General features: G+C 37.5%; 3 protein-coding genes and 1 long non-coding RNA gene across 4 annotated transcripts; 2 read left to right on the top strand and 2 right to left on the bottom strand.

Annotated features, from left to right (window-relative positions):
• Positions 1-24,581: 24,581 nt before the first annotated feature.
• LOC140136035 (uncharacterized) lies at positions 24,582-28,874 on the bottom strand. The gene is made up of 3 exons (XR_011856605.1): positions 28,596-28,874; positions 26,589-26,681; positions 24,582-24,887 (listed from the first exon to the last, which is right to left on the bottom strand). It is a non-coding gene; the product is annotated as an uncharacterized lncRNA (long non-coding RNA).
• A 25,004-nt stretch (positions 28,875-53,878) lies between these two features.
• LOC140140800 (uncharacterized) lies at positions 53,879-54,514 on the top strand. The gene has a single exon (XM_072162561.1). The coding sequence runs from the start codon at positions 53,879-53,881 to the stop codon at positions 54,512-54,514; it is 636 nt and encodes a 211-aa protein (XP_072018662.1).
• Positions 54,515-58,939: 4,425 nt separating this feature from the next.
• On the top strand, positions 58,940-72,078 carry LOC140146229 (sorting nexin-21-like). The gene is given in 3 exon segments (XM_072168013.1): positions 58,940-59,213; positions 67,042-67,172; positions 70,748-72,078. Coding segments are annotated over 3 exon segments (978 nt in total). The 5' UTR covers positions 58,940-59,044; the 3' UTR covers positions 71,426-72,078.
• Positions 72,079-88,663: 16,585 nt separating this feature from the next.
• Positions 88,664-134,402, bottom strand: LOC140146228 (uncharacterized). The gene is made up of 7 exons (XM_072168012.1): positions 134,303-134,402; positions 133,267-133,565; positions 102,036-102,162; positions 93,837-93,946; positions 93,340-93,421; positions 90,332-90,416; positions 88,664-89,579 (listed from the first exon to the last, which is right to left on the bottom strand). Exons 2-7 carry the CDS (start codon positions 133,537-133,539, stop codon positions 89,471-89,473), a joined length of 786 nt encoding a protein of 261 aa, XP_072024113.1. The 5' UTR covers positions 133,540-133,565; positions 134,303-134,402; the 3' UTR covers positions 88,664-89,470.
• Between the last annotated feature and the right edge of the window lie 9,777 nt (positions 134,403-144,179).

The following is a 144,179-nucleotide window of genomic DNA, read 5'->3' as shown; positions in this document are numbered from 1 at the left end:
CTTTTTTGACCCCCCTCTTTTGACAGACAAAACTTTTTTGACCCCCCCCACCATTATCGTATAAACATACTTAGTGTTGTTTCCAGTGGTGTGGTATTTGGGTCACATGTCATTGAGGGAGGCAAATGTTTGAAACATTCCCGGTGGGACAATTGCGCATGAAATACAAGCACAAGGAAATTTTCATTTTATACTTAATTTAGATTTGTCCCAAATCAGGGTGTTTATCTGATTTTACAGGTATAAATGACTAAATAGAGGATTTTTTTGGAGGTTCATAGGTGCATAATTTGGATCCGTGGCTATTATGATAGTACTGTACAAATGCACGTGAACCGCCCAAAAATTTGGCCATATTGAAGCTTGAATGGTCAAATATTGTTAAAATTAAAACTAATTTATGCAAAAAGCTCAAATGGTCAAATATGAGATTAATTTGGTCACGCAAATGTACACAGGTATCAGTTTTGGCCCCCAAAGACCGTGGTACCTGGGCCTGTGCCCACTCTGCCTATGGTAAATCTACCCATGGGCCTTTGTGTACAAAATAATTTTGCAATGAGAAATAGTAAACTGAACATGCTGTGAAGTGTGCAGTTTACGTGCAAAGAAATCCAATTTATTTGCAATATTTTCTTGATTTAGTTGTATTTGAGTAGATTGGTACATAATCCTACTTTGAAGAGATATAAAATTTTATGATAAAAAGTGCCAGTATTTCTTAGACCAACCCAGATGTTGCATGTTGCTGATCATCTTTAATGTTATATTAATTAATAGATATGTGTACACTAAGTGCCATCATTTTTTTCAAACAAAGGCACTGAAAACGAAAACTTGCCCATTTTAAAAGTGATATAGAGGGTGTGAATGCGCGCGAAGCGCGCGAAAATTTTGGGTTTTGAAGAGGAAAACTTTTTTGGCCCCCCTTTCCTACCACCTTAAACATTTTGGTCCCCCCCTCTTTTAAGGTCCAAAACTTTTTGGCCCCCCCTCCTTTTACCAGCCCCCCCACCAAAGTATTTCTGAACACTCCCTAAGAATAAACTTTTTCCCAGCCAGATGATGCTGTCTGGTACTTTCCCCGGGGTACTTTCTGCAATTTGCGAAAAATATACTGCCACAAACATTTACATGTCTGAAACTTTAAATAATCAGACAAACTTGGATAACATTACTATTACATAATACCTGGCCTTGTGCTCACAATTTTAACCAAATCACCATGCACATAATGATATGCTGATTTATCAGTGGGTATACACAGTGGTAATTTTATGCAGTCATGCACATCACAATCATTCACTTGTCCACTCACTGGACTCAACATGCTGAGATAGCTCCATTGAAATATAATTATTGAAGTATTAAAAATCATAGATTAATTGGTAAAATGAATTAAGTTAGTTGCTGAATGACACTGACAGACCAGCACCTACCTTATAAAGTTTCACTGGAGTACTTCCATGTCCTGGGCAAGTCAACAATATTTTTGGCAGCTTAAAAATTTGCCAGATATTTCAGATATTTTTTTCATTTTCACCAGAAGAAACCATGAGGCTTACAAAACATTATAGGCCTACACACAAAAAGTCAAAAAACAAGAGACATACTAAATAGAAAAGTGTGGATTTATTTAGATAAGGCCCTTTACAATTGATTCTGAGTTTACTGTTCAAGATTTTAAATATAGGACGAGGTGACTTTTAATTATTAATTATTAATTATCTATTACTTTCTTTATTTAGTATTAGTTATCACAACCAATTATCAGCCCGTTTTGCCTGGAGCTGGCATTTAATTATTTTATTACTATGCTTACTTTTACACATACACTGTAGTATAAGGTGCAGTTATGTTGTTTGTTTATTCATCATTATTGTTGATATGATTCATGTAAAAGTAAAAGTCATTAAAAGCAATTTTAAAGGACAAAACAATTAAATATTTTGCAATTTTCAATTTTGAACGTGGGCGGTTCACAATAAACTCAGAATTGATTGTGAAGAGCCTAAAAGTGTTTTTATTTTTATGAAACAAAATCCACCTGCATACAGCTGCATAACAATTTAAGGGAAGCAAGAAATAAATCCCTACTTTTTTTATTTAGTATGTTTGATTTTTGATGCCAAATTTGCTAAGTGATGAAAAAAATCTGGGATTTTTTTCATCACATCAATTTGTGACAGGGCCAAAAGCCAAGGAGGCATTTTTGAAAATTGAGTTACTATATTAAATTATTTACCTTGTAGTAACATTAGGCTATCATTATACTGAAAACACCAAAAGTCTTGTATACTTGGTTCTAAAGTTATGAGGTTTTGTGATGTGCATTTTCTTATCTATTTTATTGTTTTTTACTCCATATTTTTGCCTTTATCTCAGTTTCAAATTTGCCACCTTTGGCCTCCATGGACCAGATCATGTTACATTTTAGATTTCTTATGGTTTAAAAAAAATTATTTTGTGAGAAAAAAAAAGTGCGGGATTTTTTTCAACACTCTGCAACCTTTTTTATTGTGCTTTTATTATTTCGTGAGGAAAAAGGTGAGGATTTTTTTCATCGCTTAGCAAATTTTTGTTTACTTGTACATTATATAATATTTTATGAGGAAAAAGTAAGGAATTATGTTTTATATTATTTTATGAGCAAAAGACAGGAATTTGCACCACTTTCCAGTGTTTTTTATTTCCTTTTGGGATTTTAAAAAAAAAAAAAAACCCAGTGGAACTATTATTTTATTATTAAAAATTATTTTATAAATCAGCAATTCAAAAAAAGTGATGAATTATAGGATGGCAAAAAATGAGGCCACTTTTGTTATCCCCTAGGCATGGATAATTTAAGAAGAGAAATATAGGCTATATTTAAAAATAAAATGAAATTTTCTTATTTTGTGATATTGGCAATTAAAACCTATCCCTGTAATAATTCAAATTGCTTATGTCAAAATCTAACCTTTTCTGATCATAAATATAGGCCTACACATAATTATAATCATTTTCAGTAAAGCAATATCCCGAGCAATATTCTGTGCAGAGCTTGGCACCTTAAAAATATGGTATGGCATGCTAAAATAATTTGAACAAAGACTATTTTCAGATACTATTGCATTGACATGAAATTGCATTTCATAAAAAAAACCCATTAGGCCAATGAAAGTCAATTCCGAGTTTATCGTCCCTTTTTTTCCCCATGTTGGTGAGGTGACTTTTTCATTTTTCATTTTTCATTATTTCATCAGATTTCATTATTGACCTAAAATGCATGTTGATTTAAAGCCAAACTCATACGTGTGAGTTATAAACATGTTTTTATATGGACAGGGACTAGAAAAGTTAGAAAAGAGCCTGGTTTTGCTTCCAAGTTATGAATTTATATGTTTTACAAACAAAATATATGTTTCCAATTGCTAAAACTGGTGAAAACACTGATAATTTGAAAATAATGAATTATTTTGGCAGTTTTGAAAATTGGACGCGGGTATTTTGGTTTCCAAAAAGTGACGCGGGCGGGGGACGATAAACTCGGAATCGACTTTCATGCGCCTTACAATGTACATTAAAGGAGTATTTTGTGATCCTAGCATCTTCATTTTCAGTAGATATCCATGAAAAAAGCTTATTCCCAAAATTACAGTTGATTCTGATTTTGCGTTTGCGAGTTCTGCATGATTACAGAGGAGGCTTTAAAGGCATTCCTACAATGCACTATGATTGGGAATTTTGATCAATATAACCTAATTTTAAAGACAAAGTCCCCATAATTGCCACACACACAAAATGGTAATTTTAAAACCGCAACCAATGAGCTCAATAGTTGAGACTTATAACTTATATTTGACTTTCTTACAGGAAACTTTCATATTGTCCCACTGCATTAATTTTATTCATAAAGTCACAATGTTTTGAATGTTAATTTAAATAAAAGGATGAAAACACCAGATATTTGCACACAACTGTAGGTCAACTGTACCACATGTGTACAAAAGCCAGACACCATATTATAGACAATGTGTTATAATTTCGTACTGGTATACCAGAACGAAATTCAAATTTCACAATATCTTTGCTAAACGAATTAATCTGCAAGAAATATTTTGTATAGCCTATACATTTATGTATAAAGCCAGAGGTTTCAGTGATATAAAAATCTCAACTTTTTTGAGAAAAGTAGGGGATGATGCTGTGGATCACAAAATGCCCTTAGGTCACAATCAAAATACTATTAAAGAATGTTGATTTTATATTGTCTGAGATGTAATTTGCACCAACCTAGATTGACCCACAGTCTCGGTTCGGTTCCATCTCTGGATAATGTAACAATAAATAATCACATTAATGCTCTATGAACAAATGTGACGTGTCATGTCAAAAGGAGACACTTTTGGGCAGGATCTTAAATGGAGAAAAAGCCAAAAATCTGCCCAGGTGATTTTTTTGGGGGTTTGTTGCGAATTTGTGATGTTATTAACCCTAACAGAACTAGGACTCACTAAAGCTCACTATTAAAACCGCTCTGCGTGCACGGATTCCACGGGACTTGATGACGCAATCAGACCAAGTCATATATACCCAGGGAATCGTTGGCCGGGCCAACGTCACCTGTGTAGCTACATGCTGGGGATCTTCTGCGTGGCATGCGAGGGGTCCGAGGTTCGAATCCAGGGGTGCCAAGTGACTTTCTTCTTCATCTTCTCTCCTTTTCGTTCCTTCTTTCCCTTCCGATAGCCAAAAACCTCAGGTAGGGTTAGGGTTAGTGACCATGCATATTTTCCCTATATGCCTTCTTAACCCTAACAGAACTAGGACTCACTAAAGCTCACTATTAAAACCGCTCTGCGTGCACGGATTCCACGGGACTTGATGACGCAATCAGACCAAGTCATATATACCCAGGGAATCGTTGGCCGGGCCAACGTCACCTGTGTAGCTACATGCTGGGGATCTTCTGCGTGGCATGCGAGGGGTCCGAGGTTCGAATCCCGAGGGTGCCAAGTGACTTTCTTCTTTATTTCTCTCCTTTTTCGTTCCTTCTTTCCTTCCGATAGCCAAAAACCTCAGGTAGGGTTAGGGTTAATGTTAAAAATATTGTCTGATAGTTTCAGACCAGAATATAACTGGCATCTTGTATCTTTTGAGACATTTTGTCAAGGTAATTCCTACTCTCAACATTGTCAATGATATTTGTAAAGGCCGATATCTTAATTTCCAATTTTATAATACCATAGCTTACGAACTCAATATCTTCGCTTAGGAATGTCCGATTTCATTGGGGGATAAGGCATTATGGAGCAAAATATCTCTTTATTTAAGATATGTAAAAACCTCAAAATTGATAACCTGCCCAAAAGTGTCTCCTTTTGACATGACACGTCACAAATACCAAAATCTTGTAACCCCACCCCTTAGTTTTCTCAATGCCAAAACCCATTCCTCTTCATCCACAAGTCCACAAAGTAGAAGACCAGCCTGTGACCAACTCATAGAACAAAGATTTGAACGTTATTTTGTGATCTTTGATTGATTCTGAATCAATTTAGCTTGGGCTCACCTCCTGAAACTTCCGGGCATTCCGGGAGGGGTCAATCAAGGCAGGGGCGACGCTGGCGGGGGGGGGGTGTATGGGGTGTGACACCCCATACACAATTTTGTAGGCAAAAATTGACTTTTGTCGTCAAAACCATGTGATTGTCGGCAAATGTAGTCAAAGCTATGTATGATTGTCGACAGATTGCAAGAGTAATCTAAAATATTAATTGTGCTGTTGTTACGTAATATAGCTATGGTTAATGTTACAGTAGTTACTCATTAATAAAATTTCGTCAAAATTTTTTTTTTTTTACTCCTACGTTTTAGGGCTTTTAGGGCGCTAGCGCCCATAATCCTTTTTTTTTTTTGCTTAACCAAAATGAGGCCGGGGGGCACTCTCAAGTCATATATTGGTACACGTCATTAGACCTGTCAATAGACCTCTTTTTTGGGGAGGGGGTAAATCTCCAAACTTCACCAAACATGAACACAGTACAGAAGTATTATGGAACACAACCAAAAAGAAACACAATACAAGTCTGACTGTACAAAAATTCTAGTAAATGGAACTTAACCAAAAGGAGGCCCGGGGGAGGGGGGGGGCACTCCCATGTACTGGTACACATCATTGGACCTGTCAATGGACCCACTTTTTTGAGGCAAATCAGATTACACCTAATGACCCTCTATAAATCAAATGGTGCATCCCCTAGGCCTACTCATCAAACAGGAGTAATACAGACCTTCACTTAACAGGAACACACACAGTACAGCAGATCTGACTCTTGGCTCATCCAACAGAAGAAATCATAGAATATCCCACCCAAGTTCACCAAACATGAACACAGTACAGAAGTAGGTCTATTATAATGGAACGCAACCAAATAGAAACACAATACAGGACTGACTGTACAAAAATTCTAGTAATGGATCTTAAACAAAAGGAGGCACAGGGGAAATGGCACTCCCATCCCATATATTGGTATTGGTACACGTCATGTACCTGAGGCTGATATGTCAATAGACCCCCCTTTTGCGAGGCAAATCTCCCACCCAACTTCACCAAACACAGTATATAAGTATTATGGAACACAACCAAAAAGAGACTCAATACAGGTCTAACTGTACAAAAATTCTAGTAAATGGAACTTAACCAAAAGGAGGTCGGGGGGGCACTCCTATATACTGGTACACATCATTAGACCTGTCAATGGACCCCCTTTTTTGAGGCAAATCAGCTTACACCTAATGACCCTCTGTATTTGTATAGAAATTTACACCAAATCTTTGTCCAACCTCCCTGCCCCCCCAAAAAAATCTAATGGTACATCCCTAGGCCTACTCGTCAAACTGGAGTAATACAGACCTTCACTTAACAGGAGCACACACAGTACAGCAGATCTGACTCATGGCTCATCCAACAGAAGAAATCATAGTAATATCCCTACACATCATTACCTGGCAATAGACCCGTTTTCTGATGCAAATTTTCCACCAAACATGAACACAGTACATAGTATGGAACTCAGCCAAATAAAAACACAATACAGGACTGACTGTACAAAAATTCTAGTAAATGGAACTTTAACAAAATGAGGCACAGGGGCACTCCCATATATTGGTACCGGTACACGTCATGAACCTGATATGTCAATATACCCCCCTTTTTTGAGGCAAATATCCCATCCAACTTCACCAAACACATTAGGCCTACAGAAGTATTATGGAACACAACCAAAAACAAACACAATACAGGTCTGAATGAAACTTAAACAAAAGGAGGCACAGGGGGGGGCACTCCCATCCCATATATTGGTACACCGTACCTGAGGCTGAATAGACCCCCTTTTTTGAGGCAAATCTCCCACCCAACTTCACCAAACACAGTATATAAGTATTATGGAACACAACCAAAAAGAGACTCAATACAGGTCTAACTGTACAAAAATTCTAGTAAATGGATCTTAACCAAAAGGAGGCCGGGGGGGATCACTCCCTTAACCAAAAGGAGGCCGGGGGGGGGTCACTCCCATATATTGGTACACATCATTAGACCTGGCAATAGACCCGTTTTCTGATGCAAATTTCCCACCAAACATGAACACAGTACATATTATGAAACTCAGCCAAATAGAAACACAATACAGGACTTACTGTACAAAAATTCTAGTAAATGGAACTTTAACAAATTGAGGCACAGGGGAGCACTCCCATATATTGGTACCGGTACACACGCGTCATGAACCTGATATGTCAATAGACCCCCCTTTTTGAGGCAAAACTCCTTCCAACTTCACCAAACACATTAGGCCTACAGAAGTATTATGGAACACAACAAAAAAGAAACACAATACAGGTCTGATTGTCAAATATTCAAGTAAATGGAATTTAACCAAAAGGATGCCCGGGGGGGGGGGCACTCCCATATACTGGTACACATCATTAGACCTGTCAATGGACCCCTTTTTTGAGGCAAATCAGCTTACACCTAATGACCCTCTGTATTTGTATAGAAATTTACACCAAATCTTTGTCCAACCTCCCTGCCCCCCCCAAATCAGATAGTGCATCCCCTAGGCCTACTCATCAAACAGGAGTAATACAGACCTTCACTTAACAGGAACACACACAGTTCAGCAGATATGACTCTTGGCTCATTCAACAGAAGACATCATAGAATATATCCCACCCAAGTTCACCAAACATGAACACAGTACAGAAGTAGGTCTATTATTATGGAACGCAACCAAATAGAAACACAAAACAGGACTGACTGTACAAAAATTCTAGTAATGGAACTTAAACAAAAGGAGGCACAGGGCACACCGACATCGCCTGGCTAATAATTATTTGGTGCAGCAGAGACATTAAAATGAATACACGGGATCGATACACGTGAATTGCTATGCACAATTTTGATATCAGACGAAAATCTTCGGATACTGAGTTAGAAAATGATGAATATCTCCCGTAAATGACTTTTTCTCAAGAAACCAGAAGTAGTCTCATACACTTGAAAATATGTGTTGAACAGATATTATAGTCGTTAGCGTGCGCTTTGAAAATTGGCCGTGCGCTTTGAACTCAAAATTTGACCAAAACTCTCAATTTTATATTGCGTTGGTCCTGTAGGCCTATGGACTACAGCGCAGCAGGCTATAGCGGCACTCACTCAAGTGGAGACAGTATATTAACCATTGACCGCAATGTCGTATACAAGCATGTCACACAGCGAGAAATCAATTACCCCGTCTATTGTCATAGCCTTAGTCAGGTCACTTCGCTAATAATATGCATCTCATAAGGTCCGAATAAAATAGCCATGTGTGGCTGTGGATTCAACCTACCATGGCGATTTCTATACTATGATGAAGATATCGGGGCGATGTCACTGTGCAGGGGGCACTCCCATCCCATATATTGGTACACGTCATGTAGGCCTACCTGAGGCTGATATGTCAATAGACCCCCTTTTTTGAGGCAAATCTACCACCCAACTTCACCAAACACAGTACATAAGTATTATGGAAAAAAAAAAAAAAAGAGACTCAATACAGGTCTAACTGTACAAAAATTCTAGTAAATGGAATTTAACCAAAAGGAGGCTGGGGGGGGGATCACTCCCATATATTGGTACACATCATTATACCTGGCAATAGACCCCTTTTCTGATGCAAATTTCCCACCAAACATGAACACAGTACATATTATGAAACTCAGCCAAATAGAAACACAATACAAGACTGACTGTACAAAAATTCTAGTAAATGGAACTTTAACAAAATGAGGCACAGGCGCGCACTCCCATATATTCGTACCGGTACACGTCATGAACCTGATATGTCAACAGACCCCTTTTATGAGGCAAATCTCCTTCCAACTTCACCAAACACATTAGGCCTACAGAAGTATTATGGAACACAACCAAAAACAAACACAATACAGGTCTGACTGTCAAATATTCAAGTAAATGGAATTTAACCAAAAGGATGCCGGGGGTACTCCCATATACTGGTACACATCAATAGACCTGTCAATCGACCCCCTATTTTGAGGCAAATCAGCTTACACCTAATCTTTGTCCACCCTCCCGGCCCCACCCCCCACCCCCCCCAAAAAAAAATCTAATGGTGCATCCCCTAGGCCTACTCATCAAACAGGAGTAATACACACCTTCAGCAGATATGACTCTTGGCTCATTCAACAGAAGAAATCATAGAATATCCCACCCAAGTTCACCAAACATGAACACAGTACAGAAGTATAGGTCTATTATAATGGAACGCAACCAAATAGAAACACAATACAGGACTGACTGTACAAAAATTCTAGTAATGGAACTTAAACAAAAGGAGACACAGGGGGGCACTCCCATCCCACATATTATTGGTACACGTCATGTACCTGATATGTCAATAGACCCCCTTTTTTGAGGCAAATTTCCCACCCAACTTCACCAAACACAGTACATAAGTATTATGGAACTCAACCAAAAATAGACTCAATACAGGTCTAACTGTACAAAAATTCTAGTAAATGGAATTTGACCAAAAGGAGGAGGCAGGGGGGTCACTCCCATATATTGGTACACATCATTAGACCTGGCAATAGACCCTTTTTTATGCAAATTTCCCACCAAACATGAACACGGCAGTACATATCATGGAACTCAGCCAAATAGAAACACAATACAGGACTATCTGTACAAATATTCTAGTAAATGGAACTTTAACAAAATGAGGCACAGGGGAGCACTCCCATATATTGGTACCGGTACACGTCATTAACCTGATATGTCAATAGACCCCCTTTTTTGAGGCAAATCGCCCATTCAACTTCACCAAACACAGTAGGCCTACAGAATTATTATGGAACACAACCAAAAAGAAAAACACAATACAGGTAATTGGAATTTAACCAAAATGAGGCCGGGGGGCTCTCCCATATATTGGTACACATCATTAGACCTGTCAATAGACCCCTTTTTTGAGGCAAATTTCCCACCCAACGTCACCAAACATGAACACAGTACATATTATGGAACTCAACGAAATATATCGAAACACAATACAGGTCTGGTCTGACTACAAAAAATCTATAGTTAATGTGTACAAAAGTGAAAAGTTAAAGTACAAAATAGGCACTTTCATTAATTTTCAGTGCTTTAAAATTTATGGGGGTAATATATAGCTGATTTTGAACATATTATTTTTTCCCCCCCCCCCCCCCCCATGTACCCCCCTTCTCATTTGGGCAATTCTCAATTTTTGCTCATTGAGGATCTCTTGCTTATGCATGTGAATTTACAAATAAAATCACCTGGCAGGCAGGGTGGGAGTTTTTTGCTGTATTCTGTTACACATATTGACATATTGACCAACCACACACGCTTGAGGAACCCACTTCAATTTGAATTTTATCCCTTTTTTTATCTCCAAGTCCAAAGTAATATGTTATTCCGATTCCAAAAATCAAAATGAGAAAGATTTTAATTTTTTTTCGCAAAGGATGTTTTCCAGAAAACGCATGTGAATTATTCATTCTCCATTGAAATGTGTACAAAAGTATAAAGTAGAAGCCCAAAATAGGCACTTTTCTTAATTTTCAGTGCTTTGAATTCATGGGTGTAAAAATATGGCCGATTTCGAACATATTATTTTTTCACACCCCCCTTGAAAAACCCACCCACCATGCACCCCCCATCATTTAGGCAATTTTTCAATTTTTGCTAATTGAGGATAAATATGTGTATGAATTTACATGTAAAATCACCTGGTAGGCAGGGTGGGTGTTTTTTGCTGTATCTGTTACACATAATTATTGACATATTGACCGACCACACGCACTTGAGGAACTCACTTCAATTTGAATTTTATCGCTTTTTTATTATCTCCAAGTCCAAAAGTAATATGTTATTCCGATTCCAAAAATCAAAATAAGAAATATGGCCGATTTCGAACATGTTATTTTGTCACCCCCTCCGAAAAACCAACCCACCATGCACCTCCCCCACCCCTCATTTCGGCAATTGTCAGTTTTTACTCATTGAGGAGTTCTTGCTTGAAATATGTGTGAATTTATACATGTAAAATCACCTGGCAGGCAGCAGGGTGGGAGTTTTTCGCTGTATTCTGTTACACATATTGACCAACCACACACACTTGAGGAACTCACTTCGATTAGGCGCTATATTAAATTTGTCTTTATTATTATTGATTATATTACATTAAAAATTTTCAATAATGAAAAATAGTCCCTATTTTCATCACAAAATAACTTGATAATCTTATCTCTATCCATTAGGCTACCAACTCCCACTGATAAATGGTGGTTAAAACTCGGTCTAATGTAAGCAGTTATAAGCAGACATTGTATGTAACTTTGAAAGCTCCCTCCTTTTTGCCCAGTGACTTGCAATGGATATTACAATTGGAAAGACATATTTATCAGTCAGTCCTCGAATTGATCCCAAATTACTGGTCAAAACCTTTCAATCCCTTTTTTCTGTGCATTTTTAGCAGTGGTGTAGTGTCATAGGGGCATGGGGGCAAAATTGAAAAATCCCATAGGAAAATAGCAGAAAAACGGCTTCCCCCAATCAGACAGTGCCCCAAATAAGATGGCCCATGCTACGCCACTGATTTTCAGTGGGGTGGTAAAGTCCCAGGTAAAGTGTTACCTGAAATAATAATGGTGCCAATTCTGACAATAATTTTAAACACAATGGTCTTCATTGCTGGTCTAAGTTGCCAGGTAATCAAGTTTGGTGAATATACACATGATACAAGTCAAGTATACAATGAATTTGTATACAGCTTGACTGGTTACCAGGTAGTCAGATAGCTAGTCAAACCAGGTGGATACACTAGTCAAGCAGGAACTTGACTAATTTGGATGTTGCTTAACTAGGGAATTAGGTTAGTCGAACTAGTGTCAATTTTGACAAGAGCTTATTACAACATCTCACTCAGTCAGCACATTTTAAAATTAGTGGGTCATTCTTCGGTAAGTTGCTTATTTGAAGGTTTAAAAAATAGACATTTCAAAATGAATTTTCTATTTATTTTTAACAGATTAAGAATGTGAGATATGTCTCCAATGAAAAAGTGTTTGGTTCAATTGATATCTTTTTCAGCAACTTCATATATTTTTTGGCTTATTCTGCAGCTGATATCATCTCCATCACGGTCATCATCTGTGTCACAATTGTCACGAAGATCAACTATAGCAAAAATGTGTCGCACATTGAACATTTCTTTTTTACCTTCGATAGAGGAAAGGAGTATATAACCAAGATTATGCAACATATCATTACAATTCCATTTGACTATTTTTAAGGTCAAAACCGGGCATTTTCTGTAGAGTGACGGAGATGATGTCAATAATGGAGATGCTGCTTTATCATCTCATTCATGTGACAGAAATGATACTCTCATTACTGAATTCATCTTTGCACGTCATAGCTGTCACAAAATTGTGATGGATATGATGTGATAGTATTATATATCACGAAATAAACAAACCTATGACCCTAGTAGTAAAACTGTAACGCATTACACATGATCAATAGAAGAGGCGAGTAGAAATAAACTTAAACTGTAATTTTGAAAAAGCAATATAAATAATGCGAAAATTTTAGTGATCAGAAGCGTTCAGAGATAAAGGTACCCACCTGTATGCACCGGCGTGTCCAGGATCTTTTCCTGCATGGGGGCTCATGGGGGCTTTCAGAGTTATGCTTGGGGGGCTTATAACCCCTGAAAGTGGGGGGGGCTGCAAATAGGCACCTTACCAAAGAATGACCCCAGTACTATCTCTGATTAACATGATTAAGGCAAATGATTCAAAAAGACTCAGGTGATTATAAAGTAAGTACAAATAATATTAAATGTTATGTGGATTAAAGAGCATGTATTGAGCTTTAGTTGTTTTGTTTTGCTCATGTAAGCTTACCTATACTTCATAAGCTTATACCTACATGAGTAAAACAAAACAACTGAATAAGCTAAAATACATGCTCCTTTTAATCCATCGAAGTTGTACTTCATTGTATAGGCTACTCACCTGATTTCTGGGAAATTTCATTCATCTTTTATGTAGACAAATTCTATGGCTATATCTTGTCATAAATGTGTTCACGCAGTCTGCTGTCAATTTTTTAGCTAAACCCTTGGGTTCATCGGGGTCTCAAACAACATCAGTTCCCATTCTACTGGTCAGGCTTCAGAACATTGTATAAGTAGGGCGAGAATGACGAACGACTTGAGAAGGGGTTTGTTAATTTAAGTCATCTGGACAAACTTACTTATACATGTAGTCATGGCTCAGAATTACAGGTACACCCTGTCAGTCCAAAACCCCCGTCAGTCTGAACCAACGCTAACCCTAAACCTAACCCTAACCTTTCCCCTAAACGTAACCCTAAAAATTCGGACTAGCGGTGGTTCGGACTGATGGTGTTTCGGACGGACGGGATGTGATGTGAGTGCAATGTTTAGAAGCTTTCTACTGAAGATAGCAATATGGGTGACTTGTAACTTGATAGGCCTAGAGAGAACCTAGACATAATTATATATTAACAGACATATAATGCTATACATGCAGGGCGGGGCATGCACTAGGGGTATAATGACTTGTGACTTGATATAGAGAACTATAGGCATAGGCCTACAGACATGTCTATCTAATAAAGAAACAGCAATGTATGCTTTTGACTTTCATGCGAGGTTGCTTAAACCAAGCTGGACATTCAGTGCTCGGAAAACTATCTTCTGAAGACAGCAATTAAGTGACTGGCTACATGACTTGCTATGAAAGACCCTCAAAATTATAAGTATATATGTCATATAGGGCCATTCTTCGGTCACGTGTGTGACATAAGTAGGGGTATTTCACACCAATGCTCCTGTGCCTGCTTTGTAAATAAAACAGATAACACCATATCTTTTGCATGATAGTTACACTAATGTCTATACTTTTCAAAAATATTTTTAAAATTTTTTTATGTTGTGTTATTTTCGTGTCAGGGGTCAACAAAGGGTCGGTCACGTGTGTGACATCAGACGGATGCAAGTTTTTGGATTTTAAAATTTCTAAATTTCTGTGAATATTAAAGGACCTACATATTCATACCAAATGTAGTAAAGCATTGATATCTTGCAATTACAATAACACCAACATTGACAAGAAACATTTGTGCCTGGCTGTGTTAATTGAGGGTTTGATACTAACGTTTGGTAACGTGTGTGACATTTGGTCTTGGTCGCCTGAATGTCACACACGTTACCAAACTTTTGGGTGAACAATTAAAGTATTTTATAAAAGCAAATTTGTTTCCAAATTTATTTATTATATGCCCTATAACCAACTAAATGTATTGTTTAGGGAAAAACAGTGGTGTCATGTCAACAATCACTTCATCCAAACTTTCCATTAAAACTAAAATAACCGGATGGTGACACAGAAATCCATATTCTTAGGGGTAGGGGTAAAACTTGGGTCAGTTTTTGCTCTTTTAAGAATATTTCAGGTGATGTTGAGCTAAAACTTTGTGTTTAGGTTCATTTTGTGATTTACTTTTATATGGCAACTACAAATCAGGTAAAAATTACATGTTTGGGTTTTTTTTTCTTCCATAAATTCCATTTTTAGCCTATTTTTGTGTACAATCAAGGTTTTATCACATTTGTGAGGACACAACCACAAAATGATACCATAGCAGCAAGGTATCAAAAATGTTGGTACTTATTTTGGTGTCAGTGGATAGAGGAGACCCATAGCTATACATTGATACCAAAATTCAACATCATAGGGTGCTCTTAATGGAATTCCATGGCGGAGTTTGTACGTCACACACGTTACCAAACTTGTCACACACGTGACCCCGGTCACGTGTGTGACTTGTTAATTATCATGAATTACGTAAAAACTAACAATAATAATTTCCATTTAGGAAGCTGGAATGGAGGGTATAATCAGTCTACCTTTTGACATAAAATATGAAGTTCAGTTAATAAAATCTTTTCTGATGGTAAAAACAATTGCATGTTTTTGGTCACGTGTGTGACATACAAAACCAATTACCGGTAATATGTTTCGTTAATTACGCGATTGTTGTGGTTTGAAAATTTTTTCAACAGTTCTGATTTGTTTTAGTGGCGTCATAACAGCATATTTTTTAGGAAATTAAAAAAACAGAATTATAAAATGTTAAAACTACAGTAAGTGTTAAAATGGCCCAAAAACCTTACTTTTAGACCCAAAACTAACAATTATGTTAATTTATGCAAATTAGGTGTTCAAGCGATTAATTGTTCATGAAAATTACAGTTCTTAAAACTTTGAACTGTACTTGTCAAAAAAAAAGTTTTAAAATAAATGATACCTACAATTTGATTTTTTTTCAAATTAGTTTCATTTTCTGAAGAATGGCCCCATATTGTTTGGTTACATTAATTATACCAAACTGACATGCAGTGCTATCTACTGAAGATAGTATGTACATGTATGGCTTGTGACTTGTTGTGAGAGAACCTTTACCAATCATGTCATGCTATTTTTTTTAAATAAACCCAACTTGACAAGTAGTGCTTTAGTGCTATCTACTGAAGATAGCCAAATGTGACTTTCAATCAGAGAGGACATTTTTTGATTCATAGGATGAACACTTACTATTGAAATATTCAATAACAGATCTTAACATTAAAAAAAGCATTTAGTACAAGTGTAAAAAAGCATTTGGTACAAATCATATGAAATCATAAGGGATTCTTATTTTAAAGATGTTTTATATATGGAAGTCTATTCAATGGATACAATCACTGTTTAACTTGAGCGCACAGTTCTGTTATCAAATGTTGCACAGCTGACAGCCAGACTTGTAGTACCCGTGCTACTCGAGTCCCAATTTTCGTACCCGATACCTGTACCCATGGCTCTGTACCCATACCCGCACTCCATGACTCCGTACCATGCGGTACCCGTACTCGGGCCAGTACTCACACCTTATTTTGGCTTAGGACCCATACCCGTGGCTTCGGACCGTACCAGACGCATGGAATGGGACCTGCCTGTACTCATGGCCCGGGACCACGGGTACCATACAGTACATGGCTAAATGCATGCAGGAAAGTGAGAGTCAGAGCTAGCTCTACTCTTACTTCCCACCCATGAATCCCACTGCACTGTGAGCCCCACATATATGTTAAAACAAATCTAGGTTACATGGGATGGGATGGGGTTAGGTGGGGAGTAACACATTAAGCCAGATAGCCAGTGCCCTAAATTTTAGCCTGGCCCAGGGCCATGAAAAAGGTAAATATGGCCCTGGCTACACAAAATGTGTATGCTACATATTACAGTGTAGATTCCTACATTGTGACAGCCTCCAGACTGATGTGCACACTTTATGCTACCCATATACATACAAATTACATGTCGCATTCACACTCTGACAGCTTCTGACTGATACAGAAAAAAGCAGCAAACTGGACAAACATTTCAAGAAATTGTGTTTTTGTGGTGAATTTCAAGTTATCGTGTTCATAGCTTTTATTCATCATTTTAATATTCCCCATCTGAATACACTCTCCTATAGGCCCACATGAACAAGTGCACACATGAAGAACTACCAGGGTACATTATGACTGGTGTGAGCAGTGAACACTTTCCGCCATGTACTTGGGATCATAGGTTCTGTGTTGGAGTGTGGTAGTGTATCTGAATAGAGAGTTCTTTTACCTGTAAACACTTGAGAAATTTATGATTTATAGTAGCTTATAGGCAAAGTATTAATAAATCTTGGATATAATTATCCCGATGTACATAATTAATGATAATGATTATATTAAGCTAATTGGATAATCTGGTATGTGTGGCAGGATGTGTGGATGTGCATGAAAGCTAGGCTCCACTTATTTGGAAAATTGACAATTAATTTTTAAAAGTCTACCAAAATTGGATCAAATTTGAGATCCAATTGATGTTTTGAGATAAATAATAACTTGAATGCTATATCACTGCTAAATGTATGTTGAAATTAGTATCGCACAGTGTGTGTGTCCATACAAAAACATAGTTTTTTCATTTGCATGAAATTTGCATCCCAAAATATGCCACCTTTAAGCTAGATTCACTAACACCATTAATATTACATCTGTTTTTGTACTTGATTAATTCCTAAAACCAGTTCTGCAACTTTCTGTAAATGAGAGTACTTCTTTGCAAATAAAAATGTCTCGGCAACTCATGGCACACATACAACTTAAAATGTATGTTGTATGATTATGACGTAATAAATTTCTGTAATTTTTTTGGAGCAGACTGTAGTTTTATTCATTTGTTGTGGCATAAATGACATCAAGGAGTGTATTTACAGCATGGTATTGCTAATAAATTAATGTTTACACCAATAACAAGTACCCGTCACGCATGGCCCCTACCTGTGTACCCTTACTGGGACCCGTACCATCTGTACTCGAGTCCCAATTTCCGCACCGTACTCATGGCTCCGGACCCGTACCCGTACTGGCACCCTATTTTAGTTTCGGACCCGCTCCGGTACCTGTACTCATGGCTTGGGACCCGTACCTGTACCCATGGCCTGGGACCTGTACCCTGCACTCCATGGTCTGGGGCCCGTACCCGTACTCATGGTTTGGGACCCGTACCCGTACTCATGACGGGTCCCAATACTACAAGGCTGCTGGCAGCAGAGTAGCTACAGTTCAGAAAGCCAGGTGTATCATCAAAACCTAAATGTTCCATACTCAATGTTTACGAAACAAAGGTGAACCAACATCAGCACCAGCTAACATGCCCCCATCGATTTGAAAATTTAGAAAATCCCATAGAAAAATGTCAGAAAAATAGCCTGTGCCCTCCCCCATGGTTGGTGCTCTCCTACCAATAGGATAGCCCATGTTACGTCACACGGCTTTCCTGGGAAGTTATTAAATAAAGTGATTGAAATTCAATATTTTACAGAAAATGCCATCTGGGAACAAAATATTAATATTAATGTTCTGCTCACTGGTGAAAACTGATTGCTCATCAGACAAAAATTGTCAGAAAGATACAATGATGATACCCCCTGCTAGTGCTATGGGAGGCATTCATTCACATGTAATTCAGCAGCTAAGTTTGTTCCTACATGTACATGTATATCCTCAAAAATATTTTGCTTTATTTGACATTTTGCTTGTGACTTTTTGTGTTATTGCTTGATGTGCACCACATAATACCATGAATACAGTTGGTTTAATTGTGATGTGTATATAATTGTGAGTCTACTGTGTGCTTATAATTAATTTTTCACCAATGTGTGAAGGGGCAAGGGCGCCGAGCGAAGGCTCCATGCAGGCAATGAGAAGTAAGGTGCATTTTTGATACAGTTTGTGTGGCTCAGTGGGTGGGTGTATTTTTATGATGGGAAAAGTTCAAAAGGAGCAGTGGCGGTGCCAGGGGGGGGGGGGCATTTCAAAGACTCAACTCAACTCAACCACTGACCAACCGTACACAAAGATCATACCCATGAACAGGTAACTCCTCAAGGTGAAAACTGTATGTACAGGGATGTATCAGACCATTTGTATCAGACAGCAGTCATGTGGGGGTATTTGTGTGTGTGGCCATGTCTTCAGAGTCTATGGTGTGGCACACTACATGTAAACTCACAGTTAACTTGCGCCCAGGGACTGGAGAAGTGTCACTATAGTCTGTCCGCTTAGAAGTACAAACCAAATCTGTGGCATTGGGGGTCGATGCTTTGCGTCACACGCGAGCGTGATGCGTAAAGAGCGTGGTTAACAAATCGCGCAGCAGTTGGCGCGCCAAAGAAGCATTGCACTGAAATAATTATTCTCATACCTCCAGTTTCCGAGGTCTATTTACTTTGAACTTCTATGTGGACAGACTGTAGGCTGTGTGCAGCATACAGGATAATGAATTGCAATATATTCAAATACCTACGTACATTATAGAAAAATAACATCATCATCAATCATCATCATTATCATCATCGTCATAATAATGATAATACTAACAGAAATTCACCTTTAATTCTAAACATCTTTTCAAAATTGTCCCACACAATGTGCACTTAGTAGTGTGCACACACAAACTACAGACACCTTATAGCCCTATGGAAGAGTACCAGTTTACTGAGTGGGAGCTGATATGTATGGTCCAGTGTGCATGTTTCTCTCTTTCAAGAGTATTTAATGGATTGGAAAGTTCCAGAACTCCAAGATATTATTATATGCCCAAATATTTTATAAAATTATACATTTAATTAATTATCAATTATTTCATTAATGATTTACAATAGTTTACAATAATATGATTCTGCTCAGTGACAGATAAATCTCAATAATTTGGTGGATATTTAGGATTATATGACAGATCACTGATTTGAGAGCCCCCAATTAATTTGGAAAATGGCCAAATAAGTAAAGTCAACAAATTTGAGATCTATTTTGACATTTTTCGATAATCATTTTACATGGATTTAATTGGACAGGACTCGGACCGGGCTTGGCTTTCTTATTGTTATTAACACATGTTTTGACAATAATATTTGGCAGTTTTATAGAATTGTTGACTATTTTATCTAAAAACTTGGTGATTTTGACAAAATATAGGCGATGTTAGCCAAATTTTGGTGATTTTACCAAAATTTTGACGATTTCACAAAATTTTTTGCGATTTTACCAAAATGTTGGCGATTTTACCAAAATTTTGGCGATTATACAAAAATTATGACGATTTTACAAAAAATTGGGCAAATTTACTAAAATTTTGGCGATTTTATAAAAATAACGGCGATTTAACCAAAATTATGGCGATTTTACAAAAATTACGGCGATTTTACAAAAAGTTTGGCGATTTTACAAAAAATTTGGCGATTTTACCCAAATTTCGTCGATTTTACAAAAATTATGGTGATTTTACAAAAGTTTGGCAATTTTACAAAAGGTGGGTGATTTTAGAAATATTTAGGTGATTTAACAAAACATTTGGCGCTTTTTATGCGAGTCTGCGATTTTAGGCGAATTCCCGCGTTTTCCCTTGTGACATGGGGCCTTAAACTATTCTAAATAGGTTCTAGAAAATATAGTTTTGTAACATGTCCTAAATTTTAGCTAATTTAGATGTTTGGAGAGGGTCGCACTTTTGTGTTTTAGGAAGGATATGTAAACGACAGATAACACCAAAAATATGAAGAAATTATTTCCAAACCGTGTTAAGTCAACAATCATTATGTTGCTCATTTTGAAGAATGCTGGTTAACAAAAAGCAGGTCATTGTCTCATTTCGTGAACAAAGGTACACATACCATTGTTTCCTTTCGTTTCCTTTATAATCGGTTACCCAATTGATTGAAGCTATAATACCAGCTTTATTGCGATGTCGCACATGTAAAACAGACACTTGTGCACAACCAGAGAAGATCTGATTTAATCAATTGAGCTGCTTCAATGAGTGTTATCTTGGTTTAATAGCTTTTAATGGGGTTTAAGTCCTGCAAAGGTCGAGATGAATTCTACTGTAGACATGACTGCATCATGTCGGGCAGATAACTAGGGGTGGTAGGAGGGTGGGATGGGAGCGGAGGGAGGCCGTCTCAGCAATCATGTATACGGAACATATTAAAACCGGGATTAAAACAGTATGAGAACCACATAAAAGTGAACCACTGCCGCCTACAGCTAATAATAATTATTATACAGTGGGGAGAGGGAAGTATGTTAATATTTTTAAACTGGAATTAAGGGATCTAAAATGAGCGTTTATTTTTTTGTGGGACATGAGAGCACCTCAGACCTATCGAATTGCATTCTGAATCTGAAGCATGTCTTTCTGATATCAAATAATTTTCAATTTTGAAAATCACAATATAATACAAATTTTATGACAAATAATTATAAAAATTTGATATTTTTCCAATTTTTGATATATAACAGTCCTCGAAGTAAATTATGTAAATCTAATGATATATTCTTAAAGTGTATGTAGCAGGGAGGAAAAGCCGACGGTCAATTGAAAATTTTGACCTTTCATATTGAAGATATGGATTTTTTTCCCAAAAAGACCTAATTTTTTTTGGTGTTTTGGGAAAAAATCCATATCTTCAATAATGTAAAGGTCAAAATTTTCAATTGATCGTCGGCTTTTCATCCCACCTACATACACTTTAAGTATAAATCATCAGATTTATAAAGTTTTCTTCAAGTACTGTTAAATATCAAAAATATCAATTTTAATGATTTGCCATAAAATGTGTATTAAATTGCGAATTTGAAAAATCAAAATTATTTGATATCAGAATGACATTCTTCAGTATTCAGAATGCAATTCGATATGTCTGATGTGCTCTGATGTCCCAAAATAAATACTGTCCAAACGTTCATACCCCAGCCCTTAAGGCCAGCTCATTCAAGCAATTGCCTTTTGTATGTTGTTATATATTGACAAATGAAGTGTGAACCTGAATAAAAAATGAATGGGAAAAAACACTCTTAAGGGATCTGGAATGAGCGTTTCGACAGTATTTTTTGTGGGACATGAGAGCACATCAGACATATCGAATTGCATTCTGAATACGAAGAATGTCTTTCTGATATCAAATAATTTTCATTTTTGAAATTCACGATATAATACAAATTTTATGACAAATTATTAAAATTTGATATTTTTCACATTTTTGATACTGTTAAATATCAAAAATATCAATTTTAATCATTTGCCATAAAATGTGTATTACATTGCAATTTCAAAAAATCAAAATTATTTGATATCAGAAGGACATTCTTCGTATTCAGAATGCAATTCGATATGTCTGATGTGCACTTATGTCCCACAATAAATACTGTCCAAACGTTTATACCCCAGCCCTTAAAGAAAACCTAAAATGGCTCTTGAGCTGTCCTGTATGTGGAACCTTAAATGGTTCTACAAAGAAGTGAAAGAATCATTTTAGACCTGAAAATGGCTCTGGAAAGGTCAGAAAGAACCATTTAAGACCTGGTGAGAGTAACGCGTAACAGAAATGTCTTAATATTCCTAATTTGCTCTCAGAGTTATCTGTCAAATTTCAGGAATTTTACATTTTTTATTGTCAAAATTCCAAAAATTTTAAAATTGCTACTGAAAATATTAATACAAATAAATTTTTGACAGTGAGAATAAGGCGTCACAAAAAACACAATTTCGGAATTTTTCCTAATTTTTGACAGTAATATAGGATGAAAATATTGGTGGGGGGGGGGCTTCGAAAAAATTATTACGGGGATGTGCCACGCAGACTTTGGGATGCTGACTTTCTCTATACCTACTTTTTGCTGTTTTTGCACCCACCAGTAGACCATTTTTTCACACACACACACAAAAAAAACCCAAAACAAATTGCATTCTGAATACGACGAATGCCCTTCTGATATTTAATATCTTTTTTTTGTTTAATTCTTGATATAATACATAATCATTATGATAATTTATTCAAAATTGATATTTTTGACATTTAACAGTCCTCGAAGTAAACGTTATAAATCAAATGATATGTATTTAAAGTGTATGTAGCTGGGATGAAAAGCAAAAAAAATATATATAAATATCCATGACACATTTTTGTTTTTTTTGACCAAGTTCAAGGAATTGTCACCAAAAATGGTCAAAAAATCACCAAAAAACATAATTTTCACTCAAATTTTAAAACATTTTAGTGAAGCTGACCAAAATTTAAAAAAACAACAACAAAAAAACCCAGATATTTATATCTAATTTTCTCCAAAACTGAGCATAAAGTTTGTACAAATTTGACCTCACAGGTGGATTTGTCAAGTCGTTTCCATAATAATTAAGACCAACCTTAAATGGGCATTTCGTTACCCAGAGCCTCAACCCCCACCCCTCCACACACACACCCCTGTTTGTAAATACGTTCAAACGAGGACCTCAACTTAAAGCGGATCTAACCGAGGACTCACACACCCGTTTTTAATCGACACACCGTGGACCTCACACCATACAACATACTATCCAACTGTGACCCGTCCCATACCCCCTATGGGGGACCTATTTTATATGCTATCTTATATGCATATTTGCATCATTTACGTCCCCTGGTCATAGTTTCAAACCGAGGAGTCCTCGTTTGGAGGTGTGTCCTCGTTTTATGGTGTGTATCCATATGTAGGTCCTCGTTTGGAGGCATTTACAAACGCAGCCACCACCCCTATACTCGTTGTCTGACAACCGGGGTTGGGTGTCGACTGGGGACTTTTGTGTGTCAACTGGGAACTTTTATGGGCCAAACTCCTACCATTCGAGGACCTGTGTGTTTTTGTGTTTAGTACAACCGTGGACCTCACCCTACCCTTAAGAGTAGGTACCCAGTTGTAGTAATGCTTTTATCCCCCCCCCCCCCACACACACACCCTTTTCACAAAATAGTTGAGATTTGTATAGAGACCACTTGACATGTGACGCCATTGCCCGACAGTATGCGACATTATGGCAATTTCCATTGTTCTTTGCCCTGTGCGTAGGCCTACGCATCGTAGTTTGCTCAGGATACGTAGATTTTAAATATCCCACCACATTTCATATATAGTACAAGAAAGCCATTGAACAGTGAAGCGGTTCGTTCGAGCATATTGATAGACCAATCCCTCGCCTTTGTTGATAAACAATGATGTCAACATGTGACGTCATTGCCTGGCATGGCAGTATGCCCGCGAATTATGACAAATTCCATTGTTCTTTACCCTGCAGTGTGCGTACGCTTCGTACTTTGCTCAGGACACGTGCAATTTAAAATAAGAAAGCCATTGAACAGTGAAGCGGTTCGTTCGAGCATATCGATAGACCAATCCCTCGCATTTGTTGATAAACAATGATGTCAAGTGGTGTAATATCGTCAAATTTGTATTTTGTTCTGGCCTAGCAGTATGTGTATCTCGCAAATACGCTAAATCCTAAATCACGGAATCAAGTGAAATTTTGGGAATAAGCTTATTTCGTGGATATTCTACTGAAAATGTCATAAAAAGAGGATGGTAGGATCACGAAATACTCCTTTAAGATGTGATTATCGTGTTGATCAAGCGGGATTTTCAGATCCTGTAATTATTTTCTTCTCGCGAAGCTTCCATCTCAAAGTCAGTTAGGAGCTGCTAATCGAACCGTGAACACGACACAGTCCTCATTCATGGTATTCGTCAGGTAAGGCTTGACATCCATGTTGACCTCTGTCCAAGAACCGTCGAGGACCATGTCCTGAACCGCACATACAAACTTGTTATAAAAATCGTCCATTTTCATGTATTTCTTGGAGATGTTGAGGATGATATAGCCACCTACGTTGAAAGATAGAAATGAGGGGTTAGGAAAGGCGTGAATGGGGATTTGGCAATATGCCTATATCGGCATGTGTTTCATTTACTAATATTTAAAAAAATAAAATATTATCCATCATATTAATTTTGTACCCCGGGAATTTCATGTGCGCAAGATTTGAAGAAATTCTATATTTAAGGCGAGTCGGAGCCTTCGGATCATATTTTTCCAGTTTTGGTTATTTTGCTTAAGGGATCTGGAATCAGACATATCGAATTGCATTCTGAATACGAAGAATGTCTTTCTGATATCACATAATTTTCATTTTTGAAATTCACGATATAATACAAATTTTATGACAACTTATAAAAATTTGATATTTTTCACATTTTTGATATACTAGTATAACAGTCCTCGAAGTAACTTTTATAAACCTAATGATATATTCTTAAAGTGTATGTAGCTGGGAGGAAAAGCCGACGATCAATTGAAAATTTTGACCTTTCATATTGAAGATATGGACTTTTTCCCCCTAAAGACCTAATTTTTGTTGGTGTTTTGGGAAAAAAATTCCATATCTTCAATACGAAAGGTCAAAATTTTAAATTGATTGTCGGCTTTTCATCCCACCTACATACACTTTAAGTATAAATCATCAGATTTATAAAGTTTACTTCGAGTAGGCCTACTGTTAAATATCAAAAATATCAATTTTTAATCATTTGCCATAAAAAGTGTATTACATTGCGAATTTCAAAAAATCAAAATTATTTGATATCAGAAGGACATTCTTCGTATTCAGAATGCAATTCGATATGCCTGATGTGCTCTAATGTCCCACAATAAATACTGTCCAAACGTTCATATCACATCCCTTAAATAATAAAATGTTTATGTACCATGATAATAGGCCTACATACTATTTTTACAACGGGGAGTATTTTTCAGGTTTAACCCCTGTGAAGGTCAAATGGTGACTTAAAGCTCCAGAATGTCCCAAATAGGTATAAATATACTTTTCTGACAATGAGGAATAATTTGGTGACATTTTCAACAGCATTTGAGGAGTTTTGAATTTTGACTATAACCAGGTGCGCCCTCGCAAAATTTAAATTATGTATATTTAGAAAATGATATAATCTGAGACTGAATTGAAACGATTACTTTACGTCTGACGTCAATTCATGATGCAGTCATGTCTACAGTAGAATTCACCACGACCTTTGCAGGACTTAAACCCCATTAAAAGCTATTAAACCAAGATAATACTCATTGAAAACAGCTCAACTGATTAAATCAGATCTTCTCTAGTTAAATCCACACTACACATGTTTCTGTTTTACCTGTGCGGTATTGCAATGAACTGGTATTATAGTTTCAGTTGGGTAACCGATTATAACGCAAACATAAGGTAACAATACTATGTGAGCCTTTGTTCACGAAATGAGACAATAGTCTGCTTATTGTTAACCATGTAGCATTCTTGAAAATGAGAAACATAATGGTTGTTGACTTAACACGGTTTGGAATATCCTTCCTAAAACACAAAAGTGCGAATATTTCCAAACACCTAAATTAGCTAAAAATTTAGGACATGTTACAAAACTATATTTTCTAGAATTTCACAGAATATTTTAAATATTGGCCATTTATGAGTTTGTTTGACAGATTAAACGTCCGACGCACTAGTCTTTTAAAATTCAGTCTCCGACAACAATTACCTGGTTTCACCATTCGAGTGATTTCTGGTAGAATTTCATGAGTCAGATGGCCCGGTGCAAATCCACCACTGATCACCATGGCATCATAGGTTCCTGAACAAAACATATAACTGAGAGTTAACCAGTCTATCAATCAAAACACAGTACCGTAAACGTTCGCCTAATGGCGCTATGGGCTCTCTGGACATAACTGGAATTTTAAACACAAACCAAGAGTGCCCTCCCATAAAAATCCCACTATAGGAAATAAAGGCACTTACCTTTAATTCTTGTTGGGATTTTTAGAGGAGGGAGCTCTCTATTTGTACATGAAATTTACCCAAGGCAAAGGAGCTCAGGGGCGCCATTAGGCGAACGTTTACGGTATTGCTTCAATGCTGTGCCCTAACAGAAACGACTTTTTTTAATTGTACATGTAAGCAAAACTAAGTACACCCAACCTTAATCACATTAAATACTTAGAAATTTATTATTTGTTGGCTTTATCTATATAAATACATCTATATATGAGAGAAGTCAATGTGTCTGGTGGTGCTTTTTGCCGCGCTTCGAGGCATCAAGGTGGTATTTCGGATATAGATAGGTACGGGAGGTGCGCAGTTTACGAGGACCACCCGAGGTCAAAGGTCATCTGGGGAAATTTAAATGATTCCCACATGTGGATAACATGAAGCTGCACATAAATTGCATATAAATTTTTGGCCACTTGCCCAAGTTGTCAGACAACTCCTGAACACTGCAACTGAACACTGTAACGTCTTCCCAGCATTCATAGCTGAAAATTATTTCTAAATATTAAATGCATGTTTGAAATAAAATTAAGGTCATCTAAGATCAAAGGTCAACAACCTGAGGTCATCCAGTGTCCAAGGTTAGGGCCTATATACGAAGGTCTTCTGGCTAAATTCAAACTTCGCCCAATTGTGCGTAAACTTAGTGTGTGGAATCCTTCATAAGAGGGGAACAAATAGAAAATAAAATCAAGGTCATCCAGGGGGATACATGTTAAACTTTACCCGATGAGCTTAAACTTGGTGAAAGTAATTATCCATATCACGGGAGCATGAACAAATTCAAAATGAGATCACTCGAGGTCAAAGGTCATATGGGTTCAAACATTATGCCCAATTGGTATGCCCAATTGAACTTCAACGTGGTACTCAATATGATGGGAGCATGTCAAAAAGGTCGTCAGGAGTCAAACAGCATCAGGCTGCCGGTGCTCTCAGGCTACAAGGCCCTCACAGCTATGTGCACTAGTTATAAAAGAAAAGTTGACGCAGCGTGTCACCTCTAAAGTAAACATGGTAAACCCTAATCATCAGGGCCCCCTAATGTGTAAAAAGTTCAGTACGTTTTCTTTTTACCGTCGTCGTGGCGACCAGATTCTGGATGAATATGTAGATAGGCGGTCACTCGTATTTGGCGGTTCTCGGCTGTCGCGATTACCTGGCTGTTGCAATTTACAAACTGCGCAAGACGCTATACCCATACCACAGTTTATACTAATTTGACCTCAGATGACCCCAAAATGACCTTCCAAAAATGTGGCTTTAAATGATGACTGAACCCACCGCGTTTCATGCCCATACGACAGTTTATACTAATTTGACCTTAGATGACCCGTGGTAAACCCGAAATGACCTTCCAAAAAATAGGCTCTAAATGGTGACTGTACCCACCAAGTTTCATGCCTATCCGACATATTTCACTAATGACCTCAGATATCAACTGGTGACACCCGAAATAAGATTCCAAAAATTTGGCTCTGAATATTGACTGTACCCACCATCATGCCCATATGACAGTGTTTACTAATTTGACCTCAGATGACCCCTGGATGACCTTGGGTGACCTTGACCCACCAACCAAAACAAAGTTTTGCTGTCTAGGGTCAAGATGCACCAAGTTTAAGGATCGTGCGACCCCTAGTTTCCGAGAAAATAGGCGGACAGACAAGACAGACAGACAGATAGCCGTTGCGTATTATTTTATTACTTGTCTTACCGTCAGCTACGGCACTGGTTCCTTCAGCCAACACGAAGCTGTCAATCAGATTTTTGTAGACCTTTTTCGACGCTGCAACGTCTCTCAAACCTTGAGATGGCTCAAGGGCATCCTTATTTGTGAAGCCAAGCTTATGTAACTAAATAAAGGAAACCAATCAAAAAGTTTATATGAGACCCATCGTCAAGGAGCAGACGAAGAAGTAGTTATGAAGTTACACCGGGGTACGCCCGCCATGTCGAAGCAGGGGCGTAGCAGAGGATGATTTATTAAGTACTACCCAACACCACACTGGGTTAACTGTGCAGTAGGTGAGCAGTGTGAGTAACATGACACCACTGCTCTGCTATGCTGCATAGAAGTACACGGTTAAATTTGAATTATTTACAGTTATATTTGCATTAAAAACGCTGTGAACATGCTGGTCGATTTCACATTTTATGTTATCTACAGAAGGTGTGAATTATCCTTTAAACACACATCACTTTTGTTCTGAAATCGACCAAGTAAATGACACACACACACCCCCACCCCACACACAATTCTAAAACAACAACTTTTGCACAGAATTCAATGGGATTTGAAAAGTAAAGTGGCAGTTGAAACTCTAGTGATAACACTTTTGCAGTGCATGATGGGGCTTCCTTAAATCATCCTCTGGGGCGTAGCAAGCGGGTAGACAGGGTGAACAAAGTCCTTGGGCCCAAGAGGGCATGGCCGGGCAAAAGCTAAAATTAAGTTTGTTAGGGATATGGCTGAAAAGGATAATGTTAAACGGGCCCCACACTGCCCCTTGTCCATGTGCCCCGAAAGCTCTTGCTACGCTCCTGTGTCGAAGGTTCGTTACATGTCGATAATTCTCTAGGTTGAAAGCTTGCCGTGTATACGTCCAACTGGTATTTCCTATTTAGGCCTAAAAGAGAGTTTGCTATATCGAATATGAAATGTGGTTCGCTATGTCAAAGGATCGCTTTCTCAAAGATAAAGAAGGTTCGCTATGTCAAAGGGTTATGGCTAAGATTAGGCTTAGGGTTAGGTTCGACTAAGCGAACCTTATTTATTTCATGTCGGACCTTCGCTTCGACATAGCGAACCTTTTTTGTCGACATATATAGTGGTTCTTCGACATAGCGAACCTTATTTTGTCGAATTAGGGTATCTTCGACACAGCGAACGTTATTTCTTAGTCTATATAAAGCGGACCTTCGACAGCGAAAGTATATTTATTGTCATAGTGGCGGGCATAGTGGACCTTCAACATAGCAAACGTTATTCCATACCCACAGGTGGCGGAAGGGGGGGGCTCGTACATACTGCGGACTTCGACGTGGCGAACCTTATTTATCGACGCAGCACACCTTCGACATATTATCAGACGTAGTAAAATGGGGTAACTTCGGTTAGCGGGGTAACTTTGGTCGGTTAAATATATTTTCGTACAGCAATATTGTTTTTAGTCATATTTGGTGTCAATGTGTTAAGAAATATATTTGGAAGAAATAATAGTCGCTCATGTCCAATTTCCTTTAAATTTACGAAAACATCGGTATTTTTGACCAAAATGAGCATTTTTTTACATTTTTTTAAGAAAAAATAAAAATCGATATTTGTGAGCAAGGATGTGATTTTGCAAGGGGTCAAATGTCACAACAAAAAAAAAACTTGCCCATATACAGCGAAGATCAATTTTTTGATTTTTTTTCTTCATGGAATGTAATACTCTGACCAAAGTTGCCCCAAATGCGGGGTAACTTTGGTCAGGCTATTTTTAACCTCTAGGGCACCCTTACAAAATTATTAAAAAATCTTTTTCAACTTCAAGGTGTAGAAGGGAACCCTAATGTCATAAAAAAGAGTTAATTAGAAATATAATTGGTTTTGTTTGGAAGCAGTGGTTTAAAAACTCTGATAAGTGCCCAACGTTACCCCATTTTATACGGTATTCCAAATAGCGAACCTTCGACAAACAATGGTTGCAGAATCTGAAATTGGTGAGAACTGGTGAGTAGAAGTATGGTATACGCATTTGAATTACATTAACAATACAAAAACACGAACATTGAGATTACCTGTTCTCCGGCTCGTCCAGATCCTGCGGCAACATCCAAAATGCGAGCATGTTTGTTCTTAACAACTTTGGCGGTGGCTTCGGCAATAGCCTGTGGTCCAGTGTATCCAATTGCATCATGTATCTGCAAACAAAAAAAAAGAACATTCCGGCAATTGAAATGTGCAGGAAATAAAACGAAGTAGGCATATTATATCTAGTCTTTGTCATTTATTAGCAGACTGACCCAAACATTTGGCATGTGCAAAAGGAAAGGGTGTAGCCTGGGTTCAAGTCATCATCAGGAAAGACCCTACTATTATAATAGGTCTGTCACACTACGGCGGACTGGATCAACGTACATCACCGAATACAAAAATATTTTATTCGGTGGAAAAATCACCAGTCCGGCAGAAGATTCGGTGGGATTTTGGGTCCGATTCCCGTTCGTCGCTCTATGCGTTGTGGCCGCTAATAATCCTGCAGGCGTCTTATATCCGATCGTTCAACGTCCGACGAATGAGGGGAGGTGGGGGTCCGATTCCCGTTCGTTTCTCTATGCGTTGTGGCCGCTAATAATCCTGCAGGCGTCTTATTTTCGATCGTTCAACGTCCGATAAATGACCGGATTTGGGGTCAACGTCCGACAAATGTCCGGATTTGGGGTCCGATTCCCGTTCGTCTCTCTATGCGTTGTGGCCGCTAATAATCCTGCAGGCGTTTTATATTCAATCGTTCAACGTACGACAAATGACCGGCGAATCCGTCGCATGTGGCACCAACAGGGACGTCCATCCTATCAGAAAAGTGGGGGAGGAGAGTGTGTTTGAGAGGGTTTTTGACCCCTTAGAGGCAGTGACGTAGCAAGCACTTTTTCAGAGGGTGAACAAAGTGGGGAAAGACAACTTTTAAGGGGGTAAATTTTGACGAAAATGGTCAAATATTGGCTAATAAGTACAAAAGGGCTACAAATCTGATATATCAGGGCAACCAGCGTCCGGGGGCAATAGAGGTGAGAAACCTTTGGACAATGAAGGCCCAATTGAAGCCATTTGTCAATTTGGATCAATTTTAGCACTATTATTGGGTACTATTTTAGTTTGAAACAGCCGCAAATTGGTGAAACGAAAGCCTAATTGAAGCCATTAAAAAGTTTTCACCATTATTGTATAATATAAACAATTGTTTTAAAAATAACACGTGGATGTCATAGCAGAAGCAAAAAGGAAGACTTGTCCATTTTTGAAAATGAAGGTCCAATTGAAGCCATTTGCATGGGGACTGTATGGCCTATTTACATTATTAGGCCTTTGCCTTTTGTGTATAAATTTAGTTTTAAAATGGAAAATTTGGAAAATTGTTTTTAGTGCATCATTTTTACACTATTATTGCCTTAAACAAAAAAAAACAAAGAAGGCCCGATTTGCAAAATTTAAAATGTTACACTGATCCACTGACACTTAGATATATAAGACTTCAGACTCGTAATTTCAGGTAAAGCATGCATGGATTGATATGTTAAAGTCAGGAATAGACCTATAAGTCCGTCTTAAATACTGACTTTGGTGACAAAATATCACGGGCCCTGCATATGGACTGGCCGGCAGTAATTTTCACAGGCTTTTGGGCCAAGGAACCACATTTAAGCACTGTCTATAATAATCACAGGCCTATAGGCCTACTTAGGCTTACTAGTACTACTATCCTGGGCCTACTCAATAACGTATACAATTTAACCTTTTCCATGTTTTCTCTTCTTTTTTCTTTCTTGTCAATCACTAAAACTGGTAGGAATTTGATATTGCGTCCTCTAACCTTCAGAAAGTGCCCCTCCCTCAATACTACTTACATGCATAGGCCTACTACTAAATTACGTGCAATTTAACTTTTTCTCTTCTCTTCTCTCTTCAATTTTTCTCACTTTCTTTTCTTTTTTTCTCTCCTTTCCCCCTTTTCTCTACTTGTCAGTCACTAAAGTACTGGGGGAAATAAGTTGCGTCACACACCCTTCAGAAAGTCCCCTCCCCCCATGATCGATGCACATGTTCGCCATAGGCCTACATCCGGCACAAGCGCCTGCGAAACCTTGCAAACACCCGCGGTATATAAACGAAAGAATAACGAACAAACCCAGGGTATATATACAGAACAGTACGAACACACATCGGACAACTTCCGAACATGTGTATTCGGCACACTCCGTTTCAAGTTTTGTGCATGCACAAAACTTGAAACGTATTGTCGACGAACTAAACAAACATCACCTAACACGAAACGCATTTGGCGGATAATAACAGGACATATGAAGAACATAAAACGAACATTGACGAACACTAACGGATTTGCTAAAATACCATCCGTTTCTTATACGGAATACCGATCCGGTGTAGTGTGACACTAAGACGGTCTAGGTCAACGTACATCACCGAATGCAAAAATATGCTATCCGGTGGTGAAGGCCTCACAGGAACGTATTTGCAACGAACACGGGCCGAGTGCAACGAACAAAGAACGAACATGAACGAAAGGAGAGCGAACAAACTCCGGCAATATGCAGCACCATACGAACACACATCGGATAAATACCGAACATGTGTATTCGGTACACTCCGTTTCAAGTTTTGTGCGTGTGTAGCGCGTGCGAAACCAGGAGTTGGGTGTTTACAAACACAGGAATTCGAGGAGGTTAGACCCAAAAAGCAGTAATTCGAGAAGCTTCTCAAAGTGGAGAACCCTATAGGGGGGTTAGGACGTCTTTTTCTGGCATTGTTGCCTTCAATTCGAGGAGATCCATAATTGTATTTGTGCTAAGTTCTCCTCACACACCTCCTCACATTCCTGTGAAAACTCCTCGTTTTGTATGTAAAGTGTGCACAGTTTAACACACTTCACACGCTATGCTTTTCTGTCTCCTCGTTTAGACTGCGCTACGAGTAGGCCCTATGGGTGCATGCACAAACTTGCCGACGGACTTAACGAACATCACCTAACACGAAACGCATTTGGCGGATGATAGCAGGACATAAAAAGAACATAAAACGATCATTGACGAACAACAACGGATTTACTAAAATGCCATCCGTTTCTTGTACGGAAGACCTATTCGGTGTAGTGTGACAGACCTATAACTTTTACCCTCTTGACTTTTTTACATGTTCCCGTTGTATTTTACCACGTTTGAGACAATAAAGCAAACGTTTGACCCCATATGACCTTTAACCTCGGGCGACCTCGGTTTGATTTTGTTCATGCTGCCGTTATGGAAAATTATTTTCACCGAGTAATTTTCTCCGTGTTCCCCTCATAATGAAGGATTCCACCCACCAAGTGTAAGCCCAATTGGGCGAAGTTTAACATTTAGTCCAAAAATTATCTTTGACATCGGTTGACTTCGATTTTATTTCGTACACATATTTCCACTATATTCCCCTTGTATCACGGATTCCACCCACCAAGTTTGAGCCCGATCGAACAAAGTTTATAATGTTGACCTTTGACCTCCGATTAGGCCTACCTTTAAAACCACTCCGTCAACATGCTACGCCCACTGATAGAGATCAGTGGCTACGCCCGGTGCCGATCTACATCTGCTATATCGCATCGATGCGTCGAAACGCGGCCGCGGCGAAACGCATAACCGGACAGACAGAGACCGGTCGACCACCCGCTCATTATTTTATTAGTACAGATAGATAGAGGTTGTGCATATGACGTATCATACCGTAAATATGGCGGACTTCTCAAATGCATTCAACAAAAGCATGGTCATGATTTTTGCAATCTAACGCGACAGTTCCCCGGGGAACAGTTCGTCTCACACACATAAGAAATGCACTACGATCAAATACTAGTAGGTTGATGACAACATTTGATTGAATGGACTGCACTGTGCCCGGGGCACTGTGCCATGATTATGGTGAAGGACACCGGTTCAAATCCTTTCTTTGGAGCCAATCGAAAAGCATGCAGGACCTCTATTATTTAATTTTGTGGCTCAACTACCTGATTTTCTAAATTTGATTATTACTGATACGTTACACACGCCAAGTTGGATGTGACGATGGCAATTTCAGATTGTTCCTATAAATTTCAATGACTTTTATCTTTGGTCAATTAAAGCACTTTAATACAAAATTGCTGAAAATAAAAATGAAATCAACAAGTCTTCAATTTTGCTTTATTGTTTAAATCTTGAAAAGTTAGATAAAATATATGGAGACAAAAAATACAAAAATAAAAATGATTTGATTGTCCTAAATCCAGACGTCCTTGGATTGTGTAACGAATCTATACTTGTGCAAAGATGCGTCTTCCTTCATCAAACACACAAAAGAATTTGTTTTGAGACAACCCTGCTTCATATGTTTTATATTCTAATAGAATTATTATTATGACCCGGGTTCATGACGCATTTTGAAAATAGAATAAAATGGTAAAAGAATACCTTCTTGAATAATTTTACGTTTCCAGAACAAGAATTTATAGTGACAACCTTGATTCAATGTCTAAAATTAGCCTATTTATTCAGGGTGATTGATCATGATGTAATCATATTTGTCTTTGTACATTAACCAATTTCAATCCGATTACCAATAAAATAAGGTCACACGTTCGCTTGTGAGTTGACTCTTGAGTCTCTTTGGTTGACTTAAGTGTAGGGTAATTTAATGCATCGAAGTAAGCTACCGTCTAAACACACCTATTAGGTACTGTAAATTTTATTCCATTTTAATGTACGTTTGTTTATATTCTTAAGTTATTCTCTGTAACAGGGCCCCTAAAACCGTGGGGGGGGGGGGGCACTTAGCACAAATGACCATACGGGTATATATATTCACCAGGAAAGCCCCCCCCCTTTATTTCGCAGCTCCAAAAGACCCCCCCCCCTTAAATTTGACCAAAATAGACCCGTGAAAATAGAGCTGCTAATGACCGGCGAAATGATTTTGAAAATTTCCTCACATTTCTGTTTGTTTATCAGGCGATTTTCCCAAAAGCCAAGAAAGATCTTTGATTGACTGTTTGCAGCTCCAAAAGACCCACCACCTACATACGTCCACCAATTCGTCGACCGCTTCGCTCAACCCACATTCCGGGATCGTAAAGGGCGCCACCTTGCTAGTTGCTACACCGCGCTTGATGTATAATAAATCATGCGCATCCAATAGCTCCCCATTACCAACCTACCTGGTCATAGTCCTCTGAAAACGTATTGTAATGAGTATTTATCCTGGGAACAAAATCTTCGTCGTGCTCAACAGCTAACCCATTGCGATATTTGTGAAATAAAGTAATGCCTTCCTTTTCGTTTTCAGCATTATTATTTCCGTTTGTAGTTAAATTCGTCGTCATTTTATAAAAGTTATGCGTAGTATGCTCTCGACTATATCATTCCTCCTCATTGGGTGTATCGCTGTCTTATATGATTTACTTATTGATTACTGTTCCGACAGGCTCGTTTTGTAATATTTGCATAGGCCCTACTGCATAATTCTAGAGTTTCTTAGTGGCGTGTTATAAGGACGCACCATCAGCCCGGGGGGGGCACTCAACTTTAAAAGTGACGGGTATGTGCCTACCGGTGTCGCGAAGTAGGGGCCTATCGGTAACAAAGCGTTATTTTAAAAAGGGGTCATTGGGTACAAACAAAATCAAAAAGGGGTCATTGGGTATAATATTTTGAAAAAGGGGCGGCATTGAGTATAAGATTTCAAAAAAAGGGTCATCAGGTAGAAAATTTTGAAAAAATGGAGCACTAAAATTTTGAAAGTTTCGGCATAATTTTGAAAAAATGGAGCAAAATGTGAAAGTTTCGGCATTTTATTTTGTTGCATTTTGATGATGCTATTCTAGAAAATCTAGAAAAAGGGGGTCATTGGGTAGCCGCAACCAAAAAAAAGGGGGTCATCGGGTAGCCGCAACTAAAAAAAAAAAAGGGGGGGTCATCGGGTACTACTTTTTAAAAAAGGGGGTCATCGAGTATAGTCGACTTCAAAAGAGGGGGCCTATTGACAGGCACATACCGTCACTAAGTTGAATGCCCCCACCCGGGACCATCAGATATCAAGGAGGGGACTGGGTAGTTTTTTGAAGAAAAAACGTCGTGACGCCATATGAAAAAAAACACCCCAAAAAACAAAAACAAAAATTTACTCCACATCTGACCCAAAAAGAAAATTGCACCACCTCAAAAAAAAAAAAAAAAATGCTGTCAAGGGTGTAAAAAAAAATCGTCACAGTTAGTGAAGAAAAAGTAATCTCATAATAGGAGGGGGCTGTACGGAGCCCCAGAAGTGACATGTTAAAAAAATTATCTCGAGATAATAAAAAAAATAACATTTCGTCTCACTCTTGGTGATTTTTTTTTTTTTTCAAAAACACCCATGCACCCCCTGGAAATCAAATGGTGTGCTCCTAATATCAATTTTAGGCGAATGATCATGATGATATGCAAACGTTTATTTACTTGCAGTGGCCTTGTCTGACAGAAAATCGATACGTATTAAACATGCTAAATCAGATAAGAGTTTAAATTTCAACTAAGCAAATTCCTTATAGAGGCCTTGCATGAAATTATCGATTGGCTCCAGACAAAGGATTTGAACCGGTGTCCTTCACCGTAGTTATGGCGGAGTGCAGTCCATTCAATCAAATGTTGTCATCAACCTATTTGATCGTAGTGCAGGGTTATGTGTGTGAGACGAACTGTCACGGTAGATTGCAATCATGCTTTTGTTGAATGCATTTGAGTAGTCCGCCATATTTACGGGATGATACGTCACATGCAAGGCCTCTATTGCATTGCATTATAACAAAAGGCGTGAAATAGAGCATACTACGCAAAAACTTTTAAAATGACGACGAATTCAACTATAAACGGACACAGTAATAATAATGTTAAATACGAGACTAAGGAAGATATAACTTTATTTCACAAATATCGGAATGCGTTGGCTGTTGAACACGACGAAGATTTTGTTCCCAGATTAAATGCACATTACAATACGTTTTCAGAGGATTATGATCAGGTAAGTTTAAGGGCAGATTAGGTATTGTTGGTCGAAGCAGCCAAAAAAAAAATCGATTTTCATTGACTAAATCAATATATTATTGAAAAATAACACTTTGATGTTTTGCAAAAGTTCATTCTATAGTTACTTTGAAAACGTGCTTGACTTTTTGTTTATAATGAGGTATATGCGTTTTACAAAAGTGTTTTTGATTCAGCCCTCTTTACAACATAACTCAAGAACCACAGGACGTTGGTACGTATGTTCCCCCGGAATTTTGAGGTGATGGGTTTTTGGGAGCTGACGACGTACCGGTAAAAGGGAATCTTTTGGAGCTGCGAACAAGTAAAAGGGTCTTTTGGAGCTGCGAACGTGTCACAATCAAGGGACTTTCTTGGCTTTTTGGTTGAAAATCGCCTGAAAAAAAAAACCCTCAGAAATGTGAGGAATGAGCAATTTGTATAGGGTCTTTTTTAGAGCAAAAATGATCAAAATCAAGGGTCTTTCGGAGCTCTATTTTGGTCAAATTTAGTGGGTCTTTCGGAGCTTGCGAAGTCAAAAAAAAAAAAATTGACGTTATTCTTGATTTTTCCTTCCACGGGACCTTCCAATTTTCCCCGAATGACTGATTTTCCCCGAATGACAAACAAAAGTGCCCCCTCCCCTTTGCGCACTGAAATTTACCCCCCCTTTCTCATGCAAAATTGAGGACAAAATTTAGCCAAAAACGGCCCCTTTTTGTGGTTTTCAATAACTAAAATTTCAAACACCCCTTTTCAATGACACTAAATATTGATATAAAATTACCGCAATTTCCCAAGTACCCCTTTTATCCAAATGTCGCGGACAGTGTAAAATTAAATACCCCCTATTTTGCTGATTTCACGGTCAAATTTCGCGGACAATGCAAATTAAATACTCCCTAGCCAATTTCGCGGTCCTCGCTACTGGTCATATAGAATTACCCCCTTTTCTGCGCTATTTCATGGTTACCAACTTTTGTGTCGGGTTGGGGGTGGGGGCATAGACATACCACCTAGACCTATGACTTTGCTTCGCGTAGTGAAGTCAACACTGCATAGCAACAATTTTGACAAGGACGCAACCCAGACGCAAATAAGCAGACGTGTTCGCGTCTACGGAACATGCTGCATTTGACGCGGGCGATAACCGCGCAGTAACCACGCAAACGAGCGCGTCAGAATGTACGCAATATTTCTCCGCGCCTAGTAATCCCGTCAATCCGTCAATATCACCTTGGATACGGGGCTTCACCTCCCGCTGTGGTAAGGGATGGGCAGTCATAGGTCTAGGTACTTGTTTGTCTGGGGGTGGGGGTAAGTCCAACACACACCACACTGACCTTGGGGAGCACCGTTCTTCGAGACGTGACTGACTGAACCGGTCTGAACCAAAACCGATTTACTTATCAACTTATCCATGAAGACTGTTATCAGTGGCCTTGATTGATTTGAGGACAGACTTATCGATCAAGGGTGCACGCGTCTCTTTGAGCGTGTTTATACATGTTATATAGACGAATCCAACGAGCCGTTATTGGGTCCCCGCATGCACCAAACTGGTGTTGTGAGTGCCCAATTGGGTGGATTAAACCCGCTTAAAATTCGATGTTTGATTCTCTTGTGTTGTAAACTGTCATCATTCTTTTGTCTACGTGTAACACGGGTGATAGAATGCAGTTTAAAAAACCCTCCAAGGCCGCATCATTTCACATTTTAGGTGAGATAGAGCCGACAGGGACCCAGCTAATGGCTGCCATTGAGGTGTAGGAATGCGTGAAATTGGATTCGTCTATAGTGAGCCAGATTCTCCGTTATTTAGCGTATAATAGGTGCTGCGAAAACAATGGATATTGCCGTATAATCTTTCCGTATACAGCCACTAAACAAGACCTTTTTTGAAATAGCCATCCGGCTGTAAAACGTCGGGAATTCTAATTAAAGTTGGGTATTTTAATATCGAATCAAACATGACAGACTACTCCCTATTCCAGAAAAATACAGCACTAATTTTTTTTTTGGATTAAAAAATATTATCACGTTTTGCCAAATGAAACGTAGCTAAATCCTATATCATTTAGTTTATAGTCCTTACTGCCAATAAAAATCGAATTTTAAAATTTGGTCAATTGTTGGAAGTAAGTGTAAAAAACATGCGTTTTTAGGGTGTTTTTCGTATGCTGTGACTTGTACTAAGACTAATTTCAGTTTATGCATTCTAATTTCTGGAAAAGACATGCTTCATTCTTTATAACCAATCGTATAATTAAAGTAACACATAAAAGTGAAAATTAGAGCAAAATTTCGACATACTCATGATTTTGAATGCTTAGACTTGTTCCAAATCTTTGATTTTTGTGACTCGATTGTCAGAAAATATGCCGAAAATGCATGTTTTTGGCTCTTTTTTCAAGAAATGAGTAAAATAATGATTTTTTTCTTTTATCTCCAGTTAGTGCTAAATGATTGATTAGGATTGAGCTATGTTTCATTTAGCAGAACTTGAGAATATTTTAAATCCCCAAAAATGAGTGCTGTATTTTTCTGGAATAGGGAGTAAATATAGATCCATGGTGGGCACCTTGTCTCAGATGGGCACCAACAAGTAAATGAGCTTTCATATATTTTTTGGATTATGAAATTTAACGGTTTTGTTCTTAAGATATATACGAATTTTACGAAAATACCGGGTTGGCCATTTAAGGGTATAGACTAGGTATTGTTGGTCGAAGTACCCCCCGCCAAAAAAAAAAAAAAAAGATCGATTTTTATTATCTATAATAATATATTATTCAAATATAACACTTTGATGTTTTGCAAAACTTCATTTTACAAATCATATACTTTGAAAACCTGCTTGATTTAAATTTATTGTTGTTAATGAGTTATGTACGTTTTACAAAAGTGTTGTTGTGTCAGCCCTCGTTACAACATAACTCAAGAACCACAGGACCTACAAAAGAATATCTATGATATTTGAAATCTTCTACACACTCGCTATATGAAACGATCAATGCAATTTTTGCCAAAGCTCGCTACCATTCGCAAGATGCTATGAACTACCAAATCGCAACAGTTTAAAATAGTTGCTAACCTTAATGACCTTGGTTCGTGACTCTGAAAATGTCATATTGTAGATATTATGTAAACCTATATAATTTCAGACTATATCGAGCTAGTGACCCTTATTCGAGAACTCTAGCTTCGAATTTGCACAGTCACGCTATAGTTGCGCAAGTGAAGCTTATCGGTGAGCAAATTCGTGGCTAGACTTCTCGAGCAACACACAGATAAAAATTCCCTTTAAAAGGGAAGGCCAGCGTCAATGCAGAAGAGGTCTTGTAAATAGTTTGGGTCACCGTGAAAGGCATTTTTAGGATCACGCTTACATCCATGTTACATGACAGTTCACCAAACCATCAATGGTGAGAACATGCACACTGAAACAGCAAAACACATTAACTCCTATAACTCCTGTCAACTCTTTAATTCATTACTCCAAATTGTTCTGTATTTTTGTCTTTACTGCTTTTTACCCATGCTTATTATAAAAATCAAGAAATACACTGCAGTTGTTAGTTAATTCGCTTTGTTAACTCAACTTACATGCACATTTTATTTTAAAATAATTTTATATTATTTCGCAATGTATAGTTTACTATAAAGTAGATAGTGGCAAGCACATGATAAAGGACTGATCATTCACTACAATCTTCACTTTTAAACTGTATTTATTGAATGTGTTGATTGTTAGTCCGAAACTCCTGCAAAGCTATGGACATGGCATCTTACCTACTCCATTCTGTAGTCTGCATTGTGTGTTTTCTCAGTCTTCAATCATTTTGTTGAATGTAATTTTATGAATCAAATAAAAAAGATAGAAATTGGCCTCACTTTAGTTATGTGTCATTTTACAGTATTTATCATTTATAAAGTAAGACAATAATTTATTTATTTTCTATAAGTGCATGTCAAAATATGGGATATATTGTTCAATATTATAGCTAGCCCCTAAAAACTTTATTTTCAATCGGATTTTTCCCGTTGAAAAGACAAAACTGATGTTAAAGATAGCAATAATATCATCAATAACATTTTGAGTCAATTTTATCCATAAAACGATACAGGATAGGATAGATAATTACTTTGACTTCAATGTGGTCCATATAATGAAGATTTTGATTCCACAACATTATTAGATCTGTTATCAACATATCAATTATGTACTCACAGGCAACCAAACATCATGCTATGCCCAGTAGTCCACTGATATGACCTCGTGATCATTCCCCCGCTTTGACCATGTCATTTCATATGCTGATTGCTGAACAAGTTTATGTTTATATCTGTAGGCCTAACCTATGATAACTTTTTAAGTCATAATTAATTCAAACATAACTTTGGCAATACTCAATCGTTTTCGTTCGTTGAAACGGCAAAACATACTTTCTTTTCCTTGCAAATCGAATTAGCAGACATCAAAAACATTTCCACCACGAGAAGTAAAAAAATAATTCATACCAATAGAAGAAGGCTATAATCTTAGCTAATCTTTAGTGTACACAAACCCCATCTCAGAATTAGGTACCAGCGCCCTATGCGCTGGCGAAAAAAAGGTGTTGAAGTGATGATTCATAAGTGATCTTTTAAAAGAGTCTACACTATGGACTACAAGAGCCTCATCCCAATGGCATAGTCCAATAACCTCAATTCCATAATCAATTTGACCTCAAGTTGCAGAGTATGAGTTTTTGTACCCAAATCTTCAAAGGTCATTCAATGAATGTACAAATGTATTGGGGTTTGAGAACTGTTCCCCTGATAGATGAGCATGTTGTGGATCCACCTGACACTAATAAAAGAGTCTTATTACCACTTGACTCCTTCAAGAGTCCAATAGTTGCTAACCTTAAACCGTACATAGAGCACTTCCAAAATGCCTCAAATACCACCTTAAATGTGATTGATTTCACGACAAATTTGAAAATGATTCGCGAAACGTTGGGTATATACCATACATATATTTTGGACGGTTCGATTAGTTTACTAACTACGAATGTGACAGGAAGAAAAATCATTTTTGATCAATACGGCACAGTCTGATCAATATCATTTTCCTCTGCAAGACCTCGATTTTAATCATTAGGAATATTAAAATTGTCTGGTTCCGAGAAATGAATGAATAATAAATGAATGGAAAATAAACAAATGACTAGGAACATAATTGGTGTTTGAAATTTAACATATGGGATTAAGAATATTTTTATCAACATCTCAATATAGAATTAATGAATGTGAAATGAAGTAAACGCTTCATCAATGCCTATACGGCAGCTTTCGTGTCCTTCGAAATACGCAATGACGTGTCCAGACTCCAGGGCAGCTATTGTGTCCTTGAAAACTCATACTTATTGCGAAGTTTATAAATGCATAAATATATGCTTTCTAAAGAAAAGACTCCAGGAACACTACAATTATGATTTTGGCCTAATTATAAACATATTGTTGAGTTCTTACAAGAGAATATTTTTGAACACATGTGGATTATATAGCGGTGCATGTAACATGAAATATACACTTAATTTAGGTATTTTTCTTGGTTCCAATCTCTATCATTGGAATGTGCGCTAAATATAATGACTGTTTTTACTGGATTTGGGGTATTTTCATATTTGAAAGAAACGATGTCAGTTTTATTGCAATATTTCGAAACCATAAACTATATGCGATTTTGACAGGTCCCAGCCATGAGTTACCACGTGCAATCCCTGAAACCGAAATATGCAATTCCAGGATATCTGTAAAAAGTATGAGAGCCTAAAAATGGGTAGGCCTATATGAACGGACCCCACAACAACCTGAACTATTTTTTAAATTTACGTATATTGGGCCTATGGATGTGTTTTAATTATATAGGCAGGGGCTAAACTTCAGAATAAGCTACACCCTGTCAAAGTAAAGTGACCATAAAGTGACCAAAGCCTTGGACCAAAGCTACGTCATTCTCCTTTCCACATTCCGAATTTTTGAGTTTTCTGCAGACAAACTGACAAAGACTACAATTATGCTTCGTTTTATTTCCTGCACTTATTAATTGCCAAAATCTTTCTTTTTTGTTTGCAGATACATGATGCAATTGGATACACCGGACCACTTGTTGTTGCCGAAGCCGCAGCCAAAGTTATTAAGAACAAACATGCTCGCATATTGGATGTTGCCGCAGGGTCTGGACGAGTCGGAGAACAGGTAGCCTTAAATGAAATTAATTGTGAATATCCTACGTGTTTTAACCCCTTGAGCACTACATGCCGATCTAACATTGCCTCTGATTGGTCAAGTACGTGATATCTTTACTTTAATCACCAATCAGAATGGAGCTTTGCAAATAATTCACCCCAATTTGTTTGGGTGGTGAAATAACAATGTTGCTGATTGGTCCAATTGATAATAAAAACTTTTTTTGACCAATAGGCAGGTAGTTCTCATGGGGTTAATATAAGTCAAATGCGTCATCCATAATTTACCATCAATTATTTTACTCAACAGTAATGTTAGAGTCTGCAACCATGAATGGTGTAACGGCTATGTCGAAGGTTCGCTATTTCTAATATGAAATAATGTTTGATATGTCGATAAATAAGGTTCCCTATACTCTAAATTCGTACTAGGGCCTATTCATTTTATGAACCCTAAACACTGGTAAATAGAAAAATTCCAGTTCGACATGGCGAGCTTTCAACATAGCGAACTGTCGACACATAGCGATGTTTCGATATGGCGGGCGTACACGTACACAGGTGTAACTTCATAATATCATGAATACCACTGAATATAGAGATATTGCGATTTCCAAACGTAGGCCTACGTATCGAGCGCCCGTGTATCTATTCGAAATCCCCACTGCTGGAGAGTGGGTTTGAATAGATATACGTGCGTACGCACGTTTGGAAATCGCAACCTTTCTAGTATACGTTCCACATTTGTATGGGTACTTTTGTACAGGTATTATTATCAATTGATGGGCTCACTGACTCCACACTATGCAATTACAAGAAATCCATAAAGTTTAATTCCATTACCTATTTCTAACAATGGTCGAGGTCTAATGCCCTTTAACCTTTTCCCATCGCTCCAATAATATAACTACTAACCCCCTCGATCGCCTGCCTTCTTGATAATGACGGTTTCTTAGGTCTCATTTAAATTTTCGAATTGTTTTCCTCTAGTTACATAAGCTTGGCTTCACGAATAAGGACGCCCTTGAGCCATCTCAGGGTTTGAGAGACGTCGCAGAGTCGAAAAACATCTACAAAAATCTGATCGACGGTTTTGTGTTATCTGAAGGACCAAGTGCAATAGTTGACGGTAAGGCCATCCAGAATCTGGTTGCTTTCATAGCCGACGGCAAAAATAAAATCACAGTTCTGACAGCTCAACGCGTTTTCAACCATCTGTTTTCTGAGTGAACTTTGCAGTAAAGTATTAAAGGATGACTCCGGCAATCACAACATTATGCCTTATGTTAGAAAATTAATCAAGTTGTTTTATTTTAAAACGAATCAGCCGTCTCTCAACACGCGATATTCAAAATTCCCGGGCGCCGAAATTGTCGAGTGCAATGACGTCCTAGTAATACAATGAAGGCTTACAACAATTGAGCACAAATAACCATGACGTCATTGCACTCGACAATTTCGGCGCGGGAATTTTGAATATCGCGTGTTGAGAGCCTGCTGTTTTTATTCGATTTTATGGTCAATATGAGTAGAAAACCATGATTCGTGATTGATAATTATTTTTCTAACATAATATATAGCATAATGTTGTGATTGCCGGAGTAATCTTTTAAAGTTCCAGTATTAGATTTATTTCCAGCATTCTTTCTGTTAAATGTTTTATGCAGGAACCTATGATGTCGTGGTGATCAGTGGTGGGTTTCAACCGGGCCATCTGACTCATGAACTACTACCAGTAATTACTCGAATGGTGAAACCAGGTAACTATCATTTTGTCTGTATTATAGACGAATCCAACGAGCCAAGTCATGGTCAGGATATGGTCGGCCATCTTTGGGTAGCCGCTAGCACCAACCTGGTGTTTTGAGTGCCCAATTGTGCAAATAAAAGCCGCCTAACACCTAGAGAAGATGCAAGGACGATGCAAGGACGATGCGGGTTAATAGAATAATATATACAATAGAGATAATTCCGCAGGTAATCCCGTCGCATCTATTCATGTACATAGTCCTTTTGTTCGCAAGTACATCCATTTGTAGCGTTTGATATGGTGTATGCAAATACTTTGGTGTATGCATAGATACCGCGTGTAGTTAATCCGATTATTATATGGCACTTCAACAGCGAATAGACCATGTAGAAGCTGTGTGTTTTGTGTTTTGCCGAAGGGAATTGTAGTGTGTTGTATAATCATTCTTTTGTCTACCTGTGTTTTGGGGAAGGTGTAACACGGGTGATGGAATGCCGTTTAAATTTTCCGCCAATGCCGAATCATTTCAGGGTGTATTGTAGCCGACGGCTACCCAACTAAAGGCTGCTAGTCAGGTGTAGGAATGCGTGGATTTGGATTCGTCTAGACGAATCCAATTTCACGCATTCCTATACCTCAATGGCTGCCAAAGTTGGGTCCCCGTCGTCGGCTCAATCGCACCTAAAAGTTGAAATAATGCGGCCTTGGAGGGTATTTTAAACTGCATTCTATCACCCGTATTACACGTAGACAAAAGAACGATGACAGTTTACAACACAAAAAAAAATGACAAAAGAATCTAACATCGATTTTTAAGCGGCTTTTTGGTGTTGTGGGGACCCAAAGATGGCCGACCAAATCCTGACCATGACTTGGCTCGTTGGATTCGTCTATAGCTAGTCGCTGTAGAAGAAGTGATGCAACAGGATTAATTGCCAGAGCGATAAATGAAAACAATTTTTGAATGTATTGACCTGCACTAGATGTACGCTCTAACTCTGCATCGCACCCTTGATTATCAAAGAATAGGCATAGAGACCTAAATCGTAATTCTAGTATGGAAATTTCACATTGGTGCAGAGTCCAACCACCGAAGTGGTTACACAACTCCCTGCTAACTGGAGTTTCCTTTTGGAATTGGTAGTACATGCCATAGACTTTGTGTTGCGATCATTTCGATCGTGGTGCAGAACTCAAAAGCGTGACCCAGTTGACATGGTGATAATCGGATTACACGTAACACTTCGCTGGCGAATAGCGCCAAAGTCCACGTACGTTTCACTCGCACCTGTACGATTAGTGTCTTTGAAAAGAGCGGTATTGTATTCTATCTATGATTGATTGTACAGTATGCATGGCACAGACTTGATATAGGTGATGAATACAGCCTACTAATAGTGAGGGCAATACATTCAAATATTGCTTTCCCCCTATCGCTATGGTAATTAATCATGTTACATCACTACTTCTACGGCGATTAAGATTTCATATTTTGCGAGGGCGCACCTGAAATGACACCCTTTATCAGTTTATCCGAAGCCTTGTGACATGATCTCCTTTATACCACTTAACATCATTGTTTATCAACAAAGGCGACTATCGATATGCTTGAACGAACCGCTACACTGTTCAATGGGTTTCTTGATTATGAAATGTGGTGGACGATTTGAAATGCATATGTGCCCTGAGCAAACTACGATGCGTACGCACACTGCAGCGCAAAGAACAATGGAAATTGCCATAATTCGCGCGCATACTGCCGGGCAATGATGTCACATGTCAAGTGGTCTATAGAACATATTGAATGTGAGTAAACATGGTAAAGTAACCTCCCATTCATGACTGTTATTTCTAATTCCTCATGTTTATCTTTCAACGTAGGTGGCAACATCATCTTCAACGTCTCCAAGAAATATTTGAAAATGGACGATTTCCATGACAAGTTTGTATGCGTGGTTCAGGACATGCTCCTTGGTGGTTCTTGGACAAAGTGCGACGTGGAGGTCAAACCTTTCTTAACCAAAACCATGAGTGAGGATTGCCTCGTCTTCACGATTCAAAAAACAGCTGCTAAATGACTTTGAGATGTAAGCTCTGCGAGCAGAAAATATCAGGAAATTTCGCATTCTTCCACTTGTTCAACACGATAATCACACCTAGGTTTACCTTATCAATGCTCTGCGGCCCTTGCAAGTGTTGAGATAATTTTCTCAAAATATTAAGAGCTTTCTCAAGAACCACTGAACAAATACTAGGCTTATTTGTACTCATTTTAATAGATTTTTCATGCCGATTCTAAATATGGTCCAGGAAATGTACTATTCTGACATTTTTGAATTTTTACATTTTTTTCAAACTTAACGTCTGTAGGCCTACATGTAGTGGAGAGAGCTAATATAAAGCCATAACATTTGATTTAAAAAAAATTGCACATTTTGCTAAAAAATGATGAAATGGGTACCTTTTCAAGAAAAGTTGCAAACTGAACATCCTTTCTGAAACCAAATTTTCATGAAATTGAGGGCCATCAATAAGCCAAAAATGGTAGAAATCCCAACCGGAGTCTAAACTATAAATGGTTGAAGTGTATCCCCGAAATTGCCGCGCATCCCCGTGCCCTCTTTCCCACTAATACTGTTTTATGCTTCATCCCAGACTGTAGACGAATGATGGCAGATATGTAGGGCCCGGCCTAGGGTTTATCGTGTCGAGCAAGTGGTGTCGGAAACCAACCGAAATATCTTGTGAAAATATTTTTTTAATACTTTCTTACATTAAGAACAAAAACGGCAATAAAAAATTAAGAGAAATTTATTTTAGATCCTTTACGATTATGTAATGGTTTAGGGGCCTATTATTTTTTTAGGTCTTGATCCGAATCAGTTTAGATTTATGAACGTCTTAACATTTATTAAATAATTGTTGAACTTCACGATGGGCACCTGATTATTATGTATAATTGATTATTATAATTTTGATAATTTATAATATTTCTACGAGTACGCTGTCGGTAATCACAGTACACTCTAAAAATATTTTACTCAACACTGAGTAAAAAGGTCACAGCTCAACAGTTGAGTAAAAATTACTCAACATTGAGCTCATTTAGGTAACAACTCAACAAATGAGTAAAACATTACTCAATGATGAGTAATTATTTACTCATTTGTTGAGTTGTGACCTAAAATATTTACTCAACACTGAGTAAAAGGTCAAGGCTCAACAGTTGAGTAAAAATTACTCAACATTGAGCTCATTTAGGTAACAACTCAACAAATGAGACATTACTCAATGATGAGTAATTATTTACTCATTTGTTGAATTGTGACCTAATATGAGCTCAATGTTGAGTAATTTTTTACTCAACTGTTGAGCTGTGACCTTTTTACTCAGTGTTGAGTAAAATATTTTTTAGAGTGTACTGTGATAACCGACGGCGTACTCGTAGAAATAGTGTACGGTACAGCTGGTTTCTGTGTGAGTGGTCGACCACTCATACAGGGACCAGCTTCACCGGTATAGTGATAACCGACGGCGTACTCGTGGAAGTGGGTACATGTCTTCACGACTAGTATAAAATAATATAGTATGTTTATCATTATTATTATGATTATTATTATGTATATACTTTTACATAAATATTAAACTAATTCAAGTGTGTGAAACTAGTTCAAGTGGTAATGTACATCTTGAAAACAAATAAATAATATTCTGCCTAACAAAACGATCATTGTAGGGGTGCGTATTTTTGATTGTTTGTTATCAATAATTGAAGCGTCTTCCTCTGGGGCTTAAAAATATTTCCGCTGCAGAAAACGTCAAAAAAGGATGACTATAGGTCTACGCTCTCTTAAATTGGCCGATTGAAATATGTCAATCTTTTAACGATTGATGATAGGAATCAATCTAAATAGATTGGAAAATAGATTGAAATGGTTTTACTCCTAAATTTAAATGCCAAATGACATGTGTTGCATATGTTTGGAATGAGATTTCAAACTGTTGTAGAGTGAACATTTTCAATCTTTTTTTCAACTGGAAAGGACTTGTTCCTAATCTGGGACAGCAAAAGATTGGAAAACAATAAATTCAATCCTTTCTGCTGAAAATTCAATCGAAAAAGATTTGCCTCTAACTTTAATCGCTAAAAGATTGTAAAAAATTGAGAATCACTCGTTTTGATTGACAGCTGTGGTGTAATACCACGAACACAGCCATGTGTGTGACCTTTAACCCCCAAATATCTGCACACACCATACACATTGCCGTTACGGATGGCAGAAATGTGCGCGAATCGCGCAGAAGTGTTGCAAATAAGCTCAAATAGGCAAATATGGTTGAAATTGGAACATATTCACGGGAAGCGCGCAAAAATGTGCACTTTTATAAACACTGAAATGTGATGGGATCAAGCAAAATGAGTCGGATATCGGGAATATTGATTTTGAGATATAATAATAATTCAAATTCCTTTGTATTTTATTGTTTTGAGCAGCACTAAAATGGTCATATCTCTTGAACCACAGGTCTGATTATGATGGGGTTTTCAGCAAAATAAAGCTCTGAGAGAGCTCATAATAATGAGATTAATAACTGAATTTGGATTTTGATCGACATCAGACTCATTTTGCTTGAGTCAACTACCTGATATCAGCAGTAGATGTGAGTATTGACAAACTACCTGATATCAGCAGTAGATGTGAGTATTAATAAACTACCTGATATCAGCAGTAGATGCGAGCATTGACAAACTACCTGATATCAGCAATAGATGTGAGAATTGATAAACTACTTGATGTCAGCAATAGATGCGAGCATTGATAAACTACGGTACCTGATATCAGCAGTAGATGTTAGTATTGATAAACTACCTGATATCAGCAGTAGATGTGAGCATTGATAAACTACCTGATATAAGAAGTAGATGGGAGTATTGATGAACTACTTGATATCAGCAGTAGATATGAGCATTGATAAACTACCTGATATCGGCAGTAGATGTGAGAATTGGTAAACTACTTGATATCAGCAATAGATGCGAGCATTGATAAACTACCTGATATCAGCAGTAGATGTGAGTATTGATAAACTACCTGATATCAGCAGTAAATGCGAGCATTGATAAACTACCTGATATCTGCAGTAGATGTGAGAATTGATAAAGTATCTGATATCAGCAGTAGATGTGAGCATTGATAAAGCTACCTGATATCAGCAGTAGATGCGATCATTGATAAACTACCCGATATCAGCAGTAGATGTGAGCATTGATAAGCTACCTGATATCAGCAGAAGATGTGACCATTGATAAACCACCTGATATCAGAAGTAGATGGGAGTATTGGTGAACTACTTGATATCAGCAGTAGGTGTGAGAATTGATAAACTACTTGATATCAGCAGTAGATGTGACCATTGATAAACTACCTGATATCAGTAGTAGATATGAGCATTGATGAACTACCTGCTATCAGCAGTAGATGTGAGCATTGATAAACTACCTGATATCAGCAAAAGATGTGAGCACTGATAAACTACCTGATATCAGCAGTAGATGTGAGCATTTATAAGCTACCTGATATCAGCAGTAGATGTGAGCATTGATAAACTACCTGATATCAGTAGTAGGTGTGAGCATTTATAAGCTGCCTGATATCAACAGTATATGAGTTTATCAATATATCAGTATATGAGTTTATCAATGCTCACATCTACTGCTGATATCAGATAGTTTATGAATGCTCACATCTACTGCTGATATCAGGTAATTTAATATCAGTGCTAATATCTACTGCTGATATCAGGTAGTTTATACATTTACTGTTGATATCAGGTAGTTTACCAATGCTCAACATCTACTACTGATACCAAGTAAAGACTGCACAAATAGTAACGCAGCTGTTATGAATATGACATAGCTTCAAAACTAATAATTGTTTTCACGATATGCAACAGAGTTTAAGAAGGATGATTTATTTACGCGCATTTTGATACCCCATTCGTCCAATTTCGTTAAATATTAACAACACAGTAGTGCTTTTAAAGAAAAAAATACCCGAATTTAAAAGTTGCAGCAGCTATTTGTATTGATTCGAAGTCAGCGTGAAAATAATATTGGAGGGTTTTACGTGCCACAATACTGCTTAATAACCATTGATCGGTGTAAACGGCAACTTTTAAATTCGGGTATTTTTCTTTGAAAGTACTACTGTGTTGTTAATATTAAACGACATTTGACAAATGGGGTATCAAAATGCGCGTATATAAACCATCCTTCTTTCTATGTTGAAATATTGTAAAACAATTATTAGTTCTGAAACTATAGGTGCATTCATAACAGCTGCGTTACTTTTTGTGCAGACTTCAGTTTATTAATGCTCACATCTACTGCTGATATCAGATAGTTTATTAATGCTCACATCTACTGCTGATATCAGGTAGTTTATCAATGCTCACATCTACTGCTGATATTAGGTAGTTTATTAATGCTCAGATCTACTGCTGATATCAGGTAGTTTATCATTGCTCACATCTACTGTTGATATCAGGTAGTTTATCAATGCTTACATCTGCAGTTGATTTCAGGTAGTTTATCAATGCTCACATCTACTGCTGATATCAGATAGTTTATCAATGCTCACGTATACTGCTGATATCAGGTAGTTTATCAATGCTTACATCTGCAGTTGATTTCAGGTAGTTTATCAATGCTCACATCTACTGCTGATGTCAGGTAGTTTATCAATGCTCACATCTACTGCTGATATCAGGTAGTTTATTTTCAAAATTTTGAAATTTTCAATCCTTCAAGTATAGGGGAGAGCGGGGAGTGTTCGCTCTAGGGGTAGGTTCGCCCACCGTGCGATTCTCAGCACTACGGTCATCGGGGGATTTGGCGATGGCAAAATTAGGTGACATAGGTCATTATAAACATCTCATATTAGCTACGCGACACATAGGGACGTGTTCATCGAACTGCAGCCAAAACAAAAAAATTACATCAAAACGCAATTTGTTCTTGCATTAATAATGTTGTATTATCATTGATACATAAATACAGATGGTTTTAATGGAAATCTGTATTGGGAACATATGGGATTTGTTAAAGATTTAATGCAGTTATAAACTCCTTATTCGATTTGTATTTTGCATACCCTGAAGAAAATACAAAAATGTGCACAAGGGGCACGTTCGCCCTTTTGAGGATGGGGCATGTTCGCCCTATATCTTCCCCGGACAGACTTACCTCCAAACTGGAGGGCGGACCTGCCCCATCAGCGTATTATGCAAAATTTTGATAATTATACCATTAAACAAGGTAAAACTATACTGAAAAGCATGTTTTTGAAGTTATGTGGTATCAGTATTACTCTTACCACCGTTTACGTCTTAATCCATAATCTCCCCGAAGTTGTAAACATGAAACGTTTAAGCTCACTTTGGACCCCTACATATTACCCTGACCCGACCCCTGCAACAAATTTAGTGACCCCCTCCCCCCACAGAAGAGAATGAATGCCCTGTATACCGGTACTCTTGCTAAATGTTTGCATTGAATATGTTATTGTTATGCAATGTTTAAACCTTTTTTGTGATTATGGTGAACTAACCCCACCATATGGGCGAACCTGCCCCAATATGGAGCAAGTTCGCCACTTTGCAAAACTTTTTTGTTTGCTCTATCCTATTGCTATTGTAAGGCCTATAGTTCTGGAATTGTGGTCGTATATAGCTAAGACATAGGGCTTTCACATGTGCTAATCAGGTCATCCCTAACCTTAAAATTGATATCACTAGGCTGGTCAGAAAAAAATAGGTCGAACACTCCCCGCTCTTCCTGCACCCACCAATGAAACAAAATAATGAAGAGGATAAAAATAAATTTTTATGACCAACTGCAAGCAATTGTAGATAGCATTCACAAACATGACTTACTTATTGTGATGGGAGACCTTAATGCTAAGGTTGGAGAGGATAATGAAGGCTGTGAAAGCATCATGGGAAAACATGGACTAGGAGTGAGGAATGACAAGGAAGAGAGGCTTGTCGACTTGACTTTTGTAATCTAAATAACCTTGTGATTACTGGAACAATTTTTCCTCATCGACAGATACACAAGTAAACGTGGGTTTCTCCAGATGGAAGAACTAAGAACCAAATTGATCATGTAATGGTAAGCAGACAGCACAGGACATCTGTTCAGGATACAAGGGCCGTACCATGCGGGGAGCTGATATATACAGCGATCATCAACTAGTTTGTACCAAACTCAAGATTAAGTTGAAAAGAAAGCAACAACCAAAAGTGACAAGAAGGAAATGTGATACAACCAAACTCCAACAGACTACCATCAGATCAAAATTCAAAATTGAACTTAAAAATAGATTTGATGTACTCCAAGATTATGAGGATGTAGAAGAGAGTGTAGAGAAGAAGTGGCAAAATTTTGAGAATGCTTACAAAGAAACTGCACAGAAGGTTCTCGGGTACAAAAAGAAGGGCCAAAAACCATGGATCAGCAAGGAATCATGGGATGTAGTAGAGGAGAGGATAAAGCTGAAGAGAGACATTGAACAGACAAAGTCAAGCAGAATCAAACAGAACTTAAAAGACGAATACCGGAGCGAAGACAAGGAAGTCAAGAAAAGTGTGAGAAGGGACAAGCGGGAATGGGCTGACGATTTCGCATATCGGGCAGAACAAGCAGCAGGAAATGGACGAATGAAGGAATTATATGACATTACAAAGACTTTAAGCAATGATAAAGGCAGAACAAGCAACGCTGTTATAGGACAAATTTGGGAACATATTAACAGAACAATCAGCAAGGAGAACAAGATGGCGAGAACATTTTGAAGAAGTTTTAAACAGACCACTACCAACCAATCCAGTATCAGCATGATCAGAGGAGTTAAATGACCAAGTAACGATAATCGAGGACATAAGTGATAAACACATCTCAAAAGCAGAAATCAGAGCAGCAATTAAATAGATGAAAAACGGAAAATCAGGTGGCAAAGATGAAATTACGGCTGAACTGTTGAAAGTAGACATAGACACAACTGTAGACTGGCCTGCAGGCCTCTTTAACACAATCTGGGATAAAGAAGAAGTACACAAAACATGGAAGCAGGGGCTCATTGTCAAGTCACCAAAGAAATGGGATCTTACAGAATGTGAGAATCGGCGAGGCATTACGTTGACTTCTGTCCCAAGCAAAGTATTTGGAAGAGTGCTTATTGCAGTGGCGTAACCAGTGGGGGGCAAGCTGCCCCCCGGACACAAAAAAACTGGGAAGAAGAGCAAAAAATTGGGAAGGGGAAAAGGGGAAGGAGAGAAAAAGAGGAAGAAAAAAGGGGAAGGAGAAGAGAAAAAGGGGAAAAAGAGGGAAGAAGAGAAAAAAGGGGAAAAAGAGGGAAGAAAAAAGGGAAGGAGAAGAGAAAGGGAAGGAGAAGAGAAAGGGAAAGAAAGAGGGAAGAAGATCTATACTACTTTCATTGTGAAATTTTGTACTCTGAACACTAGCTTCTAATATGCCAAAAACCATGAGCTTGGTGGGGGCTCCGCCCCTGACCAGAGACCGGGGCTTTGCCCTGGACCCACTCTGTTTATCGCTTCGCGGCAAGCCGCTCGCGATGCGCACATAAATAATACAACTTTTGGTCAAAAATTGGGAAATTTTCAATCTTGCCCCCCCCCCCCCGGAAGGTCAGGTCTGGTTACGCCCCTGGCTTATTGATAGAATTAAAGATGGAGTAGACAACAAGTTGAGAGATGAACAGGCTGGATTTAGAAGTGGAAGAAGTACAGTAGAGCAGATTTTTGTTTTGCGGACTATTATTGAGCAAGTCGTATAGAGTGGCAGTCAACCTTATACATTACCTTTGTGGACTTTGAAAAAGCGTTTGACTCCATACACCGAGAAAGCATGTGGAAAATTATGGCTAGCTATGAAATGTGCTAAGGATGGCAGACAATAGCCACTGCATGACAGCACTTTAATGGGCTCCAGAAGGCAGAAGGAAAGTTGGTCACCCTAAGACAACATGGAGGCGGACAGTGGAAAAAGAAAGGACGAAATTAGGATGGAGGTCATGGAGCGAAGCCAAGCCAATAGCTAGAGAAAGGGACAGCTGGAGGAGGGGATAGCATTATGGATAGTTTATCAATGCTCACATCTACTGCTGATAGCAGGTAGTTTATCAATGCTCACATCTACTACTGATATCAGATTGTTTATCAGTGCTCACATCTACTGCTGATATCAAGTAGTTTATCAATGCTAACATCTACTGCTGATAACAGATAGTTTATCAGTGCTCACATCTACTACTGATATCAGATAGTTTATCAGTGCTCACATCTACTGCTGATATCAGGTAGATCAGTGCTCACATCTACTGCTGATATCAGATTGTTTATCAGTGCTCACATCTACTGCAGATAGCAGGTAGTTTATCAATGCTCATATCTACAGCTGATATCAGATAGTTTAACAGTGTTCACATCTACTGCTTATATCAGGTAGATGATGCTCATATCTACTATTGATATCAGTGCTCACATTTTCTGCCAATATAAGATAGTTTATCAATGCTCACATACTGCTGATATCAGATAGTTTATCAATGCTCACGTACATCTACTTCTGATATCAGGTAGTTTAACAATGCTCACATCTACTGCTGATATCAGGTAGTTTATCAATGCTCATAATGCTGTTGATATCATGAGCTTCGCATCTACTGGTAGGTCATCTAAAACACAATTATTAATTGAGATATAAAGCACTGAATTGATTGGAATTGGAACATGGAAACGGTAAATCAAATCAAACTAGGCCTATTTATTAAAATTGGAGTAAAATTTCCGGAATTCCCGCGGATCGAGATTATGATTTAATTTTGATGCACCCAGCAAACACCAAACATTATCGACATCATTCGCAAAAGGTTAGAAAAGGTTGCTAGAAAACAGTTACTTTTAAATGTCGTGTTATAAAGGGTACAGTATACGAGAATAAAGGGTATAAAGCGTTTTTATAACATTCAAAAACATTTAATGATAACTTAATGTAAATATTCTAATATAATGTTATTTAAGTATTGACAAAATATGGGAAAACATTTTTAGTGGACAAAATATTTTACAATAACATTTTTGAAAACAATTTTTTAAAATAATTGTGTAATGTGTTTTCATACAAAACCGTTTCAACATTTTTTATGGCCTTAGTTATAACCCGACATTTAATGTTATTACAAGCTTTTTACCAAAACCAGAACCCAAAATATAACCTTGTTTAAAACGTTTTAAAAACGTTTTGTGTTTGCTGAGCATTTAATTGGAATTGAATCCCGGGATTGAATCGAAACTGATTTGACACAAATTGAATTTGAATCAAATCAACAAAAAATAGGGAGAAAGAATCGAATTGGAATTGAAAAAAAAAATGAAGTGGAGAATCGAATTGGAATTGAATTTAAATATTAAGGCCTAAAAAATTTGTTTGATTGACGTAACCCGATCTACCCTAAAATTAGGCCCGACCCTAGATTTTTTTATTTTTTTTTGCACTAATATTAATTGAACAAAAGGAAATAAAAAATTTAATTAAAAAAAAAAAGAAAGAAAAAAAAAAGATCCAAGACTTTTTATCAAATTTAAAGGAGCATCCTTTTTATGACATTTTTCAGTAGGCCTACATATCCACGAAAAAACTTATGCCCAAAATTTCACTTGATTCCGATTTTGCGTTTGTGAGTCATGCATGATTTATGTGTATTTCACTGTACTCCATAGACAATGTGTTGTAATTTCGTTCTGGTATAGGCCTACCAGACTTAAATTCAACGATATTTTTGTTAAACGAATTGATCTGCAAGATATATTTGGTACATAAACATTATGTAGCCAGAGGTTCCAGTGGTATAAAAAATCTCAACTTTTTTTGAGAAAAGTGTTGGAATGGATGAGGCTGTGGATCACGAAATGCCCTTTTAATTTACAGCTTTAAAAGTTGCATTGGTGACTTTTTACATACACAATTCTTTTATAAAGCGCCGTTACATCTAGATCACAGCGCATAAACAAATTCAAAGCATAAACACAATATAACAAACAAAGTGAGCAATAAAACAACTTTTTGGGAAGAGATATGACTTCAGTAATTTCTTGAAGACTGGCAATGAGTTTGCAGTACGGATGGTGATGGGTAAATTATTCCACAGTCCGGGAGCAGCCAAAGAAAAAGCTTTATTTGCGGCAGAGTGGAGAGACTTGGCATTTAATTTATGTACAGTAAGCCGAGTTGTATCTGAAGCAGAGCGAAGTCCGGTACGTGATTGATGGTAAGGCGTGAAACAAGAAGCTAGATAACCTGGAGCATGTCCATTTAAGCATTTAAACACATATAGCAGTACTTTGAAATGAATGCGTTCTTTCACAGGGAGCCAGTGGAGTTGTTTTAAAAATGGAGTCGCATGATCGCGTTTTGATGCAGAAAAATGAGTTTTGCACCCCAATTTTGAAGGCGCTGAAGTCTGTCAATATGGGTTGTGTTTACTCCCAGCAGAAGAGCATTTCCGTAATCCAGTCGGGATAAAATAAGCGATCTTACAATACTGCTGCAGGTGTCTAAATCCAAGAAACGTCTGATGCGAGTGATGTTACGCAAGTGGTATGAAACAGAACTGGAAAGAGCTTGCGGAGCCATAGACATAACATCATCAAAGATGATGCCCAGATTTCGCACAGTTCCTGATGGTTTGATGATGTCATTTCCAACTTGCAACTGAATGTCCGGTAAAGAACGTTAAAATGAGGCGAGGTGGCAACAAAAAATTCAGTCTTTAAATTGACTGTTCAGCTTTTTATCACAAAGAATGTCCTATACTAAAAAAAAATAAAAAAATCCCTACCTACCTACCCTAATTTTTTTTCTCATGTTACGCCAATCGAACAATTTGTTTAGGCCCAAGTTAAGTGGCAAATAAATTGAATTTCAATGGAAAACTTAAAATTAAAATCATAACAGCCCCTCACCCTCATTTGAGATTTTAAACTACGACTGGTTGTGTAGACAAAATTAAAGGGAAAGTTGTAATGACGCAACATCCCTCACAACGCTACAATCTCCTGATAGAAGTACGAACAGCGTAATCTTACATTCTGTATAAGAGGCGTAACCAATTAGCCGGCTTCCCATGGATGACCCTCCGAAACGAAGCACCATTGAAGCACGTAGAATAGATGCATCGGAACTTCGACTTCGACATTGAAGGCTATGTCACAGAATCATGGACGGCTGTCGCAAGAGTTGTCAACAAATCGTGCTGTAAACACACCCAATTTCTGTAATATCTAAGCAAGAAATGCAGCTGTAAAATGGCTTCCAACAAGAAGAAACTAGTGTGCGATATAAGTGTGGACGATCCAGTCACTTCAGAGTCGGAAAGTGAGCTTGACGACGATGAGTTAGCCGAATTTAATTTAGAATTCAGTGGGCATCTGACGTTACACGACGAGCAAAATGGTGCAGTGAACAACAACAGAGGTAAGCAGGCATGACTATATAATTAATATAGTATTTTTGAGTAAATTAGAATTATTTATTTAAATACCGCATGTACATGTATTCAATCTGCAAGTGTTACCATTTTGAGTTAGAAAGAAGGACATTCTTGAACATTGTTTAATGTTTATATGTTCTGAAATTAAAGGAAAAAAAATCAAAATTATTTGATTCATGTGATCTCTTCTTTCCTTCCTTCCTTCATTCCTTACCCATATAGCTGCCCTGACCTATTGAACTACTATAGGCCTCGTCGTCTCTCAATGATCAAGATACAACTTGACACAACTCTGTTTTGTAGCTGTAACGCTTACTTCGGTACCATAATCTGGAAACCCATCGTTCGCCTCTTCCAAGCTCTGAATGTGTTATCTGTGCTTCTGCAAAATGTAAAATGACGATTTTGTTTGTCTGAACGTTGGAGGACCCCGAAAATACCCCGAAATTAGTATCTAGATTGGATGTAGGCCGTTACTAAAGTAATGAAAGAAATGTCAACCCAATAAGGCCTAATATTACGGGTTATATTTTTACCTGATTATTTTATTAACAGATTATTTTTATCATGTTAACCATTAAGACCTCGGGAATAGTCATGTTCTGCTGAAATAGGCCAATGCACGCGTTCCGTATTGAAATATGTGTTGAAAGTAGGCCTAATGCTTTCCGATGCACGCACTGCTCCCGCCGGCACTCCGCGTTGATACTACGCGACAGTATAGTAGGAGCATGGTATATGGTTAAAATAATGAATTAATAATGAATACCTACTCACTTCTCTGTCCCGCACTTTTTGATCTGCTCTGATCTCATCCCGTAAAAAATATTGTGAAACTTTTGATAATAGTTGTACAATCACCTTCATGTGGTTGTAAACTACATCTGTAAACTACAAACTGCAGATTTATAACATGTATACATTTACATGGGTAGTTATTGGTTTCAATGGTTTGTAACAGATGCAATAATGAAATGGTATGAAATAATGAATAATGAAAAAATGAAATGGTCACCTACACAGTCATGAAAAATTGTGTAACGGGAAACAAGGAATTGACTTTCATTGGCCTTATCTTGCTGTATTTCAGCTACATTGTAGAGCGACATAGGTAGAAAACCTGTTTTTTTTTTGTGAGAACAATACAAGCACGTAATCGATGGCCATCATTTTTATTCACCACGTCCATTGAATAGATGCGTGTTCCTCACAACAGAAATTAACACAATAGAAATTAGCAGCTCATGAATGCGCTATGGTACCGATCTATAGAAATAAGAAAACCCCCTTTAAGACGGGATAGGCTTGTGTCTGGCTCACACAGCAATACGAAGACAAAGTATTGCTGCGTGGTAAAGCAAATCTCTTTATGTCAGGCGGATTTATCCGCCTGATATACTGTTGCTACTAGTGCCAGACGCTTGGACCAATGTTGACCAAACTTGGCCACAAGAAGCACTGACCCAAGCTTAATATAACTTCTACACAGATAGGGGTCAAAGGTCATGTAAGGGTTATTAGGGGTCATTTTGTGAAAATCTTTAAAATGCTACTGCTCCTTTAAATGACATGCTATGACCACCAAACATGGTCAGCAAGAACCGCTGGCCCAAGCTTCAAATAAGTTGTACCACAGATTGGGGTCAAAGTTCATGTAAGGCTTAATAGGGTCATTTTGTGAAAATATTTGCGTGAAATGTAATGAAGCAGCTATCATTAGAGGCAGCAACCTTGTGCAGGGAAACAGCTATTTGATAACAAGAGATAAGCATATAGTTTCGTTGCATGCTTGGGCATGTCTACTGGTGTGGTTTTAAGTTTCCAGGAAAATTAACAGTAAATATTGTGCTGCTATTTTGATAATAAGAGGTAAGAGTTGTTAGGTTTGGAAATTATGCTATCCCATGATGCATTTATGAAAATACACACTAAAGGTTTGGAAATGATGCTATCCCATGATGCATTTATGAAAATACACACTAAAGGTATGTGATAAATGCTATATAGTTGCTTGTGCGGTGGGGATGGTGGTCAAATTATATTCCTTCCCATGATGCATTTATGAAAATCAATACATACACACTAAGGCTATATGGTAAATGCTATATAGCAATAATGGTGAATACCAGTACTCGGGTTTTGTGGGGGGTGGGGGCAAATTTTGAAATTTGTCCGATTGGGCTAAAACTTATATATAATAATCATAAGGGGATCATGAATCTATAGTCATCCAAGGTCAAATCTTACAGCTGCTCCGATGGGGCAGTAACTCTGGGGAAATGATCCCTGACACAACCGCAAAGGTCATGTGAGGTCAAAGGTCAGGTCAAATTTAAAGTTGCTCGATAGTGCTGTAACTTCGGGAAAATGATCCCTGACAATTGGGGAGTATGAAACCACAAAGGTCATGCGAGGTCAAAGGTCAGGTCAAATTTAAAGTTGCTCGATCGGGCTGTAACTTGGAAAAAATGATCCCTGGCAATTGGGGAGTATGAAACCGCAAAGGTCATGTGAGGTCAAAGGTCAGGTCAAATTTAAAGTTGCTCTGATAGGGCTGTAACTTCGGGAAAATGATCCCTGACAATTGGGGAGTATGAAACCACAAAGGTCATGCGAGGTCAAAGGTCAGGTCAAATTTGAAGTTGCTCCGATCGGGCTATAACTTGGACAAAATGATCCCTGACAATTGGGGAGTATAAAACTGCAAAGGTCGTGTGAGGTCAAAGGTCAGGTCAAATTTTAAGTTGCTTCGATTGGGCTGTAACTCGGGGTAAATGATCCCTGACACTTGAGGAGTATAAAACCGCAAAGGTCAACTGAGGTCAAAGGTCAGGTCAAATTTAAAGTTGCTCGATTGGCCTGTAACTCAGGGAAACCAATTTCTGACACTTCATGAGTATAAAACTAAAAAGGTCATGCAAGGTCAAAGGTCAGGTCAAATTTAAAGTTGCTCCGATTGGGCTGTAACTTAGGGAAAATGATCCCCGACACTTGGGGAGTATGAAACCATAAAGGTCATCTGAGGTCAAAGGTCAGGTCAAAATAAATATTGCTCCGATCAGGCTGTAACAACTTGCGGAAATGATCCCTGACACTTGGGGAGTATAAAACCGTAAAGGTCATCCAAGGTTACAGGACAGGAAAGGTCAAATGAGGTCAAATGTTAAAATAGGCCCGATTGGGCTTAAATGTGATGCAAATTATCCTTGATTTGAGATAGCATGAGTAGTCAACTCACGTTTACCCGAGGTCAAAGGTCAAATGAGGTCAATCAGAAGTCATCGCCTGACATTCGTGGCTCGTGAGCCACAGTAGCTCTAGTTCGTAACTGTGAATGTATGGTCACTTTTTACTCTGTTCAAAATGACATGTGTACACCAAAAACAGCCCTCGAAAGGGTATATTCACTTTTTAATTGACCTCAACTCCGAAGGATTTAGTGATACCGTAGTTAAAAATGCGATCCTCAACCCTTTGGTTAACTTAGGACGTAAATCAAACAAAATTTTCGATAATGGTTTAACGGTTTACTATAATTTTTTAATGAAGTTACATTGTACAAAGCTTTTTTTGGGAAGTTTTGCATTTATTTCAACTGGACATGTAGGATCGCAAGGTGAGTGAATTTGTGATGAGATTGGCAGCCAGCCATGTAGGGAGTGTTTTACACACCCAAATTTGTAAATACACACCCAGTTTTTGCCCACATGGCCTATACTTTGTACACAAATCTTAAATTTACACACCCAGTTTTTTGAATTTACACACCCAAACCTTCAAATCCTGCCTAAGACCCTGGTGTGCACTGTGCAGTGGCTCTTCAGTGGATCTATGATATACCACAATACTCATTGGTCTGGCCCATCCACAGGGGTGCTCAGACAGTTGTAGAATTCTCGAGGATCGGTGCACTTGAGCATTGCAATTCCTAATTCAATCCATGACAATGTGTTCACACAACTCCATTGAAGATTGGAATCCGAAAGTTTTGCAATGCCAGAGGACGTCAGCTTTGGAATGAACCCGAAGTTTACTGTGACCTTTAAAGTGCGCTGAATTTTATATAATTAAACCAAAGTCAGCAGTGGAGAATTGCAAAATATTTGTTCACATAGTACCAGCGCTTGAGGACCACTTGAGGATCACTCAGGGATATTGCAAAATCCCCTAGATTTCCTGTGCATAAATTTGGGGACTAACTTAGGGATTACAATCCTGAAGATAGTTCACACATTGCTTTGCCCTATGTGTGAACGTGCCTGTAGTCTTATCTTTGGTTGGATTTTATTTTACGACCAGAGGGCATTTTGATCACCAGCATGAAGACATTGTATCTTGGTGATACCTTAGAAATTTTTCATTTGCATGGAGTGGATACATGATTTTAAAAAAGTGTTCAAGTCCATAGATATTTTTTGAAGATCTATGGTTTGTCAGAAACAATTTGCTATGCCATAGAATTTTGATAAATAAAAATATGTTATATTATTAATCATGATGACCGCATCTTGTTGGAACTCAAAATTATACTGATGTATAGTAAAATGGTCATAAAGAGTTTAATTAGTGACAGTAAAAGTAAAGTATACATACAATGTAGGCCAATATGTTATTGAATGCAACATATCTTGCATAATGGCTCACTTCAATACTGAACAATTCTGAATCTACCAGTTTATTGATCGCAAAAGCCTGAGTAAAAAGTCGGGTATCTACAAGGTTTTAATGTGCATCCCCCCCAGGACTATACTAAACCAACTTTTTAGCTTCCTTTTATGGTCCTATAACACATTCAAGATGTTAACAAAAAATATTTCCGGCACTCCGGCCATATTCAAGGTTAAAGGTCAACACAGGGGTCAAATTTCAAAGTTGCTCAAATCTGGTTAACAAGCACACCAAATTATTCCTCTCATTGCAAGGATTCAGAAAAAGTATAGTTTGACCTACCTGCGACAGACCGTTCTTGAGTTGTAAGCAAAAAGGTCAAATTTGGGGCGGCGGTCAGTTTTTTTTTGGCCACACGGGCAAAAAAATTAAAAATACTCCAATTTGAACGAAATTGGTCTCAAATTGCTTGTTATGTAAAAATAAGTCAAATAAGGAATTGTTGTAACCATGTAGGATGTTTTGTTACCTAGGAAACGTCACAACATAGGTTGTGGTCAATAGGCTGTAATGGGGGATTGACCTTTATGGCCAATTTTGTCAATAACGAAGCATTTTAGACAGTGCAAAAGATTCCTTTTTTGACTTGCTTTTGCATGACGAGCAATTTGAGACCATTTGCGTTGAAATCGGAGCATTTTTAATTTTTGGCCCCTGTGTGGCCCAAAAAACTGACCACCGCTCAAAACTTGACCTTTTTGCTTATAACTCAAGAACGGTAAGTCGCAGGTAGGTCAAACTATACCTTTTCTGAATCCTTGCAATGAGAGGAATAATTTGGTGTACTTGTTAACCAGATTTGAGCAACTTTGAAATTTGACCCTGTGTTGACCTTTTAACCTTGAATATGGCCGAGTGCCGGAATATTTTTAGCTGCGGTAGCAGCTCTATAAGTCACCATGTCTCTCCGTTAGTCTGTTAGTCCGTCCGTCCATCCGTTAGTCCGTTAGTAACAAACGCTAAAAGATGCTGTTACGTCAACATCGTTTGTCGCATGGCTATGGTACTTGGTGAGGAGGAGGGCCTATACCGGCCCCATACTGGAAAAGAGTTTCGTCCCGAAATATGCTAATTAGGTCATTAAAGGGGCATTACACGATTTTCAACAATTTCTAAAAAATGCTGTTACGTCAACATCGTTTGTCGCATGGCTATGGTACTTGGTGAGGGGGAAGGCAGGTACCGGCCCCATACTGGAAAAGAGTTTCGTCCTGAAATATGCTAATTAGGTCATTAAAGGGGCATTACACGATTTTCAACAATTTCTAAAAAATGCTGTTACGTCAACATCGTTTGTCGCATGGCTATGGTACTACTTGGTGAGGGAGAGGGCCTATAGGGCAATTAAGGGAAATTTGGGAAAAGTGGGGAACATGAGGGAAATTGGGGGAATGGGGGTAAATTAAGGGCAATTTTGGGGAATTAAGGGAAATTGAGGGAAATTCAGGTGAATTAATTGATTTTGTGGGCAATTAAGGGAAATTGAGGGAATTGGGGGAAATTGAGGGAATTAAGGGAAATTTGGGGAAATTGAGGAGAATTAAGGAAATTGAGGGAAATTCAGGTGAATTAAGGAAATTTGGGAAAATAGAGGAATTTAAGGAAATTTGGGAAAATGAGGGAAATTGAGGAGAATTGGGAACATTGAGGGAAGTTAAGGAAATTGAAGAGAATTAAGGAAATTGAGGGAAATTCAGGTGAATTAAGGAAATTGACAAGAATTAAGGGAAATTTGGGAAAATAGAGGGCAGTTAAGGGAAATTTGGGAAAATGAGGGGAAATTGAGGGAAATTGGGAACATTGAGGAAGTTAAGGGAAATTGAAGAGAATTAAGGGAAATTCTGGTGAATTAAGGGAAATTGACAAGAATTAAGGGAAATTAGGGGATTTAACACTTGATGTCAAGGCGAACACTTTTGATGTCAAGACGCTTTTTTCCCGAAAATCGTTTGGACATCAAAAGTGTCCGAAATCGGTTTCGAACACTTTTGATGTCAAGACGCTTTTTCCCGAAAATCGTTTGGACATCAAAAGTGTCCGAAATCGGTTTTGAACACTTTTGATGTCAAGATGCTTTTTCCCGAAAATCGTTTGGACATCAAAAGTGTCCGAAATCGGTTTCGAACACTTTTGATGTCAAGACGCTTTTTCCCCGAAAATCGTTTGGACATCAAAAGTGTCCGAAATCGGTTTCCGAACACTTTCGATGTCAAGACGCTTTTTTTCCGAAAATCGTTTGGACATCAAATGTGTCCGAAATCGGTTTCGAACACTTTCGATGTCAAGACTCTTTTTCCCGAAAATCGTTTGGACATCAAAAGTGTCCGAAATCGGTTTCGAACACTTTCGATGTCAAGACGCTTTTTTCCGAAAATCGTTTGGACATCAAAAGTGTCCAAAATCGGTTTCCGAACACTTTCGATGTCAAGACGCTTTTTCCCCGAAAATTGTTTGGAAATCAAAAGTGTCCACCACTTTTGATGTCAGGACGCTTTTTCCGAAAATTGTTTGGACATCAAAAGTGTCCAAAATTGGTTTCGAACACAATTTTTCAAATTTTGAAGCGCCCTCAAAGGTTAAGCTCACAGAGGGGTTACAGGTCAAAATAGGGGTCAAACTTGAACCTGCTTCAAAGACACCAACACTGCAAAATTGAATTCCTTGTCCCGCAGCGACCGCTACGGATCCGACGGTACTTGTTTGTTAACATCTTGAATGTGTTATAGGACCATAAAAGGAAGCTAAAAAAGTTGGTTTAGTATAGTCCTGGTAGGGATGCACATTAAAACCTTGTAGAGACTTTGTTCTCTAACAATCATACTTGTTTCAATCCAATTTAACGACAAGCACTAAGCATGGTAGTACAAGATGCGCTACATGTAGATGTACGTCCATCTACTAAAACTTTTGTGCCAACACAAAAGCACCGCAAATTAAATAGATAGTTGGGTACAATGTAGTGGTAATGGCACATGCCCGAAGGATTTAAAACCATAACGAGATCTGGGCGACCAATCACAAGTCGAATCATTTAAAGATGCATTACATCATGGCCTATTTTAGCTTTACATCTATAGACCCGTTTCTATAGAGACGAGTTTCGATACCAATAATCCTCCATCTCTCTTTTCTCTCCTTTTTCAGAGCGGAGTGGTAGCATGGGTAGTGTCCATAGTCAACAAGATGGGGACAAGAAACTCAAGTTTCATCCAGGACGGACTGTCTTTGAGGTTGTATCGGCTAAGACGATGAAGGATGGTCATAAGAAATTTGTGGTAAGATAATAGAAAGAGGTCAGGTCATTTGGTGATGTGACCTTTTCAAATATTCTGACCTGATGATAAGCTAAGATAATGAAGGATAGTCATAAGAAATTTGTGGTAATTAAGGCAATAGAAAGGCTAGAGGTTCATTTGGTGATGTGACCGTTTGAAATATTCTGACCTGATGATTAACTAAGATAATGCAAAAAAAAAATTGAAGAAAAAAAAAAAGAAAAAAAAAAAAAAAAGAATCAAACAAGTTTCAAGGCCTTTATCATATGCAATTTACAGCTTAAAATGTGTATTTAAAAAAAATAAAAAAAAATAACCAAATTTACCAAGGCACAATACATATTCTTGAGATTTTTTCGGTCATTTCAGCCAATTCAAAACTACATCCGCAGTGTGTGACCTTGGGAACATGTTGAGACCGAGCGCAAGTTACTATGTGCCTTCTTTTCCTTTACAGTGGAAACTCATTTTAAAACGAAGTTGTCAGGGACAGAGAAATTAGTTCTTTATCCAAATTTCGTCATATCAGGGTTGTAAAAACAATAAATAACAAAAGAATTTTGTATCTTGGTTCTGGAAAAACTTCTTTATAACAGGGTTTTTCTTGTATCAGATTTCGTTATAATGAGGTTTTACTCAGGCGGCGAGTGGCATGATGGAGCCGGCAAAACCGCTCGGCCGTACAATGTATAGCATTTTCCATATACTCGGTTAGTTTTGTGGGGTTCATTATCGAACCCCAACGGTTTTAGCTTGCATTTATATTATTTAAAAACATAGGCCTATTTGTTTGATATTTCAAGCGTTTTAATCCCATTCAATTACACGGTTGACGATGGAAATTTACTGAATTTAGAGAATGCATGGCGCATACCACCTGGTTTTACTGAAGGCCCTACAATAAAGTGACTATAACTACAATACATCGATAAGATAAAAAGAAAATATTAATCTGTATCACATCAGAAATTAAACTTTCTCATATTTTTAAAGATCAATTTTGGAAGTCACATAGGCAGATGAGCCAGGAATGGGCTAAAATGTCATGATTGGCTACAAAACATCTATTTCAATTTGGTGTACATAAAAATTATGTTTTGACAGTCAGTGGAAGTATATGAGAAAGTTAATGAAAAAATACAGGCATATATGTCTTATAGAAGAGGATTTTAAAAAGCATACTTATCCACACCAGTTGCCATGAGCTAGGGTTACCAAATTTTAAGCCCCAATATGTGAGACAAATCACTGAAAAAGTAGCCCAATTTCAATACCGGCCAATTGTTTCTATTAATAATTATAATGGGATAGTAACTATGAAAGTGTGTACATGCATGTACATTTACATGATCTGATCCATTCAGGCTATAATGCTGACAATCATGTAATTTAAAAAAATGGATTTATTTTATTACATTTTTTTTAAAGAAAAAGTGGCCGAAATGCATTGTAAGTAAGCTAAAAACTGGCATCGCAAAATTGCATGGACAAACTGTTCTAACAGCTGAACTTAAATTTCTAATTCATTGCCACATTATAGCAGAATGTTTACAAGTGTGAAAAACAAAATAAATCGCATTCTTGCTTTTTAAGAATAGTATTTTTTGATAATATGTGCATGCGCCACCATGTTGTATTTAAAGGGGCATTTCGTGATCCACAGCCTCATCCCCCACTTTTCTCAAAAAAAGTTGAGATTTTTATATCACTGGAAACCTCTGGCTACATAATGTTTATGTACAAAATATTTCTTGCAGATTAATTCGTTTTGCAAAGATATCGTGAAATTTGAATTTCATTTTGGTGCACCAGAACGAAATTACAACGCATTGTCTATGGAGCAGTGTAATACACATAATCATGCATAACTCGCAAACGCAAAATTGGAATCAACTGAAATTTTGGGAATAGGCTTTTTTCGTGGATATGTAGGCCTGCTGAAAAATGTCATAAAAAGAGTATGCTAGGATCACAAAATCCTCCTTTAAAACCTGAAGTCGTATTTTGGGAGTTCCGGAACACTCCATTTCAAATGTGCACCACTCGGACATGGAGTTTTAACAGTATAAATAATTTGACAACCAAGTATGTATGTCAGAGGCTTTGGGATTTCAACATTGGTAAGCTTACAACATGTACTGATCTGGTTAGCAATGGTAATTTGTCAAATTGGATCATTCTGCATATTGTGTCACATATTGTAGCCAGTACTGAAAAGCTTCCAATTATTTCCACTGGGGGACTCAAGCTTGGTTTGGGTAGGAATATGCTACTGTGAATTTGAAAGTGGACACATCAGTACCAATTTTTGGAGAAATTTGGATCCATCGATAGACCAAAATTCAAATTTTTAGCCAAATTTGAGTTTACACAAGTTGTCTTGGTTTTTTCTTCAAATTTTCACCTAAATTTTGGCCAAATTGGGCTATTTTTCAAAAAAATTGATTATTTTGTTTTTGAAAAGTTGACCCATCCATATACCAAAATTAAAAAGGGGTCATTGTGTATGCTAAAAGGCCGAAATGCTACCCATGTTTGGGGTATGTCCCCATATGTTGAGGAATTTTGTACTGAGCCCCCTCCCCCCCCCCATATTTCCTTACCATTGGTTTCTTGGACATTTAAGTAGTAAATGAAGTAAAAAATATCTCAAAATACACCCAATTGGGCTCCAAATGACATGTTAGGTAACCCTGTCAAGAGCCAATAAAAGATAATGCAGGCAGGATAGAATGTCATGAGCAAGAAGTGGGCTATTCCAGTTGAAATCCTTACACCCCATGGAAGACGATCTTCCACACGAGGAGTGTGAATTTCAAATGAGGTTACCTGAATGGATAACCATTTGAAATCTACACCCCCTGTGTGGAAGATTTAGGTCATGTCTTCCATAGGGGGTGTGTGGATTTCAACTGGAATTGCACATGAAGTCGCTACGTACCCAGAGGCAAAATTCATTTCTTGTATACGTGCATCCAAAATTTCTGTTAAGTGCCCATTGGTGTTATGTATAAAGTGTGTACTGCATGAGAATAATTGGGTATTTTGCAAAATGGTTTTTAAATTGGTTGAAAGGAGGGACTTTGCATTTAAATTTGTTTTCAAAATTCATTTCTTGGGCTTCTGTTTATTTGGATGATGGTAGCAATTTTTTTTATTGAAGTGGGCCTTGACTCTGTTAGTGATACTTTCAAATTTATAAAATATAATCAATTACAATGTATTAAACATGAGCAACATTTTTACAATTGATAACAAATTTTCTTCCTAGGGTTTAGATGTTGGTATTATTATATGCAGTTGTTTCCAAACTTATGGATTGCTTTAAAAAACATTCAAAATAATGATTTGATTTAATTATTAAAAAAGATTGAACTTTTGTTCACAGCACATCAAGTTGATGTAATAATATCGAGATATTCACAAGATCTGCGACTGACTTCATAATGCGCAAACAAGTGGTTTATCCTATCAGAATAATAATTAGTCCAGAATCTTATTGAGATCTTCAACTAATTTTTGTCAGACCTTTAATAATCTTTTTTTTCCGTCTCTTTTTGAACTCTCTTTTGCAGCTTTATACAGTGGCAGTACTACGAACCAGGGGAACAGACACATCTCAAGCCATCATAGAAAGAAGGTATTCTGATTTCTACCATCTCAACCAAAATCTACGCAAAAGTTTCCCAGAAATCATGGAAAATGTGGAATTTCCCAGGAAGGTCATGACAGGGAACTTTAAGGTCGAGTTTATCGCCGAGCGAAGCAGAGCCTTTGAGTACTTTCTTACTCATGTATTTGATGTGGAGGCCATCAGGACTTCGGATGAATTCCAAGATTTTTTTTACAATAGAGATTTACGATTAGCATATAAGTACATGTCGGTTGGAAACTTTCAAGAGGCAATCCCACACCTCCAAAATGCCCTCCATCTTCAGGAGAAGATGATCGGCGACACGCATCCCGACACAATCCGGACACTCTGTGGTTTAATCGTAGCGTATACCTCTCTTGAAGATTGTGAGTCACACGCTCACGAGTATGCAGAAGCAGCTCTGAAGAACATCGCTGACGATCCCACTAATCCCTTTTAATCCCTTTTGCAGAACTTAATCGGGATTAGGTGGAGATTGCAGAAGGATAAAAGAGATTTGGAGTGCCGGTTGTCAAGAGTGAAGCTCCACGTTGGTGACGGACCACTAGAAATGCCAACATTAGAAGATCTTGTTATGCAGTGCCTTTCTCATATATGAGAGCAATATTTTGGTTGTTACTTTTTTTTAGTTTCAAAGAAAGTACTTTTTTTTATAAAGAGGTGCATGTGAGTCAAAAGTGCATTTTTACAAGGATGCTTGTGAAAACTTATTGGGCTAATCCAGTTGAAGTCCCTACACCCCTATGGAAGACATGTCCTTAATCTCCCACATAGGGGGTGTAGATAAATATGGAGTCACCAATTCACAAACCCCCATTTTAAATTCACACTCACCGTATGGGAGATTAAGGTAATTTCTTCCATGGATTTCAACTGGAATGGTCCATTTCAATGTTTTTTTGGTGCCAAAGTTTTTTTGAATTCTGTAAAATTAGATTACAATAAGCTAGAGGTGACAGAATAAAAATTTATAAAATATATTCAGCAATATCCCAGATGAAAATTTATTGGAACAATTTAGATGCAAAGTATGATTCATCCAAAGGCTGCCGGATGTCTTTTTAGTCTTTTTTGTGTTTGTGGTATCTTCAGTAAATTTTATAGTCTGACATCTTTGTCATCGCTAATTATGGAAGGGCGCTAATTATTGTGAATACATTGAAGTTTGACACCATCACATTTAATGAAAAAGATAGCACAAGGCAGTTTGATTTATATCACAGTTTGCTGAGTTTTATTGCGTAGGGTGAATGCAAGAACATCTTATGTGAATAGAACTGAATAGCTGCTTTATGCGAAATGCATTCTATATAAATTTGCAGCACAACCAACACATGTCTAGGTTGCTTGTAATGATTCAGCAGCTATTGCATGTCTGTTTATATACAGTGGAAACTCGTTAATACGAGATCGCCGGGGCCGGCATTTTTAGGTCGTATTAAGCGGAGTTCGTTTTAAAAGTCAGGTGCCAAAAATGTGTCAAGGCATAGATTGCGTGTGTTTAAGCCTGCAGAAGTCGGCACAGTGAGACTGTACGAGCGAAACTTCATACTAGATTTGTGACAGCTGCCGAGCAATGTCACAGTTCCAAATTCCCTCGATCGTTATTATAGGCTAATATTCCTTTTTGATTTTCGGTATGAGGCATTTTTCTCATAGCGTTTTTTCTGATGAAATTTAGATGATTTCTCAAGCTGATTATCGTTAACAAAATAATAAACAATTATACGGCAGTGTCGGGATTTCCCCCACTTTTACCATGTGTGTAAACAACATGAAGGGTTTCCCACTTTGCGATCCAGGGCGGACTTCGAGTTTGTGATTGGCTAGTCGATATTGACGTCAGCAATATTGACCTTATATGGCAAATTTCGTCATGACACGATTTTATAAAAGCTAAAAATAGGAAAGGGAATCCTCGTTGTTATGATGGTTGCTAAGGTTTTGACATGAGCTCATTAAGAATAGCCCGCCCGCTAAGTACTGTATGGGATTTTGGGGGGATTTGACAGCAAGTTTATCTTCATTATTTTACAAATAAAAATCGAATAATTATTTGCTGTAATACTGATAAAAACTGATTAATGATATAAAATTTAGTATTTAGCTAATTTGCTTCTTTTGAAATCTTTAATTATTTTTTTATCTAATCTCGGCGCGAGTGTACTCGGAGATCCTTTTGCCCTAGCCTGGTTCTCCTTGCACTGATTTGTGTACGCATACAAAAGTGCAGTTGCATTGAAGTCGTGCTTTGAGTTTACGCCACTTTTCGAGCGAATATTTTGTCAACTCCTGACATGATTTACATCAAAAATCCACCTTGAGAAATTAGCTTGTTTTATCCGTTGTAAAAACAATAGAAAACAAAAGCTTCGACTCACAGTAAGTGCTCGTATTATGCGGATTTCGTATTATTTACCTCGTATTAAACAGTTTCTTTTGTATAGTAAATAATAGGGGAAAATCGGGACCATGTGTGACTGTTCGTAGTAAGCGGTTTCTCGCATTAAGCGATCTCGTATTAACGAGTTTCCACTGTATGATGTTCTTGATCACACATCAAAATTTATTTGGTGATCCATATCCATCCACTTTTTAAGCTGATTTTGTATAGTTCCATATCCAGGAATGTTGTAGTTTTTACCCTATTCTCATGTTATGGATAAGGCTATTCCATCTGAAATCCACACACATACATGTATGGAAGAGATGACCTTCAAATCTCCTACATAAGGGTTGCATATTTCAAATGGATTCACCCATTGAGGTAACCCCATTTGAAATTCACACTCCCTGTGTGGAAGATGGTTATTGTAGTCAATATATGGGGTGTATGGATTTCAACTGGAATAGTCTATTTTAGAGCTGACTCAAGCTATAAAGTCTTCATCTCTGTTCATCCCACCATATATCCAGATTGATTCTCAAATCCATCTCGTCGGTCTCTGAAGTATGACGAGATTTCATGGGGAACAAAACCAAAAGATCAAAGATGCCTGATAAACATTATTTAGCTTCATTGGTAAAGTTAATTCCTCCTCATATGTAACATGAATTGTAAAAATAATATTGATGATGAGAAAATGATTTTGTCATGGGATTTCAATGATGTTTCGGTTTGTTTCTGTTTCATATGCAGACAGAGTTTTATGGAATGAGAAAAAAATTATAGAGAGATTAGATTGTACTATTTGTAAATTTGCAAATTTCTGTAGTAAATTGACTGTGTGATATCCAACTAATTAACTGTACTTATAATTGTTAGGCCATCATAATTTAATAGTTTGTCTAAGCCCTTTCTTAGTTGAAAACACAATGCGGAATGCATTTATTTAAAGCTTTTTGACAAGAATAGGCTACCTTTCATCTCTCAAGGAGGTTAAAATTGCAGACAAATAAAAGTCGCTTTCAACTTAACGTGTAGCCCCCCCCTATACAATCACTATCCTTGCGCTGGCACTGTGAAAGTGTAAATATAGTTACCTCATTTCATAAGAATACGCACACATAGTTTCACTGTGGTCATGATGAAAAACTCCATTGAAATTTACGTCTTTTTGTATGTCCGATTATGTCCGATTATGTGAGATTTTTGTGTAATTGATTTTGGGGAAAAAACAAGTGAAAAAAAATTAAATTTACTCAATCCAGCCCCGGGAATCCAGCAGTAGTAAAGCAGTTAAATGTGTACGGGGCTTTGAAACAAACTATTTAATTAAGGTTGTCATGTCAAAAGTATTACAGTTTTAACCGTTCAGCCTCTGTAACCATTGGTGTCTTGATTTTGATGGAACAAACTCAATTGATTATATTGTATGAAACAAAATTTGACTTGTGATGCGATCTGTGATCCAACCAGGACAATGGTGCCAATTATGAAATGTCCTATTCCAGTTGATAAACATACACCCTTATGGAAGGCATTGCCTCTAAATATGAGAGATTTTAGTCATGTCTTCATGTTTTTCAACTGGAAAACCCCATTGAGAAATAGGCTATGTAGGAAACTGCAAAAACTGCCTTTTGAGGAGAGTGAGAGCAATCCCTCTCTACTGCTCTCCTTAAATCTGATATAAGAGAGTGATTTTTAGCTCTCCTTAGTTGACCATTCTCTACTTACATTCTATTGTAAATGCTTTAAATAGCTCTTCTTAAAGGCTCCAGCAGAGCTATTTAATGCTCTCCTGTAAATTCCCTGAAACGGGAAAATAAAAGACATAGCATCCTTGATTACTGCGCATGATGATGATGATGATGATGATGATGATGGAACACCAACATTGTCGCCTTCAGGTCCTATCTGTTTTAAGAATGTGACTTTGTAAGGAAAGATTCACTCAATTACCAAAATTGACTTCCTTGGCCTGTGTGAATCAAGATTGTATCACAAATAGTACTGTGAGAGTACATGTAGTTAGTTTTTGATATTCCTAGGGAAATCAAGTTTAATTAGTTTGCAGCTGACCAGGAGGAGGAACTGTACCTGAGTGGGTGAGAGCGGGTTGATTCCTCCAACTGGCATATTTGAACAAAAGGTGCACTGCTTTTGGACAAACATACAACTTTTTGGTGTTTGTTGGTGATGGCGTGAAAAAGTCCTTTTTTATTGCCATTTGCAAGAAAAGGTCTATTTTTATTCTAAAAATCAGCACCCTGAAATAATCCTGTTTTTGTCCCAACAAATACTCGATGTGTATCTATATTGGGCTGTTCCAGTTGATATTCACACACTCTTTACGGAAGACATGAATCTTAATCTCCCACACAGCTTGTGTGAATGTCAAATGGGTTTACCTGTTTGGGTGACTCCATTTGAAATCTACACCCATCATGCCCACTGTGTGAGAGCTCAAGGTCATGGTTTCCACAGGGGGTGTATGTTTTTCAAGTGGAATGGCCCATTGTAATGTAATTTGTGTAGAATTGTGTGAATTGATGGTGTGTGTGATTGATGTAAACCTATTGTACAATGTACTTAAAAATTTGGAATGGTGATTTATAATATTACGTAACAATTATGCCAGCATACAAGGTATAGCACACATTTTACATTGTCATAGGGGAGTGACTGGGCAAAGAAGTGGGCTATTCTATTTGAAATTAATACATCCCCTATGGAAGACATGACCTTTAATATCCCACACATGGGTTGTAGATTTCAAATAGAGTCACCCATTCATGCAGGTAACCCCATTTGAAATTCACACTCCCTGTGTCGGCAGATTAAGGTCATGTCTTCCATGTGTGTGGATTTCATTCAAGTGGTATGGCCATGAGTGATTGCTGTATGCATTATGCAGGCTAGGCTGATGCCTATATAATTATGCAGATATACATGTAAGCCAAACCTTAAAATCCCTCCCCAACTTTAAATTTAAAAAGAAATCCATAAAAAGTACCACCTGGGTATAACCACGCCTATAAACTTGTTTCATTACAATTCCATTCACACAAAAATACAGATGAACTGTATAATCATATCATGTAGTCATGCAAGACTTGCAAGTGTTTTGATAAATCTAGGCCAGCTCAGTTCACCTGAAGTTATTGGTACGTAACCCAGTGAAATTGTGTCAGATCATAGATAATTTTTGCTTCACCTACCCCACCCCCATTTTCATGGAATAGAACATGAACAATCCCAACAGGAATATGGGGATGTCTAAAAAAGTTACATGTACCAAAGTAGTATTAATGTAACAAATAATTGAATTTTGAAGGATTGGCCGATAATGGATACAGTTACGCTCATTAATATTATGCACAGACCTTTTGCACTTGCAAACATGTATCCTGAAAAGATTTTGGGGCAAGCAGCTTTGCATAATATAGTCAGGATTTTAATTGTATATTACCGGTAATAGCCATTCAAAAGCCCACTTCCATATGTATTTGCACATTTATGGGTTATAACTTATAGGCCTATATACTTCAGCAAATAATTCAAAACATTTTTAAGGCCATATATTACTTGTATTCACCTTTATAAAGTGCATATACATAGAGATGCATTTGTGCCAATTATCTTCAGATTTCTGGTGTGTACATAATCATGGCTTCAAAAGAGGAAGCACTATCTTAAATCCTTCAATTCTTGTTTTACTCTTGAGGTGTAAGTTGTGAATCAAATGACAGATATACTGGAAATCAATCAATTTGATGTTTGCCAAGTTTTTTGGATCATTTGCAACAGCTCAGATTATGCTTGTACAGTGGATAACATGCTAAAACAAAAGTGGAAATTGAAATAGTTATACAAAAAAAAAACCCCGTAAAAACAGGCAAACGATCTTCAAAATGTTTCCAAAAAACCTTGCCAACAGATCCTGGTTGCAGATCACTGCTTGCATTCAAGAGGGTCATAAGTGCTAGGTGCTTAATTTGGATGCAGATCACTGATTTGAATCATGCAATGATTCGTGCTGGATAACAAAAAATCCTGAAAAAACCTTTTTCTTGGAACATGAATGATAAAGTTCATTTATTTTGTGTTAAAAAAATGTAAATATGGGCCATGTCGTCACTCCTTGGTCATTCACAAAAATATCGATCACTATTGGGTACTATTTTGCCATTAACCCATTTACTGCTAAAGTTACCAAAGCATTATCAATGTATGTACATGCATTGAGCTAGCTATAATAGCTATATATTTCTGAAATATTGGTGATAAATTTGATAAAAAAGAAACACTTTAGTTTATGTTTGTACTAAGCCATTTTGCATTAAACTGATAAGACATCACTGCATATGGTTGGAATGGAAGTTGAATTCATTGTCCAAATCACAAATTGAAATTACTGTCAGTGTATAGAGCACTTTAACCATTATTTACTCCTATCCTTGAAAAATTTGGTCAATTTTGATTTTCTAAATTAAATGCCAAAGACATATTAGTGTGAATATGGTACCTGAAATATTTTGTGAGTTTCAGGAAATGTGTGTAACTTTATTCAGTAGTCTATTGATGGTTGAGATTTGCTATTCATCAGGACATTGAAAAGGATAAATTGGTACAATGTATGAGCCGTAAAATATGATAGCAAATCGCATTCTGTGAAGTAAGATATAATGTATGTCAGTGTAGTTCATCCACCGAGTGCATATAGTGTATTTATACATGAATACTTTTTTTACTGATATACAACATTGAACCATAGGGTAATTATAAATCCTGGTGATCTTCTCATGTCTTATGTGCTAATCAAAGAGATTCAACTTAAGGAGTACCAACTCTGGGTATCTATTATGGAGGGTATTGTGATGATAATGTGCACTAAGCGCTACATGTGTAAAACTTTGTGACATACAAACTTTTAAGAGATATCAATTATCATTATTATCATCATTATTTTGTTTTGATGAGTCCAAGTGCGTGAAAATATTGGATCCAAAACATATATGATAAACTTAGATGCTTTACGCCCAATATTTATTGGTCTTAATATTTTAAAACTCAAGCTCAACCAATAAATATGGCTTCCATCGATCCGATTTTATATCAAATTTTGGCCTTTGCTGATAAATGTCGTAAATACTAGAGATACACTATAATTAGGTTGCTCTGTTAGTGTGACATTACAAAATGGTAGATTATCATAGCATTATATGCTGTTCTGAGTCGGAACTCTTTGAGTCTGAATCTCTTTGGTTCTAACATGTTGAAATTGAACTTTTTGTGAATCAAAATTGATTCTCACAAACTCATGATTACTGTATGTGAAATATGCATGATTTTAGAAGTTGTAATTTTGACTCTCACAAGCGTGGCCGGCGTACATCTGGTATATTCTTCGCATTGAAACTTTTGCATGGTGATGACCCCTGGGATAGTTCATGTTGACATATTTTAAGGAAAAGGTCTACCTTGAGTGGGTAAAAATACATGTATATAATTATATGATACAAATGTTTAACTTTAACATGTATGTATAAAAGAGCATTGAAGTGAAAATATTATGGATGTGTTAACTGTCAACAGGAGACTGTCCACTTGATTATTCCATTTGAAATCCATACACCCCCTGTGGAAGACATGACCTTAATCTTCCACACAGGAACTTTTAAAACCTGTGTGGGATATTAAAAAATCCCACACAGGGGTGTGAATTTGAAATGGAGTCACCCTTTCAGGTAACTCCATTTGCAATCCACACCCGGTGTGTGGGAGATTAAGTTAATGTCTTCCATAGGGGGTGGATGGATTTTAGCTGACATATTGTTGTAAAGTTTGTGTTTTACCCATATTTATTTTTCTATGTAAGTTTGTAAGTAATGTGAAGTATACAGGGTTCTCTTCAGATGGTGGAAATGCTCATGGTGCAAATATTAACAGTATGCTTGCCCCACAAATATAGGTCCGTTCATACTACACCACAATTGCTTTGATGCGGTGCGTTGCAGCACTGCATTGTACTGCAAATATTGCATTGCGGTATCGCAATAAAGTTAAATACATTTTAACTTGCGGCAAAAAAGTAGGTATATCGGCACCTACCGCAAAGCAATTGCGGCATATGAACAGACCTTATGTATAGTTGTCATTATATGTACTCATGATAATATTGTAGGCATTAATTCGTTAGTTGAATGCAAGGAGGTTGTAAGCAGACTTACACTTCCCACAGTGCATTTCTTCCATTTCAATTTCCTGTACTGATTTAGTGCAACATGGGACGATAGTGACAAAAAGTACCTCAATGAACAGAACATCCAGATTTTCCAAATTCTCAACTTGGAAACAAATGGAACATGTACAAAAGTAATAAGGAGTACCATTTGTTGAAATGGTGTGATGTAATAATGCTGCAAAGGATTCTGGGAAGGATAAGTTATGTTCTCTGGGTTATAAGTGCATCATACTGTACATGTATATTTGGATATTTAGCGGTATTAATTTTTCGCAATTATAAATGTTCCGGACAGTTTCTGTGTTCCTTTTATTCACATTTTTAAACAGCTACACTTCTATATTGGGCTATTCCATTTAAAATCCACACTACCCCTGTGGAAGATTTTAGAAATATCTTCCACAGAGGGAGTATGAGTTTCAAATAGATTAGACAGTTGGGTAACTTCCGTTTGAAATACTCACTCCAGTTGTGGAAGATATGTGACCCGCTCTGACGTGATTTCTAATTGAGGCGACCATTCAGGAAACCCCAATTAAAATCCACAAACTCGGTGAGGAAGATTAAGATCATATCTTCCATAAGGGGTGTATTGATTTCAAATGGAATAACCCTGTATGGTTAAGACATCATTGGAGTATTGTTTGGATAAACGGCTCTCCTTGATTAATTAATTCATCATGCTATTGCAAGAAATAGCCATGCAGAAAATTATGAGATTTTTCACCCTGGAGTTGATTCTTACTAGATGATTTTTCAAGTGATAAAGATGCAACAGAAAGTATGCTAAGTACCGCTACCCCAGATTGTGCATCTGAAAGGGGCGTGGCTAGATCCACAGCTTCATCCCTCATTTTTTTCTAATCAAAATTGAGATTTTGGTATTGTCTCATTACCTCATGCCTGAGATGTTTTGTTCAGATATTATGACCAAAATGTGATGTGTGGTCCCGTGTGTGGTAACCATGGTAACCCCAAGCAGAAGTCTGTATTGACCACAGGAGAGAGAAAACAGGGCCTGTACCATCAGTCAAAGTCTCCGCATCATCCGATAATAAGGGCTGATTGTTCCATGAAATGTGACAGGTGAAACTGCTACGCAATTACCACATATTTTCATGGTCTGTTGCGTAATCGCGAAAGCATGCAGCGCTCTATCGCGTAAATGCGAAGGTACGCAGCACTGGCGTGATTGTTTGACACGGCACGATCGAACAATCGGCCCTCATGAATATGCGAGAACTCACCATATACAATACACAGGGACTTTGACTGGTGGTAGGCTCTCTGTTTTCTCTCTCCTCTGTGGTATTTACCTATGGGGTTAGGCATTGTTGAACATGTTTTTGCTTCTCATATCAAAACGACAAAAAAATCGGAAATATGGGAGTGTTTTACTGGAGGGCTCAGTGGGTTATTCCATTTAAAATCCACACTATTTTGGAAATATCTTCCACGCTGGGGAGTATGAAATTTAAATTCAGTGAATTAACACATTAACCAACTCTATTAGAAACTCATCTTCCCTCTGTGGAAGATTCAGGTTGAATTTTTTTCAGAGGATGTTTGAAATTCAAAAGGAGCCACCTATAATGTGTTTATTCCATTTAAAATTCATACTCCCTCTGTAGAAGATATTTCCAAAATCTGCCACAGGGGTAGTGTGGATTCTAAATAGAATAGCCCAATGTAAGATGGAAAACACCTGACCACCCCCTTTTTAACAGCAATGTGAAGTTGAAATAAGGCAGCTATATTATGTACTTAATCTTCTTGCACTGGCATGATGAAATAGTGTTAATAACTTGCCAGTTAAGCCGTTCTCAGGTGCCACAGGGGACACCCAGGCCTGCGTCCAAGTCATAGTGATGATAATTTGTTTGCATACATATATTTTGATGATTGGCATGGAATTTCTTGATGACCAATAATTGTATTCTGATTGTAAATTATTTTGGGCATTCTTGGAGTGTAAAGATGGTGTAGGTTTTTGCCTTCAATCGGGGATATATTCCAATTTTTTAAACTGTAATTGGGGATATACCGCCAACCGGGGTAACAGGGGCTATAGAGCGTGTTAAGACACTCTACAGGGCAATAGGGGGTGATGTCTCCATTTGCCCTGTAGAAAGTCAGGAATGTTTGACAATTTCCTAGTCAACTGGGGAAGATCGGGCTCTATTATGTGCCAACTGGGTGTCCCCATTTTTATGGTTACGCAACCTGTGTAAAATGTGTGTATCCCGATTGAAGGGAAAAACCAGTGGGGGTGTGTAGGTTGAGAGTTTAAGTTCTATCCCATTGCTTTGCGGTACCATAAGAGAACTGCACTTGCTATAGATAGAAAATATGCACAAAATCTGTCACTTTAACTTTGAATTGCTCACTTAAAATGAACATGACCACTAAAATACAGTGAAAGTGTCCATAGCTCTCAATATTTAAGCGGTGCTTGCATATTTTGTATGTACATTTGCTATGGTGCAAGCAGATTTATTGTAATGCATCATGAGATAGTCCCTTCAGGGCTAGAAATGGGTAAGTGCAATAGCTGCCACGTGTAGAGCTCTGCTAAGTGTAGATGAATACATTATTGTACTGTGTCATTGCCAAATGTTCACAGGGCTGCTATTGCACTTACCCACTTCTGGCACTGAGCAGTCGATATCACAATGATTGGTACACATATCAGTTATGATATTTGTTTCGGAGAGACTACTTCCAAACGTAACGTTAATTGAATCTTGAAATGACGAAAGGTTCATGACTATTTTTTTGAGTCCAAAATGAAGGGGTGACGTGGGGGCTAATGATAGTGTTTCTCTTTTCATAGATTATCCAGGAGTGTCATACCATTTTTCCAGCTTGCCTATAATATATATTATCCTTTTTTTTTTTGTATAGAACTAAGGCCAAAAGAAAAAAAAGGTTTGTCTCAAAGCTTGCTTGCGCGTTTGTAAAATCCCATGATTTGACAAAAATCAAATGCGGAATTTTTTTTTATAGTTTTTTCCAGAAAAAATCGGTGAAAATCAGACTTTTTTCTCAAAATACCATGAAAAAAAGTCGGGAATAAAAAAAAAAAAAATCGCATTTCGCATTTGTTTTTAAATTTCTCGTGAGCTTTGAGACAAACTTTTTTTTTTTTGCCTAATACTAATAGTAATCATTTAAAACCAACTCACTGTGTAGTGTACTGTATAGAAAACCCGAAATAGTGTGAATTATTTTCTGTTAATAGCTCAAAGCTTAACAATTTGTCTTATTTAAAGTAATACTTATATTATATCACATATATTTTTTGTTTGAAAGTCATATTAATATAAATGCCAAATAACAGTTCTGTTGCATAACAATTAAACACATAAGTATATTATTGTATATTAGGTAATAGTGTAACTAGCAGTATGTACATTGTACATGAACATGTACCCAGTATATAGATGTAAAAACCTTTATTTTAATACCTATTCTGTAAGCTTAAATTTTAGCAAAACAAATTATGTCTGGGGGAGGGGGCACTCAAGAAGTAGACCGTATACATACATGACCATAAGAAGGGGTGTATTTTAAGTTGGGTAATTGAACCATGAAAGTACTCAGTCCTTCCAAGGGGACGTTAAGCTGTTGGTCTCATGTAACAGAGAGCCATACCTGTACGCATCTCTTGCAGTCAGATCTGAAAAGAGTAGGGTGCTAGCCCCTGACTGTCTCAATCCATTCTGGTGCTGTTTAGATATGTACGTAAGCAGTAAGTCAGAATGTATCACACATACATATACCACAATGAGGTAGAATCAAAGAGTATTAACTTTGCCATGTTTGTATGTCGCTCGTGAAAGTCGTCAGAGGATGATTTAAGCACTTCCTAGCACTCCACTGGGGTCAACTTGCGGTTAGCAGCTGTGTGAGCGAATATGACACCACTGCCCAGGACCACTGCATAAACGTGTATGGTTAAATTTGAATTTGGATGTCGGTCGATTTGACATTTTATGTTATCTACAGAAGGTGTGAATTATCCTTCATGCATACATCACTTTAGATCTGAAATCGACCAAGTAATAATGACACACGGGCAATTCTAAAACAACATCTTTTGCACAGACTTCAATGGGATTTGAGAAGTTAAGTGGCAGTTGAAACTCGCGTGATAACACTTTTACAGTGCATGATGGGGCTTCCTTAAATCATCCTCTGGTCGCTCGTGGAGGCCACATACGTACAGATTATTGGTTGTTTACATTCTGAGTGTAACACATTGTGCTAAAAACGGATGCTAAGCACGGCATGGCCAAACCTTTGAAAAGCTCAAGCTGAAATTATCGTTCAATTTCAAACTAAACTCCTCAAAAAAAGTTTGGAAACTTACCAAAACGGCTTTATATCAAAAAATTTGAAATCTATTTCCATATTATTTCATATCAATACAAGCATTGTTCTTTCTTGTCAAAAATGACACCAAATTTGTGACCATAACTTGTTTCATTGTTGAGTAATTCTGTCTTTGAAACACAAGGAGGTCTCAAACAAACCATTTGCATCAGTAAACATGAATAAGGAATACCACATTTCATTAAAAACGGTTTCAAAGTACTGCCAGTCTCACGTCCCGGTCTTCTGCAGCTGTTGTTTTTCTTGGATGGCCACTTCTGGGTCTGGCTTTGACATCTCCAGTCTGACGAAACTTGACTTTTAGCTTGGAGATCATACTGCAGGAAAATCTAAAAGTTGCCGTAACGTGATTCTGAGGGAATGCCAGCCTCAAGATGACCAACAGCGCAAGCTTTATCCAGGTGTGGTAATCGAACCATGTTTGAGTAGAACTTTCTTGCAAATGACCACTATGAAGAAGTGACCAGCAAGATAGGTTGACTTGCGTTGATCTGTTTGAATCCACATGTAGTAGAACTGCTAATCCCATCCTAGCACTTTTCATTCAACATGATGAACTGCTTCATTCTTTTATTCATGCATTAAACCAACCCATTAAACCACTCGTTCATTCATTCAGATAATGGTCAGTTTCGCACATTTTCTTTGAGACCTCTCTGTCTTTCAAAGAAAGTTACTCAGCCGTGGAATAAGTTATCGTCACAAATGAGGTGTAATTGTTGACAGGAAAGAACAATGTTTTCGCTGGTATGAAACAATATGGAGATAGATGTCAAAATGTTCTGATATACAACCGTTTTTGAAAGTTTCCAAACTTTTTTTGAGGAGTTTATTACTGACAAATGCTGGAGGTATGTTATAGTGGCTGCTGTGAGTGACAATACAAGATGACAAATTTGCTATAGCGTTATGTATGGTGTCATTTTGAGTTGGTAATCATTCAGTATAATATCCTTGGTATATACCATCATACCTGAGTGTCCCCTTTTTCTCATACAACAATTTGAATCAACAGTAACCCCGAAAGGGGCACTCAACACAAATGACCATACGGGTATGCTCACCGGAAAGACCCCCCCTTTTGGGTTTCGCAGCTCGAAAGACTCCTATATTTGACCAAAATAAAGCTCCGAAAGACCCTTGATTTTGATAATTTCAGCTCTAAATGACCCAAAAATTGCTCATTCCTCATATTTCTTGTTTTTTCAGGCGATTATCAACCAAAAAACCAAGAAAGACCCTTGATTTTGACTTTTCGCAGCTCCAAAAGACCCCATTTTACTTGTTCACAGCTCCAAAAGACCCCCCTTTTACCAGTACGCCGTCAGCTCCCAAAGACCCACCGCCTCAAATTTCTGGGGGAGCATACCCACCAAAATTTTTTGATGTGCCCCAGGCAGTAACATCATCAAAATCCATACACCCTCTATGGAATACATGACCTTAATCTTCCACTCAAGGAGTGTGAATTTTAAATGGGGTTACCTGAATGGGTGATTCCATTTGAAATCTACACCCACTGTGTGGGAGATTAAAGTCATGTCTTCCATGAGGGTGTATGGGTTATACTAGAAGAGCCCATTGCCCATGTAGCTACAAATATTTTAGGTTATTGGTGCTATTATTTCTGTTATCCAAAATGCTAAAACTTTGATATAATTTACAAAATAGGCCTATTACACAGTATATATCCACAAATGCGATTTATGTGTGTTTCTGTGTTGTAATGGCACCATGTTATTATTAATTTGCAAAGTGTTTGGTCAGCGGGCTATTCCAGTTTAAATCCATACACCCCCATATGGAAGATACAAACCTAATCTTCCTCACAGGAAGTATATATTAGAAAGTGACTCCATTTGAAATTAACCCTAGTGTGGAAGATTAAGGTCATAATCTACCATAGGGCGTATGGATTTTAACTGGAATAATTCTGTTGACCAATCACTTTATACAAGGTATAATTTTTGTGTCACCAATATTATGGTTGGTCATCCATGCCATAAAGTAATTACTGATATTCATGGCTGCTTTGGGTGGTGGTGGCGGCCAATATAATATCTGTCAAGCTGTGAACATTAATTTTCCCAATTTGAAGCTGATTTCAAGCATTGATATTAGGTCCTATCTAAAATGTAGTTTTAATAGACTTAATGCCATTTTATACTTTGTTTAACTCATAAGTGGCAAATTTAGTTTTTGTTACTGCACACTTCAATTAAGTGCCACCTTATGCTTAGACTTGTGTAATTTCACCCCTGCATGTTTTCACTGACAAACTTGGACCCTGCGTAGTTACACAGCTTTTAACCGTGGACCTCTATTCGGTGACATTTCACTACTGAAAGTGTGGACTTTTGTGGTAAGATGTGATATTTAACCGCCATACCATGAACCTGGTGTTATGTCTACGATGGGAGATTTATACCCTATATGCATTATTACGGAGTGTAGGGCCCTTTGCAGCTCTCTTGCAACCATGGACGTCCACCGGTTGCTGTAGGTTCACACTTTATGAGTGAAATGTTATAGGTGTTGCCACATTTGTTGGTGAAAACAAACGCAAATATGCATGCGCCTGCATGCATTACACAAAGTCCAGCTAGCATAGTTACTGCGCCTAACTGCTTGCACATCATTCTGAGCAATCAATGTTATGAGTATTGCCATCTGTAAGTCAAACTGTTTTTTAATGTTTTTTTTCCTCATAATTATTATGTCAGTCATTGTTATTCTGGCATGCATCTCAACTCCTACTACATGTACATGGTATAATATCATTTATTTTTGTGGAACATCTAATTAATATGCATTTTGTATAACGATGTACTAATGTATGCATTTGGGTATTGTCATATGGAAGTACAGTAATAATAAATTTACAAGAAAACAATGTCAGTTTGAAATATATTCTGTTGTTTGAAGCTGTTTTTATTTTTCTGCAGCCGGTTAACACAGGGTCATGTTGAAGTGGGGATTTTAGATATTGTTTTGTATTGTATCTTTAAATGTAATTATGATAAGTACACAAAAAGTACATTTTCATGAAGGAAGTGAGGCAAGGAATTCATCTAAAGCATTTTCCACCCTGATGTGGCAGTGGCGTCAGTGGGGTGCAGCTACAAATTGCTAGTGTTCGCTCAAAGCGCTGGCGTACACACGCTGGCGTACACATACAGACTGTATAGATGCGCGCAAGAAACAGCTGCCTCAATGCTTTGACGTCACTGCCACATCAGAGTGGAAAATACCTTAGTACAGCAGATTTCTGATAAAATGAGCAGTTTTTGGGAAAAGTGCAAAATTTAGTTTTCCATGCCATTTTTCTTTAGCCCACCATAATTAACTTAACTTAAATGTCCAAATCAATGAAAACTGCATATTCATGCTCTAAAGACACAAAACTAGTTCATGTTTCTCTATTTCTTGTATTATTTTCAGATCTTGTTTGTGTACCATTATAATTCATGCTGCAACAACAATGGAGTTCAATTATCATACTTTAAGACAGTATTATCTTTCCAGTAAATAAGTTAATATTTACACTTTGTTTATTAATATATTTCATATACACTGCATACACCACAATATATATGGTAAATACCAATTTGAAAGACACATGTTATAGAAACACACATATATATAATATAATAATTACAGTAAAAAATACAGAAATGAAGTCTGTATTAGTACAGGGTGTATCAAAATCATCTTTGTTGTCTGATGAAATGCCTGTTTCTCCCAAATTCAACATTATATCCTTTTATAATGACCGTTTATGACATAGATCTACAAATGTGGCAGATGTTATGCTGCATTTTGATGTGGCAGTCTGGGCATGCTCACTGGATATTATTAATGGGTACTACCAATCATTTTGATACACCATGTATATCCTGTGTGATATCAACCAGTCTCTGCTATAGGCGATTTCTCTACAGTACTCACTCTCAAAGTTTGTTATCAACATGCCTTTTGACCAAGCAGTTGCGTAACTAGGGTTGGTAGCGCCTGGGGCAAGAAACAAAATTGGCGCCCCCCCATCTGAGAATATCTTATTCTTATATCAATCCGCACGCAAAATTTTGGATAAATAAGGCCTATCACTAAATCATTTTGGTTTGTACTAGAAGTTGAATATCGGTCTTAAAAATCTTAAAAAATCGCTTCTATGGAGGGGCGCAGAATTGATGCTAAATTGGTCAATTTGGTGCCCCCCTAAGGGTGGTGCCCGGAGCATGTTGCCCCCTTGCCCCCTAGTTATGCCACTGCAATCCCAGATTGGACCACTTGCAGATATGAACACCTAGCCCACCATATAAATTAAAATAATATTTTTGGGTACAAATGGGCTATTCCAGATATAATCCGGTATGGAAGACATGACCTCAATCTTCCGCACAGGGGTACAGTAGTCAGATGGAGTCAACAATTCAGCTGACTTGATTTGAAATTCACACTCCCTGTGTGGAAGATTAAGGATATGTCTACCATAGGGGGTGTATGGATTTCAACAGGAATAGCCCATTTGACAGAGTTTGTGCATTTGTACTAATCATATGGCCATTACACTTTTTTTGTCTGTTTAGCCCAAGTTGAAAACCTAATGTGGAATGTGTGTTTTTAGAGGGACAAGCTTTTTGACAAGAACATAGCACCTTTTCATCTGTCAAGGAGGTTTCACTGGGGTTAAGATGAAGAATTTGATTGAGATTAATGATTAAGGCTATTTTGACGTCTGTATGGTGGATTTGAAAAAAATACAATAAAACAGCGAAAAAAAAATTCCCCGAATTTACGACATCACTTTTTGAATATTATATGTCAATGTCAATTTTCATGTTTATTTTACATTTCAGAATTTTCTGCTTGGCATCTACGAAGTCAATTGCCATTTTATTGATGTTATTGTGACAAACTGTATTTAATTATGTAGCTCTTACAAACAATGAAATCGTTAAAATTACACAGCTAAGTTCACAAATAAGATTTGCAAGATCAGCATTATCATTCTGCATATAAGGCATAACATTGTTTTTCGATCATGCATTTGTTTTTACAACTTAACATGCCAAGAACAACCCTAACCTCTGGTTTCGGGTAGCACTTAGTCCTTTTCTGTGGTTACCCGTCTTTATTTTTAGGCATGTATAACTCAGCCATGCAAAGTATTTCACTTTCTTTTCTCTTTTTCTCTTTCTCTTCTTTCTTTTTCCCCTTTCTCTTTTCTTTTCTCTCCTTTTCCACTGTCTGCTCTTTGTTTCTCCTTTCTTTTCCTTTTCTTTCTCTTTGTGTCCACGCCTGTGATTGAAAACCATAAAGACACTCACGCCCACCTGAGAATTATGCACAATACTACATATAAACATAAAGGCACATTCCTTCACTAAGATCTCAAACAACCATGCACACTTTCCAGGGCATAGTTCTTTCATCCAAATTAGCTAGTACACATAAAAAATTGTGTACAAAAACTCATATTACTGGAGGTCAATTTTTGAGCTATCATTGTCAAATGGATGTTATGAACTATGCCAATGGAATTGAGGTCATTTTGTCTCTTAGTTTAGTGGGCGTGAATCTGTGACATTCTGGTTGTTCTATTAAGTGTTAAGATGTCAGTCATCGAGGAGACGTGGTCTTGAGAAGCTGAACATCACTTTGCCATTGTGATGTTGGTTTCTGGATTGCTGAATGCTTTCTATGCACGCCTTGATGAACTCCGACCTGCAAAACGAACGTCATTCATGCCATTGTTAAAAATCAAAATATTTCTTGTCTTTACAAAGGCGGCTCATTTTTCCATAGCTTTATGTACTTACTTCAAAACACACGAATCAGAACTGCATGTTTCCCAAACTTTATATTGACCCTTTCAAATATGAATCATTAGAATACAATATTTTAAAAGAAGAAGGGAAGAGGAGCACAGAATACACTAATTTAAAGACAGAAGAAGGGGCTACCTTTAGTACGTGTCAGTGGCGTACCCAGGCCGCTCCTACCCAGGGGCTAATGAAAAGGTGTATTTTGCTGACCCCTTCATCAACAGCCCAAAAAGGTTGACCCAATATTTTTGGGATGGTTTGAAACAATGAAGAGGAAAAAATGAATAATAGGCGCTAAGAATTTTTTTTTTAATGTACTATTTCACAATAACATTTTTGACATTTTTTTTGCCCTGTTTCTTTAATGATTCTTTTTGATGCCCCTTTCTTTAGCGCTGCCTCCTCAGTGCTTTTACCGGGGCTCACACCTCCAAAGCCCCCAATATACATGTATGCATATCGAGAGTTAAGAACCAGAAAGCCTTTTAAGTTAAAACTCACAATGAAAACTGTAGTGACTGATTGCTTTCTGGTTCTTCCCTCGATGTTTTAGGAGAGAGGGGGAGGTGGGAGATGCGTAAAAGACGTAAATGTAGGATGAGGAGGAGCGTGGCAGGACAAGTGGAATATCTTGGCCCTTAAGTAACTTACCTTTTAACTCTGGTTTTGGCGTCAATTGACAATGACCTGTAATGCAGACTTATTGACGCATCTTTGTAGAGTGATGGCGGAAGTCCTAGGGGTAAGATAGAAAAAAAATGTAAACTAGAGCAACATGTTTAGAATGTCATAAGGATCATTGCATTTAAATTTCAACTCAATTAAAGCATTTTGGAACACTTGACCTTTGACCCCTTTATGACCCCTTAATGACCTTAAATGAATTTTAAAATGTTTTTAGAATGTTTAGAATGTCATAAGGATCATTGCATTTAAATTTCAGCTCAATTGGAGCATTTTGAAAAACTTGACCTTTGACCCGTTTATGGCCCCTTAATGACCTTAAATAAATTTTAAAATAATTTAAACATGTTTAGAATGTCATAAGGATCATTGCATTTAAATTTCAGCTCAATCGGAGCATTTTCGGTTAAAATGACCTTTTTTGACCTCTGTAACCTCTTGGATGACCTCTGACGTTAAACAACCCATAACTTTTGTAGCCAGTTACCCAATACTGCTTGTGACTGAGTTTGGTCGAAATCTGATCAAGGATGTGGAAGTAGTAGCAAATTGTGAGAAGAAGAAAGAAAGAAGAAAGAAATGGCAACTAGAGCAACTGTGCCCTTTGCAAGGGCACGAGGTAAGTTAGGCGGATGATTGTGACAATCAGATCAAGCAGCAATACTGCTCTGGATAAGATTAATTTTAATAAGACTGATTCATATCATTAGTTGCCATTTTAATATACATTGATCGTGGAAAGCTGCCATTTGGAAAACTTGACCTTCGACCTCTATATGGCCCCCTTGACCTTAAATGAATTTTAAAATATTTTAACATGTTTATAATTTCATAAGGATCATTACATTTAAATTTCAGCTCAATTGGAGCATTTTGACCAACTTGACCTTTGACCCCTTTATGACCTTGAATGAATTTTTAAATTATTTTTAAAATGTTAAGAATGTCATGAGGATCATCGCATTTAAATTTCAGTTCAATAGGAGCATTTTGAAAATCTTGACCTTTGACCCCTTCATGACCCCTTAAATGAATTTCAAAATATTTTTAAAATGTTTAGAATGTCATAAAGATCATTGCGTTTAAATTTCAGCTCAATTGGAGCATTTTGAAAATCTTGACCTTTGACCCCTTTATGACCCCTTAATGACCGTAAATGAATTTTTAAATATTTTCAAAATGTTAAGAATGTGATAAGGATCATTGCATTCAACTTTCAGCTCAATTGGAGCATTTTGAAAATCTGACCTCATTTTTGACCCCGTGACCTCTAATGACCCCAAATTGATCTGCAAACCCATAACTTTCGTAGAGGGTGTAAAGTTTGTTCATATGCATGAGTAACATGACCATGCTATGCAATATGTAGGAGGAGTAGCAATTTTGGTTAAAATGACCTTTTTTGACCCCTGTGACCCCTTGGATGACCTCTGACGTTAAACAACCCATAACTTTTGTAGCCAGCTACCCAATACTGCCTGTGACTGAGTTTGGTGAAATCCGATCAAGGATGTAGGAGTAGTAGCAAATTGTGAGAAAGAAGAAGAAGAAGAAACAAAGAAATGGCAAGAAAGAAATAAGTTAGGCTGCACGCCTAACTTAAGAAAGAAATAAGTTAGGCTGCCCGCCTAACTTAATTGTAAATCTACTGATGACTTGAGAATGTGATCTTGTTCTCCATATCTGCAGATCGGTGTTGTCTTTGATACATTTCATATAGAGGGTTGAAACTGTCCATTAGGTGTCAACCATTTGAAAACAAAACAATGACACATGGGGGGGTGGGGGTGGTGCGGCATATTGGGGGCTTATTTAGCCCCCCCCCCCCTAGTGGCTGGACCACATTGAAGAGATTATTGTTTACCATGCCGATTCAGAAGCTCTATATAATATAATATAATATAATATAATATAATATAATATAATATAATATAATATTATGGATATGCTAAGGAAAAAAAGCTCATACCACTTACTTCCTTCTCGCCTTGTTGAAACACGGGTGGAAACAAACTCTATTATAAGGCTACCGTATTCCAGTTAAATTCCATACACTCCATTGAAGACACAACCTTAATCTTCCACACAGGGAGTGTAGATTTCAAATAGAATCACCCATTCGGGTACGTAACCCCATTGGGTTATTCTAGTGAAATCCATAGTTCATACACCCCTATGGAAGATGTTACCTTAATCTTCCACACAGGGGGTGTAGATTTCAAATGGAATCACCCATTCAGGTAGCCCCATTTGAAATTCACACTCCCTGTGTGGAAGAATAAGGTCATATCTTCCACATGCCTGTATGATTTATAAGGGGTGTAAGAATTTCAATTCCAATAGCCAGTATGAGCCTGCCAAACCAAATGTCTTTCATAATGGGTGTATGGATTTCAACTGGAATAGCCAAATATGTATTAAAAAAACTAAAAACAAACAAACAACAACCCCCCTCAAAAAAAACAAAAAACAAAACAAAAACAAAACATCAAAAGCACACACACACAAAAGCCCAAAACAAAACAAACACGAGTTACCAGGTGAAATTTCCAAACCAACAAGTTTAAACGTTTCATTTTTTTAAATTCACTCTCCCTGTGTGGAAGATCAGGCCTGTCTTCCATGGGATATGCCTGTATTAATAGGGGTGTATGAATTTCAACTTTTAATATTAAGCCAGTATGAGTATGCGTCAAACCACATTTTATTCAATCATGCAACAATATTACCTTTGACCATTTTCATTTCATTAAAGAGGAACCCCACCAGAGCAGTTATTCTGGGGTGAACCAAACCTGCCTGGTTATCAAATTAATCAGTGACAAAGTTACAGAATTTCACAGGTGCTAATTGATGAAGTAACATTAAAACATTAAGTAGCGCCTGTCAAAGTCAGAAATAACATTGTCACTGATTAATATGATAAGCAGGCAGGGTTGGTTCACCCCAGAAGTATGCTGTAGCATCAGGCTCACCTTCAGAGTTGTCGAATGTTGCAAACTGTCCTCTCTGTTGGATTACGTCCAAACACATTCGCTGAAACTGGCTAAGTGCCATCTGAAAATCATGTATAAAAAACAAGAAAATAAAGCTTTAATTAGTTGTAGAAAAAAACACACCAGCTTTTAAAACTAAAGCTAAGGGTTGTGAATTTATCTGACCCTCTCCCCCGAAATCCCAAAATCTTGCACTTACTCCAGACCAGTGCTCGAACTTTGATTAAAATATTTTATCTGGAGTGAATGCTATTATACTTATAGGCATGCATGGAGTAAATTACTGGGATCGTGGCGTGTATGGGCTTACTAAAATTAGTAAATAAAAATGCCGTCGTGTGGAGTGCAATAGGCGTATAGGCCTCAATGAGGTTTTTTTTTCGCAATTTATGCTAAAAACGGTAAAACCAATCAAAAGAAAAGAATCTTTGTATGAGTGAGTTATAATAACACCGAACATGAGTACAAAAACTTACTGTGGACGGAGTCATGGTATCCTCTTGGTTTGCCTCTCTGGTCAGATTAGTTGCATCTATGATTATATCCAGGAGGCCATTGCTGTGAGATAGTGCTGTCTGCAAGGTTTCTGAAATTAGAAAGTTAACAGGCAAAGTAGACAAAGAAATCATTAATTTTAGAGTATAGCTAGCTAAGAGTTTGAGTAACAACACATCTTGATCCCAAAATGTAGGCCTATATACTTTAAAGAAAAGGAAAGTGGTGTGTGGGGGTGTGTGTGTGCAGACGACAAGTTCCAATTTTTCTTTAAAAAAAATAATAATAATATATCTATACATTTCCATGACCATATTTGGAATCAGCTTTAAAAATGCATAACAATGAGTACAAACAAGCCCATGCATATATTGGTTCAGTGAATTTTGAGATAGCTTGAGATAGTGTCTTAAAACTTCGATTTTTCATGTTGAGGCCTAAAGCATGCAAAGCATTATAATATAGTGTGTTGATGACACAATATTTTGGGAGGGCATCCGGGGACAGGAAAGTCGACTATGATGTCTTTGCTTGTATAACGTATATCAAAAAATCAATATGACATACCGGTAGTCCTACTCGTAATTATGGCACTTAGGTATGGTCCTGAAAAGTGTTGAATTTGTGATTGGTTGGTCGGGTGTGGGGAGGGATGTAAGGTGTGTAGGGGGTGTGAGGTTAATTGAATATTTGGTGTAGCTGCTGAATTACAATTTTATTACAACATATGGTACAATGCACAAACGCACACACCACAAGCACTCCTATTTCTTCTCGATAACGAAAGTTGGGAAATCCCTTAATTTTATTAAATTAAAGTTTTCACACGGAAGTAAAATGCACAGTTAATAATAAAGTCACGAGCCTGTAGTCACGAGTGTATTTTGAATGGAATCATTGTATCGGCTCATTTGTATTGATAATAGCAAAAGCGCTATTAACCCCCCCCCCCCAACACACACACAAAACTTTTCTGATTTAGAATCAAAACAATAGAGAAAGTTTGTTGACTACAATCCTGACAATCCTGGTCATAATTGTTGGAACACTTTAACATGATACTTCAAATATGCCCCCATTCTCCCCGATCAATGTTGGTAGTGTTTTTTGGTTTTTTTTTGTTTCTTTTGTCATGGACCCTTCGATTGGTGGAGGACTGTAGTATTTCAGGTTCAGATTTTACACCAAAGAAAGCTAAATTTCAGCATGTTATAAAACACGGGTTAAAACAATCCTAATGTTATACACTTGTGTTCAAACTATACTCATGACCGGGATTGTAAACCAAAAGAAAGATTGTTGGTCTGTTACATGCATTATGAAACAACAAAAAGTTTGTTGGTTTGTTAGCATATCTGTAAGGATTGTATTTTTATTAATATTATGCCCGGAATATTCTGCTGATGAGTATACGAAAACGTCATTTCTGATAATATCAGTGATCAGAATCAAAACAATAGAAAGTTTGTTGACTACTTTATGTCAAAAGAAAGAAAGTTTGTTGGCCAGTTTACGTGCATTATGAAACAACAAAAAGTTCGCATGTCTGTAATACTGAGTAAGATTGGTATAACGTCATTTCAAAAAATGCCAAAAAATAAAGTTTGTTGGATTCGCGATTGTCAAAAAACAATGTCATGAAGGCATTTTGTCTGCAAAGATATTTATATTGAATTCAAAAGAGTTGCAATACCATTTAAAAAGTTGGCTAGTAATACAATGCATTTTTGTTTAATATCGTTAAACAATAGATTGTATTTCCCCAGATTGCACCACATGACCAGTCTCTACTATGGAAAGTCTGTTTGGTCTGTTGAACATGTTGAACAAAACTTCAGAAACCAAAAAGTTTGTTCACTTTGTACTTTTTTGTATATATTATTGTTTACGTTATTTTCAAGTTTTAACCATTTAACAAAAAAACTGAAAGTTTGGGATATTCTAATATTAACATATTGATCTTATAGGCCTATATATATATATATTAAAAAAAAGGAAGCCATAATTGCACTTATATCATGTATATTTCCATATAGGTCTTTTTGTTTTTGAGTTAGGGCCAATATATCAAAACGAATGTTTTAAGCGTTTTCTTCCTTCTGAGAAAGGTTATGCAGCATGCTTATATAGGCTTTTTAGCCTGGCTTGAGCATTTTGTTTGAGCCTGGCCCCATCAGGACCCAAGTGTGTCTGCACACGGAGCGACCGTTTAAACAAGCAAACAAACAAACAAACATGTGGAGGAATCCCTTAGGCATATACGGTACATTGTTTCAAGCCTTGGGATCTCCTTTACACTGCTGCAAAAAAATATTAACTTGTTACACCTCCCAGCTGTCAAAAATGACACCAAGAGTGTAAAAATAACACCCAAAAGTGTTAAGAAATAACACCCCTTGGTGCGGTCCTCTATTGACTCCAACCGGTTGTAATATCCAGTGTTGTGCACCCTTAAGTAAAACATCAAGTGCACGGTATAGTTATGCATCAATGATACGGTAAATCTTTGTTAACAACATGGCAGACATTTAAACAATCATTTGTGTGATTTGTGTCATTTGTTATCCAAGCATAAGTCCCGAAATTGGCGACGAGGATGAACAATTCCTACATCGGAAGGTAAAGCAATATTTCCTCCATCGCCAGAAGCATTGTTAGGGTGAGTCGACGCTAAGAAATTAGAGAAAATAAGAGAAGAAGAAGACAAGAAAAATGGGTGATCAAGAAGCAACCGTTACAGTAGTCAATAGGAACTTGAAAATAGATCCATTTACACACTCGGTGGATGATCACATTAGCGTTGGTATAGCATGGCAAGATTGGTTAGAAGAGATAGAGAGGGAGTTCAGATATTTCAAGATAACTGAGGCAGTAGATAAGAAAGATGCTCTCATAATTTATGGAGGCAAAGACATAGCTAGACTAGCAAAGAGTCTACCAGATCCAGCACAGGGTAATGAGTACGAGAAAGTGAGAGAAAAGCTGAATGACTATTATACTCCTAAGAAAATAAACACCATGCCAGGTATCTGTTCTTGAAGATGAAACCTAACCCTAAAGAAACAGTTGTGGCATATGCAGCCAGGCTGAGAGAAAAAGCAACAGAATGCGAGTTTGGCGATAGCTACGAGGAACGTATTTTGGAACATTTAATCCAAACAATAGAAAAGCAAAGTCTAGTACAGAAAGCAATTAACAAGAAGTGGAACTTGAGCCAACTTCTCAAGGAAGCAGGCCAACTGGAAGATACTCAACTGCAACTGAAAGAGATGGGTGCGCAGTCAGGCGATGTCAAGTCAGCCAAAGTATCCAAGTACAAGAAATACCAGAGGCCATATAATTCGAAATACAAGAAGTCTTACCCCAAGCAAGGGACAGGGCAAGCATGCAAGTACTGCGGTAGAACCGACAGCCACGCTCCAGGTGAAAATTGTCCTGCATACGGGAAGAGATGCCGAAAGTGTAACAAGTATAATCACTTCGCCATATGTTGTGAAGCAAGTTATCACAAGGATACAAGCAAGAAGAAAGAAGAAACACAAGGTGTGAAGAAGAAACACAAAGTCAGAAAAGCGTATCAAGATACGGAATCAACCAGTTCCGATGATGAGTTTTTCAGAGAGTCAGCAAAACACTTAGTCAGACCGGTGAAGAAGATACATGACAATGACAATAGAAGTGATACAGTAACTGTAATGATCAATGACGTGGAAGTTCAAATAGACCCAGATAGCGGTGCAGATGTCAACATCATGGATGAACATCAATACAAGGCATTCACTCACAGATCAGAGAATGAACAATTACTTACTGAAAGTACAGTCAAACTGAGTGCTCTTCAAAGCGAGTTATCAGTGAAAGGAGAGTTCAAAGCCGTGGTGAGAAACAGCACACGGGGAGTCAAGACCAAGTTCGTCGTGGTTTATGGAAGAATAAATTCACCACCACTCCTTGGCAAGTACACACTACGTGATCTAGGCATGCTGGAGATAAGACCAGATGGATCACTTGGGAAGATAAACAACCTCAGAATTCCAGATGAAATTTCAAGTGTGAAGTACACAGCAAAGACAAGCGGATCATCAATCCAAGAAATCGTTGATGGGTATCCACAAGTCTTCAATGGAATAGGGAAAATTAGAGATATTAAAGGAGACAAGGAGATATATGCAAAGCTGAATATGCAAGCTGGAGTGGCACCAGTAGCTCAGAAGCCGAGACAAGTACCATATTATTTGCAAGCACCGTTGAAGAAATGGTTAGATGACAGCGAAAAGCAAGAGATTTTTGAGAGGGTACCGGAAGGCGAGTCGGTAACGTGGTGTAGTCCATTGGTAGTCCAACCCAAACCAAGATTCAAGACAACACCGAAAGAAGATCTAGAGCCACACATGATCAGAGCAAGTGTTGATTTACGAGTACCGAACAAGTATATGGACCGTAACAGAATTTCGCAAGCAACGGTAGTGGAAGATTTTACGTACAAATTCCACAACTGTAAGATTTTCTCCAAGATGGATATGAAAGCAGGGTATCACCAGCTTATGCTAGATGCCGAGTCCAGGAAGGTAGCTACATTTAGTACACCATGGGGCAATTACAGACCGAAAAGATTAATTTTCGGAGCCAAGTCGTCACAGGACATGTTTGACGAGACCATCTTCAGGATATTTGGGGACATCCCAAATTGTCTGAACCAACGAGATGACATTCTGATTGGTGGAGCAACTGAAGAGGAACATAATGAAGCACTGAAGAATGTACTGCAAAGAGCAGCAGAATATGGGATTACATTTAGCCCAGAGAAGTGTAAATTTGGCGTGGACCAGTTGGAGTTTTATGGATACAAGTTCACAAAAGAGGGCCTAGAACCAACAGAAGAGAAAGTGAGAGCTGTGAGAGAAAGCAAACCTCCAGAGTCCAAGCAAGCAGTGATGAGCTTCCTCGGGATGGTCGGGTATCTTGCGAAGTTCGTACCAAGATATTCAAGTCTTACAGCACCACTGAGAGCTATCACACATAAGGATGCAAAGTTCAAATGGGGTCCAGAAGAAGACAGATGTTTCAATGAAATCAAGGAAGCAATCACAAGTGCAGAGACTATAGCGTTCTTTGATCCAAGGAAGCCTATCATAGTTAGAGCAGAGGCTAGTTTCCATGAAGGTTTATCAGCTGGCTTATTTCAAGAAACTGATAAAGGAGTTCAGCCTGTACACTTCATCAGTAGAACAATGGAAGATGCTGAGAAGAGATATAGTCAGACAGAGAAAGATGCTCTCGCCATCAAGTGGGCGAAGAACAGATTCAGAATGTACCTGTTAGGAGCACCGAAGTTCAAGATCATAACAGCACACAATCCATTAATTCCAATGTTCAATAAGGCAACTGCTAAGCTACCACCAAGAATTGAGAAGTGGGTTATGGATCTACAAGACATTGACTATGAACTAATCTATGAGCCAGGTAGAGATGAGCAAGATCCGTTAGACTTCTTATCAAGACATCCTTTGCCAGAAACAGAAAGCGAGGAAACAGAGCACATGGTTAAGCACATTGAAGAAGATCATGCAGTAGTGATAGATAGAATCAAAGAAGAGACAGCACAAGATGAACAACTGCAGAAGGTGAAGCAGCGAATCCTGAAGAATGACTGGGATTGTTACAAGAAAGATCAAGACATACAGCCATTCCACAACATCAGATATGAGTTGTACATCGAGGAAGATATAATCTTCAGAATGAGTCAGATTGTAATTCCAAGAGTACTTCAGAGAAAGGTGATCAAGGCGGCACATAGTCTAGGACACCTTGGCATGACTAAAACCAAGAAACTACTGAGAGATAAATACTGGTTTCCGACCATGAACAGTATGGTTGAAGAGATTATAGGCCAATGCTACGAGTGTAGAGTTACAACTAAAGAACACAAGACCGAACCTGTCAAAATGACACCGATACCAGAGAAACCATGGGATGTTGTTGCGATAGATTTCGGAGGACCATATCCAGATGGACATTACAATTTTGTATGCATTGACAAGAGAACCAGATATCCTGAAGTTGAGGTTACCTATTCGACAAGTGCGGAACCTACCAAGAAAGCCCTAAAGAAGATGTTCGCAACGCACGGAACTCCGAGAAGAGTCGAAAGTGATAACGGCCCACCATTCAACTCGCAAGCATTTGCAGGTTTTGCAAAAGAAGAGGGGTTCACACATCACAAAGTGACACCGGAGCATGCTAGAGCGAATGGTGAAGCAGAGAGTTTCATGAAGATGGTGAATAAGACTGAACAAATTGCTAAGTTACAGGGAAGAAATAGCATTCTAGCTATGCAAGACATGTTAATTGGGTATCGCTCAACACCACACCCAGCAACTGGAATAGCACCATACAAAGCGCTCATGAACAGAAAAGTCAGAACAAAGCTAGATCAGATAATCACAAATCCTGATCAAGAAGACATTCAGCAAGATATCAACAAGCGAGATCAAGATTATAAAGACAAAGTGAAACACCAGGCAGAAAACAAGAACACTAAACAGCATACATTTGTTGTTGGAGATTATGTATTGCTGAAGCAAACAAAGAAGACTAAATGGACAACAGCTTATGAACCAGCATTCTATGTTATTTATAGACTTGATGGATCATCTATTGCAGCCAGAAGAGTCACGGATGGAAGAGAGATATACCGTGATGCAGCTAGATTTAAGTTGGCAAATGCTGTAGTGCAAAACAGAGAAGATGAAGTTCAAGCTGAGTTAACGCCAGATTGGAGAGAACACATGTTGGCAAATATTCAAGCACCTGTTCAAGACATGGTTCAGCAAAATCAAGAACCACAAGAAACAACAGAAGAACCATCACAACTAACTTCAGATCCGGAACCAGTGGCTACGACAAAGACACCAAGGCTACAAAGGAGTCGACGACGGAAACCAGCATACCTGAGTGACTACGAAACCTGAGAATCATCAGTGCAAGATTGAAGATTGTTGGATGAAGAATTGTGAAAGGACACTGAAAGAACTATGAACTGTGAAAGGACACTTACTTCATCATAAAATCCTGAAAAAAAATCAGGAGAGAGAAAAAAAGGAAAAAATAGGCAGGAAAAAACGCCTAAGCTATTTGCAAAACAAACAAAAAAAAATTTGCAAATATTTTGGAATCTATTTTGTTGCTAAAATATGCAAATATTGTGGAAATTTCTTTAAAAGGCAAAAGAAATTTAGTTTCAGGAAATAATTATTTTCATAATATTTTGAAAAGCCATCAAAATTACCAGAAAAGTGAAATAATCAGCCAAGAGACAATCAAGTTTAAGTTGAAACTGACTTTTAGTTTATTTAACAATGTAAACATTGTGAAAATACACAATGATACATGTGAAAATACACATGTTTAAAGACTGAAATAAGAAATGTCTGGAAAAACCCAAGACAAATAGAGACTTTAAAGAAAGCAGAACTTTAAACTACTTGCTGATTTAACAGTTAAAAGTTGAGAACATTTGAAGTTACATGTTAAACTTTTATACTTAAAAGTTATGAACATTTTGAAATTCAAACATTTATCAGTTTGAAGAACTTTTAGATAATCAAGCCAAGCTATTGAGAACATTTTACCAGACAAAACATTGTCTTAAAGCATCAAGAACTTGAAAACAGTATCTAGATATTACTGTATTGACTATACATACAGAACCAGAATTTGGATTGTGAGATAAATGTATTTGGAACCAAATTTAAACAGGCATGTGATGTTAAAGTTAACATTTTGTTTGGAAGCCAAATTTTCATAAAAAAGGGAGAAATGTAATATCCAGTGTTGTGCACCCTTAAGTAAAACATCAAGTGCACGGTATAGTTATGCATCAATGATACGGTAAATCTTTGTTAACAACATGGCAGACATTTAAACAATCATTTGTGTGATTTGTGTCATTTGTTATCCAAGCATAAGTCCCGAAACCGGTGTTAATTAGCACCCGAGTTTTTGCAGTATATAGAGCCCATACCATTCCTCCTATATCTTCTGTGTGTCAGCTTTATTTGTCCCATCAATACCGTTGGTCTGTATATGAACTTAACACTACAGTATGACTTTTATTTTATTTTGAAATACAATTTTTAAAGAGAGATTTTAAGATTATACGTAAATATGGTTTTCTTTACCTTCCACTTTGATTTCTTGGGTAATATCACTGACTTGGCAAAGAATCGACGTTCTGGGATACATAGCTTTGATACCCTCAAGCAAAGCGTCGCATTTTGATAGGTCTTTATCCACGATGATCAGATTCTGAAACAATTGTACATAAAATATTCAGTTGTATGTATGTAAAATGGAATGACAATTTCCCTGTATAATTTGGGGAATGTTTCATCTGTACGATTTTCAAAAATTTAAAATGTAGGCCTATAGACGAATCCAAGTAGCCAAGTCATGGTCAGGATTTGGTCGGACATCTTTGGGTAGCCGCTAGCACCAACCTCGTGTTTTGAGCGTCCGATTGTGCAAATAAAAGCCGCCTAACACCTAGAGAAGATGCAAGGACGAGGAGGGTTAATAGAATAATAGCTAATTATAGCTGTGTTCACACATGCACTTATTACCGGTAATATTTTATCTAGGCTTATGTCCGATCGAATTAAATATTTCTGCTAATCCCTTAGTGCGTCCACATTTGTCGGCAATAGCGCTATACGCTGGCGAAGTTACGTAATAATCGGATTAACTACCATAGCAATAGGTGAATCATGCTGATTAGTTGCACCTGTAAGATTAGTATCTTTGAAAAGACCGGTATTGTATTCAACCTATGATTGCAGACATACAGGTGATGAGTGCAACCTGCTTGTAGTACAGCGCGAAATGTTCAAAATTGTTTTCACCTATTGCTATGGTAATTAATCCGATAAATGACGTAACTTCGCCAGCGTATGCCCGACGTGTTATGTCCGTTAAAGCCTATTACCGGTCATAAATCTCTTCTCTTTACATGAGCATCATCAGAAAATTTAATCCGATTTTAAATGTTTTCACTGAAAATTCACTTTCAATAAACGCCCCTCTTTAGAACAAATTACAGACAATGCGGTAGGTATGTCATGTAAGAAAAATGCTAATTCAAAAGTTCCAAAATTAAGACCAATTTTGTATTTATGTAGGTTCTATTATAATAATTATTATTATTATTACTGTTATTATTATTATTATTATTATTATTATTATTATTATTATTATTATTATTTTAGTTTGACAAAGTAGTCCCATTTTACAGTAGACTTAGCTCTATATCGCATTTTATACATGTAGGCCCTACTATGGTGGACATCTTTGAAAAAATGACAAAAATAAAAAAAATTACACTGACTCCCATCATCATGCTATTTTTTTTTCTTGGGGGGTCCCAAATTTACAAAAAGTCGGCTTCAATAAAATTGCGACCTCCCTATTTCGGCAGCAAATATTTTATGATCCCCCCACCGTTTACCCCCCAAAAAAAAACAGGCATCAGTCTTTTGAATAAAATAAACACACTATCTGTAGTCATGCTGTGTTGTGACTCCCTACATTTTGGTCATCAAAAATATTTTATGACACCCCCTATTTTTCTATCCGTATATATTTGGGACCCCCCTAATCATCTTACCCTTTCTGTTATCATGCTTATGGCTTAATAAATTTCATCTACATCTACATCCAGGGCCATACTGCCCCCCCCCCCCCCACCCCTCTGGGGGTTAACTTTTTGCCCCCCCCCCCCCCCCCCGAAACTCGTGTAGGTTATCCCAATAAGGATGGTCAATTGCTCCTGCGCCTGAATTTTCACCCGATCATGGAGGGTGCGATGGAGAGTTTTCAGTGCCTTTATCACTACAGGTATCTGCTCCCCGACCGTATCGGGACCCCCCCCCCCTTGTCATGTAATAGCGTGGCTATCTCCTCCCAAAGCTTTTTTTATCCCAGAAATACTTTCCGTGTCTCTCCAAATTTTGAGCATAGCCAATGTTTCCTTGTCATTCCAATTGACCCCTCTATGGAAACGGGAAATCACAAGCAGCAAATAAAAAAAGAAGCTAAAATGGAAATGTAAGAAAGAACAGATTTTAATGTTCATTTTCAATGATTCTACCTGTTCAGTAATTCTTCCTGTTATAGTGAACGCTCCCATTTACTCATCTAACGGTGATGTCCGAAAAAATAATCGCATCCCCAGGCCTTGCCGTTTGAGGCGAGCGATCGCTCTCGCTCGCCGCCGCTCGCCCAAACTCGATTTTTAGTGAGCGATTTTCCACTCGCCATAGACACTAAATATCACTCGCTGCGAATCTCCCAAAATCAGCCACTGAATCAGCCATTTCAGTATTTAATCGATGCTGTACTCCCTCCAAGCGTAGAAAGTGAAAAATGTTAGCGCGCTTCGCGCGCATTTCAACATAAATGTACATAAATACCGTGTCAAGACAGAAACTCTACTTGATTATTTCCTAAATAAGTGATATTTGTGAAAATTCGACCACTCGCCTACAATCATGCTAGCGAGTGATTAACCACTCGCCTTTAAAATCTAAACGGCAAGGCCTGCATCCCGCTAGTTTATATTAATATTTGCAGCTGCAGCCATAAATTACTCTGCTTAAAATTTTCCGCGAGTGATATAGGCCTACTCACAATTATATCCGACAGCCCAATAGTGCTGCGTGTCTACACGTAATTACTATTACCGGACGTAACGTTTCGATCGGTCTTAACAGCTCTTAACTCTGGTCATCTTCAGCCTTAAATTGTCGGATTTAAAGCACATTACGTCGGATATAGTAATTTTTTTATATCCGACGCTCATTCACACTGCCACTTATATCCGATACTATTACCGACGTAATTTAAGTCCGGTAATAGTCCGACTGTGTGAACACGACGAGTCGGCAATAGCTCTATGTCCGACGTGTTTATATCCGAGCTATTACCGGTCATAACTAACCGGAAATGGTCAGCAGAGCTAATGTCTCCTTCTCTTGCCAGTTCATTCCTCTATTGCGTTTGATATTCGCACCTGCATCCATGATGATTTTGTTTTATCTCTCACTGGTCACACTATTTATACTCTGCTTCAAATCAGTTGCGCGAGTGATTTAATTTAACCCGGAAGTGTTCTTCACGCTGAATCACGCAGAAAGGTGAAAGGTCACAGTTATATCCGACAGCCCAAAAGCGCTGTTCAGTGTTCACACGTAATTACTATTACCGATCGTAACGTTTCGATCGGTCTTAACAACTCTTAACCCTGGTCATCTTCGGATTTAAATTGTCGGATTTAAACCACATTACGTCGGATATAGTTATATCCGACGCTCATTCACACTGCCACTTATACCCGATACTATTACCGACGTAATTTAAGTCCGGTATTAAGTGGTTTAAGTCCGACTGTGTGAACAAGGCTAATATATATAATGGAGATAATTCCGCAGGTAATCCCGTCGCATCTATTCATATACATAGTCCTTTTGTTCGCAAGTACATCAATGCATATACCGCGTATAGTTAATCAGATTATTATGTCACTTCAACAACGAATAGACCATGCTGTGTGTTTTGTCGAAGGGAACTGTATTGTGTTATTCTTTTGTCTACCTGTGTTTTCGCGGAAGGTGTAAAACGGGTGATGGAATGCAGTTTAAAATTTCCGCCAAGGCCGAATCATTTCACATTTTGAGTGCATTGTAGCCGACGGCTACCCAACTAAAGGCTGCTATAGTCAGGTGTAGGAATGCGTGTATTTGGATTCGTCTATAGACGAATCCAAGTAGCCAAGTCATGGTCAGGATTTGGTCGGACATCTTTGGGTAGCCGCTAGCACCAACCTGGTGCTTTGAGCGTCAATTGTGCAAATAAAAGCCGCCTAACACCTAGAGAAGATGCAAGGACGAGGAGGGTTAATAGAATAATAGCTAATAATATATATAATGGAGATAATTCCGCAGGTAATCCCGTCGCATCTATTCATACATATAGTCCTTTTGTTCGCAAGTATACATCAATGCATAGATACCGCGTGTAGTTAATCCGATTATTATGTCACTTCAACAGCGAATAGACCATGCTGTGTGTTTTGTCGAAGGAACTGTATTGTGTTATTCTTTTGTCTGCCTGTGTTTTCGCGGAAGGTGTAAAACGGGTGATGGAATGCAGTTTAAAATTTCCGCCAAGGCCGAATCATTTCACATTTTGAGTGCATTGTAGCCGACGGCTACCCAACTAAAGGCTGCTAGTCAGGTGTAGGAATGCGTGAATTTAGATTCGTCTATAGCCTACACACCTTTTTGTTTGCCTTAACTCCCTGTTCCAGAAAAATACATCACTTGTAACTTGAATAGTGTAAAATATAATTTCATATAAATTATGATAAATATTTCAGGTATAGGCCTATTTAAAAAAAATATCAGTGTCCTTTATCAAATGGTATCATTTTCTTTCTGACTCAGTAATGCATAATTTATAGATAATATACATGCAATAATGTGACGGGCTTTTATCATGTTTATAGGACTAGTCGTGTCCACACGATCGGGCATAAGTCACTTATTAAAGAGGATTTTTTTTCGAAATGGACCATGAAAAGTCCATATTGTTTCATAGAAAATCAAAAAAAAAAAAATCTAGAAATTTGCAATTTATTTTGATGCTTTAATTGAATGAGAAATTGTTGTTTAAAAAGGACAGACTTGTTGCAGTCTAAAAAGTTTTTTTTTATTGAATTATCAGTATTGTAACATGGTAGACTTGGAACAAATCTTAATTAATTTTATTCTAAGAAAAAACATAGATAGTAAAAGTAAGCAATAAAATGAGCAGAAATTTGCATAAATTTGGATTGGTAATGATTAGTAATATTAAATCCTACAAGTGTATCACAGATGGCAGATATCAAAAATTGTTTAAATGATTTTAAACAGCATTTTTATAGAGAAAACTGGCATCACTTTCAGTGATGTGCGCCCTTATGTTAACTCGTTCATGCGATATGGACGATGGTGGAATTCAGCACCTTTGAAGAACTAGCGTTTGAACTTGAAAATCAGTGTACTATGAAAGGCGAATAGATTTCATTATGGAATTTGAATGTCTGTGATACTAGTGATGTGAGTAATTATGATTGTGTGTATTGGGGGGGTACATAGACCTGTCCCACCTGTATGTTCAGTAAGCTTATAGATTTCATGCACGTGAAAATGCAATGCTGTTGTTAATGCACTTGTCAATAGAAACCCTGACCCTGTGATACTAGTGATGTGAGTAATTATGATTGTGTGTATGGGGGGGGATACATACACCTGTATGTTCAGTATTTAAGCTTATAGATTTCATGCACGTGAAAATGCAAGGCTGTTGATAATGCACTTGTCGATTGAAACCCTGACCCTGTGATACTAGTGACGTGAGTAATTATGATTGTAGGGGGGTGCATAGGCCCGTATGTTCAGTAGTTAAGCTTATAGATTTCATGCACGTGAAAATGAAGACTGTTGATAATGCACTTGTCAATTGAAACCCTGAGTCCCTGACACATTCCAACCCCTGCCTGCAGTGCAGAGTACCCGAAAAAAAATAGCCGGGCAGTTTATAACAGACAGGCATTGACACAAAATTTGTCCCTGTAGGGCCGGCCATGTGTTGTTTCCGTCTGTCCGGGACTTGGCGGGAGTTTTAACATTTTGAAATTTAGCCCTGGTATAAGTCCCAGCCACCCCTCCCCTGGTGCCCTGGCCATAAGGGGGGGCTGAAATTCACAGCTGCATATAGCCATATCTTTGATAACATGGACAAGTATAGTGATGATGTACATTATACAAATGATGAGATATCCTCTAAATAGGCACAATTTCACGGCTTTACCAGACGCGTAATGTTGCGAGTAAATTAAACGCCATTTTGTGCGTAGGAAGAAAAAAAAAAAAAAACTGCGATAATTTAAAATGACTGCAATTTGCAATGAAAAGGAAACCACCAAAAATTTCTCATTTGTAGATGTACACACATTGGTATGCATATAGCCTCTGGCATTGGCCAATTTGTCCTTGTACTATGCATACCGAGTTTTATCGGCTAAATACGCACAGTTATGCCGTTTTGAAATGACGCGTCAATTATTTGTAATTTGTGACGCATCGTGAAATGGCGAACACATCCAACGAACCATTGATTAGCAAAAAGCCTGCATTTAATTTAAACAAAATATAATTTAATTTTTCCCAGATGTTCATTTAATTTTTGTGCATTAGCATTCTATTCAGTAGGCAAATTTCCCAATACTACAATGTACTACAGTACACACATAACCTATGATTCTGCATGGGCATAGATGCTTGTTATGTAACACCTTTTGTAATTTACACCCTTAATCCAAGGTTATGAATATGAAATGAGGGCTAGCTGTTTACATTGTCTGTTTGCATTGCAATGGACCTGTGATTTTGCACAATGGATCTTGTTATTGCATGCTAAAAATATCCCATGTTGTCTAAATGGAAGAATGTTTTATAAATGGGGGGTGCCCTAAAATTACACCCACAATCATACCCCTAATCTAACCATCATAATAACCCTTTAAATCCTATATGTACCTCTACCGTATAGCCGTCCCTAATTCTAAACCCTAACCTAATTTTGAAGTCGGCGCCCGACGTCGCGAAATGACAACCGCGTACGTCTAGAATAGCGTCGAAAGCGAGACGCGTCCAGCAAAAATCACGAAACACGTATAACTCCCATCGTTCGCTTCAGCGGCGCCGTGTGTAGCGTCGATAGACGCAAACGTCGTCGTCGTCGATAAACTTGAACTCTATGTCCGAACCCCAACACAAAATACAAAAATATTTTTAAAAATCATCAAAATATATTGCATGTGCAATTCCTATTTTTTTTTTTTTTTTTTTTTAACTTTTAACTTAAAAAATGAACTTTTCCTGGTCCACTTTGAAAAAGAATCATGTTCATGCAGTGCACTGATCCATGGTATAATATTATACCAGCATCCATGGTATAATATTATACCAACACCATGCATAGCATGTGTGCACTGATGCTGGTATAATATTATACAGCATCCATGGTATAATATTATACCAGCAATACAGCATATGATGCAGTGCACTGATCCATGGTATAATATTATACCAGCATCCATGGTATAATATTATACCAGCAATACAGCATATACTATGATGCAGTGCACTGATCCATGGTATAATATTATACCAGCATCCATGGTATAATATTATACCAGCAATACAGCATATACTTATGCAGTGCACTGATCCATGGTATAATATTATACCAGCATCCATGGTATAATATTATACCAACACCCATGCATAGCATGTGTGCACTGATGCTGGTATAATATTATACAGCATCCATGGTATAATATTATACCAGCAATACAGCATATGATGCAGTGCACTGATCCATGGTATAATATTATACCAGCATCCATGGTATAATATTATACCAGCAATACAGCATATACTATGATGCAGTGCACTGATCCATGGTATAATATTATACCAGCATCCATGGTATAATATTATACCAGCAATACAGCATATACTTACAAGAGGATTTTTTTTCGAAATGGACCATGAAAAGTCCATATTGTTTCATAGAAAATCAAAAAAAAAAAAATCTAGAAATTTGCAATTTATTTTGATGCTTTAATTGAATGAGAAATTGTTGTTTAAAAAGGACAGACTTGTTGCAGTCTAAAAAGTTTTTTTATTGAATTATCAGTATTGTAACATGGTAGACTTGGAACAAATCTTAATTAATTTTTATTCTAAGAAAAAAACATAGATAGTAAAAGTAAGCAATAAAATGAGCAGAAATTTGCATAAATTTGGATTGGTAATGATTAGTAATATTAAATCCTACAAGTGTATCACAGATGGAAAATAAAAAAAATTGTTTAAATGATTTTAAACAGCATTTTTATAGAAAAACTGGCATCACTTTCAGTGATGTGCGCCCTTATGTTAATTCGCTCATGCGATATGGACGATGGTGGAATTCAGCACCTTTGAAGAACTAGCGTTTGAACTTGAAAATCAGTGTACTATGAAAGGCGAATAGATTTCATTATGGAATTTGAATGTCTGTGATACTAGTGATGTGAGTAATTATGATTGTGTGTATTGGGGGGGGGTACATAGACCTGTCCCACCTGTATGTTCAGTAAGCTTATAGATTTCATGCACGTGAAAATGCAATGCTGTTGTTAATGCACTTGTCAATAGAAACCCTGACCCTGTGATACTAGTGATGTGAGTAATTATGATTGTGTGTATGGGGGGGATACATACACCTGTATGTTCAGTATTTAAGCTTATAGATTTCATGCACGTGAAAATGCAAGGCTGTTGATAATGCACTTGTCGATTGAAACCCTGACCCTGTGATACTAGTGGCGTGAGTAATTATGATTGTAGGGGGGTGCATAGGCCCGTATGTTCAGTAGTTAAGCTTATAGATTTCATGCACGTGAAAATGAAGACTGTTGATAATGCACTTGTCAATTGAAACCCTGAGTCCCTGACACATTCCAACCCCTGCCTGCAGTGCAGAGTACCGAAAAAAAAATAGCCGGGCAGTTTATAACAGACAGGCATTGACACAAAATTTGTCCCTGTAGGGGCCGGCCATGTGTTGTTTCCGTCTGTCCGGGACTTGGCGGGAGTTTTAACATTTTGAAATTTAGCCCTGGTATAAGTCCCAGCCACCCCTCCCCTGGTGCCCTGGCCATAAGGGGGGCTGAAATTCACAACTGCATATAGCCATATCTTTGATAACATGGACAAGTATAGTGATGATGTACATTATACAAATGATGAGCTATCCTCTAAATAGGCACAATTTCACGGCTTTACCAGAGGCGTAATGTTGCGAGTAAATTAACGCCATTTTGTGCGTAAGAAGTTGCAATTAAAAAAACTGCGATAATTTAAAATGACTGCAATTTGCAATGAAAAGGAAACCACCAAAAATTTCTCATTTGTAGATGTACACACATTGGTATGCATATAGCCTCTGGCATTGGCCAATTTGTCCTTGTACTATGCATACCGAGTTTTATCGGCTAACTACGCACAGTTATGCCGTTTGAAATGACGCGTCAATTATTTGTAATTTGTGGCGCATCGTGAAATGGCGAACACATCCAACGAACCATTGATTAGCAAAAAGCCTGCATTTAATTTAAACAAAATATAATTTAATTTTTCCCAGATGTTCATTTAATTTTTGTGCATTAGCATTCTATTCAGTAGGCAAATTTCCCAATACTACAATGTACTACAGTACACACATAACCTATGATTCTGCATGGGCATAGATGCTTGTTATGTAACACCTTTTGTAATTTACACCCTTAATCCAAGGTTATGAATATGAAATGAGGGCTAGCTGTTTACATTGTCTGTTTGCATTGCAATGGACCTGTGATTTTGCACAATGGATCTTGTTATTGCATGCTAAAAATATCCCATGTTGTCTAAATGGAAGAATGTTTTATAAATGGGGGGGGAGCCCTAAAATTACACCCACAATCATACCCCTAATCTAACCATCAAAAACCCTTTAAATCCTACATGTACCTCTAACGTAAAGCCCTCCCCAATTCTAAACCCTAACCTAATTTTGAAGTCGACGCCCGGCGTGCGAAATGACAACCGCGACGTCTAGAATAAGCGTCGAAAGCGAGGCAGCGTCCAGCAAAAATCACGAAACACGTATAACTCCCATCGTTCCGCTTCAGCGGCGCCGTGTGCAGCGTCGATGAACAACGGCGTCGTCGTCGTCGATAAACTTGAACTCTATGTCCGAACCCCAACACAAAATACAAAAATATTTTTAAAAATCATCAAAATATATTGCATGTGCAATTCCTATTTTTTTTTTTTTTTTTTTTTAACTTTTAACTTAAAAATGAACTTTTTCCTGGTCCACTTTGAAAAGAATCATGTTCATGCAGTGCACTGATCCATGGTATAATATTATACCAGCATCCATGGTATAATATTATACCAACACCTATACATAGCATGTGTGCACTGATGCTGGTATAATATTATACAGCATCCATGGTATAATATTATACCAGCAATACAGCATATGATGCAGTGCACTGATCCATGGTATAATATTATACCAGCATCCATGGTATAATATTATACCAGCAATACAGCATATACTATGATGCAGTGCACTGATCCATGGTATAATATTATACCAGCATCCATGGTATAATATTATACCAGCAATACAACATATACTTATGCAGTGCACTGATCCATGGTATAATATTATACCAGCATCCATGGTATAATATTATACCAACACCCATGCATAGCATGTGTGCACTGATGCTGGTATAATATTATACAGCATCCATGGTATAATATTATACCAGCAATACAGCATATGATGCAGTGCACTGATCCATGGTATAATATTATACCAGCATCCATGGTATAATATTATACCAGCAATACAGCATATACTATGATGCAGTGCACTGATCCATGGTATAATATTATACCAGCATCCATGGTATAATATTATACCAGCAATACACATATACTTACAAGAGGATTTTTTTTCGAAATGGACCATGAAAAGTCCATATTGTTTCATAGAAAATCAAAAAAAAAAAAAATCTAGAAATTTGCAATTTATTTTGATGCTTTAATTGAATGAGAAATTGTTGTTTAAAAAGGACAGACTTGTTGCAGTCTAAAAAGTTTTTTTTATTGAATTATCAGTATTGTAACATGGTAGACTTGGAACAAATCTTAATTAATTTTTATTCTAAGAAAAAAACATAGATAGTAAAAGTAAGCAATAAAATGAGCAGAAATTTGCATAAATTTGGATTGGTAATGATTAGTAATATTAAATCCTACAAGTGTATCACAGATGGCAGATATCAAAAATTGTTTAAATGATTTTAAACAGCATTTTATAGAAAAACTGGCATCACTTTCAGTGATGTGCCCTTATGTTAACTCGTTCATGCGATATGGACGATGGTGGAATTCAGCACCTTTGAAGAACTAGCGTTTGAACTTGAAAATCAGTGTACTATGAAAGGCGAATAGATTTCATTATGGAATTTGAATGTCTGTGATACTAGTGATGTGAGTAATTATGATTGTGTGTATTGGGGGGGTACATAGACCTGTCCCACCTGTATGTTCAGTAAGCTTATAGATTTCATGCACGTGAAAATGCAATGCTGTTGTTAATGCACTTGTCAATAGAAACCCTGACCCTGTGATACTAGTGATGTGAGTAATTATGATTGTGTGTATGGGGGGGGGGATACATACACCTGTATGTTCAGTATTTAAGCTTATAGATTTCATGCACGTGAAAATGCAAGGCTGTTGATAATGCACTTGTCGATTGAAACCCTGACCCTGTGATACTAGTGGCGTGAGTAATTATGATTGTAGGGGGGTGCATAGGCCCGTATGTTCAGTAGTTAAGCTTATAGATTTCATGCACGTGAAAATGAAGACTGTTGATAATGCACTTGTCAATTGAAACCCTGAGGCCCTGAAACATTCCAACCCCTGCCTGCAGTGCAGAGTACCGAAAAAAATAGCCGGGCAGTTTATAACAGACAGGCATTGACACAAAATTTGTCCCTGTAGGGCCCGGCCATGTGTTGTTTCCGTCTGTCCGGGACTTGGCGGGAGTTTTAACATTTTGAAATTTAGCCCTGGTATAAGTCCCAGCCACCCCTCCCCTGGTGCCCTGGCCATAAGGGGGGGCTGAAATCACAGCTGCATATAGCCATATCTTTGATAACATGGACAAGTATAGTGATGATGTACATTATACAAATGATGAGATATCCTCTCAATAGGCACAATTTCACGGCTTTACCCGACGCGGAATATTGCGAGTAAATTAAACGCCATTTTGTGCGTGGGGACGTTGCAATTAAAAAACTGCGATAATTTAAAATGACTGCAATTTGCAATGAAAAGGAAACCACCAAAAATTTCTCATTTGTAGATGTACACATTGGTATGCATATAGCCTCTGGCATTGGCCAATTTGTCCTTGTACTATGCATACCGAGTTTTATCGGCTAAATCGCACAGTTATGCCGTTTGAAATAACGCGTCAATTATTTGTAATTTGTGACGCATCGTGAAATGGCGAACACATCAACGAACCATTGATTAGCAAAAAGCCTGCATTTAATTTAAACAAAATATAATTTAATTTTTCCCAGATGTTCATTTAATTTTTGTGCATTAGCATTCTATTCAGTAGGCAAATTTCCCAATACTACAATGTACTACAGTACACACATAACCTATGATTCTGCATGGGCATAGATGCTTGTTATGTAACACCTTTTGTAATTTACACCCTTAATCCAAGGTTATGAATATGAAATGAGGGCTAGCTGTTTACATTGTCTGTTTGCATTGCAATGGACCTGTGATTTTGCACAATGGATCTTGTTATTGCATGCTAAAAATATCCCATGTTGTCTAAATGGAAGAATGTTTTATAAATGGGGGGTGCCTAAAATTACACCCACAATCATACCCTAATCTAACCATCGCAATAACCCTTTAAATCCTATATGTACCTCTACCGTATAGCCGTCCCTAATTCTAAACCCTAACCTAATTTTGAAGTCGGCGCCCGACGTCAGCGAAATGACAACCAGCGTCGTCTAGAATAGCGTCGAAAGCGAGACGCGTCCAGCAAAAATCACGAAACATTATAACTCCCATCGTTCGCTTCCGGCGCCGTCGTGCAGCAGCGTCGATAAACGACGGCATTACGTCGTCGTCGATCGATAAACTTGAACTCTATGTCCGAACCCCAACACAAAATACAAAAATATTTTTAAAAATCATCAAAATATATTGCATGTGCAATTCCTATTTTTTTTTTTTTTTTTTTTTTTTTAACTTTTAACTAAAAAATGAACTTTTTCCTGGTCCACTTTGAAAAAGAATCATGTTCATGCAGTGCACTGATCCATGGTATAATATTATACCAGCATCCATGGTATAATATTATACCAACACCCATGCATAGCATGTGTGCACTGATGCTGGTATAATATTATACAGCATCCATGGTATAATATTATACCAGCAATACAGCATATGATGCAGTGCACTGATCCATGGTATAATATTATACCAGCATCCATGGTATAATATTATACCAGCAATACAGCATATACTATGATGCAGTGCACTGATCCATGGTATAATATTATACCAGCATCCATGGTATAATATTATACCAGCAATACACACATACTTATGCAGTGCACTGATCCATGGTATAATATTATACCAGCATCCATGGTATAATATTATACCAACACCCATGCATAGCATGTGTGCACTGATGCTGGTATAATATTATACAGCATCCATGGTATAATATTATACCAGCAATACAGCATATGATGCAGTGCACTGATCCATGGTATAATATTATACCAGCATCCATGGTATAATATTATACCAGCAATACAGCATATACTATGATGCAGTGCACTGATCCATGGTATAATATTATACCAGCATCCATGGTATAATATTATACCAGCAATACAGCATATACTTACAAGAGGATTTTTTTTTGAAATTGACCATGAAAAGTCCATATTGTTTCATAGAAAATCAAAAAAAAAAAAAAATCTAGAAATTTGCAATTTATTTTGATTTTTTAATTGAATGAGAAATTGTTGTTTAAAAGGACAGACTTGTTGCAGTCTAAAAAGTTTTTTTATTGAATTATCAGTATTGTAACATGGTAGACTTGGAACAAATCTTAATTAATTTTTATTCTAAGAAAAAAACATAGATAGTAAAAGTAAGCAATAAAATGAGCAGAAATTTGCATAAATTTGGATTGGTAATGATTAGTAATATTAAATCCTACAAGTGTATCACAGATGGCAGATATCAAAAATTGTTTAAATGATTTTAAACAGCATTTTATAGAGAAAAACTGGCATCACTTTCAGTGATGTGCGCCCTTATGTTAACTCGTTCATGCGATATGGACGATGGTGGAATTCAGCACCTTTGAAGAACTAGCGTTTGAACTTGAAAATCAGTGTACTATGAAAGGCGAATAGATTTCATTATGGAATTTGAATGTCTGTGATACTAGTGATGTGAGTAATTATGATTGTGTGTATTGGGGGGTACATAGACCTGTCCCACCTGTATGTTCAGTAAGCTTATAGATTTCATGCACGTGAAAATGCAATGCTGTTGTTAATGCACTTGTCAATAGAAACCCTGACCCTGTGATACTAGTGATGTGAGTAATTATGATTGTGTGTATGGGGGGGGGGATACATACACCTGTATGTTCAGTATTTAAGCTTATAGATTTCATGCACGTGAAAATGCAAGGCTGTTGATAATGCACTTGTCGATTGAAACCCTGACCCTGTGATACTAGTGACGTGAGTAATTATGATTGTAGGGGGGTGCATAGGCCCGTATGTTCAGTAGTTAAGCTTATAGATTTCATGCACGTGAAAATGAAGACTGTTGATAATGCACTTGTCAATTGAAACCCTGAGTCCCTGACACATTCCAACCCCTGCCTGCAGTGCAGAGTAAAAGAAAAAAATAGCCGGGCAGTTTATAACAGACAGGCATTGACACAAAATTTGTCCCTGTAGGGCCGGCCATGTGTTGTTTCCGTCTGTCCGGGACTTGGCGGGAGTTTTAACATTTTGAAATTTAGCCCTGGTATAAGTCCCAGCCACCCCCTCCCCTGGTGCCCTGGCCATAAGGGGGGCTGAAATTCACAGCTGCATATAGCCATATCTTTGATAACATGGACAAGTATAGTGATGATGTACATTATACAAATGATGAGATATCCTCTAAATAGGCACAATTTCACGGCTTTACCAGGCCAGCGTAATGTTGCGAGTAAATTAAGCGCCATTTTGTGCGTAGGACGTTGCAATTAAAAAAACTGCGATAATTTAAAATGACTGCAATTTGCAATGAAAAGGAAACCACCAAAAATTTCTCATTTGTAGATGTACACACATTGGTATGCATATAGCCTCTGGCATTGGCCAATTTGTCCTTGTACTATGCATACCGAGTTTTATCGGCTAAATCACGCACAGTTATGCCGTTTTGAAATGACGCGTCAATTATTTGTAATTTGTGGACGATCGTGAAATGGCGAACACATCCAACGAACCATTGATTAGCAAAAAGCCTGCATTTAATTTAAACAAAATATAATTTAATTTTTCCCAGATGTTCATTTAATTTTTGTGCATTAGCATTCTATTCAGTAGGCAAATTTCCCAATACTACAATGTACTACAGTACACACATAACCTATGATTCTGCATGGGCATAGATGCTTGTTATGTAACACCTTTTGTAATTTACACCCTTAATCCAAGGTTATGAATATGAAATGAGGGCTAGCTGTTTACATTGTCTGTTTGCATTGCAATGGACCTGTGATTTTGCACAATGGATCTTGTTATTGCATGCTAAAAATATCCCATGTTGTCTAAATGGAAGAATGTTTTATAAATGGGGGGGTGCCCTAACATTACACCCACAATCATACCCCTAATCTAACCATCGCAATACCCCTTTAAATCCTATATGTACCTCTACCGTATAGCCGTCCCTAATTCTAAACCCTAACCTAATTTTGAAAGTCGGCGCCCGACGTCAGCGAAATGACAACCGCAGACGTCTAGAATAGCGCCGAAAAGCGAGGCTGGCGTCCAGCAAAAATCACGAAACACGTATAACTCCCATCGTTCCGCTTCAGCGGCGCCGTGCTGTAGCGTCGATAGACGCACGACGTCGTCGTCGTCGATAAACTTGAACTCTATGTCCGAACCCCAACACAAAATACAAAAATATTTTTAAAAAATCATCAAAATATATTGCATGTGCAATTCCTATTTTTTTTTTTTTTTTTTTTTAACTTTTAACTTAAAAAATGAACTTTTTCCTGGTCCACTTTGAAAAAGAATCATGTTCATGCAGTGCACTGATCCATGGTATAATATTATACCAGCATCCATGGTATAATATTATACCAACACTGCATATGCATAGCATGTGTGCACTGATGCTGGTATAATATTATACAGCATCCATGGTATAATATTATACCAGCAATACAGCATATGATGCAGTGCACTGATCCATGGTATAATATTATACCAGCATCCATGGTATAATATTATACCAGCAATACAGCATATACTATGATGCAGTGCACTGATCCATGGTATAATATTATACCAGCATCCATGGTATAATATTATACCAGCAATACAGCATATACTTATGCAGTGCACTGATCCATGGTATAATATTATACCAGCATCCATGGTATAATATTATACCAACACCCATGCATAGCATGTGTGCACTGATGCTGGTATAATATTATACAGCATCCATGGTATAATATTATACCAGCAATACAGCATATGATGCAGTGCACTGATCCATGGTATAATATTATACCAGCATCCATGGTATAATATTATACCAGCAATACAGCATATACTATGATGCAGTGCACTGATCCATGGTATAATATTATACCAGCATCCATGGTATAATATTATACCAGCAATACAGCATATACTTACAAGAGGATTTTTTTTCGAAATGGACCATGAAAAGTCCATATTGTTTCATAGAAAATCAAAAAAAAAAAAAAATCTAGAAATTTGCAATTTATTTTGATGCTTTAATTGAATGAGAAATTGTTGTTTAAAAAGGACAGACTTGTTGCAGTCTAAAAAGTTTTTTTATTGAATTATCAGTATTGTAACATGGTAGACTTGGAACAAATCTTAATTAATTTTTATTCTAAGAAAAGAACATAGATAGTAAAAGTAAGCAATAAAATGAGCAGAAATTTGCATAAATTTGGATTGGTAATGATTAGTAATATTAAATCCTACAAGTGTATCACAGATGGCAGATATCAAAAATTGTTTAAATGATTTTAAACAGCATTTTTATAGAGAAAAACTGGCATCACTTTCAGTGATGTGCGCCCTTATGTTAACTCGTTCATGCGATATGGACGATGGTGGAATTCAGCACCTTTGAAGAACTAGCGTTTGAACTTGAAAATCAGTGTACTATGAAAGGCGAATAGATTTCATTATGGAATTTGAATGTCTGTGATACTAGTGATGTGAGTAATTATGATTGTGTGTATTGGGGGGTACATAGACCTGTCCCACCTGTATGTTCAGTAAGCTTATAGATTTCATGCACGTGAAAATGCAATGCTGTTGTTAATGCACTTGTCAATAGAAACCCTGACCCTGTGATACTAGTGATGTGAGTAATTATGATTGTGTGTATGGGGGGGATACATACACCTGTATGTTCAGTATTTAAGCTTATAGATTTCATGCACGTGAAAATGCAAGGCTGTTGATAATGCACTTGTCGATTGAAACCCTGACCCTGTGATACTAGTGGACGTGAGTAATTATGATTGTAGGGGGGTGCATAGGCCCGTATGTTCAGTAGTTAAGCTTATAGATTTCATGCACGTGAAAATGAAGACTGTTGATAATGCACTTGTCAATTGAAACCCTGAGTCCCTGACACATTCCAACCCCTGCCTGCAGTGCAAAAAAAAAAAAAAAAATAGCCGGGCAGTTTATAACAGACAGGCATTGACACAAAATTTGTCCCTGTAGGGCCGGCCATGTGTTGTTTCCCGTCTGTCCGGGACTTGGCCGGGAGTTTTAACATTTTTGAAATTTAGCCCTGGTATAAGTCCCAGCCACCCCCTCCCCTGGTGCCCTGGCCATAAGGGGGGGCTGAAATTCACAGCTGCATATAGCCATATCTTTGATAACATGGACAAGTATAGTGATGATGTACATTATACAAATGATGAGATATCCTCTAAATAGGCACAATTTCACGGCTTTACCAGACGCGTAATGTTATGAGTAAATTAAACGCCATTTTGTGTAGGGACGTTGCAATTAAAAAACTGCGATAATTTAAAATGACTGCAATTTGCAATGAAAAGGAAACCACCAAAAATTTCTCATTTGTAGATGTACACACATTGGTATGCATATAGCCTCTGGCATTGGCCAATTTGTCCTTGTACTATGCATACCGAGTTTTATCGGCTAAATACGCACAGTTATGCCGTTTGAAATGACGCGTCAATTATTTGTAATTTGTGTCGCATCGTGAAATGGCGAACACATCCAACGAACCATTGATTAGCAAAAAGCCTGCATTTAATTTAAACAAAATATAATTTAATTTTTCCCAGATGTTCATTTAATTTTTGTGCATTAGCATTCTATTCAGTAGGCAAATTTCCCAATACTACAATGTACTACAGTACACACATAACCTATGATTCTGCATGGGCATAGATGCTTGTTATGTAACACCTTTTGTAATTTACACCCTTAATCCAAGGTTATGAATATGAAATGAGGGCTAGCTGTTTACATTGTCTGTTTGCATTGCAATGGACCTGTGATTTTGCACAATGGATCTTGTTATTGCATGCTAAAAATATCCCATGTTGTCTAAATGGAAGAATGTTTTATAAATGGGGGGGTGCCCTAAAATTACACCCACAATCATACCCTAATCTAACCATCATAATAACCCTTTAAATCCTATATGTACCTCTACCGTATAGCCGTCCCTAATTCTAAACCCTAACCTAATTTTGAAGTCGGCGCCCGACGTCGCGAAATGACAACCGCGACGTCTAGAATAGCGTCGAAAGCGAGACGCGTCCAGCAAAAAATCACGAAACACGTATAACTCCCATCGTTCGCTTCAGCGGCGCCCGCGTGCGTCGATAGACGCATTTACGACGCCGTCGTCGATAAACTTGAACTCTATGTCCGAACCCCAACACAAAATACAAAAATATTTTTAAAAATCATCAAAATATATTGCATGTGCAATTCCTATTTTTTTTTTTTTTTTTTTTAACTTTTAACTTAAAAAATGAACTTTTTCCTGGTCCACTTTGAAAAAGAATCATGTTCATGCAGTGCACTGATCCATGGTATAATATTATACCAGCATCCATGGTATAATATTATACCAACACCATGCATAGCATGTGTGCACTGATGCTGGTATAATATTATACAGCATCCATGGTATAATATTATACCAGCAATACAGCATATGATGCAGTGCACTGATCCATGGTATAATATTATACCAGCATCCATGGTATAATATTATACCAGCAATACAGCATATACTATGATGCAGTGCACTGATCCATGGTATAATATTATACCAGCATCCATGGTATAATATTATACCAGCAATACAGCATATACTTATGCAGTGCACTGATCCATGGTATAATATTATACCAGCATCCATGGTATAATATTATACCAACACCCATGCATAGCATGTGTGCACTGATGCTGGTATAATATTATACAGCATCCATGGTATAATATTATACCAGCAATACAGCATATGATGCAGTGCATTGATCCATGGTATAATATTATACCAGCATCCATGGTATAATATTATACCAGCAATACAGCATATACTATGATGCAGTGCACTGATCCATGGTATAATATTATACCAGCATCCATGGTATAATATTATACCAGCAATACAGCATATACTTACAAGAGATTTTTTTTTTTCGAAATGGACCATGAAAAGTCCATATTGTTTCATAGAAAATCAAAAAAAAAAAATCTAGAAATTTGCAATTTATTTTGATGCTTTAATTGAATGAGAAATTGTTGTTTAAAAAGGACAGACTTGTTGCAGTCTAAAAAGTTTTTTTTATTGAATTATCAGTATTGTAACATGGTAGACTTGGAACAAATCTTAATTAATTTTTATTCTAAGAAAAAAACATAGATAGTAAAAGTAAGCAATAAAATGAGCAGAAATTTGCATAAATTTGGATTGGTAATGATTAGTAATATTAAATCCTACAAGTGTATCACAGATGGCAGATATCAAAAATTGTTTAAATGATTTTAAACAGCATTTTTATAGAGAAAACTGGCATCACTTTCAGTGATGTGCGCCTTATGTTAACTCGTTCATGCGATATGGACGATGGTGGAATTCAGCACCTTTGAAGAACTAGCGTTTGAACTTGAAAATCAGTGTACTATGAAAGGCGAATAGATTTCATTATGGAATTTGAATGTCTGTGATACTAGTGATGTGAGTAATTATGATTGTGTGTATTGGGGGGGTACATAGACCTGTCCCACCTGTATGTTCAGTAAGCTTATAGATTTCATGCACGTGAAAATGCAATGCTGTTGTTAATGCACTTGTCAATAGAAACCCTGACCCTGTGATACTAGTGATGTGAGTAATTATGATTGTGTGTATGGGGGGATACATACACCTGTATGTTCAGTATTTAAGCTTATAGATTTCATGCACGTGAAAATGCAAGGCTGTTGATAATGCACTTGTCGATTGAAACCCTGACCCTGTGATACTAGTGGCGTGAGTAATTATGATTGTAGGGGGGTGCATAGGCCCGTATGTTCAGTAGTTAAGCTTATAGATTTCATGCACGTGAAAATGAAGACTGTTGATAATGCACTTGTCAATTGAAACCCTGAGTCCCTGACACATTCCAACCCCTGCCTGCAGGGCAGAGAACAAAAAAAAAATAGCCGGGCAGTTTATAACAGACAGGCATTGACACAAAATTTGTCCCTGTAGGGCCGGCCATGTGTTGTTTCCGTCTGTCCGGGACTTGGCGGGAGTTTTAACATTTTTGAAATTTAGCCCTGGTATAAGTCCCAGCCACCCCCTCCCCTGGTGCCCTGGCCATAAGGGGGGGCTGAAATTCACAGCTGCATATAGCCATATCTTTGATAACATGGACAAGTATAGTGATGATGTACATTATACAAATGATGAGATATCCTCTAAATAGGCACAATTTCACGGCTTTACCAGACGCGTAATGTTGCGAGTAAATTAAACGCCATTTTGTGCGTAGGAAAAAAAAAAAAAAAAAACTGCGATAATTTAAAATGACTGCAATTTGCAATGAAAAGGAAACCACCAAAATTTCTCATTTGTAGATGTACACACATTGGTATGCATATAGCCTCTGGCATTGGCCAATTTGTCCTTGTACTATGCATACCGAGTTTTATCGGCTAAATACGCACAGTTATGCCGTTTGAAATGACGCGTCAATTATTTGTAATTTGTGACGAATCGTGAAATGGCGAACACATCCAACGAACCATTGATTAGCAAAAAGCCTGCATTTAATTTAAACAAAATATAATTTAATTTTTCCCAGATGTTCATTTAATTTTTGTGCATTAGCATTCTATTCAGTAGGCAAATTTCCCAATACTACAATGTACTACAGTACACACATAACCTATGATTCTGCATGGGCATAGATGCTTGTTATGTAACACCTTTTGTAATTTACACCCTTAATCCAAGGTTATGAATATGAAATGAGGGCTAGCTGTTTACATTGTCTGTTTGCATTGCAATGGACCTGTCATTTTGCACAATGGATCTTGTTATTGCATGCTAAAATATCCCATGTTGTCTAAATGGAAGAATGTTTTATAAATGGGGGGGGGGGGGCCCTCAAATTACACCCACAATCATACCCCTTAATCTAACCATCGCAATAACCCTTTAAATCCTATATGTACCTCTACCGTATAGCCGTCCCTAATTCTAAACCCTAACCTAATTTTGAAGTCGACGCCCGACGTCGTGAAATGACAACCGCGACGTCTAGAATAGCGTCGAAGCGAGACGCGTCCAGCAAAAATCACGAAACACGATAACTCCCATCGTTCCGCTTCGCTGAGCGCGCCGTGCGTACGTCGACAGACGCAACATTTACGTCGTCGTCGTCGATAAACTTGAACTCTATGTCGAACCCCAACACAAAATACAAAAATATTTTTAAAAATCATCAAAATATATTGCATGTGCAATTCCTATTTTTTTTTTTTTTTTTTTTTTAACTTTTAACTTAAAAATGAACTTTTTCCTGGTCCACTTTGAAAAAGAATCATGTTCATGCAGTGCACTGATCCATGGTATAATATTATACCAGCATCCATGGTATAATATTATACCAACACCCATGCATAGCATGTGTGCACTGATGCTGGTATAATATTATACAGCATCCATGGTATAATATTATACCAGCAATACAGCATATGATGCAGTGCACTGATCCATGGTATAATATTATACCAGCATCCATGGTATAATATTATACCAGCAATACAGCATATACTATGATGCAGTGCACTGATCCATGGTATAATATTATACCAGCATCCATGGTATAATATTATACCAGCAATACAGCATATACTTATGCAGTGCACTGATCCATGGTATAATATTATACCAGCATCCATGGTATAATATTATACCAACACCCATGCATAGCATGTGTGCACTGATGCTGGTATAATATTATACAGCATCCATGGTATAATATTATACCAGCAATACAGCATATGATGCAGTGCACTGATCCATGGTATAATATTATACCAGCATCCATGGTATAATATTATACCAGCAATACAGCATATACTATGATGCAGTGCACTGATCCATGGTATAATATTATACCAGCATCCATGGTATAATATTATACCAGCAATACAGCATATACTTACAAGAGGATTTTTTTTCGAAATGGACCATGAAAAGTCCATATTGTTTCATAGAAAATCAAAAAAAAAAAAAATCTAGAAATTTGCAATTTATTTTGATGCTTTAATTGAATGAGAAATTGTTGTTTAAAAAGGACAGACTTGTTGCAGTCTAAAAAGTTTTTTTTTTATTGAATTATCAGTATTGTAACATGGTAGACTTGGAACAAATCTTAATTAATTTTTATTCTAAGAAAAAAACATAGATAGTAAAAGTAAGCAATAAAATGAGCAGAAATTTGCATAAATTTGGATTGGTAATGATTAGTAATATTAAATCCTACAAGTGTATCACAGATGGCAGATATCAAAAATTGTTTAAATGATTTTAAACAGCATTTTTATAGAGAAAAACTGGCATCACTTTCAGTGATGTGCGCCCTTATGTTAACTCGTTCATGCGATATGGACGATGGTGGAATTCAGCACCTTTGAAGAACTAGCGTTTGAACTTGAAAATCAGTGTACTATGAAAGGCGAATAGATTTCATTATGGAATTTGAATGTCTGTGATACTAGTGATGTGAGTAATTATGATTGTGTGTATTGGGGGGGTACATAGACCTGTCCCACCTGTATGTTCAGTAAGCTTATAGATTTCATGCACGTGAAAATGCAATGCTGTTGTTAATGCACTTGTCAATAGAAACCCTGACCCTGTGATACTAGTGATGTGAGTAATTATGATTGTGTGTATGGGGGGGGATACATACACCTGTATGTTCAGTATTTAAGCTTATAGATTTCATGCACGTGAAAATGCAAGGCTGTTGATAATGCACTTGTCGATTGAAACCCTGACCCTGTGATACTAGTGACGTGAGTAATTATGATTGTAGGGGGGTGCATAGGCCCGTATGTTCAGTAGTTAAGCTTATAGATTTCATGCACGTGAAAATGAAGACTGTTGATAATGCACTTGTCAATTGAAACCCTGAGTCCCTGACACATTCCAACCCCTGCCTGCAGTGCAAAGTAAACGAAAAAAATAGCCGGGCAGTTTATAACAGACAGGCATTGACACAAAATTTGTCCCTGTAGGGCCGGCCATGTGTTGTTTCCCGCCTGTCCGGGACTTGGCGGGAGTTTTAACATTTTTGAAATTTAGCCCTGGTATAAGTCCCAGCCACCCCCTCCCCTGGTGCCCTGGCCATAAGGGGGGCTGAAATTCACAGCTGCATATAGCCATATCTTTGATAACATGGACAAGTATAGTGATGATGTACATTATACAAATGATGAGATATCCTCTAAATAGGCACAATTTCACGGCTTTACCAGACGCGTAATGTTATGAGTAAATTAAACGCCATTTTGTGCGTGGGGACGTTGCAATTAAAAAAACTGCGATAATTTAAAATGACTGCAATTTGCAATGAAAAGGAAACCACCAAAAATTTCTCATTTGTAGATGTACACACATTGGTATGCATATAGCCTCTGGCATTGGCCAATTTGTCCTTGTACTATGCATACCGAGTTTTATCGGCTAAATACGCACAGTTATGCCGTTTGAAATGACGCGTCAATTATTTGTAATTTCCAGACGATCGTGAAATGGCGAACACATCCAACGAACCATTGATTAGCAAAAAGCCTGCATTTAATTTAAACAAAATATAATTTAATTTTTCCCAGATGTTCATTTAATTTTTGTGCATTAGCATTCTATTCAGTAGGCAAATTTCCCAATACTACAATGTACTACAGTACACACATAACCTATGATTCTGCATGGGCATAGATGCTTGTTATGTAACACCTTTTGTAATTTACACCCTTAATCCAAGGTTATGAATATGAAATGAGGGCTAGCTGTTTACATTGTCTGTTTGCATTGCAATGGACCTGTGATTTTGCACAATGGATCTTGTTATTGCATGCTAAAAATATCCCATGTTGTCTAAATGGAAGAATGTTTTATAAATGGGGGGTGCCCTAAAATTACACCCACAATCATACCCCTAATCTAACCATGGCAATAACCCTTTAAATCCTATATGTACCTCTACCGTATAGCCGTCCCTAATTCTAAACCCTAACCTAATTTTGAAGTCGGCGCCCGACGTCGCGAAATGACAACCGCAGACGTCTAGAATAGCGTCGAAAGCGAGACGCGTCCAGCAAAAATCACGAAACACGATAACTCCCATCGTTCCGCTTCAAGCGGCGCCGCTGGCGTCGATAGACGCAACGAGCGTCGCCGTCGTCGATAAACTTGAACTCTATGTCCGAACCCCAACACAAAATACAAAAAAAATTATAAAAAATCATCAAAATATATTGCATGTGCAATTCCTATTTTTTTTTTTTTTTTTTTTTTTTTTTAACTTTTAACTTAAAAAATGAACTTTTTCCTGGTCCACTTTGAAAAAGAATCATGTTCATGCAGTGCACTGATCCATGGTATAATATTATACCAGCATCCATGGTATAATATTATACCAACACCCATGCATAGCATGTGTGCACTGATGCTGGTATAATATTATACAGCATCCATGGTATAATATTATACCAGCAATACAGCATATGATGCAGTGCACTGATCCATGGTATAATATTATACCAGCATCCATGGTATAATATTATACCAGCAATACAGCATATACTATGATGCAGTGCACTGATCCATGGTATAATATTATACCAGCATCCATGGTATAATATTATACCAGCAATACAGCATATACTTATGCAGTGCACTGATCCATGGTATAATATTATACCAGCATCCATGGTATAATATTATACCAACACCCATGCATAGCATGTGTGCACTGATGCTGGTATAATATTATACAGCATCCATGGTATAATATTATACCAGCAATACAGCATATGATGCAGTGCACTGATCCATGGTATAATATTATACCAGCATCCATGGTATAATATTATACCAGCAATACAGCATATACTATGATGCAGTGCACTGATCCATGGTATAATATTATACCAGCATCCATGGTATAATATTATACCAGCAATACAGCATATACTTACAAGAGGATTTTTTTTCGAAATGGACCATGAAAAGTCCATATTGTTTCATAGAAAATCAAAAAAAAAAAAATCTAGAAATTTGCAATTTATTTTGATGCTTTAATTGAATGAGAAATTGTTGTTTAAAAGGACAGACTTGTTGCAGTCTAAAAAGTTTTTTTATTGAATTATCAGTATTGTAACATGGTAGACTTGGAACAAATCTTAATTAATTTTTATTCTAAGAAAAAAACATAGATAGTAAAAGTAAGCAATAAAATGAGCAGAAATTTGCATAAATTTGGATTGGTAATGATTAGTAATATTAAATCCTACAAGTGTATCACAGATGGCAGATATCAAAAATTGTTTAAATGATTTTAAACAGCATTTTTATAGAGAAAACTGGCATCACTTTCAGTGATGTGCGCCCTTATGTTAACTCGTTCATGCGATATGGACGATGGTGGAATTCAGCACCTTTGAAGAACTAGCGTTTGAACTTGAAAATCAGTGTACTATGAAAGGCGAATAGATTTCATTATGGAATTTGAATGTCTGTGATACTAGTGATGTGAGTAATTATGATTGTGTGTATTGGGGGGGTACATAGACCTGTCCCACCTGTATGTTCAGTAAGCTTATAGATTTCATGCACGTGAAAATGCAATGCTGTTGTTAATGCACTTGTCAATAGAAACCCTGACCCTGTGATACTAGTGATGTGAGTAATTATGATTGTGTGTATGGGGGGGATACATACACCTGTATGTTCAGTATTTAAGCTTATAGATTTCATGCACGTGAAAATGCAAGGCTGTTGATAATGCACTTGTCGATTGAAACCCTGACCCTGTGATACTAGTGACGTGAGTAATTATGATTGTAGGGGGGGGTGCATAGGCCCGTATGTTCAGTAGTTAAGCTTATAGATTTCATGCACGTGAAAATGAAGACTGTTGATAATGCACTTGTCAATTGAAACCCTGAGTCCCTGACACATTCCAACCCCTGCCTGCAGTGCAGAGTACCGAAAAAAATAGCCGGGCAGTTTATAACAGACAGGCATTGACACAAAATTTGTCCCTGTAGGGCCGGCCATGTGTTGTTTCCGTCTGTCCGGGACTTGGCGGGAGTTTTAACATTTTTGAAATTTAGCCCTGGTATAAGTCCCAGCCACCCCTCCCCTGGTGCCCTGGCCATAAGGGGGGCTGAAATTCACAGCTGCATATAGCCATATCTTTGATAACATGGACAAGTATAGTGATGATGTACATTATACAAATGATGAGATATCCTCTAAATAGGCACAATTTCACGGCTTTACCAGACGCGTAATGTTGCGAGTAAATTAAACGCCATTTTGTGCGTAGGACGTTGCAATTAAAAAAACTGCGATAATTTAAAATGACTGCAATTTGCAATGAAAAGGAAACCACCAAAAATTTCTCATTTGTAGATGTACACACATTGGTATGCATATAGCCTCTGGCATTGGCCAATTTGTCCTTGTACTATGCATACCGAGTTTTATCGGCTAAATACGCACAGTTATGCCGTTTGAAATGACGCGTCAATTATTTGTAATTTGTGACGCATCGTGAAATGGCGAACACATCCAACGAACCATTGATTAGCAAAAAGCCTGCATTTAATTTAAACAAAATATAATTTAATTTTTCCCAGATGTTCATTTAATTTTTGTGCATTAGCATTCTATTCAGTAGGCAAATTTCCCAATACTACAATGTACTACAGTACACACATAACCTATGATTCTGCATGGGCATAGATGCTTGTTATGTAACACCTTTTGTAATTTACACCCTTAATCCAAGGTTATGAATATGAAATGAGGGCTAGCTGTTTACATTGTCTGTTTGCATTGCAATGGACCTGTGATTTTGCACAATGGATCTTGTTATTGCATGCTAAAAATATCCCATGTTGTCTAAATGGAAGAATGTTTTATAAATGGGGGGTGCCCTAAAATTACACCCACAATCATACCCCTAATCTAACCATCGCAATAACCCTTTAAATCCTATATGTACCTCTACCGTATAGCCGTCCCTAATTCTAAACCCTAACCTAATTTTGAAGTCGGCGCCCGACGTCGCGAAATGACAACCGCGTCACGTCTAGAATAGCGTCGAAAGCGAGACGCGTCCAGCAAAAATCACGAAACACGTATAACTCCCATCGTTCGCTTCAGCGGCGCCGTGCGTGGCGTCGATGCCGCAACGACGCACGTCGTCGTGCCGATAAACTTGAACTCTATGTCCGAACCCCAACACAAAATACAAAAAAATATTTTTAAAAATCATCAAAATATATTGCATGTGCAATTCCTATTTTTTTTTTTTTTTTTTTTTTAACTTTTAACTTAAAAATGAACTTTTCCTGGTCCACTTTGAAAAAGAATCATGTTCATGCAGTGCACTGATCCATGGTATAATATTATACCAGCATCCATGGTATAATATTATACCAACACCCATGCATAGCATGTGTGCACTGATGCTGGTATAATATTATACAGCATCCATGGTATAATATTATACCAGCAATACAGCATATGATGCAGTGCACTGATCCATGGTATAATATTATACCAGCATCCATGGTATAATATTATACCAGCAATACAGCATATACTATGATGCAGTGCACTGATCCATGGTATAATATTATACCAGCATCCATGGTATAATATTATACCAGCAATACAGCATATACTTATGCAGTGCACTGATCCATGGTATAATATTATACCAGCATCCATGGTATAATATTATACCAACACCCATGCATAGCATGTGTGCACTGATGCTGGTATAATATTATACAGCATCCATGGTATAATATTATACCAGCAATACAGCATATGATGCAGTGCACTGATCCATGGTATAATATTATACCAGCATCCATGGTATAATATTATACCAGCAATACAGCATATACTATGATGCAGTGCACTGATCCATGGTATAATATTATACCAGCATCCATGGTATAATATTATACCAGCAATACAGCATATACTTACAAGAGGATTTTTTTTCGAAATGGACCATGAAAAGTCCATATTGTTTCATAGAAAATCAAAAAAAAAAAATCTAGAAATTTGCAATTTATTTTGATGCTTTAATTGAATGAGAAATTGTTGTTTAAAAAGGACAGACTTGTTGCAGTCTAAAAAGTTTTTTTTATTGAATTATCAGTATTGTAACATGGTAGACTTGGAACAAATCTTAATTAATTTTTATTCTAAGAAAAAAACATAGATAGTAAAAGTAAGCAATAAAATGAGCAGAAATTTGCATAAATTTGGATTGGTAATGATTAGTAATATTAAATCCTACAAGTGTATCACAGATGGCAGATATCAAAAATTGTTTAAATGATTTTAAACAGCATTTTATAGAAAAACTGGCATCACTTTCAGTGATGTGCGCCCTTATGTTAACTCGTTCATGCGATATGGACGATGGTGGAATTCAGCACCTTTGAAGAACTAGCGTTTGAACTTGAAAATCAGTGTACTATGAAAGGCGAATAGATTTCATTATGGAATTTGAATGTCTGTGATACTAGTGATGTGAGTAATTATGATTGTGTGTATTGGGGGGGTACATAGACCTGTCCCACCTGTATGTTCAGTAAGCTTATAGATTTCATGCACGTGAAAATGCAATGCTGTTGTTAATGCACTTGTCAATAGAAACCCTGACCCTGTGATACTAGTGATGTGAGTAATTATGATTGTGTGTATGGGGGGGATACATACACCTGTATGTTCAGTATTTAAGCTTATAGATTTCATGCACGTGAAAATGCAAGGCTGTTGATAATGCACTTGTCGATTGAAACCCTGACCCTGTGATACTAGTGACGTGAGTAATTATGATTGTAGGGGGGGGCATAGGCCCGTATGTTCAGTAGTTAAGCTTATAGATTTCATGCACGTGAAAATGAAGACTGTTGATAATGCACTTGTCAATTGGAACCCTGAGTCCCTGACACATTCCAACCCCTGCCTGCAGTGCAAAGAACAAAAAAAAAATAGCCGGGCAGTTTATAACAGACAGGCATTGACACAAAATTTGTCCCTGTAGGGCCGGCCATGTGTTGTTTCCGTCTGTCCGGGACTTGGCGGGAGTTTTAACATTTTTGAAATTTAGCCCTGGTATAAGTCCCAGCCACCCCTCCCCTGGTGCCCTGGCCATAAGGGGGGGCTGAAATTCACAGCTGCATATAGCCATATCTTTGATAACATGGACAAGTATAGTGATGATGTACATTATACAAATGATGAGATATCCTCTAAATAGGCACAATTTCACGGCTTTACCAGACGCGGAATGTTTCCAGTAACTCAAACTCCATTCTGCGCGTCGGACGTTGCAATTAAAAAAACTGCGATAATTTAAAATGACTGCAATTTGCAATGAAAAGGAAACCACCAAAAATTTCTCATTTGTAGATGTACACACATTGGTATGCATATAGCCTCTGGCATTGGCCAATTTGTCCTTGTACTATGCATACCGAGTTTTATCGGCTAAATACGCACAGTTATGCCGTTTGAAATGACGCGTCAATTATTTGTAATTTGTGACGCATCGTGAAATGGCGAACACATCCAACGAACCATTGATTAGCAAAAAGCCTGCATTTAATTTAAACAAAATATAATTTAATTTTTCCCAGATGTTCATTTAATTTTTGTGCATTAGCATTCTATTCAGTAGGCAAATTTCCCAATACTACAATGTACTACAGTACACACATAACCTATGATTCTGCATGGGCATAGATGCTTGTTATGTAACACCTTTTGTAATTTACACCCTTAATCCAAGGTTATGAATATGAAATGAGGGCTAGCTGTTTACATTGTCTGTTTGCATTGCAATGGACCTGTGATTTTGCACAATGGATCTTGTTATTGCATGCTAAAAATATCCCATGTTGTCTAAATGGAAGAATGTTTTATAAATGGGGGGGGTGCCCTAAAATTACACCCACAATCATACCCCTAATCTAACCATCGTAATAACCCTTTAAATCCTATATGTACCTCTACCGTATAGCAGTCCCTAATTCTAAACCCTAACCTAATTTTGAAGTCGGCGCCCGACGTCGCGAAATGACAATCAGCGACGTCTAGAATAAGCGTCGAAAGCGAGGCGCGTCCAGCAAAAAATCACGAAACACGTATAACTCCCATCGTTCCGCTTCACAGCGGCGCCGTGCTACAGCGTCGATAGACGCATTGACGGCGTCGTCGTCGATAAACTTGAACTCTATGTCCGAACCCCAACACAAAATACAAAAAAATTTTTAAAAAATCATCAATATATATTTCATCTTCAATTCCTATTTTTTTTTTTTTTTTTTTTAACTTTTAACTTAAAAAATGAACTTTTTCCTGGTCCACTTTGAAAAAGAATCATGTTATTACCGGTAATAAGTGACTTATTACTGGTAATAAGCCATGCACTTCTGGTAATAAATGACTTATGTCCGACCACTTGGACACGACTTAAGTTAAACGGAACACGGTAGACTTGTGAACAAAAGATTAACAACCTTACCTTAATGTTAAAGATAGGAATGATTTCATTGGCGAGATGTTGCCCGACTCTACCAGCTCCAACAAGCATCACGCTGGACCCACTGTTACAAGGCCTACTCTCCCATTCTTCATCTTGTTGGTTGCTCACGGTAATGGGAGCAAAAGCTGAGATGATACCACGGGTCATCCCACGTAAGAATTCGGGTGGACATGCTGGACTTGGCCTTATCATGACTCTCTTCATGGGCACAAAACTCTTTGAAAATTTGCTGCAAAATTTGCTGAGCGACATCTTGATCCGTTGAATTATATATCAAACTGTAAAAGAAATAACAAAAAAATAATAACATTTAACGCTCTCCATGCGGGTGTCGACTGCAGACGACAAGTTTCAATTAAAAAAAAATCAAAAATTTCAGAAATGTAAATTTTCATGACTATATTTGGAATCAGCATGAAAAATGCATTAAAATGAGTACAAACAAGCCTCGTATTAGTTCAGTGGTTTTTGAGATAGCTCATGATATATTGAGAAAATACCTCAAAACTTTGCTGTTGATGCCTAGGCCTATAATATGGCTAGCATGCAGAGTAAGATAAATGAATAAGAATGATGGGATTGTATATACCAGATATCGTATTTCGAGTAGGCCCTACACGCTCAGCGCATTACCTTAACCGATGTTAATGCGGGACCTGCCCAAATTCTCTTTTAATCAAATTCAATACCCTGAACCCACACATTTACCTATCCCATATAATTATACAGACTCTGAAACATCCAATAAAAGTCTTAAAAATCCGAAGAAGCAAATTATTTTGCATTTATGTAGAAATATAAGTGCGCTAACATGATTTGCTAAATCAGAAAATCGAAAAAGAAAATCTTCTAAAAGCAGAGTTTTTGCATTTATACGGTAAAGAGCATAGGTGTGCTAACATATCGTGCAACGATATTTATTATACAGATGTTTATCACATATAAAGTATTCAACAAATAGTCATATAATTATAGTCACAGTAAAAGCACAGTATACGTAGGCATAGTTGCTTACCTTTTTCAATACAAATTGCAAGAGAAAATTACACACCTGTCCGCACGTTTGCAATCACAATAAATATATGAACAATTTTCATTATGATGTTGATGTTTATAGTTCCTAAAATAGATACAATTACTACTAAAACAAATTCCCCGTTGGCAGATTGCCAGCGTCATTACGAACCATGATTTATTACCAGACCCTGGCCCTATTCATTACTTTGTTAAAATAATTGTGTTAAAATGACGTTTCGTTTGTCGTGCTATATACGGAAGATGTCATAATTTTGTGCGAGTGAAAAATTATTGCATGCCCATTGTCTTTTATACTAAATATTATTAAAAACCAAATCATTTGTTTAAAAAAAAAATTAAATTAGTGCTACATTGGGTTTTAGCATTAGCAGGTGCTTCTTTTTTGGTCATGCGCCAGAGCATGCGCAGTAAAATATAAACCGCATTTAGGGAATTCCCCATGGTGTTGTTTACGTTTTGGTATGGCCAGTTTGCCACAAAGTCAATTATAGATTTTTGTTGGATGTTAATTTTCATTTTGAGGTATCTTGAAAAATATGTCTAATTATAGCATACACAGCGCAAATTGGAAATTCGGGCCTATTCCGTGACATCAAAGGCCTACATGTATTCCGGGGGGGCACTTCAATCTGAAATAGATATAGGTGTAGGGCTGGGGCATTCGGTGAGAGCAAAATGTAAAAAATAGGGGGCATTGGGTGAGAACATGACTGTTTTTTTAAATGGAATCTTTGGGTGAGAGCCGAATCAGCGCCGCAGGCACAGAAACCTCGAAATTGAATTTCTAGTTCTAAATAGCTTCAAATTTCTTTGTTTTTTCAAAATAAGTGAAAAAATCAGTGATAAATGAAAGTTGCTGTTAAAATTGAACTTGTCAGGGTCTTTGGGTGACAGATCAAATGGAAAAATAGGGGGTCTGCGGGTGACAGAACATGTGTTCGTCATGGGGTCTTTGGGTGACAGCGACTCTGAAAAAGGGGGTCTTAACAGCCCTACATACGCGTCACCTTTGCCCCCCCCCGGCATGTATTGTATCAGAAAGACATTTTATAAAAAGATAAGTTTGAATGATCAATTATTCTATGCACACAGTGCCTTTTATTATAGTACTCACAATATTGTAAAAACCATAATTTGATTAAATTAGTGCTTAATGTACTTCGGTTTTAGTCCGTCATACGCAGTGGAAAAAACATTTATGGAATTCCCCATGGTGTTTTTTTTTTATTACATGACATGTTAATGATGTTATAATTCAGTGCCGTAGCCATCAGTGATGGGGCCGGTGCCCCCTCCCGCTTATCAGTGCCGTCGGTTCATCTTAGGCCGTCGCTATAGACGACGGGCCGTGGCTAAAATAGTTGGGGGTCAACAATAGACAATTTTGTGTGAACATGTTGAAGAAACAAAGAACATGTCGCTCAAATCATAGACTGAATACAGTCTATGCTCAAATACTTCAAATCTTGGACATGACTCTTCCTTTTTGGCTGTTTTAATACGTTAGCACATTGAAGGATATTGATATATAAACGTAAAAACGCTGTGAAAAATTTGTGGAAAATATCTTAAAAATACAAGCATCTAAGCTAATTGAACAGACAGTAGTACTTGATTTTAGTTCTTTTTTATTTAGTCATGCGCAGTGGAGAAAAAGGAATTTAGGGAATTCCCCACGGTGTTGTTTTCGTTTTTGTATTGTCATTAAAGGGAATTCCCAAAGGTGTGTTTACGGTTTTTGTATTGTCATAAAGGCATTTATAGATTTTTGTTGGTTGTTAATTTTCATTTTTAACACTACATAGTACGTGTGAATAGTATATGTGTAGCCAACACAACGCAAATTGAAATATTCAGGCTATATTCCGTGACATCACGTATAAGAAAGACATGTTATAAAATAAGTACAAACATTAAAGTATTTTATGGTGATTCTTGTAACAACAACAAAAAAAACACCCAAAATTAAAAGCACTTGAAATAATTGAACGATTTTTACAGACAGGGAATTCCCCATTCACACTGTTATTAGAGTCACGCGGTAGCATGACCAGCAAGTTTAAAAAAAAAAAAACGACTGATAAAGAAGAATAAACAGATGCACCGCGGGACTATATTTACACGAAACAAAACGCTATTGTTCTATGATATTTTTCGCTAGGTACAAAATATATCTAAAACCATGCTAAATCTTATTTACTGTCCAAAGTGTAATATTTTAATAACTCATTAATTCAAAAAGTTACACCAATCTTACAGTCAATCCGATTGTTTGATAATAAACAAACATTCTTGCTTCATTTCACGCGGTATTTTATAGCCAAAATTAGTGGCAAATCATAGCTAATCATACTGATATCCAGAATCTTTCGACACTGCTACAGCCATACATGGCTGTCACTGTCGCACTACTTTTTGAGATTCACTTCCAAATATACCCTAGCATTTTCCTGGATACCCTCCATACAAATTCTGGATCCCATTCGCCAAAAAATCGAGTTTTTCACAATTCTTTTATTCTTTCCGGACCACAGCATACATTCATATTAATAAATACTCCACTTTTACACGTCGTTATATCGAGACGTCACCGTGGCGAAGCGGTTAAGGCCATGGACTTCTAATCCATTTATGAGTTTTTGCTCAAGTTCGAAACTTCCCACTTTTTTTTCCAATGTTTTATTAACCAATAAATTTATTGTCATAAATCAAGAATAACACCATTTTGAACACCCATTGCTATGGTGATATTTTTTTTTTCATCAAAAAAACAATTTATCAGTGGCTCTGTTCACAGCTCAGACTGAAATTATATTTGGAATAAACATTATAAATTGTCACAAATTAAAATCACAAACCGCGAAAGATCGCCAACAACTGCCGCTAAATATTGATATCCAACTAGATTTCCCCACAGGGCTATAAAGAACCACAAACCGCGAAATTTGGATATCCAACTAGATTGCCCCGCAGGGCTACAAAGAATCACACACCACGAAATATGGATATATCCAACAAGCTTAAATTATAAATTAGCTCCCGATAGAGGGCTGGGCTTGATAAGGGAAATTCAAATCACAAACCGCGAAAGATCGCCGACAACCGCCTTTTAATAGGGATATCCAACTACAAAGAACCACAAACCGCGAAATTTGGATATCCAACCAGATTATCGGTCCACAGCTAAGAGCAAAAAATTGTATAATTGATTTGTTGGGAGTAGTCTTTCTTTTCCTTGCCCTTTTTCTTCATTCTGTTTCTTTCTAGTTTTCTTTTCATACAGACCAGCATACTTATAAGCTTTTAAGCTTGGCTTGATCATTTTGCTCGCACCTGGTCCCATCAGAACCCAAGTGTATGTTCACTCGGACCGACTAGCTCCCGATAGAGGGCAGGGCTTGATAAGGGAAATTCAAATCACAAACCGCGAAAGATTGCCCCGCAGGGCTACAAAGAACCACAAACCGCGAAATTTGGATATCCAACGAGATTGCCCGTAGGCCTATCGATTATAAAGAACCACAAACCGCGAAATATGGATATCCAACAAATTAAGACCACAAACCGCGAAAGATCGCCAACAACTGCCGCTCAATATTGATATCCAACTAGATTGCCCCGCAGGGCTATAAAGAACCACAAACCGCGAAATTTAGATATGCAACTATTGCCCCACAGGGCTTCAAAGAACCACAAACCACGAAATATGGATATCCAACAAGCTTAAACTATAAATTAGCTCCCGATAGAGGGCAGCAGGGCTTGATGAAGTAAACTAAAACCACAAACCACAAAAGATCGCCGATAACCGCCGCTTAATAGGGATATCCAACTAGATTGCCGCGCAGGGCTACAAAGAACCACGAACCGCGAAATTTGGATATCCAACTAGATTGCCCGCAGGCCTATCAATTATAAAGAACCACAAGCCGTGAAATATGGATATCCAACAAATTAAGACCACAAACCGCGAAAGATCAACAACAACTGCCGCTCAATATTGATATCCAACTAGATTGCCCGCAGGGCTATAAAGAACCACAAACCGCGAAAGTTGGATATGCAACTAGATTGCCCTGCAGGGCTACAAAGAACCACAAACCGCGAAATTTGGATATACAACAAGCTTAAACTATAAATTAGCTCCCGATAGAGGGCAGGGCTTGGTGAAAACAAACCACGAAAGATCGCCGACAACCGCCGCTTAATAGGAATATCCAACTAGGTTGCCCCGAAGGGCTATACAAAGAACCACAAACCGCGAAGTTCGGATAGCCAAGTAAATTGCCCCGCAGGGCTACAAAGAACCACAAACATTAAAACACGATTATCTTGCCTGGTCGGGCCATTTAAACGCTTCCGTAGTATAGGCTTAAATATATGCGCATTAACCAGTTCCCACTTGAAGTAGGCCTAAATCGGACTTACTCTCTGTGTCTCTCTGGCATTGTCAACATTGGGTGTGTGTTGTTCATATTTACATTTTCTTTACATATTTACGTTGCCTTGAATAATTAAAGTGTATTAAAATGTATATTAACATTACAGTCACGCGTGACGAGCAAGTTTTAAAAATAAACGACTGTTTAATTTATTTTTTATTGTCATGAATCAAGAATAGCAATCTCAAACATCTATTTTTCGTTTTATTCGTTTTATGGAGCACTTCGTAACCTGATGACTTTCCAAGCTTGGAGCTGATTGGCTACATTCATAAAAAGAAAAGAAATCTACCAAAAAAACGTTGACAACGTAAAGAAATCAGCAAGTGTAAAAAAACCCACCTCGGCTCATTTTTTGAAACTTGGTCCCATTTTGAACACCAACAGCAAATCAGTGTTTTTATTTTATTTCAACAGAATACAGCGTTTCCAACAAGATTACAAGCCTACTTGTTATTCGTTTAATTCAATCATTAATCATGATTATTATAAAACAAAACACAATAGGATATTGGTTTACCATGCAAGAACAAGATAATAACCTTTCAGGTCGTTTCAGAAAGCTTACAAATTAATATCGCATTTGCACATTAAAGATACATAACACTTCTGGAAATGTTTTAAATTGATATAAATATGATAAAGTTTAAATCAGTACCTTTTACAAATGGGACCAAGTTTCAAAAAGTGAGCCGAGGTGGGTTTTTTAAACTTGCTGATTTCTTTACGTTGTCAACGTTTTTTTGGTAGATTGCTTACGATAACGCTTCGACTGATAACGCTTCGACGCACCCCGGTTAACAGACGATTTCTTTTATTATGCCAAAAAAAGTCTTTTGCCCAGACACGACCGACCAAAAAACTGTTGGAGTCGCACCTCGGTGAAGCAAATGGGTTTTTTTTAGCCCCTGGATGAAGCAAATTTTATTTTTTGCAATCGTAAAGTTCTATAACTTTCAACAATTTGTTTGCCGAGTTATAACATTCTGTCCACATTTTTAAGTTTTACGTTTTGTACAGCTCAACTGATCATACTTTTCTTACATTCGACCTTTCATGATTTTTGAGTTGACAGTCATGAAAATAACTATAGATACTTGACAGACCATTATAGTAGCCCAGTTCTGAACCTTTACATTGATCATTCATAACAATAGGTATCTGATGGATCAGTGAAGATAAGAAAGGATTATAATATATCCGTAACCTTGATATTATAGTATATCTCGAGGAAAAAGTGCAATGGACATGTTTTCATTTTATGTTTCAAATATCCCGCGCATGAAAATTGAGTATTTAACCCAAAATGGAAAATGGAACAATTTATTGGAAATCTGTTTAACAGATTTTTTGACATCTTTTTCTGCACTGTATTATACCTAAATTAATAAATTTTTTTAATAAATATTCAAAGAAAATATTGGTCATCCAAAAAATTGTGATTTTTACACATTTTGGGGCAAAAAAGGAAAAATAAGCAAAAATATCAAAATCTGTTTAACAGCTTCATTCATCAAGTCATAACAAACGGCCTACATGCTTAATTTCTAATAAAATATTGAAATTGTGAAAAATATAGGTATTTATTGATTTTCATGTTTTTTCTTGCAAATATGCTAATAGGCCTAATATGCAAATAATGAAATTGCAAAATAAAGTTTCTACATAGCATACATCTTTCAAGTGATATGTTCAAAATGACAGACATCAAAAAGAGATTCGATGAAATGTAAAGGTGTAGTAACAATTTTGGCATGGACTGTCTGGTTAGGAAAAGTACGGTAAGTTGAGCTGTAGCACCTAAATTTCGAGTGCCACAGGTGGCGCGACAAAATTAAAAACAAACAAACAAAAAAACAACAACAACAACTCCCCTTGATATCTAATGGTGTGTCCCTAATTGTGACCACATGCACTCAAACATACATGTACACCCCCACCACCCCCCACCCCATCTCCACTCCTAATACACAGGCCTAGTGGCAGTTATAGGGCCTTTTATTATATACTAGTCACTAGAGAAATTACGATTTCCAAACGTAGGTATTGGACGTACGTGCTGTATCGAAGCGAGGTCACGTATTTAGCCAGTTTTGAAGATTTTTCACGTGCGAAATAAACGTAGATACATCGTTGAAAATGCACAAAATGTGTCCATTTTTCAATATGTTAAGGGGGTACTACACCCCTGGCCAATTTTGTGCTTATTTTTGCATTTTCTCAAAAATTATAGCACATGGGTGACAAGTAAGATATGTATATTATAGGGGCAAGGACTACAACTACTGCACTGTAAATTTTATTTCAGCACAGACACCATTTCTGGAATTACAATCAAAAATGAGGGAAAACCACTATCTATTTGATCAATAAATCAATAACTACTTGCCCTGAGTTGTTGAATTTTCAGTGCAGTAGTTGTAGTCCTTGCCCCTATAATATACATATCTTACTTTTGAGAAAAATGCAAAAATAGGCACACAATTGGCCAGGGGTGTAGTACCCCCTATAGTCAATGATAATGAACATACGAAGGAAAGTCTAATTACTATTATGATCCTTTTTGTTTCTAACAAACCCTTATAATAAAGGCACAGCGATGTGTTGAAAATCGACTAAATTTATACGCGATGTCCATACGCAGAGATTGCCCATTGAAATGTGTGTGATACTTTGCGTACAAAAAATGACATTGCGATTTCCCATTTTGGATTCCAACGTAGTATAAAACGCAGATGCTACGTTGAAATATGCTGATTTTACCTCATGTTGAAGTTCATGCAACGCGCCCAATTTTCAGGACGAAAAAGTCTCATTTTGAAAGTAAAGTCATGATATATGGATGTAGTGATCTTTAATCTACCAAAATATATGTTTTTGGGCAACTATGATATTTGGGGAGCACAAAAATACAATTATAAGTTTAAGCAGCATATGTTAAGTCAAAATTTTAGTCAAAATCAAAAGCGGGCTGTTTGAATTAGGCAGAGACTCAGTAGCCTGCGCTTACTGTTAATTTTTCAATCACTATGCCCTCTATCGACCTAGATTAGATTAGATTAAATATTATAGTCTTTATTCCAGCCGACTTGTTCTCCTTCGTGACGAATGAACACAATCCAGTTTGGAACCGAGACTAGCAATATTTAACACAGTATTAACGTATGTAAAAACGTACGGTCCACGTGCTGCGTTTGGAACATCGCAATCTCTCTACTATATCCAAGAACCGCTAAAACCCACTAACCGTAGCAGTCATTGGATTTAGCAGTTCTCTGGATATAGCCAGGTTTTATGATATAGCATGGTTTTGGATCACCACAGTCAAAAGGCCGTATACTAGGGCTATTCCCTTGATCCAAAGGCTGATTGTTCGCTTGATTGGGAGTTGGGAGTGGCCTTCTTTTCTTTGTTCGAAATCTTGTTTCATATGAACTCCTCAACAAAAGTTTTTTCAAGCATCTATATCTCAGATTATTTGTGACATGTTCATATCATGTTGCATATCAATGGATAGCTACTTTATTCTCCTTTACAATGACACCACATTTGAAGCAATCACCCTTTTCGCGTCTGAGTACACGTCTTGCGAATGTAGTGAGATCTGAAACAGAATGTGCCAAATTGACCTTTAATCTGTGCAACAAGCTGCAATCCCATATTTTCACAATATGAGACCTAATGCAATCCTCCAAGATGACAAAGTTCGCCCCCACAGAGCCAGGGTATAGTCAAAGACTACCTACAGAATATGGGAGTAGAGAGAATGGAATTGCCTGACATCAACCCAGATTTTAACCCGATTGAACATACACTTGTGGGACCAGCTTGGTCGTGTTGTGCGTGTCAGAGTAGCCAATGCAACCACGATGAATGACCTGCGACTGAATCCTGGTTGAAGAATGGAATGTGTGATCAGGCTGGTGTGCAGTATGGGGAGAAGGTGCCTGGCTGTTGTGTGGCTGTGTATGGCTTTTCCACCGCTATTGAGGTTAGTGACTAGTGTTGTTTGTGCACAGAATAATGGTCAATCTGGCACATTCTGTTTGAGACCCCACAACATTCACAAGACGTGTACTCAGCCGTGAAAAAGGTGATTGTTTCGAATGTAGTGTCATTGTAAAGAGGAATAAAGTAGCTATCTATTGATATACATCACGATATGAATATGCTGCAAATAATTTAAGATATAGATGCTTGAAAAAACTTTCCAAACTGTTGTTGAGGAGTTTAGGTCAGCATCACGGCATAGGCCTTCTTAACCTGGTTTGATCACTTTATTTGAACATGGTCCCATCAGGACACATCTGTGTCTCCACACAGAGCAACCGTTTGATCAAGCAACCAATCAATCAAACAAACATACAACACCTGGCGTACCACACACGGTATACCGCATATATACCATAGGCGTAGATCCCGGGGGATGGGAGAGGGGTAAATTCCCCAATAATTTGCCAGGGGGGTGGTCCATACATTCATCACCCCAATGTTGACGCCTGTATGTGGGTTTCTGACCAAATTAACCTCATATTTGGCCATTTTAGTCCCAAAAGTGCACATTAGTCAACTGCCTGTTTACTTACCTGCTGAAAAATTTGCTGAACTTGGTATACTGAAGTCGTCCAAAACCGCGGGTCCTGATCAAATTCCTCCTCGGTTGGTTATAAAGAGTTCGCTTATGAACCGAGTGTGCCCCTGATTAAATGCACGAAAATCAGTGGAAACATGTAATAGTTATGCCTATTCCTAAGTAACTACCCCACTGTTGAAAAACCGAGTTGCTGAAGGTTTTTTGGGATGGGTCCTCGACTCCTCGATGATATTCAGAATAAAATTGACAAACGCCATTTTGGCAAAGTTAAATGTGTCTCGACATTCCATTACCTTGTTAGCCTTCTTCACCGTCTGCATCAAGGCGCAGAAGGAAGTCACAATATTGGAACGGTGGCCCTAATGGATTTTTCCAAAGCGTTTGACTTAGTCGATCATACCATCCTTGTTGATAAGATAATCCGCTTGGGAGTCTGTGGGTCCATCGTTCCATGAATTTGTGATTGGCATCGCAGCATTGTGTGTTTGCTTTAATGACACTCTTTCAGACTATGTTTCACACCATGGGCATGATGGGGGAGTCTCCACTTTTCTCAAATAAGATTGTTATACTATCGGAAACCTCTGGCTACATAACCTTTGTGTAAAGATCTTGCAGATTCATTCAATTATCATGATTATATATTGATCGGCTCTTTATTAGGCGGGAAATGTTAAACTTTTACCACCCGGGGTTTTACCACTACGCCGAAAAGTAGACCTACGTTAAGTGTGCTATTAGTTGACCTGTCTGGTCATTATTTTGTGTGTTAAAGAAAGTAAACAAAGTATATGGACTTGAATTAATAATTCGTGATA

The sequence above is a fragment of the Amphiura filiformis genome, chromosome 2 (assembly GCF_039555335.1).
Source record: "Amphiura filiformis chromosome 2, Afil_fr2py, whole genome shotgun sequence".
NCBI classification, from domain to species: domain Eukaryota; kingdom Metazoa; phylum Echinodermata; class Ophiuroidea; order Amphilepidida; family Amphiuridae; genus Amphiura; species Amphiura filiformis.
Note: the sequence above shows the minus strand (reverse complement) of the source record. Positions and strands in the feature narration are given on the sequence as shown.

What these genes read in the sequence shown, in the direction of transcription:
- LOC140140800 (XM_072162561.1), top strand. Translation starts at nt 53,879, where the DNA reads ATGCGGGGAGCTGATATATACAGCGATCATCAACTAGTTTGTACCAAA.
- LOC140146228 (XM_072168012.1), bottom strand. Translation starts at nt 133,539, where the DNA reads ATGTCGCTCAGCAAATTTTGCAGCAAATTTTCAAAGAGTTTTGTGCCC. An exon ending in CCAAGAAATCAAAGTGGAAG is followed by an intron (nt 93,947 to 102,035) that starts GTAAAGAAAACC and finishes TTCTAATTTCAG; the next exon opens with AAACCTTGCAGACAGCACTA. An exon ending in AACATTCGACAACTCTGAAG is followed by an intron (nt 90,417 to 93,339) that starts GTGAGCCTGATG and finishes TCTTACCCCTAG; the next exon opens with GACTTCCGCCATCACTCTAC.